Here is a 127768-nt window from a genome sequence, read left to right as displayed (position 1 = left end):
CCACTGATTCCCCATCGATTTGCCATGAAGTGATAGAACCAGATGCCATGATCTTAGTTTTCTGAATGCTGAGCTTTAAACCAACTTTTTCACTCTCCTCTTTCACTTTCATCAAGAGGCTCTTTAGTTCCTCTTCACTTTCTGCCATTCAGTTCAGTTCAGTTCAGTCACTCAGTCGTGTCCAACTCTTTGCAACCCCATGAATCGCAGCACGCCAGGCCTCCCTGTCCATCACCAACTCCCAGAGTTCACTCAGACTCACATCCATCGAGTCGGTGATGCCATCCAGCCATCTCATCCTCTGTCGTCCCCTTCTCCTCCTGCCCCCAATCCCTCCCAGCATCAGAGTCTTCTCCAATGAGTCAACTCTTCACATGAGGTGGCCAAAGTACTGGAGTTTCAGCTTTAGCATCATTCCTTCCAAAGAACACCCAGGACTGACCTCCTTTAGGATGGACTGGTTGGATCTCCTTGCAGTCCAAGGGACTCTCAAGAGTCTTCTCCAACACCACAGTTCAAAAGCATCAATTCTTCGGCGCTCCGCTTTCTTCACAGTCCAACTCTCACATCCATACATGACCACAGGAAAAACCATAGCCTTGACTAGACAGACCTTTGTTGGCAAAGTAATGTCTCTGCTTTAGAATATGCTATCTAGGTTGGTCATAACTTTCCTTCCAAGGAGTAAGCGTCTTTTAATTTCATGGCTACAATCACCATCTGCAGTGATTTTGGAGCCCAAAAAAATAAAGTCTGACACTGTTTCCACTGTTTTCCCATCTATTTCCCATGAAGTGATGGGACCAACTTAAAGTTGAGCTTTAAGCCAACTTTTTCACTCTCCTCTTTCACTCTCATCAAGAGGCTTTTTGGTTCCTCTTCACTTTCTGCCATAAGAGTGGTGTCATCTGCATATCTGAGATTATTGATATTTCTCCTGGCAATCTTGATTCCAGCTTGTGCTTCTTCCAGCCCAGCATTTCTCATGATGTACTCTGCATATAAGTTAAATAAGCAGGGTGACAATATACAGCCTTGATGTACTCCTTTTCCTATTTGTAACCAGTGTGTTGCTCCATGTCAAGTTCTTACTGTTGCTTCCTGATCTGAAAACAGATTTCTCAAGAGGCAGGTCAGATGGTCTGGTATTTCATCTCTTTAAGAATTTTCCAGAGTTTGTTGTGATCCACACAATTAAAGGCTTTGACATAGTCAATAAGGCAGAAGTATATATTTTTCTGGAACTCTCTTGCTTTTTCAATGATCCAACAGATGTTGGCAATTTGATCTCTGGTTCCTCTGCCTTTTCTAAATCAAGTTTGAACATCTGGAAGTCCACGATTCACATACTGTTGAAGCCTGGCTTGGAGAATTTTGAGCATTACTTTACTAGCGTGTGAGATGAGTGCAATTGTGTGGTAGTTTGAGCATTCTTTGGCATTGCTTTTCTTTGGAATTGGGATGAAAACTGACCTTTTCCAGTGCTGTTGCCACCCACAATAGCTTAAATCTCACTTTGTGTTATTCTGTTTCACGTAACTTGCACATCAGTTCTGACAATGCAGATTATCATTCTCAATAGTTTGAAATTGCAAACTATTAGGTTGAACTGCAGGAAACTGCTGATATTTGACCACTCCTTGAGCTATAAAAATAGCAATGTCCTAAGGTTCCATTTTATAGAATTTGACTGTGTAGCTTAGGAACTGATTTCAGATTTTTTATTCTTAAACCTAGGTTCACATGGCCCACAGACAAGTGTTTGTTTGCAGTTCAGATTAACTCCCAACGTTCAGAAGCTGAGCAATGGCCTCCTGGTTGCGTGGATGGTCAGGCAACACTGCACCCATGTCCCCAATGGCAACTAGTTACCCACAGTCGAACACAGCCTGCAGATTGTTCCAGAGCCTTGCTCAAGCATGTTGCTTACTGTGATACCTGCCTGGTCTTAGGCATATCTGTGTGGGTAACTCTGAAACATACAATTCCTTCTCTGACTTTCTACTTCTTTTTGGCCAGTTCACATCTCTTCTACCAATTGAGTATATCAAAGTGAGATAATGAATCCTCTAGGGTTAAGAGTGAAGCATAGAAACATAAGCTTCCCAGGGCCCAGCAGGACACTATAGGGTCAAGTGTGATGTGATACAAATGTTCCATCATATCTGTGCACAAGTCAAAAGGAGAGAGTCTCTGACATCCCAAACCAATTGGAACCAAAGTTATTAATCACATAATGTGCTGACAACTCCCATGAGTATTTGCTATCATCTGAATACAATCAAATGGCACTTAAAGTTCATCTTCCCCTTCATGGATCACAGCCTTGTAGTGGTGAAAGGTCTTGGGTAATTCAGTGAAGCTATGAGCCATGCCTCACATGGCCAACCAAGATAGATGGGCCAAGTGGAGAGGTCTGACACAAAACTTGGTCTACTGGAGGAAGAGATAACAGCCCACTCCAGAATTCTTGCCACGAAAACCCTATAAATAGTATGAAAAGATAAAAAGACATGACCCAGAGGATAAGGCCCCCAGGTTGAAAGTTGTCCAATATGCTACTGGGGAGGAGCAGAGAAATAGCTCTAGAGAGAATGAAGAGGCTGGACCAAAGCAGAAATGATGCTCACTTGTGGATGTGTCTAGCGGTGATGTAAAGAACATACTGCATAGGAACCTGGAATGTTAGGTCAACGAACCAAAGTAAACTGGACATGGTCAAGAAGGAGACGGTGAGAGTAAACATCAGCATCTTAGGAATCATGAACGAAAATGTACAGGACTGGGAAATTTAACTCAGATGGCCATTATATCTATTACTGTGGGCAAAAATCCCTTTGAAGAATGGAGTAGCCCTCATAGTCAACAAAAGAGTAAGAAATGCAGTACTTGGGTGCCATCTCAAAAATGACAGACTGATGTTAGTTCATTTCCAAGGCAAACCATTCAACATCACAGTAATCCAAGCCTATGCCCCAACCACTAATGCCAAAGAAGGTGAACTCGAATAGTTTTATGAAGATCTACAAGACCTTCTAGAACTAGCACCAAAAACGAGATGCCCTTTACATCACAGGGGACTAGTGAAAGTCACTGTTTTGTCCAACTTTTTGTGACCCCATGGACTACCGTCCATGGAATTCTTCAGGCCAGAATATTGGAGTGGGTAGCCTTTCCCTTCTCCAGGGGATCTTCCTGACCCAGGGATCGAACCCAGGTCTCCTGCATTGCAGGCAGATTCTTTAACAGCTGAGCCACAAGGGAAGACCAGGAATACTAGAGTGGGTAGCCTATCCCTTCTCCTGTGGATCTTCCTGACCCAGGAATTGAACTGGAGTCTCCTGCATGGCAGGCAATTCTTTACCAAGTGAGTTTCAGGGAAGCCCATCAAGGGGGACTAGAATGCAAAAATAGGAGGTCAAGAGATACCTGGAATAACAGGCAAGTTTGGCTTTAGAGTACAAAATGAAGCAGGGAAAAGGCTAGCAGAATTTTGTTAAGAGAACTCACTGGTCATAGCAAACACCGTCTTCCAACAACACAAGAGAGGACTCTATACATGGCTGTCACCAGATGGTCAATACTGAAATCAGATTGATTATGTTCTTTGCAGTTGAGGGCAGAGAAGCTCTATATAGTCAGCAAAAACAAGACCTGGAGCCAATTGCAGTTCAGATCATGAGCTCCTTATTACAACATTCAGGTTTAAATTAAAGAAAGCAGGGAAAACCACTAGCCCATTCAGTATGCCCTAAATCAAATTCCTTATGATTATACAGAAGAAGTGATGAATAGATCCAAGGGATTAGATCTGATGGAGAGTGCCTGAAGAACTATGGATGGAGGATAGTAACATTATACAGGAGGCAGAGATCAAAACAATCCCGAAGAAAAAGAAATGCAAGAAGGCAAAGTGGTTGTCTGAGGGGTCTTTGCACAGCTGAGGAAAGAAGAGAAGCAAAAAGCAAGGGAGAAAGGGAAAGACATACCTAACTTAATGCAGAGTTCTAGAAAATAGCAAGGAGAGAAAAGAAGGCCTTCTTCAATGAAAAATGAAAAGAAATAGAGGAAAATAATAGAATGGGAAAGACTGGAGATCTTTTGATGAAAGTGGAGCTATAAGGGGAACACTTCACGCAAGGATGAACACACTGAAGGACAGAAACAGAAAGGACCTAACAGAAGCAGAAGAGATTAAGAGGAGGTGGGAAGACTATACAGAGGAACTATAAAAGAAAGTTCTTAATGACTGGGATAACCATGATGGTGTGGTCACTCACCTAGAGCCAGACATCCTTGAGTATGAAGTCAAGGGAGCCTTAGGAAGCATTGCCATGAACAAGCAAGTAGAGGGGATGGAATTCTAGCTGAGTTTTCAAATCTTAAAAGATGATGCTGTTAAAGTTCTACACTCAGTAGGTCAGCAAATTTGGAAAACTCAGCAGTGGTCACTGGATTGGAAAAGGTCAGTATTCATTCCAATCCCAAAGAAGACCAATGTAAAAAAATGTTCAAACTACCATACTACTGCACCCATCTCACAGGCTAGGAAGGTTATGCTTAAAATCCTTCAAGCTAGGCTTCAGCAGTCTGTGAACTGAGAACTTTCAGATGTATAAGCTGAATTTAGAAAAGGCAGAGGAACCAGGGATCAAATTTACCAACAGTCATTGGATCATGGAGAAAGCAAGGGGTTTAATTTCACAAAAACATCTACTTCTGTTTCAGTGGCTATGCCAAAGCCTTTGACTGTGTGGATCACAACAAACTGTGGAAAATTCTTAACCAGACCACCTTACCTGTCTCCTGAGAAACCTGTATGCAAGTCAAGAAACCACAGTTAGAGCTGGACATGAAGCGATGGACTGGTTCAAAATTGGGAAAGGAGTATGTCAAGGCTTTATATTGTCACTCTGCTTATTTAATTTATATGAATACATTCTGTGAAATTCCAGGTTGGATGAATCAAAAGCTGGAATCAAGATCGCTGGGAGAAATATCAACAACCTCAGATATGCAGATAATATCACTCTAATGGCATAAAGTGAGGAAGAGCCAAAGAGCCTCTTGATGAGCGTGAAAGAGAAGAGTGAAAAAGCTGGCTTAAAACTCAACATTCAAAATACTAAGATCATGGAATCCAGTCCCTTCACTTCATGGCAAATAGAGGGATAAAAAGTGGAAATAGTAACAGATTTTATTCTCTTGAACTTCAAAATCACTATGGACAGTGACTGCAGCCATGAAATTAAAAGACACTTGCCCTTTCGAAGAAAAGCTATGACAAACTTAGACAGTGTATTAAAAAACAGAGACATCACTTTGCCAGCAAAGGTCCATATAGTCAAACTTAAGGTTTTTCCAGTAGTCAGGTATGGATATGAGATTTAGACCATAAAGAAGGTTGAATCAAAGAGCTGATGCTTTCAAACTATTGTGCTGGGGGAGACTCTTGAGAGTCCCTTGGACAGCATGGAGATCAAACCACTCAATTGTAAATTGAGCATGATCATAAACCACTCAATCGAAACCAACCCTGAACATTCATCAGAAGAACTGATCCTGAAGCTGAAGCTCCAATACTAAGGCTGCCTTATGCGAAGAGCTGACTCATTGGGAAAGACTCTGATGCTAGGAAACACTGAGGACATGAGGAGAAGAGGGTGACAGAGGATGAGATGGTTGGATGGCATCATTGACTCAATGGACATGAGTTTAAGCAAGCATTGGGATATAGTCAGGGACATGCAAGCCTGGTGTACTGCAGTCCATGGAGTTGCAAAGAGTCGGACATGACTTAGCAACTAAACAACAACAAGAAAAGTTCATCTTGGAATTGCCATATTAATGAAAATGTCAAAATTATGATATTTCAGAAGGACAACCTTTATTTGTCAAAATTATTATATTTCATAAGGACAACCTTTATTTGTCAAAATTATTATATTTCAGAAGGACAGTCTTTATTCATATGATGCTTAGAAATTTTATGGGCAGATACGGTTTTCTCTAACCAATTTTTATTTTCTTTAATCTCAAGATTTCATTTAATTTCTTATCTTGCTGCAGCTAAATTCAGTCTAATGGCTTTTTATCCTATTACGTTACTCCTGATACTTAAGGCCTATTTTAGGTTGCTTTATTGATAAGAGGCCTAAGAGAATTTTCTTACCTGCAAAGAAGATAAATAAAAACTGATCTCAAAGCACAATGTGTTGCTTAATTAATGTTTATGACAGTCTCTATAATTACTCTCTAATGTTATTCCTTTTAATCACGTCAGTTTATATGGATTTAAAAGTAAAACACAACGCATCCCCATAGTCTCAGTGTTAGAACAACTCAAGTCAGAAATTTTTCCAAAGTATTCTTTGATAGTTTTTTTGACTAACCCCAATAAATGTGTGTGTGCTCAGTTGTGTCCAGCTCCTGGCGACCCAGGCAGAATACTGGAGTGGGTTGCCGGGGATCTTTCCGACCCAGGGATTGAACTGGAGTCTCCTGCGTCTCCTGCATCGGCAGACAGATTCTTTACCACTGAGCCACCTGGGAAGCCCAGTCAATAAATATTATTAACTAAACTGTTGCATTTTGGCTGCATCTACTAAATCACATGAACATTTCAAAAACTAATTTAAAAAAAAAAACACAGAAGTATCTAGTTTTTCTGGGGGTTACCATGAAAAAAATCTACTTAACTCTCACACATTTCTATATGCTTTAATTATCCTACTTTTCTAATTTGTGAGTAAGGAATTCGGCTGTTGTGGAGGGCTCACTGGAGAGCATGTTATTACAGTTGATTAATAATGAAAAATTCAGACATTAGAGCTTAATGGTCCTTAAGGATTATCTAGGGCCAATTCCTTCATTTCACTGACATAGAAACAAATGTCTAGAGAGAAGTAATGAATTGTTCACGAGTTCATGGTAAACTCTGGTCTGTGATAATGCCACACTCATATGTGTGCAAGTATGCAGTCACACTCACATCTCCTCCATTCCTCAATCTACATCTAAAGAGATTTCTGCATATCACTTTTTAATGTACTCTAAATTAATTTCCCAGATCATTATGTTGTCATGTTAATGACTGTTTAGATAGCTAGTCTAATCTACTGAGGTTTCACTAGAGAAGCTCACATAAATAACTCCCACTCAATTCTTTCACAGTTGTATGTGAACATCAATGTACCACATTTCTGTATTCCATACTCCCATGACTAATCCCACTGGCAGAGTCATCCCAAGTCCCTAGTGCTCGTGATCCAGAGCCGGCCAGGACTCTAGTTTGACTGGCAGGCACACAAACCCAGATTCGAGCTTCCTTTGTTACCCAGCTGTGTCACCTACATTTCCTTTATATGAGAGGAGACCTTGGCTGCATTGGTATTTTCTGTGGGTGCCCATAGACACACACTGAGCTATGAGCCCTAAAAAAGGGCAAAGCCAGTTATGATTTCAACGTCAGTAAATGAAGGTAAGACAACAGAGCCCATCATTTTAACTGTGTTGGTCAATCTACTCAAGCGCTTGGGAATTATAAAATAGGTTTCTTGATTAACTAGATCAAGGTGAAGATTGGTCACACTGCAACAGACTGTAATCTATGGTTCTGAAGAATAGGTTACATATTACAAAAGGTCTGGGATTGTGACGAACATCAGGCCCAGACTAACGACAAAGTCACAGGAAGAAGCCTCCTGCCTGGGGACCTGGTGCTGTCCTCCGGGTTTCTGTACTAACTCTCTCTGCATATCCACTTCCTCTCTCCATCCATCGGCCCCTCTAATTTGTTTTCCATGAAGCAGCTATACTGATCAGAGTCAAATGTAATTATCTCCTCTGTTTAGAGTCTTATGAGGATTTCTGTTGCGCTGAGTAGAAAGATAAACCTCCAAGGTTCTGCCCCATCAGATGCCCCAGACACAGCCATCCGCACCCACCCGACTGCCTCAGCTCCAGCCACACCTGCTCCCTTCCCCAGCTCTTGACTACGCTGCCTCCTGCCACCGGATCTGTGCACAGGGCCATTCTCCATCCGTGGAATCTTCTCCCCTCCTACCCTAATTAACCGCAGCGCATCATTTCAAGTCTCAGCTCTGTTGTCAGTTCTTCAGGGGAGCCATTCCTGCCCTGCCTTTTTAGAAATGCCATCAAAATGACAACATGACGTTGTTGACAATACCAAGGGCTGTAAGGATGTGCAGGGACTGGAACTCTTGTACATTGCTCTTAGAAATGCAAAATGGTACAGCCATTTTGGAAAAGAGTTTGGCCCTCCTACTAGCAATGAACATAGACACCCTTTGATACAATAATTCCATTTCTGCCAATTTCATATACCCACTAAAAGTGAGTACATATTTTCATGAAAACATATGGACTAGAACATTTATAGAAGCACTATTGATATATAAGTATGAATGAAGTTTAAATTTGTACCATTTCTCACTTTTTAAATAAGCTTGTACTATTCTGCTACCAAAGGATGAAAATTAAAAATAGATGTTACATGGACTTCTCTGTTGGCTCACTGGTTAAGACTCTGAGCTCCCAGGGCAGGACAGCTAAGAGCCTACATGCTGTGTGGTGCAGCCAATTAATCAATAAAACTTTTAAAAAAAAACAGACAAAAATTAGAAACAACCCCCATTGCCTATTAATAGCAAAAGGAATAAATTGAAGTCTACACACAGAATGGGATACTATAAAATTCATGCACGACAATATAGATGAATCTAACAAAGGTAATGTTGAATAAAGTAAGTTGATACTAAAAACCTCACAACAAGCAACACTATTCCTTTTACATAAAGCTCACAAATAGAGGAAGTATGCCATGCTTCACAGATCAGGACACTGGTCACCCTTAGGGTAAGTGGTGACAAAGGAGGCACAAGGGGGCCTTTTGAGATGGCTGGTTATTTTATGCTTCTTTGTGAACACTCATTGAGGTGAACATCTATGATTTGTTCACTTTTCTACGTGTATAGTTCAGTTCAGTTCAGTTCAGCCGCTCAGTCGTGTCCGACTCTTTGCGACCCCATGAATCGCAGCACGCCAGGCCTCCCTGTCCATCACCAACTCCCACATCGATAAAAAACACAAAAGTCTCATTTAGGTTCTGAAAATAACAAATACTTATTCATTGTAGCACCTGTCTCTCAAAATGTTACCCTTGAGTTGGGTCGTTATCTGATCAATGCTTCTGTTGCCCTTGAGTTTTTTCTGAAGCTCCATGAGTTTTTAATAATCATTCATTACTCTCCAGCGCCTAACTCATTATTTATCAAATATCTGATAAATTAAGGACAAGTGCAGCAATGCACATTTTCACAAGTAGATGCCAGTCGCTGATTATTTGCGCATCCAGTCCTACTTCAGGAATTCAAACCGTGAAGCCGGGCAGCCTGGGCCGGGAGCCAACCAGCACCTGTTTGGCTGAGGCAGGGAGAGACTTGTCTCTGTCTGGCTGACAGCTCTTTCTCTGGAACTTAGCACAGTGTTTGGAACATGACAGGTTCTCGGCTCTGTGCTTTGCTAAGTGAATGGAAGACTGAATGCACATTAGATTGGATTACATACCTTTCCAGTGTACGACACCCTCAAGTGAATGAAAAACAAGATGAACCAATCTGTTTTGCTTCTCTCATCCTGGTCGCAACAGCCTGGGTGTATAAGCTCATTTCTAAACTCTTAAGATCACAACCCTGCCAGACTCTGGCTCCTAACTTCTCCTGTCTCTTGGGCTCAGATCCCATAGGCCCTGGTTGTTCTGGTCAGCCTACAGCTTGTGAGGTAGGTTCTTGGCTGACTTATAAGAAAACACCTTAGAGTGCTTTTGGGAGAAATAGGTAATAAACTACGGCTTCCAAATGACAAGATTGTAAATAAGTCAAGCTTCTACTTTCTTGGTCGAAAAATGTTCTCAACTAACTTGAACATAGAAACTTTTAGGAGAGCAGATCAAGTGATTAAATATAGATCAAGGATATTTAATTTCTTACTTTAAAATGTAAAATTATGTTAGTAAAACAGGTGGTGCTAGTGGTAAAGAACCTGCAGCCAATGCAGGAGACATGAGATGCAGCTTCAATCCCTGGGCCGGGAAGGTCCCCTGGAGAACGAAATGGCAACCCACTCCAGTATTCTTGCCTGGAGAATCCCATGGACAGAGGAGCCTGGTGGGCTACAGTCCATGGGGTCACAAGAGTCAGACACGCCTGAAGCGATACAGCACACACACACTTTCAGAAATACTACTCCCTCACCGTTTCAAACAATGTTAGGAAAACTCCACACGCATGTTTTAAATCTGCCTTCACTATCAACAGAGTCATAGTTTAAGATTTTTCCAGTGCATAATTTCATTTTCATTTGAGATACTGACTTTTTGAGTCCATGTAAAATGATTCCAGTTGGAAAGTTTAAGTCAAGCCTTAAGCACTCATTTGTACAACCCTGGGATTCGTTACTTATTTATTCATCCTGTAAGTGTCTGTGATCACAACACAAGAACTTGCTCTGCCACGTCTGAGTTATTGTTTTTCAGTTGCTAAGTCGTGTCTGACTCTTTGCAACGTTATGGACTGTAGCCCACCAGGCTCCTCTGTCCATGGGTTTTCCAGGCAAGAATACTGGAGTGGGCTGCCATTTTCTCCTCCAGGGGATCTTCCCGACCCAGCAATCCCACCCATGTCTCCTGCATTGGCAGGCAGACTCTTTAATGCTGAACCACCAGGGAAGCCCGAGTGGTCTTCAAAAGCCTCTCAGCTAATGGAATCCACCCTCATTTTAAGTTTGCCTACCTTTGAAAGAAATGATTCTTTTCACATGGCCACTACAGATTTTCAAAACCTGTAACGATGGAGGATATATTGTGCTAACCTGTTTTAACCAAACAATTCTTGGTTGTTCAAAGTAAAGGGTCAGTGACACTGTTTCTGACATGAGATGCTTTACAAAGACTAGAGTATAATTCACACCTTTTATTCTGAGGGCTTGTCTTGAGTAAAATTTCCATCTTATGTTCAGTCAAGTATACACATGACATGCTCTGTGGAGGTTGGAAAAAATGGTCTGTTCCCCAGGGTATAGCAGGTGAGAGGTCGACTGAGAAATGTGTAAACAGCTTCTCTGGAGAAGCTTTCTCAGAATTTACAGTGATCTGGAGTCTCGCTGCTTCCCAGGTAGCGCAGTGGTAAAGAATTCACCTGCCAATGCAGCAGACTCAGGAGACGTGAGTTTGATCCTTAGGTTGGGAAGATGCCCTGAAGGAGGAAATGGCAACCCTCTCCAGGATTCCAACCTGGAAAATCCCATGCACAATGGAACCCGGTAGGCTAAGGTCCATGGGATTGCAAAGAGCCAGACATGACCGAGCACACACGCATGGAGTCTCTCTAATCTCCAAGTCCTAACTCTGTGTTCGTTCTGCCCTGCTGCCTGTGATGCAAGCTTCCTCATGGAAGACTTCACAACTCAGAGCCAAACCATTTGGCCTGGGCCGACCTGAGCTGGACAGGGCTGCTCTCCAAAGTCTCCTATCATTTTCCATGAGTAGCTGGCTGGGTATCTTTCTAAGAAGCAAGGGAATAACTGTGCTCTGTCTCAGCCTCCTCCACCCCAACCCCTCCCCTGCAGCAAAACAGAATGGAAATGAACAGCCTGTCTATCTTTGGAGCAAGTTACAAGGTTTGGTTATTGTCTCTGCTCCTTCTAAGAGGTACAGATAAAAAAAAAGTCTGATATTCACATTCACTGCACATTATGTATTAATGCAAATTAAGCTTTCTGAACCTTGAGCTACAAAGAATTATTTTTAGAAGCTTCTAAACCTATGAAGAGAAAAGTGATGGAGATCTGGCATCACTGGCATCCTCCTATATACAAACTGGATTTCACATGCCAATCCCTACCCAGCACATCAACAACTGTTGCTGGTGTACTACAGCTCACTCTGTTTTCCTTCATTCTTTTGGGCACATCTAACAATCATGCTAAGCCTCTTGATGAAAGTAGAGAGTGAAAATGTTGGCTAAAAGCTCAATATTCAGAAAACTAAGATCATGGCATCTGGTCCCATCACTTCATGGCAAATAGATGGGGAAACAGTGGAAACAGTGAGAGACTTTTCTTTCTTGAGCTCCAAAATGACTGCAGATGGTGACTGCAGCCATGAAATTAAAAGACGCTTACTCCTTGGAAGGAAAGTTATGACCAACCTAGATAGCATATTCAAAAGCAGAGACATTACTTTGCCAACAAAGGTCCGTCTAGTCAAGGCTATGGCTTTTCCAGTGGTCACGTATGGATGTGAGAGTTGGACTGTGAAGAAAGCTGAGCACCAAAGAATTGATGCTTTTGAACTGTGGTGTTGGAGAAGACTCTTGAGAGTCCCTTGGACTTCAAGGAGATCCAACCAGTCCATCCTAAAGGAGATCAGTCCTGGGTGTTCATTGGAAAGACTGATACTGAAGATGAAACTCCAATACTTTGGCCACCTCATGCGAAGAGTTGACTCATTGGAAAAGACTCTGATGCTGGGAGGGATTGGGGGCAGGAGGAGAAGGGGACGACAGAGGATGAGATGACTGGATGGCATCACCAACTTGATGGACGTGAGTTTGCATGAACTCCAGGAGTTGGTGATGGACAGGGAGGCCTGACATGCTGTGATTCATGGGGTGGCAAAGAGTCGGACACGACTGAGTGACTGAACTGAACTGAGCAATCATACTGGGCTTTCCTGGTGGCTCAGTGGTAAAGAATCCACCTGTCAATGCAGAAGACATGGGTTCGATCCCTGAGTTAGCAAGATTCCCCTGGAGAAGGAAATGGCAACCTGCTCTAATATTCTTGCCTGGGAAAATCTCATGGACAGAGGAGCCTGGTGAGCTACAGTCCATAGGGTCGCAAAAGAGTTGGACTTGACTTAGCGACTAAACAACAACAATCATGCTGGCTTTTTTTGCCTTATTTTTATTTCTTGAATTTCTGTTACACTCAAATACAGTTCTAAATCTGAGTCAACATTTTTAGGGCATTTTTAAAATAACAATCATTCAACACTACCAGGCATAAAATTCCCTCTGCTCAGTACAGCCCAGTGGATCCTACGGTGAAATGTTCAAATGAGGTGTGACATGGGAACCCAGAGGCTATAATGAAAAAGTGATTCCCTGAGAGTCATCTCTTAGTTGAAGGCATTTAATTTTCAAAGGAGCTCAGTTATTGAACAAGTTCTGTTTTTCCTTCTTTTCACGGTTTCAATGAGCTGTACTTTTATGCCAATCATAAAAGAGAACATGTTTAATTTAAAGTCTTTAGGTATTTTAATGGTTTTGTGCATCAGTCCCTGAGCTAGGATGGCAAGGGGGAAGTGGCTGAAAGCAAAGCATTTAAAAGTATGTGCCCCCACTTGCAGCGCTGGCAAACGTCTCTTACAGCATCAATCACCAAGAAAACTTGCTATTTTCAGATAACTTAAGGGAGTAGAAATCAAGAGCTGGAAGGAGTCACGAGGTTTTACTTATTAGCAAACTTCAGCCTGGGTGGGACAGGTGCTTACCCGAGGTGAGTGAGTCATGACTCAAAGCCAGAATTTCTAACATTTCTGACTTCACTCACACTGGCTTTTAGCACTTCACGGAATAACACCATCTGAACTTCCTAAATGAATGGGATTTGTGCATATGTTCTAGCTTTCAAGATAAAGGAGTGAATGTCCTCATAATGACCTATCCACAGTGACGACCTTCAAAAACAGAACCAGTGAGATAAAGGAGGTGCCCTTCAGTTATCAAGACTTTGAGGCATATTGTCAAGATACTAAAATTCCTGGCAACTTTATAAAATAATCTTTCTAAACTGACTTATCTTTCTTCCACCGACTGCCATATTTGATTCCCATCTATGATTACCAGTTCAACAACTTGAATTCCAAGTTGGGAGAAACCAGAATGGGAAAAATGACTATACTTTTTGTAACAATGCAGTTTCCTATCTATAATGGCCTACAGGTTCAGGAAATATGATTTGATTGTATTTGTTCTACTAAAAAACAACTGTGCTCATGGTAATTATGCCATCCATCCAGTTAGGCACTAGAAAGCAGGTCTAATAAAATTTAAAATCTATCTACACATTAAGGGTTGAGATTATTCTTTGTGACCCATCCTTTAACAAGGAAATGATTGGCCCTGATTTGCAGGCAGAAAGTTTAGTAGCACTTATTAAAAGCACCTTCTATTCTACCTTAACAAACAAAGAACCACAGTTGACGCAGTATTTTTTTTTACATCATCTTTGTTTATTGACAGTATGAAAAAGTATGTTTATTGACAGTATGAAAAAGCTGTCTTTCTCTTTCCATCTTATCTCCTGTTGTATAGATATCCATCTTTAAATAGAAAGGTGCTTGATCAAAGAGCTGAATTCAAGCTAGTTATTAAGTACACTGCTTTCCTAGAATATTATACAAAAAATGCTTCGGATAAGCCAGTGCTCTAAGGGAAGTCTGACCTGCAGATTCCTTCTAAATTTTATATTTGAATTAATGTTGATGGTAGATTTATCAAAATGGCAGAATTTTTCTTTCCTTTATTTTTCCCTAGTGAAAGACTTGTATGAACTTTGGGAACACAAAGTGTAGGCTGTGTGGAGTCTATGCAGAAAGAACTTTTTATTAATAGTCCAGAAGAGGAATTAATCATATCTGAAGTTAACTTTAATCTTAGAGTTTTGAGAGCTAGACCTTGAAATAATAAAAACAAAACAGTCAACTGGTAAGCAACAGGACCAGCACCCAAACGTGGATGTGGTAAACTGTGTTTTCCAATGATGGTGGTGGTTACGTCCATCACCCCGTGTGATCTTCTGCTCTGTGACCTGCCACTCACCAGCAAGTTGTGAAGTCTAACTCTCCTCTCTACGAACCTGGCAGGCTTTAGTGACTCACTTGTAACCAATACAATGTGTGGAAAGTGATGCTGTGTGGCTTCTAAAGTTAGGTCAGAGAATCCTTGCAACCTCTGCCTTGGTCTTTTGAAATGGATGCTCTTTCTCAGGATTCAGAGATGTTAAGGATATCATGAGATAATATAAATAAAATACTAGTGCTTGGCTAGTCATAATCAGTATTTATCACACATCAATGCCACTAAGAAGAGTCAGGAGTGGCAAGAATAGTTCCAACAAGGAAATTTAGGATATAGATTAAATGTCAGAAGAGAGAAGGAATTCAAGAAAGGGAGGCAAAGGAGAAGCAGGGAGAGGGAAGAGAAGCACAGAGAGAAGAAAAGGAGGGGGAAGGAACAGGAGGAGGAAAAGCATGGCACAGGAATATTCATATAGATAAGATTGAAGGGTTACAAAACTAACCATCATTCGAGAGACAGTAGAGATAGCAACTTACTGAAGATACTTGCTGGAATGGAAACTGATTGCAAACTGGAAACAACCCAGTGTGGAAAAAAAAAATCATATAGAGTATGATGCTAGTCCATTCTAACCAAAGGGTTGTAGTAAGACAAAAATGGCCTCTGATTGTGGCCAGCAAAGATAACATTCACCTTTATTCCAACCCTCACAATTATTTAGACAGCCTGCGGAATTTCTCATCTCTTACGATGGTGTAGGAGCAGAAGAGAAACTTCCTTGTGTCTAAGAACAGCACAGAAATAGCAGAGGGAGCTACCAGATCTTGAGGACACTGAGACGGGAGAGGAACGATTTAGCACCAGCCAACGAGCACCATGGCTGACATCCACGTGGACTGAATGATGAGCATCTCAAAGGATATGAGTGTAGGCAATTGTTACTGGAGTCCCACCTTTGACTCCTGCGCACTATGCCCCTGAAGCTTGGTAAGCTCTGAAGAAAAGAAATATAATATTGACTGTGATTAAATTTCTGGCACCCTGGTGGAATGGGATTGGAGAGGGCATTGCAATAGAAATTAAGTACCGCCCCCCCCAGTAAGTACTTCTTTCCAGGTGGCACCATGGTAAAGAATGTGCCTGCCAATGCAGGACGCACAGGAGACTCGGGTCCGATCCCTGGGTCAGGAAGATCAGGAGGGAGGAAATGGCAACCCACTCCAGTATTCTTATCTGGAGAATCCCATGGACAGAGGAGCCTGGGGGGTTCTTCATGGGTTTGCAAAGAATTGGACATGACTGAGTAACTGAGCATGCACACTTTCCCCCAAAATAAAGCTGCATTTTCAGCACACCCAAGACTATGGTCAGATAATTGTGGTCAATACACTAACTTTCTTCTGAGCACAACCTTGCAGAATAAATGCTGGTTTTGCTAATGTTCTAGTTAGAGTATTTCATGGTAGGTGATTGAAAACTTCACTCCAGGTATCTGTGAATGTTCCAAACCAATGGTTCTCAACCTAGGATTGATTTCTCTCTCCGATCTTGCTCCAGGAGAAATTGGTTACAGTCCAGAGAACTGGTTGTCACAATGGAGGGGGAGGGTGCTGCTGGCATCTAGTGGGCCAAAGGTCAAAGATGATACTTGACCTCCAACACTCCTCAGGACAGCCTCCCATAATGAAGAATTCTCCAGTCTAAAGTGTCAATACCACTGAGGTTGAGAAACATTGCTTAACGCTAATGGCCCAGAGGCACCCCTTGGATATGACTAATACAAGACAGACTTATGTGCACAAATAAAAACATCCATGCAATTGCTTCATCCCAGACTTCCACTTCATTTCTTTCATATTCAAACGTGTAAATATACTGTGCTCTACACATTACTTAACAATGCTAGCATTTCCAAACCCTGTTACAAACTACAAATCCATGACTCCTATCTCACCTAGACTGAATTTGCCCTCATTCACCTCCAAGCACTTCTCCGCTTATTCATTTAACCAACATATAACACACCTCTATTTTCTTTCTTTTTAAATTTATTTTTATTTGGTGGATACTTGCTTCACGATATTATGTTGGCTCCTTCCCCGCAACAACATGAATCAGCCGTAAGCATACAGAGGTCCTCTTCCTCTCGAGCCGCCTTTCCTCCCACCCATCCCTCCCATCTAGGTCACTAGGGAGCACCCAGCTGAGCTCCCTGTGCTATACAGCACCTTCCATTAGCCATCTATTTAACATATGGTAATGTATATGTTTAACGCTATTCTCTCAGTTCTTCCCAACCTCTCCTTCCCTTGCTGTGCCCAAAGTCTGTTCTCTATGAAAGTCTCCTAAGTAGATCACTGAAGAAATGGATACATTCCAAGTTTCAATAGAAGGCCCTTCCATAAACAGAGTTAAAGCAAAATCTGAAAGAATAATCCATTAGGACCACTTGAGCTGTGGTGGGAGAGCAAACGTGGGGAAGGGAGCTTTACTTACAGGGAGTCAGCCTTAGGCTGGTCATCAGTTGTAATATTTATAATCTGCTATTTGTTACTCTATGTGCTGGCCACTGACTTCCTGAAATGCCTTGAGTTCATATTCATGCACGTTTAGTCCAACATGAAGTCTATTTCATCTATGACCAGAAATAGAAAACACCTCCCTTCTTGAAATAACTAAGAATGTACAAAGGAATAAATGGCTTTTAAAAATTTATACTCTATCAAGAGGAAAGTTATAGAAACCAGGCTCATTTTGTTGGTAATGTCTAAAGATTACAGTAGATGAATTCTTCATATCAGTAGAATTATCAACAAATCTTATTAAGAAATCTTCCATATGCCTGGTTCAGGAAAAGAAAAAAAAAAAAACTCTTAGACATATGAGGGAAGGTGTCAACCAGCTCTTCTACTCTGAAGACAAAAAGATTCAGTTTATTTCACAGTTGCTTTAACAAGTTGTAAAGATAATATTCTCTCTCCATGAAAGATGCAGTTTCTGGAAAATACAAAGTATTTCTCACACCTCTCCATGAAACACACTGTAAAATGATAAGAAATGTAGAATGAACTTAAAATATATGAATATTAAATTTCTTGTGCTTAACACATTCCAACCCATAAGCATTTTTCACTCCCTCCTGTGCTTTTTCATTTAATGTGCGTTATTTTGATAGTATTAATGGGTATTTTTGAGGTAAAGTCCCATCATCACATATATGGTTTTTCTTTTTCTTTTCTGATTTTTGCTGCAGAACTGCAACTCTTTAGCATGCTATGTATAGGAAGCCATCTGCTTATATATATATTCTCAAAGCCAGATTTTCAAGACAACAGAATACAAAATGTGGAAAGGTCCTGATTATAAGCTCTTAAAATCTGTTTGTATATAAACAAAGCTCTTTCCCTGAATGTGTCACACTCACAGAGAAATGTAAAAAGGAAGGAGAAGTGGTCTTATTCTTTAGGTACTCCATAAATACACATGGAAACAGTAGTATAGACACAATAAGGCAAATATAACCAAAGTAGATGGGGAGGTGAACATCTGAGGGTTTTGCCTGCATAATTATTCCTATATTAATATCCTAGTTCCCCTTGGGGCCACAGAGCCCCCACTCCCAGGCTACATGTTTCTAGTGTGGTTAATCTTACTCCCATCTCCATGAATGTGTAGAAGGATATTCTAGCATGATCCTAAAACAAAATAATCTGTGATGGTCAGGGCGGGGGGTGGTTGGGGAGTAAAAGGTAGAGTTTTAGAATGTGTTCACACTTAAATTGTTATCAACATAAAATAAACTGTCATATATATATATATATATATATATATATATACACATTTTTATATGTAAGCCTCATGGTAACCAAAAAGCAAAAACCTATAGTACATACACAAAAGAAAAGCAGAAGGGAGTCTAAACATAATAAAGAAAGACATCAAACCACAAAGGAACAGAGCAAGAGAAGAAAGGAACAGAGAGGAAGCACAAAACAACCCACCAGCCATTAAAACGGCAATAGTATAAGTATCAATTACTTTACATGGAAACAAATAATTCCTTCAATCAAAGGACTCAGTGTCTAAATGGATCATAAAGCAAGACCATCTATATGCAGACTACAGGAGATTCACTTCAGATGTAAGGATACACACAGACTGAAAGTGAAGAGATGAAAAAAGATATTCTGTGCAAATGGAACCGAAAGAAAGCTGAGGCAGTTATACTCATATCAGACGAAATAGACTTTAAGATAAAGACTATATAAAGCAAATACTAACAGACCCAAGGAGAGAGATATACAGAAATACAGTAATAGTAGGGGAATTTAATATGTCACTTACATTAATGGATAGATCATTCAAAATGAAATTAACAATGAAGCTTCTACCTTAGAGGGCATATTATATTAGATAATATATACACACACACACATACATGCGTGTGTGCATGCTTAGCTGGAGAAGGAAACGGCAACCCACTCCAGTGTTCTTGCCTGGAGAATCCCAGGGACTGGGGAGCCTGGTGGGCTGCCATCTATGGGGTCGCACAGAGTCGGACACGACTGAAGTGACTTAGCAGCAGCAGCAGCAGCAGTGCATGCTTAGCAGCTTCAGTCGTGTCTGACTCTTTGCAACCCTATGGACTGTAACCTACCAGGTTCCTCTGTCCATGGGATTCTCCAGGCAACAGGCCAGAATACTGAAGTGGTTTGCCATGCCCTCCTCCAGGGGATCTTTCCAACCCAGGGACTGAACTTGAGTCCACTGCTTCGCAGTGGATACCTATTGAGCCACCTGGGAAGCCTATATACATATACATATACATATATATATATATATATATATATATACACACACACACACACACACGTATATACATACACACGCAATTATATCATACACCTGATGAACATAGATGTAAAAATCCTCATCAAAATGTAACCACACTGAATTCAGTAATGTATTAAAATGATCACATATCATGATCAAGTAGAATTTATTTCTGGGATGCAAGGATGGTTCAACATCTGCAAATCAATCAACATGATACACCATATTAACAAAATTTAGGATAAAATTATAGGATCTCAACAAAAGCAATTTGATAAAATTCAGCATACATTTATGACAAAATCTCTCAGCAAACTAAATATAGAAGGAATATGTCTCAATGTAATAAAGGTGATATATAACAAGCCTTCAGCTAACATTACTCAGAGGAAAAAAACTTTCAGCTTCTCCTCATTAAGATCAGGAAGAAGAAAATGATGTCCCAGTTGCCACTTCTATTCACTGTATCTTTGGAAGTCTGAGTCAGAGCAATAAGCTAGAAAAAGAAATAAAAGCTATCCAAGTCAGAAAGGAAAAAGTAAAACTGCCCGTATTTGAGGGTGTGTGTGTGTGTGTGTGTGTGTGTGTGTTGTGTGTGGTGTGTGTGTGTGTGTGTGTGTGTGTACACCTTCAGTCATGTCTGAGTCTTTATTAACCCATGGGCTGTAGCCCGCCAGGCTCCTCTGTCCATGGGAGTTTCCAGGCAAGAATACTGGAGTGGGTTGCCATGCCCTCCTCCAGGGGATCTTCCTGACCCAGGGATCAAACCTGCATCCCCTGTATCTCCTGCATTGGCAGGGAGATTCTTTTGCCACTGTGAAACCTGGGAAGCCCCATTTGAGGATGACATAATTTTATATACAGAAAACCCTAAAGATGCTACCCAAAAATATTAGAGCTAATAAACATATTCATTGTTTGCAGGATACAAAGTCAATACATAAAAATCTGTTGCATTCAAAAAACAACTATGAGACAAAGAACTTAAAAAATTCCATTTATACTTGTATCGAAGAGAATAAAATGACTAAGAATAAATTTTTCCAAAGAGGTGAAAGATCATTACACTGAAAACTATAAAACACTGATGAAAGAAATTGAACAAAACACAAATAAATGGAAAAATACTCTGTGCTCATAGACTAGAAGAACCGTTAAAATATCTACGCTGCCCAAAGCAATCTGCATGTGCAATGCAATCACCATAAAACTTACAGCAGCGGTCTTCACAGAAATAGAACTAACAATGCTAAAATTTGTGTGGAGTCACAAAAGACCCTGAATAGTCAAAGCAATATTGAGAAAGAAAAGACCTAGAGCCATCGCACTCTCTAATATCAAACTACATTACAAGTTACAATAGGAATAAAAAAAAATATGGTATTGGCAAAAAACAGATACACAGATAAACGGAACAGAATATAAAATCCAGAAATAAACCTACATATAGATAATTAAGAGGCAAGAATATAGGACAGGGAAAGCAGTTTCCTTCAATGGTGCTGGGAAAACTGGACAGCCACATGCAAAAGAATGAAACTGAACCCCTATCTAACCCCATACAAAAAATTAACTCAAAATGGATTAAAAATTTGAATGTAAGATTTGATAACATAAAAGTCCTAGAAGAAAACTAGGCAGTAAATTTCTTGATATTGGTTTTGGCATCGAATTTTTGGATCTGACTCCAAAAGTAAAAATAAACAAATGAAACTATAGTAAACTAAAAAGTTTCTGCACAGCAATAGAATTCATCAAGAAAGTGAAAAGACAACCTACTGAATGGAAGAAAATATTTGCAAATCATACATCTGATAATGAGTTGATATAAAACCACATAAGGAAGCCACAGAACTCAACAGCAAGGAAATGATCCAATTAAAAATGGGCAGAGGACTTGGACAGGCATTTTTCCAAAGAAGACATAGAGATGGCCAAGTGATACACGACAAGATGCTTGGTGTCACGAATCACTGGAGACATGCAAGTCAAAACCGCAGTGAGGTACCACCCCGTGTCTTTTACAATGGCGGCTTTCCAAAAGATAAGGGTAAGTGTCGGCAAGGATGTGGAGAAACGTGAACCCTGTGCACTGTCGGTGGGAATGGAAACTGCCGCAACCACTACAGAAACCAATTAAAATAGGACTACAGTATGACCCACCCATTTTATTTCTGGGTCTTATCTGAAGAAAATGAAAACACTAATTCAAAAAGATATGTGCACCCCTGTGTCCATGGCAACATTATTTACGATAGCCAAGATACAAAAACAATCTAAGTGACCTTTAATGAATAAAGGCATAAAGAAGATGTAGAAGATATACATACCCACAACAGAATATTACTCAGACATTAAGAAGAACAGACTCTTGACATTTGTGACAACATGGATGGACCTTGAGGGCATTGTGCTAGTAAAATAAGCCTGACAGAGAAAAGCAAAGATGTGTAATTTTACCTATATGTAGAATCTTAAAAACAGAATAAAGCAAAAACAAGCAAAAAATGTCAAGCTCATAGATAGAGAGGACAGACTGGTGGCTCCCAGAGGAAGGAGAGTGGAGTCCAAAGGAACACACTTCCCATTAGAGTGTAAATACACCACGCAGATGTGACAGACAGCATGCTGACTATAGGAATAATACTCAATCAAATATTTGGAGTTGCTAAAATGTCCATCTTTAGAGAGTTCTTTCTCTTTATACAAAAAAAAAAAAAAAAACCAAACCAAGACTGTATCTGTTTGGTGATGATGGTAACTAGATCTACTGCGGAAATGACTTCACAGTGTATACAAATGCTGAATCATTATGCTGACCACCTGAAACTAACATGCTATATGTCAATTATACCCAAGAGTTTTTTAAAAATAAAATATTACAAGATTCTTCCAATCTTCTATTAATGAATGACAAACGACCCCACAACTTGGTAGCATAAAATGATAACTATCAGTTGCAAATCTGTGGATCAGGAATCTGGGCAAGGCTCACTGGGGTTGGACCATCTCCACTGCACGTGGCATTGGCTGGACTTACTTACTCAACTGCACGCTGGCATCTGGCTCAACTGGCCACTGTCATAACTGGCCCTTCATGCTGGCTGGATCTTCCCTGGAACTGCTCTATTCACATTTCCTCAGCCTCCAGGGCCTCTCCTTCTGCATGGCCTCTCTTTCCACAAGGGCAGCCTTAATTTCCTGACTTGAAGATCCGTGGAAGAAAAATGAATGACAGCAGAAAATCTTACGACTCTTGAGAACTGGGCTCAGAACTGGCACAGCCAAACTCTGGCACATACTATTGGTCCAAACGATGAAATGATTTGCCCAGTCTTCAGGAGTGGGGAAAGAGAACCCATGCATCAGTGAAAGAAGAGACATTTTGTTACTATAGTTATAAAATGATACAGCACGAAAGATGAACTGGCATGAAAAGATACCTTTGGCAGGTAGGGGTAGTATGCCATATGAAGACCTAAGCTATACAGCCTACACAGCAACTGGGAAAAAAGTGTTCTGTTTCTGCTTGAAGTGATAAGGGCATAAATTATGTCTATGCCATTCTGCCACATGAGTAGGGACCTGCCTAAAAGTGGAGAGAATCCAAAGGTGAGAGAGGCATAACGTTCTAACAATAATATTTAAACATCTAAAGAAGACCATTCCTGAATCTAACACTATCCTGGACTTCCTAATTTTGGGGGTCAAAAAATTCTCTTTTATAAGTTTTAATTGTGTTATTGCTTGTAGTGGGAATGATCCTGTTTAACACACATGGCTCTGTCCATGCAGAGAGGAAGAACTAACTCAGCTCCCCCTCCCACACCCTAAGGTGTGGGACTCTGGATAAGAGAGAAAGCTATTTGATAAGCAATCAGTCCCTCTTTTTTTCAGCCCTTACTTCTCCATCTTTCTGAGGAACTATGGATGGAGGTTCATGACATTGTACAGGAGGCAGGAATCAAGACCATCCCCAAGAAAAAGAAGTGCAAAAAGACAAAATGGTTGTCTGAGGAGGACTTACAAATACCTGAGACATGAAGGGAAGCTAAAGGCAAAGGTGAAAAGTAAAAATATACCTATTTGAATGCAGAGTTCCAAAGAATAGAAAGGAGAGACAAGAAAGCCTTCCTCAGCGATTGATGCAAAGAAATAGAGAAAAACAATAGAAAGGGAAAGACTAGAGATCTCTTAAAGAAAATTAGAGATACCAAGGGAACATTTCATGCAAAGATGGGCTCAATAAAGGACAGAAATGGTATGGACTCAAAAGAAGCAGAAAATATTAAGAAGAAGTGTCAAGAATACACAGAAGAGCTATGTAAAAAAGATCTCCTGACCCAGATAACCATGATGGTGTAATCACTCACCTAGAGCCAGATATCCTGGAATGCAAAGTCAAGTGGGCCCTATGAAGCATCACTATGAACAAAGCTAGTGGAGTTGATGGAATTCCAGTTGAGCTATTTCAAATCCTAAAAGATGATGCTGTGAAAGTGCTGCACTCAATATGCCACCAAATTTGGAAAACTCAGCAGTGGCCACAGGACTGAAAAAGGGCAGTTTTCATTCCAAGCCCAAAGAAAGGCAATGCCAAAGAATGCTCTACCTACCACACAACTGCACTCATCTCACACGCTAGCAAAGTAATGCTCAAAATTCTAAAGCCAGGCTTCAGCAATATGTGAACTGTGAACTTCCAGATGTTCAAGCTGGATTTAGAAAAGGCAGAGGAACCAGAGACCAAATTGCCAACATCTGTTGGATTATCAATAAAGCAAGACAGTTCCAGAAAAACATCTACTTCAGCTTTATTGATTATGTCAAAGCCTTTGACTGTGTGGATCACAGCAAACTGTGGAAAATTCTTCAAGAAATGGGAATACCAGACCACCTGACCTGCCTCCTGAGAAATGTGTATGCAGGTCAAGAAGCAACAGTTAGAATTGAACATGGAACAACAGACTGGTTCCAAATTGGGAAAGAAGTATGTCAAGGCTGTATATTGTCACCCTGCTTATTTAACTTCTATGCAGAGTACATCATGAGGAATGCCGGGCTGGATGAAGCACAAGCTAGAATCAAGATTGCCGGGAGAAATATCAATAACCTCAGATATGCAGATGATACCACCATTATGGCAGAAAGTGAAGAAGAACTAAAGAGCCTCTTGATGAAAGTGAAAGAGGAGAGTGAAAAAGTTGGCTTAAAACTCAACATTCAGAAAACTAAGATTATGGCATCAGGTCCCATCACTTCATGGCAAATCGATGAGTAAACAGTGGAAACAGTGACAGACTTTATTTTCTTAGGCTCTAAAATTGCTGCAGATGGTGACTGCAGCCATGAAATTAAAAGACACTGTTTCTTGGAAGAAAGGCTATGACCAACCTAGACAGCATATTAAAAAGCAGAGACATTACTTTGCCAACAAAGGTCCATCTAGTCAAAGCTATGGTATTTCCAATAGTCATGTATGGATGTGAGAGTTGGACTACAAAGAAAGCTGAGCACCAAAGAATTGATGCTTTTGAACTATGGTGTTGGAGAAGACTCTTGAGAGTCCCTTGGACTGCATGGAGATCCAACCCAAAGGATCAAGTCAAGTCAATCCCAAAGGAAATTAGTCCTAAGTATTTATTGGAAGGACTGATGCTGAAGCTGAAAGTCTAATGCTTTGGCTACTGGATGCGAAGAACTGACTCATTGGAAAAGACCCTGATGCTGGGAAAGATTGAAAGCAGGAGGAGAAGGGGACGACAGAGGATGAGATGGTTGGATGGCATCACTGACTCGATGTACATGAGTTTGAGTAAGCTCTGGGAGTTGGTGATGGGCATGGAAGCCTGGCATGCTGCAGTCCATTGGGTCGCAAAGAGTCAGACACAACTGACTGAACTGAACTGATTTCTCCATCAGCACCATTCAGCAAAACTATTTTCAGGCTCTGGGTTATACTGTGCTTGATTCTCCTACTAGAACTGGCTGAGGGTTTGTTGACCTATGAGGGGAGGGTAAATATGGTTATGGAACCAAGTCAGAGCCTAGGGATTATGAATCAGCCCCAAGCATGAAGGCCTTGTGGCAAGGTGAGGAAAGAAACATGAAAACTATGACAAAGTCAGAAGATGAGAGGGTCAGGAATAAGGAGGAAAACAGAACACATTAGGACAATGGCTCAAAATGAATTCAATGAAATAAAAAGCAGGTTCTAGAGACAGAGGTCACAGCAGCAGATGTAGTGGAGTGACGCGCCTGCTGGGTCACAGGAGCCACAGAGGACCAAGTGCCTATTTCCTCTGGGCCATTTCAGGAAGCCAAAATCAGTCCCCACATTGATCTAAGGATGTGAGACAGTTCTGAGATCCTCAGGCAGAATTAAATTCTGATCTTCATGTCAAACTTTTTCTTAAACTCTGACTTGGTTTCAGATCTAACGTAACCACTCGGTCCTCACATAAGAGAATGCTGTTTGCAACGGGGTGCCTAAGTCTTTGTGGACGCATGTGGACTAGGACCTGAGCGGAACTAATCAGGTTTGCAGTAACAGAAGAGTCTGAACAGATATTATTCGCTGAGATCTCTTACACACCCAGTTGTCCTTCCTCCATTCACATCAATTATTTTATGTGTTCAATCTACTTGGGATTTGACCTGTGGAAGGCATAGAGATCTATAAAACAAATAATAATAGTACCCATTATTACTTAGGAATCCTAACTACATACCAGAAACCATACCAGTTTGATCAATGGAACTGGTCATTATCACCTTTTATCAGGAATGCTGATGACATTGTTCATGTACATTTTTGTTCATTCAAAAAATAGAATAATCAAATTATTCTGATGAGAAACCAGGGCTTGCAAAACTCATATTTGACAAAACAGACTTTGAAACAAAGGCTATCAAGAAAGACAAAGAAGGACACTATATAATGATAAAAGCATCACTACAAGATGAGGATTTTACCTGCCTCAACATATATGCACCCAGTATAGGAGCACACAAATAGATACAACAGATAATAACAGATACAAAGGGAGAAACTGATAGGAATATAATAACAGTAGGAGACTTTAATACCCCACTGTACAAATAACGTATAAATGGACAGATCTTCAAAACAGAAAATAAGGCAACAAAGATTCTAAATGATACAGTAGAACAGTTAGACTTAACTGATGTCTTCAGGATATTACATCCAAAAAAAGCAGAAAACACATTCTTTTCAACTGCACGTGGGTCATCGTCTAAGACTGACCACATCCTAGGGCACAAAACAAGCCCCAACAAATTTAAGAGTATAGAAATTATTTCAAGTATCTTTTCTGATCATAATGGCATGAACCATGTAATCAATCAACCACGGGGGGGAAAAATGAGAAAAAAAAAACCCACACATTGACCTGGAGACTAAAAACCACAACTAAAAAACCAACAGGTCAAAAAAGAAATCAAAGAATAAATTAATCAACTGATTCCATTACCTGAGCATGAACTTTATATATTATTTGTACAGATTATTTCTCCTCTAGAAATATGATAAAGTATCTCATTTTTCCTACAACCCAAGGAAAAAGAAATCTGATTCACCTCAAACAACATTTGGAAGTTCATTCATTAGAAAGTCAAAATATGTCAATGTGTGGAAACAATGATACATGACCTTTTCCTCTTCAGGCCTTTTATGTGTAATAAGACAATTAAAATTGAAATCAGTATATTATTCAAGTTCCTAACATGTGGATGAGAGGGCAAACAGTCCAGGCAATGCTGAGGCCTCCATGTTGCACATTTCTGAAGCTGGCTGATTATCTAAATTCATGTGGAGCTTGTTAAAAATACTCATTTTGCTGCCTTTCTCAAGACCTCCTGAATCAAAACATGTGGGTCCAAGGAATAGTTTTTTTTTAAACACTTCCCAGGTGATTTAGCTTGTCAGCTAGATTTGTGAACCACGTTCTTATCCATAAGAAACAAACTGCCTTAAAAATCAAAGTAGATTTCCTACATATTAATAATCTTTTAGGATGTTAATATCAGCTTGGAATATTTAACATATGTGTCAAGGCATTTTTGAAGTGCCTTCGACTTCCTGTTCAGTGTTTAGCTGGGTTGATATAGTCCAGAGCCATAAGACAGGCAGACGTTTACTCTGCTCAAGTTGGAAACTAAATGAAGCTTAATTACGACTTTCTCCACGGACGTTAAATTTACATGGTGTATTGGATTGTCACCATCTCACCGTGGGAGACTTCCAGGGAAGCGTGGGCTATGTCAGTCCTCCCTGCCCTCTTAGCTTTGTAGCTTCCTGTGTCCTTTGCTTGAAATGAATGACCTTCTCTCTCCCCTAAATGGCACATCTTTTCTCTAGTGCTGGATCAAGACTCAGCTCTCCTACCAACACCATGCCTCAGTGACTGCATTTTAAGTTGAATTCATATTGCTCTTTACACTTGGCCTCAGTAGCCTCCGATTCCTAGATATGCAGCTGGTCTTCCACGTGGACTATAAAGTACGCCGAGGACACACCTGCTTCTCTGACGTTGCTTTCAGGCTCACCTTACACCACAGAACCGCTGTAAGACAGAGGCCTGCTCTCAGGCTCGCCTTACGGCACAGAACCGCTGTAAGACAGAGGCCTGCTGCGGAGAAGGCAGTGGCAGCCCACTCCAGTTCTCTTGCCTGGAGAACCCCATGGACGGAGGAGCCTGGTGGGCTGCAGTCCATGCTGTCGCACAGAGTCGGACACGACTGACGCGACTTAGCAGCAGCAGAGGCCTGCTGAGTAAGCAGATGGACGGAAGAATAACTGGGATCTTAACAGCACAGCTGTGTTTTCAGTAAGCTCTACAATTTCAGTGGTCAATCTAAGGCCAAGTTAAAGTCATACACTTGACTTCTTGGAGCCTCAGTTTCTTCATCTAAAAACCATACAAAGAAGAAGGACAAGATAATTTCTAAGGCCCTTCTAGTCTAAGATCAACAAAATGGATCTAAAACCTGAGGGAAAAATCACCCAATGTTTTGCTTTCCTGATAAAAACATGTTTTAAATTCACATCGATTTTTTGAAAATGTCAATGGTATACATACATGGCCCACTGCCTCGCCTCCTCAGCATTTGTTCAAGCACTACCTTCTCAGAGGGTCTTCTCTGACCACTGCGTCTAGACCTGCAGCCTCTTGCCAACGTTCCCCCTTCCTTCCTTGTTTTCTTCATAGCACCGTCACCACCTGATACTCTATAATCTACTTGTTTCTGATGCTTAGTACTTTTCTCTCTTCATTAAGTTCCATGAAAGCAGAGATTTCTGACATTTATTTCTATACCCCTAGTGCCTAGCCATTCTTGCCTGGAGAATCCCAGGGACGGGGGAGCCTGGTGGGCTGCCGTCTATGGGGTCACACAGAGTCGGACACGACTGAAGCGACTTAGCAGCAGCAGCAATGCTTAGCCGAGCATATCACAGGCATTCAACAGATACCTGTTGAATGAAAGGCTCAACCAAAAGTAATAGGATAGCCACAAATCAACTTGATTCAATCCAAGAAACACAGAGAATCACAATTTTAAACAGGTGTGATGCATGCTGGACGTCAAGGAGGATGTGATACATCGAGGAGGAAATGGTACAAAGCCTGGCTCCTGACATCACACGCCAAGAAAATCAGAAGTCTGGTAAGTGAGATGCTTAGAAAGAGAGTAACACAAGACAGGACTGCAAAAATATCAAACAGAACCACATGCAGGATTTTGTATGAGTTTAAAGGAAGGAGGGATTCAACCCTAACCAGAGGAGGATCAGGGAAGGTTTGTGATGACCCTGGAAGAACTCTGGGCAAATCACAAAATCTCCTGAGCATTCCCTTAACTCTTCTAGAAGAAAAAAACACCATCAGCTTTCTCACAGGGATGCTGTGAGCATTCGGTGAGCACGCCTACCTCAGTGTAACCAGATGGAAGGTTCCCTGTCAGCTGAACCTGAATCCCTACTATAATGTGTTGCTCTGAAAACAAAGGTGCCAAACAGTGATGGACAAAGGTTTAAAAGTGGAAATATTATGTTTCAAAATTAAAAGTCTGCATGCAAAGTAAAGGATTGTACTTTCCAAGGTTGACATATTTACATATCAGGTTTATTGTATAATTGTACAGGTATTTTTTTTTAATCTTGTGTAAGCACATCTATAAAACTGACTGTCACAACAATTCTTTAAAATCACATTTAAGTAATCAAAAATTCTTATTATTTGTGCCAGTTTAAACAGGACAGAGAAAGAAATGTTTAAGTTTAGGGAAGGCTTGAAATCACAGTAGGAGAGGCTGTTATTTAAGATCCAGAGTCTGATGAAGCAAGAATGTAAAATCCATCAGATGTGTGAGACTTGAGGTTTTCTTCAGCCCCTCCATCCTTCGGCCCTCAGCATGAGAACCCTATCTAACAAGAGGAAGAAAGGGAAACCTTTACCTGGGCTAAAGTTATAAAGAACGATTTTCCAAAGGGTCATGACCTCGCACTTTGGACTGGCAGAAGGTAAGAGGGGCTACTTGAATCAGACAGCCTGGCTTTTTTAAAATAAGAAACAGCTTTGACGTCAGTGCTGTCCCTGAACTGAACTGCTCGAAGGTTCAGACTGGGTTCAGTTAAATTATCCCTTCCTTCCTGCTCGTCCCCCTTCCCCGGCTTCCCCTAGCCCTGACAGCACGGTCACGTCGCCCTGACCTTCCCAGATGGAACACGGCCAACCAGCATAGTTGCCACTGCCCTTCTGCGTCTTCTGGAACCAGGCTTATCCCAGCTCAAGATGCCGGAGTTGGCAAGAGCGTGGGAAGAAAAGGTTGGCCGCAGTGGGGCCAGGCTTGGGACTTCATTGGGATTCATGTAGTAAGGCTTGAACACTTCTGGAGGGCCCCTGGCAATGAACCCATGAAAAGTGTGAATGGAGACGTTCCTCCTGCCAGTCAAGAGATTCCCATTTCTAAAAGGGACTCCCATTCAAATCCTAGAGATCTGAAAATAACTCTCTGATGTTAGAGCTGCTTGCTAGAGCCTCAGTGTTTGAATTTTTGTTCTGATAATTACTTACATTGGTTTGTGAGGAGGATTGCAGGGTGAGAGAAGAAAGACTTAAGGGCACAATTGTTTGAAGTAGGATTGTGGATGTTGTACATGATTGGGATATTCTCAGTGTAAAAAACATGAGATATATGATTATTGTAAGAGCAAAGTGATCCATGAGCTCAATCACAAAAGATAAATATCTTCTGTCAATCTTCCCACCTCTCACTCCCATGGTCTTTCTCTTTTCAGCGTCCTAGAACTTTAGAGATAATTTTGTACTTACATGAATACATCCAAAGTTAAGGGATTCGCTCAAGGACACTGCCCAATGCTGTCAAAGCCTACATTTGATCTCCTGAGCCTTGTATCAAGGCCTTCTTAACAGTCACATTGCTTCTTTGGGCAAGTAGATATCATTTAACTCTGAAACAAATTCAAGACTACTAAAATATAAGATCTTCAGGGAAAAAACCAAAAGGATACTATTTGTTACAATTAGGATTCAACAGTAATATTATCTTTCACTAGTAAAAGTTCACTATAATGGAAACCTGAAATTGATACATAAAAACAAATTTGAAAAGCATATAAAGGAGAAATATGATTATTCACATCACCAAACCGTTTACCATTGGCAACATTAAATTGGGACTGGCCACATCAAACGCCCTGAGGATCAGGCTGGTAGAACATGCATGAATCAGACAGTTTAGAGAGATAGATTGGATGCTTCTGGAAATGGTGGACTTAGATGGCATTAGACAATTACCAAGGCTCCAGTATTGGAGCTCAGCTGGTAAAGAATCTGCCTGCAATGTGGGAGACCTGGGTTTAATCCCCGGGTTGGGAAGATTCCCTGGAGAAGGGAAAGGCTGCCCATTCCAGTATTCTGACCTGGAGAATTCCATGGACTACGTAGTCCATGGGGTCGCAAAGAGTCGGACATGACTGAGTGACTTTCACTTTCACTTTAAGGCAGCCAGGACCTGAGGAACCAAGAAGGAACCAGACAGAGGCAAACCAATTCTGCACTAATTTCCCCTGCAAAGCATTCGAAGACTCTTAAGCAGTACCCTGGAGGAGCTGAAAAGATTAGCAGAACGCAGCTACCCACAGACATAACTTGAAGAGATCAGTCACCATCTTCACAAGACTGAGTCAGAGTTCAGAGCTGCCTAAACAGCTAGGACCTGGGAGACCAAGCTCCTATGGCAAGGCAAGTAAAGAACCGGTGGTGAAATATCTCAGGGTGGTGCTGATTTACGGGGAAGAAGAACTGGAAAGCCTCAGGGAGGCTCGAGATGGCCTTCTACCCTAAAGTAACACAGTTAGAGGGGATGAGAGGGTTCACTGCAAGCTCTGAGATGTGCACAGTCCACCCAAAGGAATCCGAATTCATACTTCTTAAAAACTCTGTACAAGCTGAACAAAACCTTGATGAGCCGCATTTTAGCCCATAGGCCAGGGTTTCTGTGTGTAGATGACCTCTTATGAGAGCTACAAATATGTATCAATGGATGAGGCTTCAAGATTCAACTAGAACAAAACTCAGAGCATTTCGTACATCAAAAGCTGTGCTAAGGCCCAGCAGTGAATTACTCAGAGCTAGGGAGAAGGCAGTGGCACCCCACTCCAGTACTCTTGCCTGGAAAATCCCATGGATGGAGGAGCCTGGAAGGCTGCAGTCCATGGGGTCGCTGAGGTCGGACACGACTGAGCAACTTCACTTTCACTTTTCACTTTCATGCATTGGAGAAGGAAATGACAACCCACTCCAGTGTTCTTGCCTGGAGAATCTCAGGGTCGGGGGAGCCTGGTGGGCTGCCGTCTATGGGGTCGCACAGATTCGGACACGACTGAAGCGACTTAGCAGCAGCAGCAGCTAAGTAAGCAGCAGCAGCAGGGGGCCTCTGGGTGGTGTGCACACCGGGGAGACAGAAGGCAGAGAATAAAGGATTCTCCAAGGAAGTGAAAAACCACAGACTGATGAGGGTCTGCTCTGCAATTCTTTTGATTTTTTTCCTATGTTTAAAATTTTTCATAGTAAATTGTTGGGAAAAAAATAATTCACTGCCAACAAGGGATGAAACAAACTAACAATGCTTCCCTTTTCAAGAGAAAGATTTGAAACTCTCAGGGATGTGTGCAGTGATGTTACTAAAAAAGAATGGTTTTCATTAGTTATCTGTTTTATACACAGTCGTGTATATATGTCAATCCCAATCTCCCAATTCGTCCCACCCCCCTTTCCCTGCTTGGAGTCCATACATTTGTTTTCTCTGTCCGTGTCTCTATATGGGCCCTACAAATAGGCTCATCTGTACCATTTTTCTAGATTCCACATATATGCATTAATATGTGATACTTGTTTTCCTTTTTCTGACTTACTTTTATCTGTATGACAGTCTCTAGGTCTGAGGTGGTGGGGAGGAAGAAGGTACAATCTGTTTTCAAGTTAATCTTAAGAATGCATTCCAGGGACTTCGTTGGCAGTCCAGCAATTAAAATTTCACCTTCCAATACAGGGGGTGTGGCTTCAATCCCTCGTCAGGGAGATAAGTTCTCACATTCCTGGTGGCCAAAAACCAAAACAAAAAAAAACAGAAGTGATATTGTGACAAATCCCATGAAGACTTTAAACATGGTCCACATAAAAATGGCTTTTAAAAAATGCATTCCCATATACATTATGTGTAAATATTATCTGAATTCACTTATACAAGGTACCAAGACTAGTTAAATTCATAGAGTCAGAAAATGCTCTGGGAGATGCCCGGGACTGTAGAAAGGGGGAATGTGGAGCTGGGTAAGCAGGACAGAGTTTCACCTCAGGAAGGTGAAAAGTTCGGGAGATGGATGACGGTGAGGGGTGCACAACGATGTGAGCATCTTTCGTGCCCCTGAACTGCACAGTTAAATATGGTGAAAACAGTGTGGTTTATATTATATGACTTTTACCACAATAAAAAATATTTTAAAAATATGGTTTAAATTCTCCTAGTAATTGTTTTCTCTCGAAGCTACTTATTAAATTTGTTCCTGTCTGGAACACTCTTCACAACAGATACGGACTCCAATCCTGCCTCCACTAACTGTACTTGCTAAGCAGCCACGGGCAAGAAGCTGAAGTAAGCCTCAGATGGAGCCTTCTCCGTGTGGACAATAATAAAACTATGCTGGATGGCAGCTGGAGGCACAAATGAAATAACACGCATAAGGAGTCCAGCACCATGTTTGGAAATAAGAAACACAAAATAAAAGTGACTCATAATAATTTTTTAAAAGGACGTATGCAAAAGCCTTTTACATATCATTTTAACAAACCCCAAGGAGACAGGCACAGAACAACCAGCAGAGCACAACCACTCTTACGGTGCCCTGGACACATGGAGGGCATGAACTCAAACTATGACCTCGCAATCCCATCTCCAGACCACTCTCTAGCACAAAGAGATGACCTGTGCAGACTACACAGCATCCCAGAGCCTAAAGGGTTAGAATCAGAGATGAAGTTAAAGCATCTCTGAGCCCTAAACCCTCCTGCGTTTGTTTTCTAACAAAGGCATGTCTGCTTTCAGGAAAAAATAGCAGTGTGGTTTTGGTAACTCGCACTGTGTCCCACATTTAGACCAGCATCTTATTAATTGGGAGACCCTGGGTGACTTCCATTAGTGGGGTAAGATCAAAGGGCAAGTGGTGCAATTTCCTTTGCCTTCCTCTCTAGGGCAATAGAAGATTCAGGTCCCATGCCCTTTTGCTTTATTGCAGGTTTCTTAAGCATTATTGCATTTGTGTTACATCTTTAGAGCTTGGCAGATGCTAAAAGTTTAGCGTATAAGTCAAACTCCAGGTTGAGAGTCACAGTCTTTTCAGGATTCTTTATACTATTCATATTCCTTCTTATTCAGAAGACATGGAAAATCAAGATCCATAAAGACTCTGGATTATTACCAGATATTACATTAGAGGACATTAAATCCCTGACCTTTCCCTTCTACATAAGGAGTTCTAGGACATAAAAACATTTGGTTTTATTGAAAAAAAGATTCTGACTATCTAGTGAATTTATAAACCAAGCAAGTATATCAAACAGCAAAATTCAAAATAGAACTCCAAGGTGTGATCCCTGCCTCTGGAGTAAGAGTGGTCTCAACTAAAGGAACACAGAGAAGAATAAAAATCCATATTCAAGGCCTATCGATTTTTAGCTCATTGTCTGAGATTAGGCCTTCTGTATTAGGCCTTCTGGAACTGGCCTTGATTAAACCAGAGGCAGTCAAACATTGAATCATTTTTTATGCTTACTTGTTTCTGTCTCGTGATTTTTTTTTTAACAAAGATTTTTTTTTTGAGCAGCTTCAGGTTCACAGAAAAATTAAGAACGTACAGAGATTTTCCATACACCTCCGGTCCCTATACCTGCACAGCCTCCCCCACAATCAGCATGCCCCACCAGATGGTATGTTTGTTACAACTGGTGAGCCTACATAGCACATTATCACCACCCAGACTCTACAGTTTACATCAGGCTCACTCTGGGCGCTGTGCATTCTGTGGGTTGGTACAGATAACAGCGCTGCATAGGGTTGCACAGAGCCGGACATGACTGAAGCGACTTAGCTCTCATGCGTTCATCATTATAGTCTTGCACAGAGTATTTTCACCACCCTAAAAATCCTCAGTGTTCCTCCTTTTTATTCCTACTCCACTGTCACCCTCAACCCTCTATCAACTGCTGATGTTTCTTACTGTCTCCATAGTTGGCCTTTCCCAGAGCGTTTTATTGTATATATATATGTATTGTATGTAGTGCTTTCAAGGGCTTCCCTGGTGGCTCAGACAACAAAGAATCCACCTGCAACACAGGAGACCCAGGTTCGATCCCTGGGTTGGGAAGATCCCCTGGAGAAGGAAATGGCTACCCAGTGCAGTATTTTTGCCTGGGAGATCCCATGGACAGTGAAGCCTGGTGGGCTACAGTCCATGGGGTCACACAGAGTGGACAGGACTGAGCACACACACACACACAAGCATGTAGAAATCCCACTAGGGGATTAGGACAAAAAGGAAATTTTAAGGAACATGGGAGACTGATGTAAGCTCATGACCACTCGAGAAAAGAATCCAGCAACCTAGCAATAATCTACTGGAGAAGGCAATGGCACCCCACTCCAGTACTCTTGCCTGGAAAATCCCACAGATGGAGGAGCCTGGTAGGCTGCAGTCCATGGGGTTGCAAAGAGTTGGACACGACTGAGAGACTTCACTTTCATGCATTGGAGAAGGAAATGGAAACCCACTCCAGTGTTCTTGCTTGGTGAATCCCAGGGACGGGGGAGCCTGGTGGGGTGCCGTCTATGGGGTCGCATAGAGTCGGACATGACTGAAGCGACTTAGCAGCAGTGGCAATAACCCACGCTACCTTTGTGGCTTAGATGTTAAAGAAGCTGCCTGTAGTGTAGGAGACCTGGGTTTGATTCCTGGGTCGGGAAGATCCTCTGGAGAAGGGAATGGCAACCCACTCCAGTATTGTCGCCTGGAGAATTCCATGGACAGAGGAGCCTGGCGGGCCGCAGTCCACGGGGTCACAAAGAGTCTGACATGACTGAGTAACTAACACACACACTTTGTAGGAAGAGCAGACGTATCTAAGCGCCAGGCACACTCAAGCCACAAGTCTTGATAGTAAAATCACAGGAGAGTAGACATGGGGTCTGAATCTTGTGACATGAAGTCAGAGAGTTAATAGTCCCTGAAGAGCAGCATTTTTGCATGTCGTAGCCAGGACAGAAATATAGGTGAAGGGGACAGTGTACCAAAACCTGAGATGAATTACCACATTTTAGTGTGTGTGACCACCCTTCTGCTAACAGACATATGATTTAAATAGTGCAATGGCAATGGCACCCCACTCCAGTGCTCTTGCCTGGGGAATCCCATGGACAGAGAGCCTGGTGGGCTGCAGTCCATGGGGTCGCTGAGAGTTGGACACGGCTGAGCGACTTCACTTTCACTTTTCACTTTCATTCATTGGAGAAGGAAATGGCAGCCCACTCCAGTGTTCTTGCCTGGAGAATCCCAGGGACGGGGGAGCCTGGTGGGCTGCCATCTATGGGGTCGCACAGAGTCGGACACGACTGAAGCAACTTAGCAGCAGCAGCAGCATGACAGTCCTGGTTAGACCAAACAGGACAGAGGAGGAGATAACGATGTAAGTCTTGACATATACCCCCAAATGAGGAAGAAGGTGGTCTTCTTCCCTCTCCACTTTTCTCTGATTATAAAAATGTAGCCCTCTGTGTTCTCAGGGCTATGCTCCCTTGTCTGCCGGCTTGTATCTCTCACAAAGTGTCCTATGCTAATAAACCCACACTTTGCCTGCTGCTTTGCTGAAATTCTTTCTTATTGAGACTAAAGGATCTGAGCTTCAGTAAGTCCTGAGACCAGGTGAGTAGTTTCAATCAAAAGACAGTGGGTTCAAGTCCCAAATCTGAAGTGCTTTCAACTCCCAGCCCATGGGGTCAAGCCCCAGTCTGAGTGTTGGCTGGGTTTGAGTACCACCCAAGAAAAAGTGTGGTTTCAGTGGGATTACCATCCTACTGAATGTTCTAGGAGCAAGGAAGCCAGTGTGGCTATGGTATATAGAAAGGGGGAAAGAGAGAGAGGGGATGACCAGGAGCTGATAGTGGGCCTTTCAGAGCCTTCACTTTATGCTGAAAGAAATGGGAAACCACTGAGAAGTTTTCAACAGAGAAAGGACACAATCTGGATTATGTATTATCAAAAGGCTTCCCTGATGGCTAGGTAGAGAATGGACCACAGGGACCACAGTGGTGAGCCCCCAAGATGGCCCCAGTATCCCCCTTTTCAAGTACATACAGCCAGCCCCCTCTTATCCACGGGTTTTGCACCTGTGGATTCAACTGACCAGTGATCACATTGCTCCAGGGAGGTGGAGGGCCATTTTATGTACGAGATTTGAGCATTTGCAGATTTTGGAATGGGGAGGGGGGACTGGTTCCAGGATACTCAGGGTTGACTGCACTCACGCTCTCTGTGGCCCCCTCCCACCATGAGGTGGGCTGACGCATGTAAACCATGGGATGTTTTGGAGGTGATGGTGTGTGACCTCCAAGGCTGGGTCATAAAGGACACAGTGGCTCCAGCTTAGCCACTCCTGAATTCCTGACCCACAGAGATAGTGCGATGATAGATGTCTGTTTTAAAGCACTAAGTTTGGGGATAAGGTGTCACAGAGTAACAGATTACTGACACAGCAAGGGTGGAAGCAGGGGGACAGGAGGCTGTCTTGGTGATGCAGGACACCCAGAGTTCTGGGCCAACTGGTAGCAACAGAGAAGGGAGAAGTGGTTTGATGTGGAATATATTAGGAAAGTAAAGCCAACAGAATTTGCTTAGAGATTTGATATGGAGTACAAGAGAAAAAGAAAGGAACCTGTGGTTGCCCTGAAGATTTTTGAATGATTAGCAGAATGGAATTTCCATTGCCTGAGTAGGGAAGGAGTGGAGAATGAGACTTCAAAACAATCAAGTTGTACAGATTTGATCTATCACTGTTCACAGTCACAGTGATAGCTATATTTTGTAAAACTCTAAAAATATATCACCTAGTAGCTGATTTCACATCTCATAAATATCATAAAGGTGCAACTTGACTTCAACACTTTGGTGGTCTCCTTGCTCATACATCAAAATCTGTGAAAGGCCCACTGCTGGGAGTCAGTGGAGGCTGGACCACGGCACGCGGATCTGAATGTCATGTTACGAGATGATAATGCTATGTTTTCACTAAATTCCATGACGTCATTTCTGTTTTAGGGCGTACAGAAAGGAATACACCTCCAGGGTCTCACAGTGTTAGGTTGGGTAAATCACTGCATTCTGGCCAATAAGATATGACTGTGAAGGATGCAGTCAGACATGACTCTGAACTCAGAATGACCATGCTCACACTTCACGATCTCTTTCCTCCTTACTGCTGTGATGTGTTAAAACAGTAGCATCGTAAGATGGAGGAAGCTGGGATCCCTGAAGCTCCATGTGGAGAAATGTGCATTAGACTTTGTGTGAGAAAGAGGACTTTTTTAGGCGTAGCCACTGACATTTGAGGTTTAATCTGTCATCATAGCAAAACACATCCCATACTATCAGGCATGATTGCCAAACTCAATGAGGTCACTCTTTTTAAGGTTAATTTTGTGGCCAAAAGGTAGCCTGAAGCTGCTGCCAAACCATACACTCTATAAACTGTATTGTTCCAGGAGTACAGATCCCATGAGTGAAAACGGAACGTAGCTTTCATGAGCCTTTTCTTTGGCTTTTATCCATTCATCCTTCCTTATCTCTCCCCAGACAAGGAGTGGACCTTTACTCCCTAATCCTATAAACTTTGGTTAAAAAATACTTTTATTCTAGTGAAGATCATATTTTATTGTAACTGATTATGAGTTCCTTAAAGGTAGGACTATGTCTTCATTTTCTACTTCTACCAGTGTCTAATACACAGAGAGTATGAAATAAATGCTGGATACTTTCATGAATATTTGTATTGTATCCATTAAAACATTTAGCTATACAATTTCTTTCATAATATATGAAATATCTAAGGAGCTGACAAACACATATACCAGAGCTAGGACATACCTGACTGAAACAGAGACAAGAGGGAAGACTGCCTCATCACTACCAGTGTTCCTTTTGGTTTCACAATAGACTTTGTTTTGTAATTTCAGTGCCATAGTAATAACTTGCCTTTGGTCTCAGGTACACCCTGATATGCAAAGCCTTTCCTGCCAAGCTGGTCTATATCGCATGTCTGTTCTGCTTTTCCTTCCTGGAAGAAACACCCTGCAATTATTCCTAATGAACTTCATTTCAATAGTATTTTTTTTTAATTTTTCTTGTATTACAGTCTTTTATACTTAGAAGAATAATTCAGTTACAAAACAAAGAGGAACAAAGCTAAGCAAAGGCTGTGAGGTCGAGTGTGGCCATCAAAGCATTATAGAGAAATCAGAAATGACAGAATGTCCAAGAACTGAATAGTTAAATTACATACAGCATTTAAAAATACTGCAAAGCCAGTAAATCTATGGACAAGGATCTTCTATCACTCTGAAGTGATCATAGTATAATCATAGTGAATACTTCAATAACATTAACAGTCACCAGATACTTTCCAAATGTGTGTGTACACACATACATATTAAATTGATCTTCCCAACAGCTGCAGGAATGATATTCACATTATCCCCATATTAAAAATAAAACAAGGCATTAAGAGGTTAAGTTACTTGTCCAACAGTCAGGTGATACATTGTGGAACCAGTGTGAAAATAAAAATGCAGGACACAACTCTCAATCCTTCTGCTTACCTTATATATTACAAAACACAGTAGAATTTTGTCTCTAATGTGTATATATGATACATGCATACATATGTATAGTTATTTTATGTCTGCATACATGTACATGTTTAGAGTTACATATATTTGCATTTATATGTGGCATAAGAAAAGTTGATGGGAAATATGCCAAAATATTAAGCGACTTTCAACTTTTTTATATTTTAAAGATATACAATTTTCTGCATCTCTCTGTGAAACTGAGCCTTGTCATCATGAAATGTTTGCACACTGTCCCTGCTGTGCTTAGAGTGGTACCTGAAACAAAGGTGGAACCCGTGGAGGAAGAAGGAACCAGCTCATGAGCACCATGGAGCCACATCCTGGGTGTTGTTCAGACCCGGCCCCTGCCGCATGTGGAATTTACTAGTTCTGGAGTGCATCTATCTTTTTATTTTTAGTAAATTCCATGTTGTGGCAGGGGCTGGGTCTGAACAGCACCCAGGGTGTGGCTCCATGGTGCTCATGAGCTGGTTCCTTCTTCCTCCACGGGTTCCACCTGTGTTTCAGGTACCACTCTAAGTGCAGCAGGGACAGTGAGCAAACATTTCATGATGACAAGGCTCAGTTTCACAGAGAGATGCAGATTATCCTGCCTGGCTGCAATTACTGCCAGGAGAGGGTGTCCAATACATGTTGGGTGAAGGCTAACAGGCAAGAAGCAGATTCTATCTTTCAACTTGAAAAGCCAGAAGTTAAACAAAGTTCCCTCCCTAAATTCACTGCTCATGAATCTAATGTATGGATTGCAGTCATAAAATCCAGGGAATACACTTTCATGATCGAAAGAGTAAAAATGGGATTCGAGATAGAAAAAAATTGTTCAGATGAGTTGCATTTACCACAGATGAGATGGAGTAATATTTTCCAGTTTCTCAGGTCATACATTCTGAACTGATTTCAAGCAAGTTTGGATATACATAAGTGGAGACACAATGCTAAGGGCTGATCTTCCTGCTTATTCTGAGGAGGTCGAGCCTGCTGTCAGTCATGGAGGTGTTCACCATCCATCATCAATATGTGAAAGAGACAACTCCCACCAAGCTTATTTGATAGGTTTTGAGCACAAGCTGGAATCAAGATTGCCGGGAGAAATATTAATAACCTCAGATATGCAGATGACACCTCCCTTATGGCAGAAAGTAAAAATGAACTAAAAAGCCTTTTGATGAAAGTGAAAGAGGAGAGTGAAAAAGTTGGCTTAAAGCTCAACATTCAGAAAACTGAAATCATGGCATCAGGTCCCATCACTTCATGGTAAATAGATGGGGAAACAGTGGAAACAGTGTCAGACTTCATTTTTCTGGGCTCCAAAATGACTGCAGATGGTGACTGCAGCCATGAAATTAAAAGACGCTTACTCCTTGGAAGGAAAGTTATGACCAACCTAGATAGCATATTCAAAAGCAGAGACATTACTTTGCCAACAAAGGTCCATCTAGTCAAAGCTATGGTTTTTCCAGTGGTCACGAATGGATGTGAGAGTTGGACTGTGAAGAAAGCTGAGTGCTGAAGAATTGATGGTTTTGAACTGTGGTGTTGGAGAAGAGTCTTGAGAGTCCCTTGGACTGCAAGGAGATCCAACCAGGCCATTCTAAAGGAGACCAGTCCTGGGTGTTCTTTGAAAGGACTGATGCTAAAGCTGAAACTCCAATATTTTGGCCACCTCATGCAAAGAGTTGACTCACTGGAAAAGACTCTGATGCTGGGAGGGATTGGGGGCAGGAGGGGAAGGGGAACAACAGAAGATGAGATGGCTGGATGGCATCACCGACTTGATGGACATGGGTTTGGATAAACTCTGGGAGTTGGTGATGGACAGGGAGGCCTGGCATGCTGTGATTCATGGGGTCTCAAAGAGTTGAACACGACTGAACAACTGAACTGAACTGAGGACATATCAAAACCTCTTATGAGGTTTTGTTCTTCATAGTAGCTGTATCAACCTATATTCCTACCAAGAGTGGAAGAGGGTTCCCTTTCTCCACACCATGGACCCAGCAATCCCACTACTGAGCATATACCTGGAGAAAACCATAATTCAAAAAGATACATGCACTCCAGCGTTCACTGCAGCACTATTTACAGCAGCCAGGACATGGAAGCAGCCTAAATGTCCACTGATAGATGAACAGATAAAGAGGATGTGGTACATATATACAATGGAATATCACTCAGCCATAAAAAGGAGTGCAACTGGGTCATTTGTAGAGATGTAGATGGATCTAGAAATTGTCATAGAGAGTAAAGTAAGTCAGAAAGAGAAAAACAAGTATCATATATTAATGCGTATATGCGGAATCTAGAAAAATGATACAGACGAACCTATTTTAAGGGCAGGAATACAGACGCAAATGTGGGGAATGGACGTGTAGAAAGGGGGGCACGGGTGGGATGAGCTGAGAGACTGGGAGTGACATCTGTGCACACCGCCGTGTAAAACAGACAGCTAGAGGGGACCTGCCGCATCGCACAGGGCGATCATCGGCGCTCTCTGATGACCTGGGAGGGGATGGGGGGCGGGGTGGGTGGAGGCTCAGGAGGGAGGGGATGAACGCTGCTGCACATGGCTGATCCACTGCACTCTACAGCAGAAACTAGCACAACATTGTAAAGCAACTATACCCCAATTTAAAATTTTTTTAAAAAAATTAAAAAACCTTTTGTGAAAGACATTGGCTCCTTTGAACAAATGAGAAGCTTAGGTGGTATGGCTTCATATCCTTGAAACATGGCCACCGCTAAAATGTTCTAATGATCAGCAACTGCTTTTCTTTAGAAATAAAAGCCACAGCTGGCTTTATATTACATACTTTGATTAGAAACATGTTACGACTTGCCTCTATTTGTTTATTTTCAGCAGTGTTAGCAGAAAACCTGTCATCGACTTCTGATGATGAATGGGACTCTCCCTCCTTGCCTGCCCACTCTCACAAAGTTCTAAATGTTGGACAAAGCATCACACGACACTGTTACTGAAAATGCAGCTGTTTCCAAGCACCCATTTTTTAAATTAATGGTTCAAGACTTTGGGGGCAGCCACTCAACCAAATCCTCATTTCAAGTCTATCAGCTTCTATGTGAAAACTACATGTGGCTGAAACAATTTCTCTTCTCTTTAAAACAGACTTAATTTTTACAAGTACTTTCAATAAACAAACAGATATACTTTATAGTCAGTGCTCTACACCCGCAGTTCTTCCATATCTGAGCTTCCTCAGTATTTGCGGTTCCAGATCCATGAGTTCAACCAACGCGGGAGCGTGTAGCACATACAATTGAAAGGTATCTGCATACAAGAGGACCCATGCAAATTCAAACAAGTGGGTTGTTCAAGGGTTGACCATATATAAAATCTATAACCCTCGTATACTGTTCTAAAGTTGTGCAAACTGGAGCATTTATGAGAACAGAATTTTGCATTTCCACCAGCAATAAGAGAGTTCCTATTATCCCTTATTCTCACCAGCATCTAGTATTGTTAGTATTTTGAATTTTCAATATTCTAACAGGTTTGCTGTGGTATCGCACTATCGTTATAATCCGCATTTCCTGATGACATTCGATGTGCAGTTTTTTCATATGCTTATTTGTCATCTTTGTATATTCTTTGGTGAACTGTTAAGGTCTTTAGCCAATTTTTATTAATAATAGAGTTTGTTTTCTTACTGTTCAGTTTTAAGTGTCCTTTTTATATTTTTGACTTCCCTGGTAGCTCAGACAGTAAAGTGTCTCTCTACAATGTGGGAGACCTGGGTTTGATCCCTGGGTCAGGAAGTTCCCTGGAGAAGGAAATGGCAACCCACTCCAGTACTCTTGCCTAGAAAATCCCATGGACGGAGGCGCATGGTGTCCATGGGGTTGCAAAGAGTCGGACATGACTGAGCAACTTCACTTTCACTTTTATATTTGAATTACAATCCTTTGTCACACATGTCTTTTGCAAATATTTTCTTCCAGTCTGTGGCTTGTCTATTCATTCAATTATTTCTCTCAGAGTCGAAAATTTTAATAAACCCAGGAGTACATAATAAATTATATTCATCTGTTGAAAAACAAAAAGATTTTCTTTAAAAAACCAGGGGAAGTTTGATTTTAAAACTCAGCCTTGCAGGTCAAGAGAGAACTTACTTCCATAATGGGAAAAAAAGAAAAAAAAGTAAGCCACATAAAAGAAACTGCAAAAAAGGAGAATTTTTCTCTTTAAGTAAGTAAGAAAGCCATAATAAGCAAGAAAATCACCATGGTCCATAATTAATTGAATCCATAGAGGTATCTGGGTAATTCCCATGGTATTGTTGGACATGATTCTTTCTTATTTTCCCCTAAATTTGCAATGTCTATAAAATAATTATATTACTTTTACTCAGCTTAGATGGGTCTGGTCTAAAATTTACATTCTAGAAATAATCAAAGCACCAGCACCTTAAATTTACGAAATGATGAGACTCCCTAAGTCACTGCACCCATGTGAAAGCAGAAAATTCTGTAGTTGACATCTGTTGTTTTGACTTCTCAGCACCCTGCCTCTCTTCTGGAAATGTAACACCTTTTTCCTTGTATAAATTGCCCATCTGTCATTCTAGCATTTGAAGCGTGATCTCCATTGCCACTAACTGGATGTATGACCCTGACTAGCCGATAATAACTCTTTCCCCTAGTCATAGACCTCAGGGGTGAGTTCAAGATTCAAGCAGAGCAGAGCTAGTCAAAATATTTTCTTGGATGGATGTGGCTGTTGAGGGGAAAGGGGTCTGCATCTCTCTCTTTTTCTTACATCCAAGGCTGTAAAGGAGTAATCCTGGAGCTTTCTGGGGCCACCTTTGTTACTTGGGAGGAGAATTTCTCTGAAATTAAAATTCACACAACATATGCAAAAAGATGGAGAGAGATAAAGAGCATATTGCCATGACTAGAGACCTATCTACTTCTTCAGAGCTTAACTAGGAGCTAAGAAAGTCCACTGAGCTTCAGCAAGTCTAAGCTGTATTTTGAGTTCATACAACCAAAAGAGTCTTGAATATGAGCAGTCTTGCCATTTTCTTGTTGGTCCTTGATTTGCACACACCAATCCAAGAAATACCAATCTGTCTCTTTTTTTCAAGTAGCACATTCTATTTTTTCTAAGCTTAGAAATAACTGGAGAGTGGACTATCCAAACAATGAATTAGGATGCATGCTGCCGTGAGTCTTGGGAAAGTGGTTTGAATGAAAATATTTAGTTACAGGACAAATTTGAAAATGTCAGGCAGCTGGGAGAAAGCAAGAGCAAGAAAAAATCAGAACAGACTTTGCCAGACTGGTGATTTATATAAATGGTGGTGACATTTTTTACGAGTGTTTTTTTGCAAGCCAGGCATGTGGTAACTAATTTCATCCTTACAAAAATCCAGTGAGAAGGTTTGTCTTCTTGGATCAGTTTAACAGATGAGGAAATCAAGACTCGAAAGTGTCAAGGCTTGAACTGAAACCCAAATCAGTCTCTGCCTTTGAAAGCCAGTGCCCCTTCCCCACCAGCTCCCAGGACTGAGGGCAAAGGCGTGGAATCCACACTAGTGAGTTTCTGATTGTTGTTGCAGGTTTAGGACAGCTTCACATTCTTCCACAATGGAATCTTGTCAGTTTTCTTCATTGCTTCATCTTAGATATAAGTTCTCAAGAGCTCAGGCACAGAATGCTCAAAAGCAGGCAAAGATAAGCAGACCTTTGTTTATTTGGAGGAAGCATGTTGACCTCAGAGAAACATTATTTTTTTAATTTGTTTTTCTTCTCTGTCTGGGTCTGACCAGTTGATGTCGTCAGACACTGACTCTAAACGAGTTGAAGCAGACATGTACAAAAGCACCTACTGTGGGCTCTGATGCCTCATAGCACCATGCTCACGGGATCGGGGGCCAGACACAATGAGAAGCTACCTTCATTGCTATCCCAAAAGCCACTTGAAGATTTCTCCTTCAACTTGACTTGCACACCAGCAGGATCTGATGCCTCACGGGAATAAATGACTTCTGCAAAGTAAAGGGCAGACATGCAGTAAATTTGTATGGCATGACTGGCTGTATACTCCAGATTATACAGTCATACACATATCTCTAACTGCATATCATGAGATGAACATTCAGCAAATACAGATGAGGACTTGTGTCTTTAATATAGTATATCATTCTACGTCACATTAGAGGCTATTTATCAGTACAACAGAAAAAGAGGATATAAAGAAACTAGTCACATAGGAAAATGCATGGAACACTTGAGTTCATCTGAGAAAGATTCCACTCCTCCTGGGGTTATATACAAATTGTTTAACCTCTTTGAATCCAAGTTTCTCACTTAAAACGTAAACATACTCCTTCACAGGTGACCTCTAGAATGTAATAAAGTCAGACGTGTGGAAGTGCCTAGCAGACTATCAGCTTGTAGTACATATGTATAAATATTACTTTTCAAGGATATGGTATGGAATTGATACCAAACAAGTTATTTAGAAACATTAAAACGACAGCTGCAGGAATTGGAATTTTTGTAAAGAATATTGGGATTTAAATAAGTTTAAGTAGATATGTGCAAACAAGTTGAGTTTCTAAGAAGTATATAAAAAGGAACCCCCTCAAAGACAGAAGTAAAGGAGGAATGTAAAAATAGAGACATCATCTCCAGAAGACTGTAGAAACATAACAGATATTGCTGCACTAGATGTAAATCCTTAGGATAAAAGGCAAGGAACAGACATGTGGCTGAAGGTCCTTTAAAGTCTAGGCTTTCAATTGGCTTGTCCTGAACACTAAAAGAAATACTAGAAAAACTCCACTTTTGCTTTTATTTACTTTATTATTATTATTATTTTTTGATGTGGGCCATTTTTAGTCTTTATTGAATTTGTTAAAATACTGCTTCTGTTTTATTTTGGCAGCAGGCATGTGGGATCTCAGCTCCCCAATGAGGGATCAAACCCGCAAAGTCCTAACCACTGCACCACCAGGGAAGTCCCATAAAAACTCCATGCTTAAATGCAGCAAGGAAAGTTACTTTCAGTCAAAGGTCTCAGAAACAAAAAAACATCTTGAAGGAAAAATGCAAATACCATAATTGTGTGACGGACATATGGTGCATGTGGTGTAAGATTCAATATTAACAAAATAAACCTAAGAACTTCTCTAGAAGTAAAATTCCTAGGGCCCCAGAGTACACAGGACTCCATTTTTTTAAATGAAGAATCAACTGAATGAAACCACAGAGAGAATTAGTCATCATCAAACTAAAATTATCTGTGAACATTTTTAAGAATGCTTATAATTCTTGAAAGGCTGAAAATGAAGGTAAAAACCATTCTCAAAGAACAAATAACTAAGAAAAAAATACACTTGTTTGAAAAGAAAGGAAAACTTCTAAAATTAAAGGCACATGAAAACCCAAAGGATGTTTAGTTAACTACTCAGGTTGTATAAAATATACCCATTCATTGATAAAGATTAACATAACTTAGAACTTACATGTACTTATTAGCACATGTTCACAGTGAGAATGAGGAGGATTTTAACAACTCAAAAAGTTATATGCCGTGCATATATGTAGAACATTATATCAATATACTTAGAAAAATCTAGATTTTACATGTGTACACAGACTATTTAAAAATTTTACACTGAATAGTTTGCTAAGTTCCCACAATTACCCATATACGAAGAATATATAGTCCAATAAATTTAGCACTCAATTCAAAGTGCAATGCTATTAGAAATAAATATCAAAAAGAGCAAAAATACCTTTATGTCTAAATATTTTAAGATACAGTTAACTTTTTTATTTGCAAATGATGCAAATGACAGGGGCATAATTCCAAAAATATATGAACCATGCATGCAAGTCACCACCAACAGCAAAAATAAACAAACCAACTGAAGAATGGGCAGAAGACCTGAATAGACCTTTCTCTAAAAAGAAATATAGATGGTGAGTAGAGACATGAAAAGATGCTCAACATCACTAATTATTAGAGAAATGCAAATCAAAATTACAGTGAGGTATCACGTCACACCAGTCAGGATGGCCATGATTAAAACACCTACAAATAATAAGTGCTGGAGAAGGCGTGGAGAGAAGGGAACCCTCCCACACTGTTGGTGGGAGTGTAAATTGGTGCAGCCACTATGGAAAACAGTCTGGAGGTTCCTCAGAAAATGAAAAATTGAACTACCATATGATCCAACAAGTCCACTCTTGGGCACATATCCAGACAAAACTATAAATTGAAAAGGTATATGTACCCCAGTGTCCACAGCAGCACTGTTCACAATAACCAGTTCATGGGAACAACCTAAAGGTCCATCAGCAGAGGAATGATCAGGAAGATGCAGTACATATTAACACATACAGTGGAATGCTGCTGCTGCTGCTGCTGCTGCTAAGTCGCTTCAGTCATGCCCGACTCTCAGCGACCCCATGGACGGCAGCCCACCAGGCTCCTCTGTCCCCGGGATTTTCCAGGCAAGAGTACTGGAGTGGGGTGCCACTGCCTGCTCCGACAATGGAATACTAGTCACCCATAAAAAAGAATGAAATAATGCCACGGGCAGCAACGTGGATGCAACTAGAGATTATCAGACTCGGTGAAATAAGTCAAAACAAGACAAATACCACAGGGTATCACTTACATGTGGAATCTAAAGTATGACCAAAAAAACCTATTTGAAATAAAGTCATGGACAGAGAGAATAGACCAGTGGTTGCCAAGGGGGTGAGGGTTAGAGGAGGGATGGAGTGGGATATTTGGGTTAGCTTTTATGTATAGATGTAAGCTTTTATGTATAGAATGGATAAATAACTAGGTCCTGCTGTACAGCACAGAGAATTATATTCAATATCCTAAGATTAAACCATAATGGAAAATAATATTAAAAACAGAATGTATATATGAATAATTAAATCAGTTTGCTACACAGCAGAATACAACAGTGTAAATCAGCTATACATCAGTTAAAAAAAAAGTGATTAAACAAAGAAAAAACAATGCCAAAAAGTAAAAAAAAAAAAAAAAAAAAAGTTATATTTTATAGACCAATGCATCATTCTAGAAATTTCACCTAAGTAAGAATGAAAAATACTACATGTAATAATTCACAGGTATTCGGAGGGAAATTTGCAGCTTTAAGTGTATACAATAGTAATAAACACTGAAAAATCAATGAGCTTGTTTTTCAACTCAGAAATTTAGGGAAAAGAAATAATGGAATAAATTAAAGAAAGTGAAAAGAAATACAGACATAAGCAGAAATTAATAGAAATATAGGAAAAAAGGTGTACAACAGAACTGTCTAGGTCCAATCCATTCATGGGGGCTCCACCCTCATGACCTAATTGGCTTCCAAAAGGGTCCCTTTCTAATCTCCTCACGTGGAGGGTTAGGATTTCATCATATAAATTTAGGGGGTGGGGCACAAACATTGAGTCCATGACAGTATCATTGTCAATTCAAAAATTCAAGAAAATTTGCAGACAGACTGTTAGAAATAAGATAATTCAGCAAGGCTGCTGATTACAAGACCAACATAAATCCCCATACTCCAGGCACTTTCAATTAGAAAATATAACATTTTAAGTATCCCTATTTACAACAGCAACAAGAACTGTGAAGCATTTAGAAATCCATTTAACAAAATACCCACAACCCCTAACGAGCAAGTTATGAAAGTCTGCTAAAGGACATAAAAACATCCTAAATAAATAGAAAAGATATACTATGTCATAGATGAAAGGATTTGATATTTAAAGATATCAGTTTATTTTAAATTGGTCTATAATTCAATGTGGTTACAAACCAAAATCCTATCAACTATATCTTGGGTGCTTGTCAAATTAATTTGGAATTCATATGAAACTCTTCACATATAAAAGTTAAGTATCAAGAAAAAGTTAGAAAACTTTGGAAATAAGTTAACAGTAAAGCTGCTGTTGTTGCTCACTTGCTAAGTCATGTCAGACTGCAGCTCTATGGACTGCAGCAAGCCAGGCTTCCCTATCCTTCACTATCTCTTGGAGTTTGCTAATAGTAAAGTGGCTAACACAATATTACAAATCAATTATATTTCAATTAAAAAATAGTTAATAGCAAAGTGTTGCTAAACTGAACAAAGAACAACATGCAATGTAAAGTTAATAAAACTTAAGACCAAGTGGTGGTACTGATAGAAAGCTACACAAATAGATACAATGGACCCAAATCTCAGAGGCAGAGAAGTCTCACGAATGTATTTAAACTTGGCTTATGCTTGCATAAAGATAGCAATCAGATTCCTCTCTGATATCATATTTGAAAACTCCAATGGATTAAAATAATTATAAAAACAAAAGTTTACAATTTCAGAAGTATAACTAAGTACATTTATGATGTTGGACTAAGCAAGATTTTTTTTAAACAGGATATAAAAACTTCAACTATATTGAAATGCAAAACTTGTATATGACAATAAGCAACATAATAAAAGTTGGAAATCGAACTGTGGATTGGCAGCTGTATTTGCTTTACATATAATTCATAAAGCATTAATACTGAACACAATAATAAAATAACTAATGCTTAAATAAAAAACAATAATAAAATAAATAATTCACAAGTGGTATAACCTGAATGGTTAATAAATATATGATGAAGTGATGGTCAGCCATACTGATAATCAGCAAAATATCTTTTAAAAATCAAGGAGTGATATTTCAAATCCATCAAGTAATCATTAAAATGTTAATATTTTGCAGTATCAAGAATTGGTGAGGATGTAGGGAAGTGGGAACTCTAATAGAGCTAGAGGACTATTGACACTGAAAGTGAAAGTGATTTTGTGACCCCATGGAATAGTCCATGAAATTCTCCAGGCCAGAATACTGGAGTAGGTAGCCTTTCCCTTCTCCAGTGGATCTTCCCAACCCAAGGATCGAACTCAGGTCTCCCACATTGCAGGCAGGTTCTTTACCAGCGGAGCCACCAGGGAAGCCCAAGAATACTGCAGTGGGCAGCCTATCCCTTTCTCCAGGGGATCTTCCTGACCCAGGAATCAAATTGGGGTCTCCTGCATTGCAGGCAGGTTCTTTACCACCTGAACTCTGAGCAAATTCTACCTGAGAAGATGAGTGTTTTCCTACCACACAACTATCCGTGCTTCGACACGCTCGCCTGGAGGCACCCTGGACGCGGGGATGTTGTTTAGCAGGCATCGACCCCTGCTGCTCAGAATCCTGATCTCATGGTTGGTGCTCATGCTGCACAGATTGCTAAATAGTTTGAATATCACAATTAGATAGCAGTTAAACTGATTTACAAGATCTGCACCTAACAGTAATTTAATATTGCTAAGTATATAACACAAAATTTTAAAAAATCAAGTTGTAAAAGGCAAGTACAGTGTGATAGTATTAAGGTAAAACATCCAAACAGAAAGACCAGAACTACAAAATGTTTAAGGAAACAAACAAATATGACCAAAGCACAAACACACGAACACATGAGCCAGAAGTACACTTGCCTACCTCACAGTTGTGATGAGCTGCCTGTGCAACAAGGGAAGGTACAGGGCTGAACAAATTATCAACTGCATGTGGAATGTTTAATTTCAATGTTTTCAATGAACATTTATAAAGTCTGATAGAAAGGAACATGATGTTAAATTTTTATTCATGTTTTCTAGTATATTTGAAACATTTTATTAGAGAAAAAAACATAGTAAACATTAAAAAAAAAAAAAAGAGTGACAACCCAAGAAGTGATTTATTTTTTACCTTGAATGAAAGAGATCTACTTGAGAGCCTCAAAGGATGGGCTCAAAGGATAATTGATTTTATTTTTGAAATTTGTTTTATTGAACTATAGTTGATTTACAACATTGCATTAGTTTCTGCTGTGCAGCAAAGTGATTCAGTTAAACACACGTGTGTGTGTGTGTGTGTATTTTATATTCTTTTCCATGATGGTTTAGCATAGGGTATTGAATATAGTTCCCTGTGCTATATGGTAGGGCCTTGTTGTTTATCCATTCTATTTATAAAATAGTTTGCATCTGCTAAAAGGGATGCCAGCTTTTAAATTCGATCATCCCATATGGTAAACCAGTAGTCATATTAATCACAGCCTTAAAATACATGGTAACCAAAGACAATCCCAAGACATGAGTGATCCAGAAAGCAGTGGCATATTTGAAATGCCTTGGTTAAAGGTTTCCTTTGGAACAATTACATCCAGCATCTCAACCAAGTTCGTTCCAAAACAGAGACAAGTTCTCTAATATTTACTGTAAAATGTTCCAATTAAAACCAAGAGTGATATTTAGGGGGAAATGCTGATAAAAATACTGATAAAAGCAGAGAAGTAAGGGCTGTCGTTTTTTTGCTGGTGCTGTTTGTATTTGGTTTTGGTGTTTTATGTTTGAGTATGTGTGTTGTGTGTTTTATGTTTCAGTGTGTGTGTGTGTGTGTGTGAGAGAGAGAGAGAGAGAGAGAGAGAGACCTTTGGGTCTGCATGTGTTGGGGGCGGGAGAGCCCAGATTAGGGGCAGGAAGAGAGAGCCCTGTGGCTAAAATTCAAATCTATTCCCTCACTTTCAATTTACCCACTTAAAAGTATTTGAAGCCAAATTTGAAAATTCTCCCTCATTTTCCACCAGACCTAAATGATCTCCGCATGTATTTTTTCTTTCAAAACCTGGTTTTTCTTTAGCTGTGCTGTACGTTCCCTCAGGAGGGATATACGTCTCTTGTCTTAAAAACGGAATGTATTTCTTACGTGGCCCCAAGGCGAGTGAATAGTGGGACGGTTTTGCATCAGAGCAGCTCTCTCCTCCTTGCTCCGGTCCCCCTGCAGTGTGTATTTAAGATCAGGGCTGCATCTGCCCCTGGGATTCATCGTTTTTCACACCGCCTCTTTTCTCCTTCTGAAGCCCTTTCTTCCTTCCTGGTCCCCTTTTCACAGCCACTAAATGACTGTACCGTTACACTTCCATCCCGGGGGTGAGTCTTTATCTTGAAATGTCTTCATAAAAAAGGAGGGAGGGGGCCTAAAGGTCCAGAGGCTGCTTTTGAGGTACATGTGGCTGCCCCATAGAAACAGCAGGTGACGAAGGGCTATCTTTAAAACAAATTCTTCTGAGTTTTGTGCTATGAATGTATGCTCGACTCATCGTCCTAAGATTTAGCAAGTAACTCCCTGAAGGCTAATAAAATGGCAGTACTAGAAGCTGTGGGATTATAGGGAAGTTTTCTTGGGAGAGAGACATTTCATTTTCAAACCTGCATTTTTCTGAATGAGTATCAGATTTCTGAAAACGGAAAGATGACCCCAGTTGACTTCTGAATGTTCTAGAGCTATGAGGTTTCGATAGGCTACTTTTGGTTCCTTCCACCAGACGAGACAGAGCACAGAGCCCCTCAGAGGCAAAGCTGTTGAGGTTTGCTCCTCCGCTCTTTGGGCAGAAGGGGCGGGAGTTCGGGGCACAGCTCTGAGGAGGGCCCAGGACAGGGCTGCCACGCGACCCACCGCGCTGGTTGCCAGTGAAGTCTCCGTACTGCTCAGCGTCTCTGAAACAACATCTGCTACTTGAACCATAAAACACACACTGCAATCTTCCAGAAATTAACTACCAATTGTTTTCATTCTCTTGTTTAATGATCTTTTTGAATCAATTAGAACAAAAAATACCATTATGCAAGCAGAATCCAGAGAAGACAAATTAAATTTCAGCAATACAGCATTAACTACTATTAATATTTCTTTAACTAAAGCCACAAAAATCATTTGGAGATTAATCCCAAAGTAATCAGCAAATGGCCAAGACTCATTTTGGGGAAAAAAGTAAAACTCTGGCCAAAAAAAAAAAATACAAAACACTGCAGAACCTGATTTTTTTAAATATCTCAAAAATAATTTTTATATTCTATATTTTTGATCTTTATTTTCATGATAAACATTTTTTTCCTTGAAGAAGAGGTGGTATAAGTTGGACACATGGTTAGCTGTATTGAATAACTACACATACACACAATATATTTGGCATTTTTACTACACTGAAAATACTTATTATAATCGAACATGTTCTGTATCGTTTTAAAGTTCTACGTTATTCACCTCTGTATTTTCAGCCCCAACAAGGAGCAGGAACACCCAGACATTCAGTGAATATTTCCTGAGTCAATGAACTCTGCACAGTGTTCAGAGTCACACAATTTACAGTTTAGCGCTTAAAATCAGCTTGTCACCGCTCTAGGTGATCTTACCCAGGGTTCTTAGAGTTATATTCAAATATTCCAAGGCTGTGGCGAAAAGCGTGCTCATATTTAATCCCATGAATATTTTATGGGATATTTAATGTGGACACAGATGAGCGCCAAGTCTCCGCTGTCAGTCTATTGTCTTCCGCTTTGCATCCGCTGCCCCTTCAGCGAGCGCTGGCTCTGTCTGAGGCCCACTGCCACGCGCACAGGCTCCTGGCTGCCAGCGTGGCAGCAGACACTGGCCTCAGCGCTGTGACATATCTATTTAATTAACACAGCTGTTGTAGCTGCTGTGCGAAGTACAAAAGGGTGGAACAAGGCATGGTTATAAAATGGGAAAAAATGAACAAAATTTCTGGGAACAAAAGGCCCATGCATCTCCCCTTTCTCCAAAAGGCAAACCTTAACTCTCCATATTTTACCAGCCTAGAGGTTCAAACCAAAGGGCACTTTGCCATGCATTTTGTGATTTTTTTGAATCATGAGCCTTGTTTAAATTTTTCCCATAGAAAAACATGTAAGATAAAATTGCCCTGTGTAAAATTACTCATCAACTGAGCAAAGGTTTGTCTGTTGTTCGTTTATCCCTTCAGATTTAATAGAGGAGTCACATCAACTGTCTCCTTAGCTTCATCCAAATATAATATTGTTCAGCTGGGAAATATTCACATCAAAAATAACCATGAGCAAAATGCGATGGTGCTGAGGGCAACATGGTAACCCATTGTGGTTTCAAAGGTCTCAAGATGTTCACATGCAATTTCAATGCCCCAGTAAATTCCATGGTGAGGAAGCCCCATTCTTAGGATCTGTTACAACATGCAATACTCCATAGTAACTGCTAAGTTAGAATGTGAATAACATATTAACTGCTAATATTTGGGGAGAAAAAAAAAACACGAAAAACAAACAAAAAAACCCTAACCATTTCACAACGCCAGTGGTGTTGGTAACTAACTGGATCGGACCATCTACAGCATGATGCAGAAGAAGGAATCAAGTATCTATTTAAGGCTCTGGCAGAATTAGCAAATGAGATGACCCTTGAATTCTAGAAGTCAAGCTCTCCACCTTACAGATGAGAACACAGCCTGAGAAGGCAGAAGTGACTTGCCCAGGTGGTTAGCCGAAGAGTTCAGATTAGAACGGGCTACAGGTTGTTCTTTGTGAACTCACATTTACTGAGCTGAAGGTGTTCTGCGAATTTTTAAAAACCTACTCCCCCCGATACACATGTTACTTCCTTTCCTTTCTCTTGTATTTTCCTCAAAATGTTCCCAGCACCTAATACAATGCTTTTCACTAGATTGTGCGAGATAAATATCGGCTGAACAAAGGAACGGACTGTTGCAATCGTATTTCTATACTATATATGATTGCTTTATGCTTGTTTCCAGACTGTTATCACTTTACATTTATTAACATTTCCACCTGTTCTTTGCTATTTTGGTCACTTTTACAGCACAATGAATACCATTTGTCTGGTTTATTTCTTCCCTTTTGCTTGGCTTAGCTTAAATTTTCAGGAAAAGAATTACCAGATCAATAAGAATGCACATGGTAATGATTCTAGATTATATGGCCAAATTGCTTTCCCAAATAATTTTATTAATCTGTAATGATACTAACAGAGTAGTGGCAGAATGATTTCATCACAACCTAAATTGGCGTTAGAATCATGAGAAATGAAAACTAAGTAAAAATTAATTGGAAATTATTTGTGCTTTTCATTTGGTTTATTTTATTGCATTGTCTATTTCTATGTGTCTTTTTTTTCTATAATTGCATTTATCCTGTTTTGAGCTACATTTCATACTCCTTAGTATCTTATGTGAAGACTTAGGTGAAGACCTCCCTCCTCCCCATATTTTATAAGATAATCACTTTCTTCCACACATAGGATTGAGCCATGAGGGGGAGGTCACAGAGAAGAAGCAGGATAGACTGAAGGTACACTTTAAAAAAAATTGTATAAAATATCCTAAAGTGAGAGTCCCAGAAAATATAATCTATCTACAAACATAAGTTTAAAAATCAATAATAATTCTCTAACAGTAATGTAAAGGATAAGCAAAAGTAAATGATGAAGACGTAATACATGTTTTCACATGGAAGTACTCAGACACAATTTCACTAGAGGGCATGACAAGGTAGGCAGATGTGTGCACTGATATGCAACATCATCAGGGACTCGACAGCTACAAATCCTGACGAGCACCTGTGTGTTTATTGGCAACTGAAATGCCAGCAGGGGCGTTACTATCGGCGATGTGTGCAAATTTACAAACAAAGAAAAATTCTTCCAATTTGTTTGGTTGTCACATTTTTGGACAACTGAATCTAGATACTTAATATATATGTGAGTGTGTGTGTGTGTGTGTGTGTGTGTGTGTGTGTGTAAGAACGTTATAATGTAGGCTCAGATAATTTTAAGCAGGCTTCTTATGACAATTTCTAGAAGGACATTTGAAGGTCATGCAGACACAGGAGGTGTATATTGCAGGATAAGATTCTCATGCTTTGAAAGATGTTCAGCATCCCTGGATTAAATGCTCACAGAGTCTCCCAAACATCATGGTATTCCAACCACAAAATACCCACAATGCATTTCTAACCCTTCCCACTCCCCAGGATGGTGTAACTACTATTGAGAACCTCAGACAGAGAAGAAGCTGGGGCTGGGCAGAGGGAGGGAATTTTAAAAAAACAAACAGCCACTGCTACAACTCCAGGGAATGACAGGAAAAGATATTAAAGTGCTAAAGCTCTCTTCTATCCTTTTCTTTTTTTTTTTTTTTTTGCCCAGAAGAGAAAGTACTACATAAATGGAAAGGAAAGTCAAAGACAGAGGGACCCAGTGGACCCAGGACTGTGAGAGGAGGTGGGCCCCCGGACTGCCCCATCCCAACCCCGTGTGGATGAGGACAACCTGAAGCCAATGAGCACCTCGGGGTGGGCAGGCAGAGGAGACGCTGGGCTGAGCTCTCCTAGCCAGCTGGGGTTCCCTGTGGCTTGGAAGAGAAGCTGAGAGGGTGCACAGGTTGGGGAAGAGAAGGATTAGCCTAGCAGGAGTGACCATGCGGAGGACAGAGCGGCCCTGGGCAGATGGTCCAGCCCAATTCATCTCAGGGAGGTTATGAGACCCAGCAGCAGAAGCGGGGCCAGGTTAGCAGAGAGAGTAGCTGGGCCCCAACCAAGCTGAGGGAGTGCCGGGCCACCAGGCCCACCAGCTGTAGATGCCGTCTGGGCACACGGACCAGCAGGGCACGTGGTGACTGGGCAGCCACAAGACACCCCTGCAATGGAGGCCGGCTCCGGCCAGAGAACAGCACGGAGGGCTGAAGGCAGAGCCCAGACCCCTACTGCTGCCCAGCATCTCAGGTCCCACCGGCCAGACTGCTCCCCAGGCAGGCAGAGCCCGTCTCAGAGAGTTTAGGAGCCAAAGGACAGAAATATAAAATCTCTCGACATTCTTACCTAAAGAAGTTCGGTTTATCTCCTCCTTCACAAAAACACTCAAAAATCTATTGAACTAAGACAAAATTGCTGAGTAGAATGCAATTAAGTACTTAAATCTATCCTCTCCCCCATCCTCTCAGATGGGGGGTTGGGGGGAAACATAAGATCAAACAACAGGAAAATTAAACATATACATCCTCTTTGTACATGTGAGTGTGTCATGAGCAAACTTCCACCTCATGAAATCATCTAGCTAGAATTTAATTCAATAATTCTTCACTAGAAGCTTAGCTCCACGAAGGCAAGGATTTTATCTGATTATATCCCCAGCACCAAGAACAAAATCTGGCATGTAGTCAGTGCTCAAAAAACTATTGAATATATGTTAATTTTAATAATAATTATAATAATAGCAACTCTCATTTACTGAGCAACTCACATTAAGGATGTAGAATTGGAATAATCTCTTACCATGAAACCTAGGTTTTAAGTTCAATAGTTCAACTGTTATTTATCAGATTCTAACCCAAAGTCCTTAAGCTACCCACTATGAGTAGAGTACCAGCGCATCCTTGACTCATTTCAGAAATGCATTTCAAGTGATTAATTAAAATTAAATAGAATTTAAGATGCGTTTCCTGAGTCACACTAGCCCCGTGCTAAGGGGCCATTCAATATCCGTCCGTGACGGGGCCTCCCAGAGTGGGCAGGGAGCTCAGGAAAACGCGTGAACAGCGCAGAGCATTCCCATCAGTGTTTCACTCTACAGGACGGTGCTGGCTAGAGTGTCGTCAGCGTTTAGCTGTCTCTAAGGAGGACCTCTCCAAAGCTTCCTCCTCCTCAAAATATTGATGGCTGGTTGAGAGAGTGTTCCTCTAACATCTTTCAGTGTCTGAGAAAAGCTGTAAGATTTACATTTGCTGACAAGTATTTGCGGGCTTCCCAGGTGGTGCTAGTGGTAAAGAACCTGCCTGCCAGTGCAGGAGACTAAGAGACATGGGTTTGATCCCTGGGTTGGGACAATCCCCTGGAGGAGGGCATGGCAACCCACTCTAGTATTCTTGCCTGGAGAATCCCATGGGCAGAGGAGCCTGGCGGGACACAGTCCATAGGGTTGCAAAGAGTCGGACAAGACTGAAGCACATTGACTCAGCACAGCACATTTTTGCAACTTCTGATGCATTTCTTTCTACAGGAAGACCTAGGGATACCGTGCACTTGTTCTTGCATATATAAACTTACATGAATAAAGAGCCTAATGATTGTACAGAGCCTTATTGGGAGGGAACACTGTTATTTAATGGGGATGATGAAAGTGATGGTGAATAAAATAAGGAGATTTCTCCATCTTTCCTCCAGAGCCTGTGCTGAGTCAGGTCAAGTCACTCCATCCAGCCCATCACATACTGTGATGTCTACAGAACAGGGCACAAGGAAGTGATATAAAAAACAAATGCATTGGACAGCAACTGTGCTAAATTCTTACTCTCCATGTGGACTTCTCTCCAAAGGCAAGACTTCTCAAAGTTAATATTTTTTCATGATATTGAAAATACATCAATGTTTGACATGAAATCATGAAAATATTTTTGATCCTCTGGATATAGAAGCTTTCTGGGATAAAGTAATATATTCTGTACACCAAACAGTCAAACTGTACCAAGCCCAAGTTATACGATTTTAAAAGCTCATGAAAAGTCAGAAGACTAATATCCTTACTTCTCCATTTATGGGAGCCACTGCCCTGCTCTGATGTCCACCTCCCTCATCAATACCTCCCTAGATAGGTATGTGCTACCGATTTACAAAGACAGCTTTCTAAACAGCACTTACATTAAAAAAAATATATATATATATATGTTTGGGCACTTAAAGAGTAAGCTTTAATTATCTATAAATATCACTTACAAGAAACACTTCACAATATCAGATGCATAAGGAACTACTAAATTAGTATATTTCTGATGTAAAACACAAATGTTATTCTAAATCTATTATTAGAATTATATGTGTGTCCAAAACCTAAGGCTCCTTCTCATCTAAAACAAGATTTAGCTTCTCACTTTTTGTTGTCAAAGAAAGGCAGGCTCAAGTCCAAACAAGCTCCTTCCCGCTCCACTGCCCCAAAATGAAGATGAAATGACTAAACTCCTAACTTCAGTTTCCTCATCTATTGAATTAGAATTGTATCTCCCTCAGAGATTTGTCGGGAAGAATAAATGACATCATGCATGAAGATGACTGCCGTGGTGCTTAGCACATCATAAGCTCTCAGAAGATATCAGAAGTGCTACCATTTATACATGATCTCATCTGCTGATATGACCCTCACGTCACTGAGGACAGCACGGCTGTGAGCTGCCCGAACAAGAGCAGCAGGAGCCAAAGAAACACACTTGGTATCAGAGGCGTGGGTTCAAATCCCAGCTGAGCCTGGTGGAATACAGAAAGCAAAAAATCAGGCAAATTCCTCAGTTTCTGCGCTGAGTCCCAGTTTCCTGCTGTGTCACTTAGTTTAACGAATGGTTAGCTCACAGGGTTTTTAATAAGATTCAATCACCATCGTCGAGAAAGCAATTAGCTGTTAAGTGAGAGAAGGGCAGTTCTCATGCATATCTTTAAAAGGGAGGCATTCACTAGAGAAAATGGTTTGCGCGTCCAGGAGAAAGTGATTCGGTTGACATTAAAGTCACGAAACTCCTGAGAAGTGTTTCTATGCTGACATGGACGCAAACAGGTGAGTGGTGGTCTTGACGGGACCATCTGAAATATGAGCTTGTGAACTAAAATCGTTCCATGACAAAGTATGTATGAGCAATGAGGAAAATACAGACTGCGTGTTATACAACAGTCTGTTTTCCCAACTTGAAGGACTATCCTTTAAACCCCTCTACTCCAGCACTAAAAGAAATGCCTTTCTTACAGGTGTTACAGTAGATGGTGACAAAGAAGTTGTGTGTGTGTGTGTGTGTGTGTGTTTAAAGACTTTGCCAGAATTTATTTTAATCAGAAACTGTGTTGCTTGAATGCTTTTATTTAAATTTACTGGTCTGTGAAATTCAAACCTCCAGCCAAATACACCATTATCAATAGCCATTTTCAAATATAAAAGACATACAGGATGACGAAATGGAATCACTAGAAAGAAAGCAGAATCATCTTCCTGCTTGGTTATCTTAAGTGTTTATGAATGACACCACACTCCCAAAGGAAACAGAGGCAGTGGGGTTAACTCCGGTTCTCACCATCACAAACAATTGTCTGAAACTTAGAAAATAGCTCCAGGAGTTGGTGATGGACAGGGAGGCCTGGTGTGCTGCAGTCCATGGGGTCGCAAAGAGTTGGACACAACTGAGTGACTGAACCGACTAGAAAATAGACATTCTTTTCTCTCTGTTAATTGCTTGAAAGATTTAGAATTCCTTTTAGGTCAAAGGTCCGTTAACTATGGTCACCGACCAAAGCTGACTCACTGTTATTTTGGTAAATAAAGTTTTATTGGAAAAGAGCTATACCCATTTGCCTTTGTCTGTGGCTATTTTTGCTACAAAAGCAGATTTGAGTAGCTGCCAGAGACCTTATATGCTACAACCCTTGGACTTTTTGCTCTCTGGCCCTTTGTGGAAAAAATTTGGTGTCTTCTGTTTGGGGTAATAGTTTTATCTTTTCCTTTAAAATCAGGTCATAGGATACAACGTCCTTCCAATATGAGATATAGTGAAAGGTTTGAACACTGTGTGGTAGACAGGGCTCTTCAGCTACATATAAGCTTTGCTTGGGAAGCAAATGCATTGCTAAAACTATATTTAACAATGAAAACGTCACGCTCTAAATGGACACAGCGCTCTCCAAGGAAACATCCCCACGTCTCCTATTACCCAAAGCTCTGAAGCAGAACTGTGTGCCTCATCAGAGTCATCGGGAATTACACAGGGCTTAGTGAGAAAACAGTAATTGAAACTCAACCCACTTTCTCTTCTTCTTCTTAGAACAAAATTAGCTGGGAATTTGATGTATTGAGAAAACCATAATGAGTATCTATGCTCTGGAATGGTGAAATGAAACAGCACATAAATATAAAAGAGCTGGGAAAATGTATACACGATTGTACAGAGATTGGCTGTTGCATCTGAAAGGTGGATATACAACAGAAAACCCGTGGCTGGTGCAGATGGATTTCTGGCTTTTGTATGATGAAAGTCTCACTTCTCGAGGAGATGCTGTGACCGAGATTATTATTACTGCATAACGAAACAACAGCAGCAGAGGCGCCGAGGTTGTTCCATATCGCCCCTTGCAGACAACATTCAGGGGGCGCTTACTGTGTGTTGAGCACTATATGAAGCTTTTAATTTAATCTTCACAACAGTTCTGTAGGGTAGGTGCTTTTCAGCACATTCTTTTTATAGAAGGAAAATTAAGGGTGCAAGGGAAATAAACATGCAAAAAATGTGACACCTATTTTTATATCTGTATCATATTTGTATGTATAAAAAGACAGGTTGACACAACTTCAAAAGACTTATATTTATCATGTATACATTATTTTCTATATCATGCAAAATGAATACTGTATGAAAATTACAAACCATTTGTTCTCTCCTTGTGTCTAAGCAGGAAATTTATTGATTATAGGAAGCCTAATTTATTTTCCCAGTAGCCAAATAGAGTTAAAATAACTGCAAACTTGCTTTGGCCAGTTGTTCAATAGTAATTGTGAGGCAGGATTTAAAATGTGCTTGCACGCTGGCACCTGCCCTCGTTTGCTGTTTGTGAGAATCAGCCCAGGCTTAGCTTGTGGGTGGATGGAAAACATGTCACCCAGGCCCAAGCCAACAGGCAGCCAGTCACTGGAGATCTGAGTGAGGCCCTAACCAGCCCTGCCCACCACTCCCCACCTGTTAGCTGACCACAGGAGGAGGCAGCCCATATAAAACCAGCCGAATTCAACCCAGCCCAGAAGAACTCGTCCAGCAGAACCATGGGCTAAAAGAACTGTTGTTAGTTGAATTTATTATTCTAAGGTGGTTTATTGCATAGCAAAGTTAACTGATTCTTTACCCCAAAAAACCAAGTACATTGTTTTTGTCATGAGAATAAATGAGAACTATAGTCTTAGCAGAAGAATGAAGACCTTACTACCCACTCATTCCTGGGAACATTGCTTCAGGGAACCTTTTTAATCTGATTTATGAGGTTGGTATATAAAGACAACTAGTCAAATTGGACAATGTGGCAGATGGTATTGGATTTATACATATTTATGGAGCACATGTTTAATTGTCTACTTTGCTGTCCATCTTTTTGCCTCTCAAATAGATGATTATTTATAATAATGGTGAAATTTTAACAGGCTGACACTCGAAACCTAGTTTCTTCCTTTGGCTGCGCTAGGGAAAAAAAAACAACAACAACAACCAAAAACCAAACCAAACAAAAAGGGCACCAAAGCTCCAAAGAGCTATTCTAATTGTTTTACAGTTTCATTAGCAAACATCCTGTCTCTTATGCTTGCTTCCGGAAATTCTAATGATAATAGTGTTTGTTGCTACTGCTTAATTCCCCCTCAGGGTGTCTGCCTTTTACAGTTACAATTACAATTGGAAAGTCGTTCAACCACATGTTCACATCAATTTACCCATTAATTTATTTGACCTGTTAATCCATTCTCGCCCGGTAATCCATTAAACTGCTTAAAATAATATTTGCAGTCTCTGGAGTGGGATGCCTTTGGGTCAAAGATGATGAACTCAAATTATTAATGATGACGCTATTTTATTCATTTTGGAAAATTTGATAGTGCCATAAAGCAAACTGTGAAAGCCTGCTTAATTACATGACTGCAGAGGAGCACATAATGGCCAGCGATAGGGCAATAACTCACCCCAGGCTGCTACTATCACTCAGCCAGCTCCTTCCGCACCCAGGAAAATATGCCGGAAGACACACGTGTGTCGGGGAAACCCTATCCTTGCCGCCTTCAGAGACAAGTGGGAAGGGACCAGATTCTGCCTTTAAAAGAGGACCATGGGAGGAGCTCAGACAAACTTACAAAGCTGCTACTTAAAAATCAAAGCAAGAAGGACATCAAACACTGTTCCCATGACTTGCTACAGGAAACCTAGGGGCTCAAGCTGACCCAGGAAGCCTTGAGGGATGATCCAACCTCTACCCGAAGGTTTTAACATGCTTAGATCTTAGAGGACAGAGACAGATACTTAAGTAAATGAACCCAGCCCAGGCAAAGAAAGGTGGATGGGCATGGAGGCAGCCATGAAGGACCAGAGGGTTTATACCCGCCAGTAGGGGCAACCACCATGCAGTTCTGGCCACTGCTATGGAGGATCACGAGCACAGTCCCTTACGATTTTTCCAGATAATGTGGAAATCTATGACTGCACAATATGAAAATCCATACATGCAAAACCATTTCCTTCTGAAGTATTTGCAACTAACTCAAAATTTTAAAACTATACAAAGCACATAAACTGCATCAGTGGACGCATTCTTGAAGAAAGGTAGCTCGTCTGTCACTTCCATGATAGAATACATTCATGAGCAAAGTATGGAAGAATGAAAAAGTACAGGGAATTCAGAGAAGAGTGTGGGTCAAAAGAGTTGAAAGGGGCAAGGTGTGATCAATTAATGTAACAACCATCTGAACTATATAAACACATTAAGATTATCTAAGGAATATTTTAAGCATTTATAACCAAAACAGTAAAAGCTGAGCTTGAATCTTGTTGCTATTGTTCTTTAAAATGACTTAGCTCTGACTTTAGCTGTCCCTGGCCTGTTAAACATCTGCACGGTATCTTTCCTGCTCTGCTTTCTGTTAGGAACTTCAGAGAGAGACAAGGTGACGAGCGTAAACCCAGGTCAGACGCGGAGGATGGTAAGGTGACCCCTGACATTCCTGTGCTTAATCAGACCAAGGCGTGTGCTAAGAAAAACACACACTGAGGTGTGGAAACCATAAAATATCACCAGGGAAATGAGAGTGGAGCTGGTTAGAAATGCAAGCCACCTGCGGACACTGTTCCTGAGATAGCAGGAGACACGCATGAATAGAAATCCCCAAGTCTCGAACAAGCGCCCACTTTCCTTTTGTCATTTCCCCAAAGTGTCTCTCCTAAGGGTCAGACACCGCCTCCTATCTCCCCACCTCAGCCACCTTGCGTCTCAGTCCTGGGTGACCCGAGTCTCCCCTCCTTCAGTGTTCCCCAACTCGATCAAAGACGACCACTCGTCCTTTGCAATTAAGTATTAAAAATGCCGTAGGTCAGTGCTAAGGAAAAATACTTGAATGACATTATAAAACAACAAAGGAAGTATTCAAAGGAGGAGATGTCACCTTAGCTGTATTTTTCACCGCCTTGAGTAAGTTTCCCAACTCACCCACCCTGAAGCCAACCAGCCCTAAGTATCCTTCAATGATAAGTGGCACATTTTTTTTTTTTTTGGAATGCAAAGCTAAGATATGCACTAAGAGAGCAATACTAATACCATGTTACTTTTCTTCAGGGCTTTGCGACTTCAGATTGTTTCACAGTTATCTCCCTTAATCTTCACAAGAGGATTATAATGTGATATTATTATTGGTGGGAGGTAGAGTGAGGAGGCCCGGACTCAACCAGCATGGCAATTCAATAAAAGCTACAGAATCAGATAACTGCCACAGTAACAAAAGGATTTACTGAGGTTTTACTATGTAGCAGGCACCTTCTCAGATTTGACATGTATTATTTCAATTAACTCTTACAACCCAGTAAGGCAGGTACTGAATGTTCTTCTTCTTCTTTTCTTTTTTTTCACAGTTGACACAGATGAGGCACAGAGAAGAAAAGTAACTAGTCAAGGTCATCCAGTGACCTTGGGGCAGTGCTTGGATTCAAGTGGACCATTTGACCCAGAGCCGAACCTCCTCACGGCCATAAAATTCTGCCACTCCACAACGCAGACTCTGGTTCCCTGATTTCAAGTCTGTCCTTTTAATTCCACCCCAGCTGTTTCACTCACAAACCTGAAAGACAAAACCTATTGCTTTTCCCATAGGTTAAGAGAGGGTAGGCCACTAGCCTTCCTCAGAACGGCTCTAGTGAAAATCTCTCTCACTTTACACATTATGAAATTGTGTTATGCTTTGGCATGGCCATTCTACTCCAGGATTTGGAATTTCTATGTTTATTTTTATACTCTCCTGGGTGCTCCAAATTGGCAAATACCTAACAAAAATATATTCAATAATAGAAAGTGGAAAAACGAGGGGTGCACAGATATTGGTGTTATGAGACCTGCACCCTCACTGGAGATGAGTCTAGTCAACGTGCCCACAAGAGATCCAGCAGCCAACGTGGAAAGGAGGATAATTCATCACACGAGATCCAGTTCTGTCTTTTGAGTCCAAGGACTTCACCTTCACAGTACCTTCCTTGGCAATATTTCCTATCACACCAAACAGCTCAGAAGTGAGAGCAGTACACAGGAGCACCTGCCCATGATGTTAGCAAGGAAAGTGCTCGCAGCTTCCCCACTGGGCGAAGGGTGCCTGAAGCACCTGCTGCCACAGCGCTCTCTTGAGCACCAAGGCAGCGTGTTTCCCCTGAGGACTTCAGGGATGATGTTCAGGCTGCCTGGCAGAGAGAAGATTCTAGAGTTTCTCTACACATCTCCACATTTGCAAAGAAGAATTCACCAGATTAGTCAATGACCACTCCCAGCTTCACCAGCTTGTGGGCACCATCTCATGGGGAGGGCACACACGAGCACTGGTGTACCCACATGCATCACTTTTCAACAAGCCTCAATGTATCCACATACACGAGTGTATCCACATGATGTACCCACACACATCAGTGTATTCACAAGCCTCAATGTATCCACACCCCTCAGCGTATCCACATACATTAATGAATCGACATGCCTCCATGTAGCCACATGCGTCAATGTAACCCACACATATCAATGTAATCCACATCCATCAATGTATCCACAGGCATCAATGTATCCACACACATCAATGTATCCACCTGCCTCCATGTAGCCACACCCATCAATGTAATCCACACCCATCAATGTAACCCACACCCATCAATGTAATCCATATCCATCAAGGTATCCACATGCCTCAGTGTATCCATACACCATCCACATCAACTCTCTCTCATGTGTTCAGAATACCCGTGTGCCCAGCAATGGCAAGCCACTCCAGTGTTCTTGCCTGGAGAATCCCAGGGACGGGGGAGCCTAGTGGGCTGCTGTCTACGGGGTCGCACAGAGTAGGACACGACTGAGGCAACTTAGCAGCAGCAGCCCTCACCAGTCTTGGGTGCCCTTTCAGAATCTAAACTTTTCTAAATGTTAAAAAGGACTAGAATGTGAAAGGGGGATCAGAGAGCAATTGTCTGATAAACGAGGTTCTCTGGCAGCCAGGAACCAAAAGCAAGGTTCAAGAACAATTGCCAGAGATAAGCAAATTTGGAAAACTCAGCAGTGGCCACAGGACTGGAAAAGGTCAGTTTTCATTCCAATCCCAAAGAAAGGCAATGCCAAAGAATGCTCGAACTACCCGCACAATTGCACTCATCTCACACACTAGTAAAGTAATGCTCAAAATTCTCCAAGCCAGGCTTCAGCAATACGTGAACAACTTCCAGATGTTCAAGCTGGTTTTAGAAAAGGCAGAGGAACCAGAGATCAAATTGCCAACATCCGCTGGATCATGGAAAAAGCAAGAGAGTTCCAGAAAAACATCTATTTCTGCTTTATTAACTATGCCAAAGCCTTTGACTGTGTGGATCACAATAAACTGTGGAAAATTCTGAAAGAGATGGAAATACCAGGCCATCTGACCTGTCTCTTGAGAAACCTGTATGCAGGTCAAGAGCAACAGTTAGAACTGGACATGGAACAACAAACTGGTTCCAAACAGGAAAAGGAGTTCATCAAGGCTGTATATTGTCACCCTGTTGATTTAACTTATATGCAGAGTACATCATGAGAAACGCTGGGCTGGAAGAAGCACAAGCTGGAATCAAGATTGCCAGGAGAAATATCAATAACCTCAGATATGCAGACAACACCACCCTTATGGCAGAAAGTGAAGAGGAACTAAAAAGCCTCTAGATGAAAGTGAAAGTGGAGAGTGAAAAAGTTGGCTTAAAGCTCAACATTCAGAAAACGAAGATCATGGCATCTGGTCCCATCACTTCATGGGAAATAGATGGGGAAACAGTGGAAACAGTGTCAGACTTTATTTTTGCGGGCTCCAAAATCACTGCAGATAGTGATTGCAGCCATGAAATTAAAAGATGCTTACTCCTTGGAAGGAAAGTTATGACCAACCTAGACAGCATATTTAAAAGCAGAGATATTACTTTGCCAACAAAGGTCCATCTAGTAAAGGCTATGGTTTTTCCAGGGATCATGTATGGATGTGAGAGTTGGACTGTGAAGAAAGCTGAGCGCCGAAGAATTGATGCTTTTGAACTGTGGTGTTGGAGAAGACTCTTGAGAGTCCCTTGGACTGCAAGGAGATCCAACCAGTCCATTCTGAAGGAGATCAGTCCTGGATGTTCATTGGAAAGACTGATGTTGAAGCTGAAACATTAATACCTTGGCCACCTCATGGGAAGAGTTGACTCATTGGAAAAGACCCTAATGCTGGGAAGGATTAGGGGCAGGAGGAGAGGGGACAACAGAGGATGAGATGGTTGGATGGCATCCCCAATTTAATGAACATGGGTTTGGGTAGACGGGAGTAGGTGATGGACAGGGAGGCCTGAAGTGCTGCGATTCATGGGGTCGCAAAGAGTTGGACATGACTGAGCGACTGAACTGAACTGAAATACCAGTGGTATCCTGAAGTCAATGTTTCATGGCGAATATGCAGAGAAAGGGGCTTCCCAGGTAGCACTAGCGCTGAAGAACCTGCCTGCCAATGCAGGAGACTTGAAAGACGCAGATTCGACCCCTGGGTGGGGAAGATCCCCTGAAGGAGGGAATGGCAACCCTCTCCAATATTCTTGCCTGGAAAATTCCATGGACAGAGGGGCCTTGTGGGCTACAGTCCATGGGGTCACAATGAGTTGGACACGACTGAAGTGACTTCTCATGCAAAGAATTTTAGCAGTGAACACAGTCTCTTGATTCTATTTTATTTGTAAATTTCTTTAAAATATCAATCACTCTTGGCACAGTCTTTATCTAACCAAATAAGTAGAAAACATTCCCCCAATTCTAATCTTACTTTTTTTTTTTTTTAACAAACAAAGGAGGCCAATTTTACTCTATAGAATATATGCAGGGGAAAAGAAAACCCTGCAAAAATGTTTTGCAGTTGAGTAGAAACTCAATTTGAAAGGACTTTGGTAAAAAAGGAGGAGGGAAAAAAAACTAAAAGGAAAATGTTAAAATATTAAAAGAGATTTTCCTGCTCCCTTTTGTTCTATTCCAACATCATTTGTCAGGTGTGGAAGCCCTCTGCTGGTCAAGACTGTATACAAGGCCATTTACTAGAACTCTGGAAATGACTTTTTAAAGAGAAAGTGAAGATTTTTTTCCCCCCTCCAAAATTGCAGCTGGACTTGTCTCTGAAATCTCTTTTAAAGATTAATTAAATATTGATTGAGCATCAATCAGTTCTTTTCTGGAAAAAAAAAAAAGGAGTCATTTATTCTAGATTCCTAATGTTGCCAGGCGCACGTTTATAACAGAGACTGGGAACGGCCCTGTGGGTGGGGACCCCACTCACGCTGACCAACTCTCACCACTCGGTGTTAGGAAATGTTTGTCATCCCTGTGGCTGGTGAGCTTTGGCCAGGTGTCTTGAATTCTCCAAGGCAACTATGTTTTCAGGATTTGGAGGGTTTAGTTCTAAAAGTTATTCTGCTTCCTGAATTTGGTTCATTAAGCAAATAATAGTCATAGTGTAATGGAAAATAATCTCATTGTCAGAGGAGGCTAAAGTCAGGCCAAAGCAGGCACGAGAAGGCAAACAAGACCAAGAAGCTATGACCGTGGCCACACAGAGGGGGAGCCATTAGGCCCTGATGTTTTGGATACAGCGCAGCTGACCAAGGACAAAAACAGATGAGTTCCTAGTGCTTTGCCCCTGTGAGAGCCTCCTTAATTAATTCATTGGCATTTGTATTAACGTGATTCTTTGCTTCATGTTGCAAAAGAACTCCATTTCAAAGAGCCAAGGGGTCACGGAGAGAGCCACCAGGCCTTGTGGAATAAGACACAACTTCCCTTTGTTAGAAAAAACAATAACAATGGAAAATAAAATATTTAAGGTATCTATAAGAGAAATTCACAGGCTGTTAAAAAGCATGGTTCATTAGCAGGTACATATTACTTAGCAGAACAAAAAAGGATAAATGGTGAAGGCTGTAGAGTGCCACAGCCAGGCTGAGGGGTCATCAATACTGGAATGGGTTGCCGTGCCCTCCGCCACAGGATCTTTCCAACCCAGGGATCAAACCCAGGTGTCCTGCATTGCAGGTGGATTCTTTACCTAAATTACAACTGCAAGGTACTTAAGCTTCTGTGAATCTGTTTCTCACATTATAAGGAAGCTATGAGAATTAATGAGTTAACACATGTAAAAGGCTCAGAAGAGTGCCTTTCACGTGACAGCAATCGTGTATAACATTTAGCACCATGGGAGGTGGTGGCTTTGAACCAGAGGTGATTTTTGTCCCCAGCAGACATCTGCAACATCCAGAGACATTTTTGATTATCATGCCTGGGGGGTGCTACTATCTGGAGGGTAGACACCAGGAGTGTTGTTAAATATCCTACAATACACAGGACAGCCCCCCAACGATAGATAAACAGTTATCTGGCCCCAAATGTTGAGTGTGCCAAGGTCAGGAAACACTAACAGAAAGATATGATATAAGCGACTCTGCACAGGAATTAATGCCATTTTCAGCAACATGGATGGACCTATGTTGCTGAACATAGAGATTACCATACTAGGTAACGTAAGTCAGAGAAAGACAAATATTATATATCACTTATATGTGGAAACTAAAATTATACAAATGAACTTATTTACAAAACAGAAATAGACTCACAGATATAGAAAACAAACTTACCAAGTTACCAAGGGGGAAAAGAGGGCAGGGATTAAATTTGGGATTAATATATACATACTACTGTATCTTCTCTGGTGGCTCAGATGGTAAAGCATCTGCTTGCAGTGCGGGAACTGGAGTTCTATCCCTGGGTCAGGAAGATCCCCTGGAGAAGGGAATAGCTACCCACTACAGTATCCTTGCCTGCAGAATCCTATGGACAGAGGAGCCTGGTGGGCTACAGTCCATGGGGTCACAAAGAGTCAGACACGACTGACTGACTAACATGCACACACAGACACATACATGAAATGGATATAACAAGGACCTACTGTATAGCCCAAGGAACTTTATCCAATATTCTATAATGACCTATAATGGAAAAGATCTGAAAAAGAATAGACATATAAATATATGTGTAACTGAATCACCTTGTTGTACACCTGAGACATTGTAAGCCATCTATGTGCTGTGCTGTGCTCGGTCACTCAGTTGTGTCTGACTCTGTGACCCATGGGCTGTAGCCCACCAGGCTCCTCTGTCCATGGGGATTCTCCAGGCGAGAATACTGGAATGGGTTGCCGTGCCCTCCGCCACAGGATCTTTCCAACCCAGGGATCAAACCCAGGTGTCCTGCATTGCAGGTGGATTCTTTACCATCTGAGTCACCAGGGAACTATACGTTAACAAAAAAAAAAAAAATTAAAAAAAGACTCTGCATGCAACACAAACCCTGTTATATGTCTCTTTCTCATATAAACACACACTTAACATTGTTTTTGTAAACATTATCAAGTGCACAGTGCCCTGAAGCCTAGATCAGGTAGCTCTAATCTGATGGAATCCACTGTGGGCTTTGCTGGTGGTCGGATGGCTGCTGGGAGCCTGTTTCCTGGCCACCCTGTCATCCGTGTTCTGCACTGGTCCCTCCTTTCCAACTCTCTGAGACCTCTGGAATAGCAGAAGGACTTGGGCCCTACCTCCTCCTCCTCAGAGTTTGGCAAGCTTCACTGAATCCGTCTCTCCAAATGCCCTGAGAAGTCCTAGATGACGCATCTTACAGAAATGAGTTATTACGTTTATTAGTAGAGGGCTGCCTAACATAAAAAAATCAACCCACTTTTACAAACTCTCTTAAATACAGAAAATGGACAATTGTAGCGTGATTTATCAAGTTCATCATCAGTTAATATCCACAAAGCTGAGTGATGAAGCCCTGAGTCTTCTTAGGACCATTTCAGTGAGAACATGGTTCTTTCCAAGTTATTCATAGCACAATATTTGCACAAAATCTATTTTTGGTTTGGAAAAAGAGGGAAAATTAGAGCTGTTTTATAACTATCCTAGCAGGGTGCCTTGCACAGTAGATGCTCAATAAATATTTACTTATTGAACAGCAATCCTAGGCTCTGACTTATCATTAATATCTATAATAGCAGAGCAGCTTACAAACATGGAATAAAACTGTTTCACAGTTTCAAAAATGCTAAGTTCCCCCCTCATTTAATAGTTTTAACAAGACATGTTGCGTTGACTAAGTGACAAATCAGGACAGAGCATGTGAGAGAAGCTAAGTTCTACCCTTCCCCGCAGAGTCCAGCACTTGCTGCTGTCAGGATGCCAGAAGCCATTCTTTCCCATTTCGCCTCTTCTGCTCAGCGTTCCAATACCACCAACACATCTGATGCTGATGTCAAGAACCCTTCTCCTATAACCATATTTTATTCCATGTTTCAGGAAAAAGTGAACATAGAGTCAGATTGATAAGAATTTTATACTGTTAACCTCCAAATATGTAGAAATGAAAAGTGTTATGTGACACAGCAATGTGAAAAAAAAAAATCTGAAAGCCCTTATTCTCAGCGGAAAGTTGCAATTTTCTGTTCTTTTCTACAGTCTACGGTTATAGCCACAGTGTCAAAACCTGTTTCACCCACAGCATTTTATATTGGGTTTGTTTATATTTTATATTGGGTTTGTTTATATTGGGTTTGTTTCAATAAAGAGCAAGGGCTTGCATTTTCAAATTTAGTGTCCCCAAAAGGATGCCACAGTTTTCCATCTCATCCCCTCTGACTTGCTCTGCACCTAAGCCCAAATGTGTGGATGAAAAGAGCATGGGGTTCACAATATGTGCACACACACAAACACACACACACACAATTTGATGGGATGTCTGATCAGTTGAAAAGAAAGAATGGAGCTCTTCACAGATACGGAGAAAATCTTTTCAGTGGAATTTTTGTGTGTGGAACTCATGATTTTTCCTGGGACCACACCTCAACATTTACAAAAGCCATTGTGATGCTTAACTTACTCTAGCAGATTGTATAACACTGATGAGTGTGTGTGAGTCGCTCAGTCATGTCCGACTCTTTGCGACCCCATGGACTGTAGGTTGTCAGGCTCCTCTGACCATGGAATTCTCCAGGCAAGAATACTGGAGTGGGTGGCTATTCCCTTCTCCAAGGGATCTTCCTGACCCAGGGACTGAACCCAGGTCTCCCACATTGTAGGCAGATGCTTTACCCTCTGAGCCACCAGGGAAGCCCAGTAAGACAGATATGGTCCTATTAACAGAATAGGTCAATGCCCTAAGAGTCATCTTCATAACATTTTGAAGGCAACCTTCACATAGGAAAAGATTAGTGCACTAAAAATTTCAGTGAAAGTACTAGATGAATTTTCCTCCCTCAAAATAGGGAGCCCAAATGCCATTATAGGGCTTCCCTGGTGACTCAGTGGGAAAGAATCTGCCTGACAATGCAGATGTGGGTTCAATCCCTGGGTCAGGAAGATCCCCTGGAGAAGGAAATGGCAACCCACTTCAGTATTCTCGCCTGGGAAAATCCCATGGACAGAGGAGTCTGGCAGGCTACAGTGCACAAAAGAGCCAGACACGACTTAGCAACTAAATACCAATGTCACTGTAATTACTGGCAAGTATTCAGGTGCAGAGGAACCTTAAAGAGGAAAACAGTGGATGATGAAAGAGAGGAAACGGTCTCTACGCGCTCCGTACCACCTTTTTCTTGCTGTGACCCATTGAGCATGTAGAGTGGGCACTCTGATTTGGGGTTCAGCCACTGTCTTGGGGCCTAAGGATAGACTATGACCCAAACCCCAAATCTGATTATCAACTGCTGAATTTGGGTAAGTCTTCTAAATTATCTGAAAATTCACTTTTTTCAACTGTAGAAGTCAAGATAATAGTGCTGGTTTTACAGGATTTGTGGGGATGAGACAATACAAATGAAGGGCTTGGATAAAAAAGGAACAAAATACCATCATTTGCAGCAACATGGATGGACTGAGAGATGCTCATACTGGGTGGACTAATTCAGAGAGAGAAAGGCAAATATGATTGCTTATATGTAGAATCTAAAAAAAAAAATGGTACAAATGAATTCATCTACAAAACAGAAATAGAGACACAGATGTAGAAAACAAGCTTATGGTTACTAAGGGGGAAAGAGGGAGGGATAAATCGGGAGATTGGGACTGACATACACACACTACCATTCATAAGATCGATAACAAATAAGGACCTGCTGCATAGCCTAGGGAACGCTCAAGACTCTGTAATTACCTAGATGGCAGAAGAGTCTAAAAAATACTGGATACGCAAGCATGTTAAATAGATTCTCTTTTCTGTACACCTGCAACTAATACAACATCGCAAATCAACACACCCCAATAAAAAATTTTAAAAATAAAAATAAAACAAATAAAAGGCTTGAGACATGGTGGTGCACTCTCCTCTCTGCCTTGGTCCCCTTGCTCCTTGCTTCTTACGTCCCTTTTTCTGATGGGAAAACCCACAGCGTTCACTGTCAAATGTTCTCTGTTTCCCGTTTTAATCCCAGTCACCTTTTAGACTTAAAGTACCCCTAGAAAGGACGTGAAAAAGCTCCAGTGAAAAACCCAGTGTCAGTATAAGGCAGCGACTGTCTGTGGGTCACGGCCCAACGGCCTTATCTCACCAAGCAGTAGAAACACATTGCTAAAACACCCTCAACTTTATAAAACCAAGACTCTGTAAATCCTCTTAACTGAGACACATACTGGGTGTCTTTACAGATTGGCAGTCTCTATGAGGCTTACCCCCTCCTGTGTCATGCATATGTCCCCGAGTGTGGTCATTCTAGAAGAAATGCCAGGAAAACTTGCAACAATGAAAAAGAAAAAGAAAACCTAAAAGGAGCAGCATGCATTTCTAAAAATTAGAATGTGAGAGAACTTTAATGACTCTTTGTTTAATTAAATTGCCTTTAGGGTTGCTTCAGTAGATGTCTGGAGACCAAATAACTAATTAAGAACAGAAAGAACAATTTTTTTCCATGCCTTTACTAGAGGACATATAAGAATGAGCTGTGAGTAAGTTATTAATTCTCAAGTTGACTGAGTGCTTCCTGAAGGTTGAGGAAAACTTCTAACTGGCTGGGAAGGCCTCTTCCTACTCTGTGTGTTTTTAATGAGTCTAGCACCTGATACGGAGAAGGCGATGGCACCCCACTCCAGTACTCTGCCTGGAAAATCCCATGGATGGAGGAGCCTGGTGGGCTGCAGTCCATGGGGTTGTGAAGAGTCCACGACTGAGCAACTTCACTTTCACTTTTCACTTTCATGCATTGGAGAAAGAAATGGCAACCCACTCCAGTGTTCTTGCCTGGAGAAGCTCAGGGATGGGGGAGCCTGGTGGGCTGCCGTCTATGGGGTCGGACATGACTGAAGCGACTTAGCAACAGCAGCAGCAGCTGATACAGTTCACTGTGAACTTCAGAGGTCAAAACTTGACTACCAAAAACTTAACAGTCAGAGCTGCCATAGTCCTGCTGGTGGCGTGCTGAAGTTGGCAGAAAATTACATAAACTTGCAATAAAATTGTATTAACACAAAGGTAATAAGTGCTCAAAACTCACCACATGCTAACCTTTAGATTACATTTTACTATTTTCTTGTGTTTATTTATATCTATTTTAACCATATGGTGTGAACTTACATGATGGCATAAAGACTCCTATGGTTATGCTGGAGACATGAATCATGTTTTGCCCACCTGCTTGCTCTTTCTAAGGCAGTCTGTTCTGCCCACATTGGGGGTGGCCTACTGGTAACTGGACTCTCCCCCAGATCACTGACTGAGCCTCATACAGGCGCCTGACACAAGGGTGCCAACCCACTGAGGGCCGCGGCCCTGAGTTACGCTAGTGGCCCAGCACGAGAGGGTCCTGGAGCCCAAAACTGTCCGCAGCTTCATACTCCCTGAGCCTGCAACACACAGTGGCTCTTTTTCTGGGGTGTCTGTCCCCCTAATTTCCCCACACATACTCCTATGACTAAATACCTTTATCTGATATAGAGTGGCTTTCCTTTTCATACAGCCAGATACAAATTGAGGCAGTGACTGTAAAGATTTCAGGGGAATAGCAAGAGCAATCCTGAGAAAGAAAAATGGTACTGGAGGAGTCAGACCCCTTGACTTCACACTATATTACAAAGCTACAGTAATCAAAACAGTATGGCACTGACATAGGAACAGACATATAGATCAATGGAACAAGACAGAAACCCCAGAAATAAACCCACACCTATGGTCAATTAACCTTTGACAAAGAAGGAAGAATACACTCTGAAGAAAAGACAGTCTCTTCAATAAAAGGTGCTGGGAAAACTGGACAGCTATATGTAAAAGAACAAAATTGGAACATTATCTAACATCATATACAAAAATAAACTGAAAATGGATCAAAGACCTAAATGTAAGGCTGGATACTATAAAGCTCTCAGAAGAAATCAGGCAGAACATTTTTTGACATAAATCATAGGAATATCATTTTGGATCCACCTCCTAAAGTAATGGAAATAAAAGCAAAAATAAACAAATGAACCTAATCAAACTTAAAAGGTTTTGCACAGCAAAGGAAACCATAAACAGAAAATAAACTACAACCCACAGAATGGGAGAAAATATTTACAAATGAAGCTGCTGATAAGGAATTAATTCTTCAAAATATATAAACAGCCCATGCAGTTCTCTGTCAAAAAAACAAACCAATAAAAATGTGCATTAGACCTAAATAGATATTTCTCCAAAGAAGATATACAGATGGTCAAGAGGTATATGAAAAGATGCTCAACATCACTAATTACTAGAGAAATGCAAATCAAAATACAATGAGGTGTGGTATGGCTTGGAAGGAAAGTTATGACCAACCTAGATAGCATATTCTAAAGCAGAGACATTACTTTGCCAACAAAGGTCCGTCTAGTCAAGGCTATGGTTTTTCCTGTGGTCATGTATGGATGTGAGAGTTGGACTGTGAAGAAGGCTGAGCACCAAAGAGATGATGCTTTTGAACTGTGGTGTTGGAGAAGACTGTTGAGAGTCCCTTGGACTGCAAGGAGTTCCAGTCAGTCCATTCTAAAGGAGATCAGCCCTGGGATTTCTTTGGAAGGAATGATACTAAAGCTGAAACTCCAGTACTTTGGCCACCTCATGTGAAGAGTTGACTCATTGGAAAAGACTCTGATGCTGGGAGGGATTGGGGGCAGGAGGAAAAGGGGACGCCAGAGGATGAGATGGCTGGATGGCATCACAGACTCGATGGACATGAGTCTGAGTGAACTCCAGGAGTTGGTGATGGACAGGGAGGCCTGGCATGCTGTGATTCATGGGGTCACAAAGAGGCGGACATGACTGAGCGACTGAACTAAACTGAACTGATGGCCTCACACCAGTTAAAATGGCTATCATCAAAAAGTCTACAAACAAGAAATGCTAAAGAGCATGTGGAGAGAATAGGGAACTCTCCTATGGTGGGAATGTACAGCCACTATAAAGAAGAGTATATAGGTTCCTTAAAAAAAAAAAAAATAGATCTACATATGATCCAGTAATTCAACTTCTGGGTGTATATACCAGAGAAAAACATAATTTGAAAAGATATTTGCACTCTGGTGTTCACTGCAGCGCTATTTAAAATAGTCAAGAGATGGAAACAACCTAAATCTGCATTGACAGAAGGATGAATATAAAGAAGATGTGGTATACATATGTGTGTGTGTGTACACATACATATATACAATGGAATACTACTCGACAATAGAAAAACTATGTTAATGCCATTTGCAGCAACACGGATAGACCTCGAGGTTGTCACACTAAGTCAGAGAAAGGAAAATATCATATGATATCACTCACATGTGTAATCTAATCTTTAAAAAATAATGTAAATGAACTTATTTATAACAAATTTACAGTTACCAAAGTGGAAACATTCAGGGGATGGGGGGATGAATTAGGAGTTTGGGATTAACGTATACACACTATAGATATAAAAAACTGGCAAACAACGAGGGCCTACTGTAACCCAGGAACCACACTCAATATTCTGTAGTAACCTAGGTGGGAAAAGAGCCTGAAAAAGAATGAATATATGCGTATGTCTACGGGAATCACTGTGCCATACACCTGAAACCAATACAACATTGTAAATCACCTGTAATAAAAGTTTAAATTAAATTTGAAAAAATATTTTTTGGGGAAATAGACCTAACAGAATCATCCAGAGAGTAAATTTTTAAATTACATTATAGAGTGAACCAAATATGGAATTATTTTGATAGATTGCTCTTTCTGCAGGGCATAGAAGGAAAAACTAACTACACTTCTGAGAACTCCAAGCACTTAATTAACCTGATCAAAAAGTAATTTGTATCTTATGCTTTATTCGACTCAAGAATTATTACTTTATAATTAAAAGCCAAATTTCCCTGTTGTTAAGAGCTAAAAGCACTATGTATAACATTCTCATCTGTTAAAAGGCTAAAAAACATAAAAGCACTTTCTGGACCTGTATTAAGTGCCAAGCCCTGTTCAAGACATCATAAATCCAGAGGAAAGGATAATCCTGACCTTGCCATTATTTCCCTTCTAATTGGAGATAAAGACATGTATGTAGACGACCATATTTCTGGAAAAGTCTGAATGTCTTGATATATATGGAACCACAGAGCGGGCAGGCAAGCGGGCAGGGAAGGTCCATGGGGTGGGGTCCTCAGAGGAACATTTCACGGCAGAGGCGATGCTTGAGCTGTCTTTTACTAAAGAGTTACTGGGGATGAAGGACATGTCCAGCCATGGAAAGGGTCATGGGACGACAGGGAAAACTAGTTTGGGTTGAGTGGAACAGGATTCCACGAGAGCAAGGAAAATCTAAGGAAGATGAAGCACCTTGCCTAACATTCACAGGGATCTCACATTTATCCTGAGGGTGTGAAAACAGAAGGAAGGACAGATTTGTTTGAGATCATTCTTACCTTCTGGAAGGTGACTGAAGGAGCCAGGCCAGCTTTAGAGAATCCCCAGCAACTATAACCAGGTAAGAGACAACCTCAAGAGATAACTGGGTCCAGAGTAAGGCAGTGGAGGCAGAAATTGTGAAGACACAGATGAGGCATTCAGAAGATAGAACAGGCAGCATCTGGTGACGTATTAAATGCACAAGGCACAAAAGAAAATTATGTTAAATATGATTTCTACACTTCTGTCTTTGGCAACTGAGGGAAAGAGGATGCTATTTTCTGGGAAATGGGATTTATTACTGGTTTTAGGGAGTGTTTACTGCCAGCCACAGGCAACAGCAGAGACAGATGAGGAGACAGGGAGGAGCGGAAGGAAGACTTGGGTTCTGCTTCACCCCTGTTCAGTTTTGTTTCCTAAAAGAATGGCTTTGGGAAAACCAATCACCCATGGCGGGGAGGAGGAAATGTGGATTACTAATAACATTTCTGGTAAAAAAAAAAAAAAAAAAATTTGGTCTCAAGAGCAGGGTTAAGGTTGAATTACCTAGCACATCAGTTTATAGATGCTTAAACTTATCCATACCAAAAGCTTTACTACAATTTCACTTTGCTCAGGCAACGGGTGAATCAGTTGGGCTATGTCCATAAAACTGATGTGGAAATTCCTAACATGAAGAAATGAAGATATAATACAAAAAACTCTCGGGGTGGGGGGGGGTGGTATATCTCCGTGTACAAAATAGGCCACATTTGAACAAATTATCTGGAAAATTCTAGCAAGTAGCAAATCGGTTTGCTTGAAAGCTCCAAGGTGTGAGGGTAGCCTCTAGCTTCATAATATCTGGATAGTAACTGTTTTCTCTCATTCTATGAGCGACCATAGCTTTCCTCAGAACCAGCCGTTTTCCTCTTCACAGCTGTGGTGAGTACGCTGGACCTCCCTCTTGGCATCTGCTCACTCTCAGCAGTGATGAAGCAACCTAGGGGAAGGTTTGAGGTGTTCTCTCTGGGTGCATGGGCTTCCCAGGTGGCTCAGTGGTAAAGAAATCACCTGCCCAGCAGGAGATGCGGGCTGGATCCCAGGGTCAGGAAGATCCCCTGGAAAAGGAAATGGCAATCCACTCCAGTATTCTTGCCTGGAGAACCCCATGGGACAGAGGAGCCTGGTGGCTACGGTCCAGGGGTCTCAGAGTAAGACACGACTTAGTGACTACACAACAACTCCGGTTCCACAGACGGACAACTTTGATGGGCCTGTTTTCAACCAAAGTTTCTTTAATAATATTTATAAAACAATGGAAGAGGGTCTGGCTTTAGACTTCTTAAGGAGGGACAAATAACATGTTGCTTTGTGTTCCCAGGGCCTTGAGTCCCCTTCCTATTTTAACAGGGAAGAACAAATCTGACCCTGTATTAGTTCTGCTTCTTTTATAATATGCTAACCTTTGTATTCTAATTGGTTTTCTTCAATTTAAGAGTGTTGCCTGAAATATACAGGAGAGCCTGTTCTCAAGGCTCTGAACTTTAAGGGGGATAACACACTTTTCCATTTATATAGAGATAAAAGGTTGCAGACCAGAGAACAACATCTGTCTTGTTGGAGGTTTACAGGAATGTCCTGACCTGACTTCTGTGGACAGGGGCAAGAACAAAGGATTCCTGCACCAAGAAGTTTGTAACAACCCCCGTCCCTCACCTTGCATTTAAAAACGGTTTGCTGAAACCCTTCGAGGAATTCGGGGTTGCCGGTGGGGGGGGTGGGGCACAAACCATCTGTTTCCTTGCATCGTTCTGCAATAAGCCTTTCTCTGCTCCCAACTCTGACAGTTCAGTTTGTTTGGTTTCACTGTGTGTTGGGGCCACAAATTTGCATTCAGTAACACTCTGATTCAGGGTCCCTAGAACACAACCCAACACCTCCCAAGCTGCTCTGCTCTGCATATGAGATTGTGTGAACTTCCGTGCTGGCTTCTAGAGTGCTCTGTCTACAGACTCCTCTTTAGGAGAGGCCCCCACCATGCCTGCTGCCTTAAGTCCCCTGTTGACTATCACTCCTCCTCCACAGGGCGGCCAGCATCTAATAGCCTACTGATATGGGGCAGGAAGATCCAGCCCTTTCGCCTCAATTCTGGACAGTTCAAGAGAACCATCTCAATGGCATAACCCATCGAGGGTTTGACTGAGAACCATATCAGCTATTGCAACTGTATTGAATTCTTTTTCCCATCTGATCCAGCTTTCCCCATTTTCTCACAGGTATGGATCTGAAGGGCACTTTGCAATAAGATTCCTGTGTGCAAATATCCAGCTAATAGCCTGTTTCCTGGGCAAGTAAACTAAGTCTACTTTCAAAACATTGTATAACTTGTAACCCTGATCAGCCGCTATAATGTTAAGATCATTTACATTAATTGATCAGCCTTCATCAGAACTGAGACTGAGTTACAGACATTTTCACACATGTGGCACCAGTTAATCACTTTTGACAAACATTTATCCTGTCTGTCTGTCCTTTTCTGGGTACATTTGCAACCCAACAACTGCAACTGATTTTACAACAAACAGCTTGGAGGCAGATTTTCAGACTCTGATTTCAGAGCTGGACGGAATTAGCTTGCACTTCAGCAACCTTTGGGTTTCCCTGGTGGCTGAGATGGTAAAGAATGTGCCTGCAATGAAGGAGACCTAGGTTCAATTCCTGGGTTGGGAAGATACTTGAAGTAGGAAATGGCAACTCACTCCAGTATTCTTGTCTGGAGAGTCCCATGGACAGAGGAGCCTGGAGGGCTACAGTACACGGGGTTGCAAAGAGTTGGACAAGACTGAGCGACTAACACTTCAGCAACCTTCAGCTTGTTGAAAACCATCCTCAGGAACTCCAGACCATTAAGATATGAGTGCTAACTCTTCTTCAGAGGAGGGTGGTTAGAAAAAAGGCTCAGTCACAAATCCAAAAAACCAACAGTTCCTGTCTGAGTGCCTTCTGTGCATCAAGCCCTCTACATTTTTCTCATTTAATCAGGGCAACAGACTTACAATGAAAATACTGTTATCTTCACTTGACAGATGAGAAGGCTGAGATCCAGAGGTGTTTCTAATTATCATCTTCATGGTCCTCCCTCTTCCTTCATCTTCAGAAGAAATATGAGTCTCAGTCTTTTATTCCTTCCTTTGTTTGCCACCTTCCCCCGACTTAAGAAGGGCCCCGCGTTCTCCTCCGTTAGCAGTAATGACTCTCCGTTCTCTCTCACACAGCCTTTCTGTAACGGGGTGGACCAGGAAAGTCACTTGATGAAATGCGGGCATCTCCATCTAGAGTCTTGGATTGTCATAGTTACAAAACTTTGAGTGAATCACAACCTCTCTGCACCCCATTTTTAATCTGCAAAATGAAGGAACTGAATTTGTTCCATGACCTTCTAAAGTGGCCCCAAAAAGCACATCTCAACTTCTGATTTCTTCATGATTTTCTGTGGTTTCCAGCACAGTTTAGGACTCAGTTGCTGTTTAACGGCCCATAAAACAGGGTCTGATTTTTCAGGCTGACAGAGGTAACACTGCAGAGGAAATAATAGCTCTGAGCCCACATGTGAACTTACTTATTCTACAAAGTCCTCTCTGAGATCCACACCAGTGGGATATGCCATGTTTTAAGGTGAGCTTCAAGATCTCATCTCATTATTGTTTTATAAAATGCATAGATCTGTCTGCTGACATTGCCCACGGCCATTTTAAAAAATCGAGTGGAGTCAATGTGTTCGTATATCTGGAATTAGAAAAATATACACAGGTGTCCATAGAAAGAATGGAGACAGAAAGCAGAGAGGCACAAAAGCCTGGGGGCACAGAGATGGGATAAAGAAGGAAAGGAAGGAATGAACAAGTCAAAAGTAAGGAGCAAGAGGGAGTTCCCTGGTGGTCCTGTGGTTTAGACCCAGCCCCCCCGAGTCCAGGGGGCATGAGTTTGATCCCTGGTCAGGGAACTAAGATCTGATATGCTGTGAAGTGTATAAAAGTAAAAAAAAAAAAAAAAAAAAGAAGAAGAAGAAGAAGAAAAAAGGAAAAAGGAAAAAACTGGTCTGAATACAAAAAAAAAAAAAAAAAAAAAGACAAAATAGGAACAAATGAAGTCCTAATGTATTGTGAAATAAAAGAGAGCTGAACGGTCAGCTGTCTTTGCCTTTGCCCCCAGCACTGGGAGTGCATTTAACCTCTGAGGAAAGTTAATCTCCTTGAGGAGAAGTCAAGCAAGAATCAAATGGGCGGAACCCATCACGAATGTGATAATAAGAAAAAAGCTTTGGAAAAGTAGCGGAATGCATATAGAGTGGGAGTAAAGCAAGAGAGTTCTATTTTTGATTTTGACAGAAGAATTGTTTTTCAAAAAAAAAAACTTCTGTAATTTTCTAGGCACAAAGGGCTCTCCTGACAGAGGGGATCATCTATCTACTATCTCTTCATCTATCTGTCTATCATCTAGCTATCCATCATCCAGTTATCTCCATGGCAACGGCTACCACTGCTTGAAGGTGTTTTGACACCCTGAACGTAGCTTCCAGAGCAAGGATCTGTCACCTGAGGTGAGCACCACGCCGAGGGAGTGTTCTGGGTCCCTTTCTTAAATGCACTGGCATTTTCAAGGCTGTTTCCCAAAGAATGCACTGCTTGAGCATTGCCAAGTGAGGCCCTGGCCCTTTAAAGCAATTGTTACTGAGATGTTTCCCCTTGTTTTAGAAAATAAATCAGGTATAGCTTGCTTCTGCAGGTTTGGCTTCCTCATTTTCTCTCCCCCTTTTTTCTCTTCTCCTTTTGAATATGCATTTCTTCCTCCCACCGTGCCTGCTGGCAAACTTCCAAGGATTTTTATCAAATGTTCTGGGGAGTGAATTACTCATTTTAGGTTATTTAAATGAAAGAGATGCATAATACCACTTTACATTCAAATTTCATGAAACTCTGCCCATGACCTCTTTCTATCTACTTGCATCCATGTGCTCTCAGACCCCAGCTCACCCTTTCTATGAACGTCTCCCTGAAGGGGCTCCACCTGCAGTCCACTTGACACCACACGATCAAAAAGATGTTTTTGGCCACAATTTGTAGTTTCAATATTATATATTCTTTCATAATTAATGTGCACTGTGAGCTACATCATGTCTCTAAATTACACAGCTTCTGATGCAAAAAAAAAAATTAGTTTTACTGTGGGCCTTTGTTACCTTTCAACATAATTTAATGAGTTGCACAGACAATTTAGAGAAATTGAGGACTGGGTTTAATGTCTTTGTAATGAACCCATCAGGGAGAGGGGGGAGAAAGAGACCAAGAGGAGATAATGGGAGAGGGAACAGTTTCAGAAACAGGTATGCAGAGCAGTCTTTCCCAGCCATTCATTGGTTTAATTAACGTTTATTGAGTACCTACTGTGCCAGGCACTGGGCTGGAAGCATGGAGAGCTCAGGACTTTACGGTCTTGCCCTATGGGACTTAGCAGGGAGGCTTTCAACTCAGAGAGCTTAGCAGGGCAGGGGCGGGATGGTAAGTGCTTAGGATTGGTGGTAGGGGAGGAGAGATGCATTTTGGAAAAGGAAAGCCTGCTGCTGCTGCTGCTAAGTCGCTTCAGTCGTGTCTGACTCTGTGCGACCCCATAGACGGCAGCCCACCAGGCTCCCCCGTCCTTGGGATTCTCCAGGCAAGAACACTGGAGTGGGTTGTCATTTCCTTCTCCAATGCATGGAAGTGAAAAGTGAAAGTGAAGTCGCTCAGTCATGTCCGACTCTTAGCAACCCCATGGACTGCAGCCTACCAGCTCCTCCATCCATGGGATTTTCCAGGCAAGAGTACTGGAGTGGGGTGCCATTGCTTTCTCCAAGAAAAGCCTAAAAAAGCATTTTAGAGAGGTTCAAAGACAAGCTTAAAAATCTCAGGAAACGTGTGTGCATTTCATTCTGTAAAGCTGGGGGAAAACTGAAAGTGAACTCATTCAGTCGTGTCTCACTCTTTGTGACCCATGGACTGTAGCCGGTCAGGCTCCTCCGTTCATGGGATTTTCCAGGCAAGAATACTGGAGTGGGTTTCCATTTCCTACTCCAGGGGATCTTCTGACCCAGGGATCGAACCCGGGTCTCCCTCATTACAGGCAGACTCTTTACCGTCTGAGCCACCAGGGAATCCCAGACAGTTAGGGGAAAACTCATCCAAATAATACATAATGAAAACATTATTTATAATACATTTCCCTAATCATTTTTAGAAGACTTTTTATAAGGACCATCCTTTTTAAAGTCTTTATTGAATTTTGCTGTAACATTGCTTCTGTCTTATGCTTTGGTTTCTTGGCCCAGAGGCATGTGGGCCAAGGCATGCGTGTGCCCACTGTCTTGGAAGGCCGTGTCCTAACCACTAGGTCATCAGGAAAGTCCCCTAATCATTGTTTAAAGCACTGAAAGAAGCACATGCTAGTTTTTAATAAAGGAAGCTTATGGAAAAGGCTGAATGACTTGTTTCTATCTAGCTAAACTAAAGAGAAAATATTTTGAAAATCACCCCAAAATACAAGGCCAACTTCAATGCACTGCCTACAGCAAGAGTATTACCATGTTTCCCGTATTCCAAATTTTCAAAATTAATTCTCTCTAGGAAACCAAACATGAGTCAAATTCCTCTTGGCTAAGGTTAAATGATAAATCGTTTGTCCTGAATATTTTCACAAACATGAAACAGAGGAGCGAATGCCCGAAGGAAGAGAATCACTCCTCTTGCATCTTCTGCCTTTGTCGGGGTTGCTGGCATCCGTTTCTTATTGACTAGATGATTTTCATTCTCTCAAACATCCAAACAAGTCCCTTGGGCCAGACTGAAGGCAGGTGTTTCAGAGTGAATGTACCAGAGATGGTCCTCTCGTAGGGGATAAGAAGGTACTGACCCCATTTACTGTGGGGCCCAAAACTTTGTTGCTGGGAACACTGATTTCACAAAACTTCCACAGGCATTTTAATTCCCACAAGACCCAAATAACATCATTGTGTATCTCGGGTGTCCAATGACTCCTAAGCCTTGCACACGTGGCCACGTCTCTGACATTACCCCGTCATCACTTGTGTGCAGGCTCCCCTGACTCCCTCCCAGTCCCCCAGGACACTATGTCCCTCTGCCCTGCCTGGATCCTCCTTCCTGCGGCTCCTCCTGAAGCAGTGGCTGGCACCAAGAACTTGAGGCTGGGTGGGGATGTGTCATGAGACAGGACCGGCCCTCACTGAGTGGGTACAGCGGACACCTGTTCTCCTCCTCCTCTCCTGCTCCTTGGACTCCGTGTCTCAAATGGTTCCTCCGGCTGGCTTAACTCTGTCATGACACAGTCACCTTAGAGGTCACCAAAAAGGTGCTGCTTTCGAGACACTAGCTCTGCAGAGAGCAACTCTCCCCTGGACCTCCACTGGGGGGTCCGCTCTCCACCCTCAGGTCCTGCGGGTCCCTGACTCTCCCTGTCCTGCCACTGGGCTCCGTGTCCTTCCACGTGGCTACACGGCCCCTCAAGCACCCAGCATGCCATGCAGAATCTGCTGGGACCTTCCAGGAGACTGGTCGTTCACAAACAAAAGTGCACATCAGAATCGCCTGGAAGGCTTGGCCACCTCCCCAGGCCCCTTACGTATAGACTGATTCAGGATGGGGACAGGGAATGGCACCAGGAGCATCTGCACTTCTAACAAGTTTCTGACTCACGTTGATGCTGAGGATCCAGGGACCATACTTGAAAACCACGTTGATTTCTTTGCATCAATGGAGCTTGTGTGCACAAGCTCTCTTTTATATAATACGATTCTTTTTCTTTTTTTCCTCTTGCCTAATTGCCTACTCCTTTCAATTTATATTTTCCTTTTTCGGCTTCCTCCACTCCTGTCTGCACCTTGGGTCTTCTAGTGACCCTGCTGGGCCTTTTTAGCTCTGCTCACAGCAAACAGGACACAGTGGTTCCCATCTCTGGCTCCATTATGTTCGCCTCTAAAATATCAGATGTAGTTGTGCATTCTGCCAGGCAAACTAATCTGTGATATTTCAAATGTATTTCATGGACCAGAATAAACTGGCATATTTGAGCAAAGCCATGTTCCAGCTATATTAGAGTATAAAAACTGGCATGAAAATCAGGTCTCATGTAAACAGGAGATTATTATTACTTAGAATCCTATAATGTGCCCATCATATGGATCTCTAGGGCATTTGCAAACCCATTTTTACATAATTATGTGGAGAACATGTATTTTATATGAGATGGTGAAATTAAATACAAAATAGGGCATTTTGAAATGGCTGTAATGTTTTAAATGAAGAAATGAAACTGTTTCGAGACATATGTAGGAGAGAAAATTTATAGACAGCAGTTTTTAAGAGGCTCTATTAATTCCAAAGAAAACACAGGATGAAAATGAAATACGCAAAGAATAAAATAAGAGGTCTCCCATAAAAATCAGGCTATGTGATTCAAGTGGTTCGTCTGCCTCCTAACAATGTGAATCTTACAAAGCGATGCTCACCCGCATTAGCATTTCAATGGCACAACACTTGTGTTACACACTGTTGGACTGCTGAGATCAGCCCCTTCCCTCTGCCCTCCCATCTTGAGAGGCTCCCAAAGCGGGGAGGATGTGACTGGCTGGTGAATCTCCTATCTACACCTGTGCCAGCCAAGCCTGGTATTTTCTAACCAGTTGCTGGATATTGGTGGAAAAATTAAAGACACAAATCAAATTCATCTCATATCCATTCCATTCAGGAAGCATCCAATTTATAAAGCAGCTTTTGGAATTACAGGCTTCTTTATTCCATCCCAGAATGTCCCACACAGAGGCTATTCCCAACAATGCTTACACAGGTCTAAACAATTTTTAGATCAGATGGAAATATTCAAGAAACATATATTATCATTTTCAAATTTGATAGCAATATTTTGCTTTTATTTTCATGTAACATGTCCTTGTGAAAAATGAAAAAGTGTTAGTAACTCAGTCATGTCTGACTCTTTGTGAACCCATGAACCATAGCCCGCCAGGCTCCTCTGTACGTGGGATTCTCCAGGCAAGAATACTGGAGTGGGTTGCCATTCCCTTTTCTAGAGGATCTTCCCGACCCAGGGATGGAACCCAGGTCTCCCGCACTGCAGGCAGATTCTTTGCTGCTAAGCCAGACAGCATGGTCCTTATATAAGCATAAAAATGCATGAAACTGTTCTATACAAACAATTTCATAAATTGCTATTATATTAGTTACTTGGACACTTTGTCTTTAACCCAGCTAGAGCCTCACCTGTGCTGTGCACCTTCTTCCTAGCAGGTGAGTGGGAGGTCCACCCTGTGCACAATCTGCTCTAGGGGAGAAAGAGAATTACATATTCCCCACATCCTAGGGGAAGTTCTTCGGGTGTGCTCTGTGACAGCTCCCTTAAGTAGTGCCCTCTGCAGCTTGGCTTTGGGAGAATGCTGACTGTCCCCTCTCAAGGACCGAGCAGCTGGGGGTCAACATCAGCTCCAGTGGGAGCAGCTGTGTTGCTTTGACACCGAGGAGCTGCAGATCCGAGGCCAGATGGAGGCCTCCCGAGTTTGTGGGTGGCTGTGCCATGAGCCAAGCAGTAAGGTGGGCTGGGAAGATCGCAATCTTTTGGCAGCACCAGGGCGCATCCCTTGACTTTGCTCTATGAACCGAGGGCAACTAAGAGTGCTTTCCACCTGGGACCAGGTAAAGGAGATGATCAGACGGGCAATATGGACGGAGCATTGAACAACAATGAGATGCAGCATGGGAGCACTTTTGCCTCTTGAATGTCCTTCAGCCTTGATTACACAAACAGAAGAGAAGCTCCAGAGGTTTCCCAGCATAAGATCAAGGAAGCCAATGGCAAGGATGGGAATAAACGCATGTCTTCTCAGCTTCTTCTCATCCACAGTCCCCGTGGTTGACTGTCCACATCCTGCAGAGGAGGATGCTGCTCATCTGGAATGCATGAGCTGGGACCGGAACCCAGAATTCCGCTGTTGTCTGCATTTCTTCCTCCATCTACCTCTGACTCCCCTTCTACCTGTCACAGTCTGTGTGCAGGCTGGAAAATAATTTCCGGACACGAGGCAGAATGAGAGGAGAAGAGAGTTTATTAGAGCAGGAGATGCTGTTAGAATAGCGGGCAGGTTCAAGGGAGAGCCGATGCTTTCATGGTGGGCTACTAGCCAATTTTTAGAGCTTCAGAACAAAGAAAATTTCTGCTGGAAGGATGGTATTAGGTGGTGGCTTAGGGTGCTATAGGGTTGGTCATAGGGTGGGTATTTTTACCTAATATGGGGTCAGGGTACTGGCTGGTTTACGTCAGGGGGAGCTCATGGCAAGAGTTGCCATGGGGCTTGGTCAGTTCTGGAGATGACCTTGGTATAGGGTTGTGTGTCTGTGGCCTCGGGACAAAGCCTTGCACCTGTGACCTTGGTGTGTGGACTGAAACGTCTGCTTCTATAACTGATGCTACTCCAATGAGCACATGGAAATTTAAGTCCTGAGGCCGCCACTGCTTCCTCCTCACAGACCTCTTCAACCATCTCTAATGATCTGGGCACCACTCCTCCAGCCCGCTGGCCTGAGACACAAGCACTGAGTCGTGGAGCAAAGAGGAAGCTGAGGAGACGTCCATGTGTGCGACTCACGTAGCCACCTTCTGAAAAAATGTTGTAGCCTTACTGCTGTGGTTAAGGACTAGGCTTTACTAGGGTAATGAGACCAACCAAGCTACTCAGACCCCACCCGACTCAATGGACTGCAGGTTATCTGTATATGTGAGCCTCCCTTGCGGCCACGGAGGAGACCATAAATAAAGATGTGCATGTTTCCATGCAGGAGGAGCTGTCCGTTTCTAGCCTGGGGCTCCCTTAGACTGACTTCATAATTTACATGTGTTCTATTTCTCAGCATGAAGCCACAATTTTCTTCAAACATAAAATGTCCAAGATTCAATCAAATGAATTATCCTCCCAATATCCTGATCCACTCAGTCTTTTTATTTTATTTTTTTGCTACAAAATATGCATCTGTAACACAAATTAGCACTATGGGACTGGTCGGCAGAGGCATTAAGGAGGAAGTTACACAGGTTTGTATGTGGCTTTCCTTGGTACATTAATATTTTTCAGTCAGTTACAGCAGTTGAACTCAAGATATTACAGTACAGGGAGCTGTGGGAGAATGCTGTACTAGACACAATTCACCCAGGCCCCTCAGCTCAGACTGCCTGTGTGCTTTGTCTTAGAAAGACTAACCATGCGGGTCTCCCCACTTAAAATGAGCTCTGTAACTCAACAGCCTGAGCCCTAGCATCAAGTAACTCTCACTTTTCTTCATAGCAACATCTTGTATGGACAGCACTCCTTTATGAGGAATCAGGCATGTCTTTTCAATGGCCCGCAGTTCAGTTCAGTTCAGTTCAGTTCAGTCGCTCAGTCATGTCCGACTTTTTGCGACCCCATGAATCACAGCATGCCAGGCCTCCCTGTCCATCACCAACTTCCGGAGTTCACTCAGACTCATGTTCATCGAGTCAGCGATGCCATCCAGCCATCTCATCCTCTGTCGTCCCCTTCTCCTCCTGCCCCCAATTCCTCCCAGCATCAGAGTCTCTTCCAATGAGTCAACTCTTCACATCAGGTGGCCAAAGTACTGGAGCTTCAGTTTTAGCATCATTCCTTCCAAACAAATCTCAGGGCCGATCTCCTTCAGAATGGACTGGTTGGATGTCCTTGCAGTCCAAGGGACTCTCAAGAGTCTTCTCCAACACCACAGTTCAAAAGCATCAATTCTTCGGCACTCAGGTTTCTTCACAGTCCAACTCTCACATCCATACATGACCACTGGAAAAGCCATAGCCTTTACTAGACGGACCTTTGTTGGCAAAGTAATGTCTCTGCTTTTCAATATGCTATCTAGGTTGGTCATAACTTTCCTTCCAAGGAGTAAGCATCTTTTAATTTCATGGCTGCAATCACCGTCTGCAGTGATTCTGGAGCCCCCCAAAATAAAGTCTGACACTGTTTTCACTGTTTCCCCATCTATTTCCCATGAAGTGATGGGACCAGATGCCATGATCTTCGTTTTCTGAATGTTGAGTCTTAAGCCAACTTTTAACTCTCCTCCTTCACCTTCATCAAGAGGCTTTTGAGTTCCTCTTCACTTTCTGCCATAAGGGTGGTGTCTTCTGCATATCTGAGGTTATTGATATTTCTCCCGGCAATCTTGATTCCAGCGTGTGCTTCTTCCAGCCCAGGATTTCTCATGATATACTCTTCAATGGCACTAGTAACTTTAATTAGGCATTTCCATGCTGAGATTACAAAGTCACGTATCTTCTGAGATGTCTGTTCTAACACTGTTTTCCCATGAGCCTTGCCATTACCCATGTCATTTTTCAGAACCCCAGGTTTTTCCAAGACTGCATATACTGTACTATAGCAGAAACATCTGAAATCTAGCTAGATGGTAACTTCATCTGAAACAAAGAATGCAGAATGCAGAACTTTGTTGAAAAGGAGGTTACCGAGCTAACTGGTACTCTTGACTACCCACTGTCTCTCCCCCAGCTTCCCACACCCTCTCAGTTTCTATCGATTTGGTTGTTAATTATCATTCTGAACTGGCTGAGTTTTAGTAAAAATAAGGTTGAACTGATAAAAATATTGTCCACGACCCACACAACCACTTGAACTACTGCCGCTGTTCAGTTGCTAAGTCAGGACCCACCCTTTCGACCCCGTGGACTGCAGCACAGCAGGACTGCCTTTCACTCATCTCCCGGAGTTTGCTCAGATTCTTGTCCGTTGAGTCAGGGATGCCATCGAATCATCTCATCCTCTGCCACCCACTTCTCCTTTTGCCCTCAGTCTTTCCCAGCATTGTGTGGCCAAAGTGTTGAAGCTTCAGCATCAGTCCTTCTAATGAATGTTCAGGGTTGACTTCCTTTAAGATTGACTGGTTTGATCTCATTACAGTACAAGGGACGCTCAAGAGTCTTCTCTAACACCACAATTTCAAAGCACCTATTCTTTGGCGCTCAGCCTTCTTTACGGTCCAACTCTCACATCCATACATCATTATTGGAAAAACCATAGCTTTGTCTATATGTACCTTTGTCAGCAAAGTGACGTCTCTGCTTCTTAATAATACACTTTCTAGGTTTGTCATAGTTTCCTTCCAAGGAGCAAGCTTCTCCTAATTTTACTTCTCCAGTCACCATATGCAGTGATTTTGGAGCTCAAGAAAATAAAATCTGCCACTGTTTCTACTTTTTCCCCTTCTATTTGCCATAAAGTGATTGGAACAGATGACATGATCTTAGTTTTTTGAATGTTGAATTTTAAGCCAACTTTTTCACTCTCCTCTTTCACCTCATCAAGAAGCTCTTTAGCTCCTCTTTACTTTCTGCCATTAGACTGGTATCACCTGCATATTTGAGGCTGTTGATATTTCTTCCGGCAATCTTGATTCCAGCTTGTGATTCATCCAGCCCAGTATTTCACATGATGTATTCTGCATATAAGTTAAATAAGCAGGGTGACATTGAATTACTCTTTTCCCAATTTGGAACCCGTATGTTGTTCCATGTCTGGTTCTAACTGTTGCTTCTTGACTTCCAAACAGGTTTCTCAGGAGACAGGTAAGGGTCTGGTATTCCCATCTCTTTAAGAATTTTCCAGTTTGTTGTGATCCACACGGTCAAAGGCTTTGGCGTAATCAATAAAGTAGTACATGTTTTTCTGGAATTCCCTTTCTTTCTCTACAGCCCAAAGAATGTTGGCAATTTGACCTCTGGTTCCTCTGTTAAATTCTTGGTTCATGTACTGCTGAACCCTGCTTGAAGGGTTTTGAGCATTACTTTGCTAGTGTGTGAGATGAGTGCAATTGTGCAATAGTTTGGACATTTGTTGGCATTGCCTTTCTTTGGGACTGGAATGAAACCTGACCTTTTCTAGTCCTGTGGCCGCTGCTGAGTTTTCTGAATTTCTTGGCATATTGAGTTCAGCATTTTAACAGGATCATCTTTTAGGATTTGAAATAGCTCAGCTGGAATTCCATCACATCCACTAAGTTTGTTCATAGTAATGCTTCCTAAGGCCCACTTGACTTTACACCCCAGGACCTCTGACCCCAGGTGAATGACCATGCCACCGTGATTATCTAGGTCATTAAGACTTTTCTTATATACTTCTGTGCATTCTTGCCACCTCTTCTTAATCTCTTCTGCTTCTGTTAGGGCCATACCATTTCTGTCCTTTATCATGCCCATCCTTGCATGAAATGTTCCCTTGATATCTCCAATTTGCTTGAAGAGATTTCTAGTCTTTCCCACTCTATTGTTTTTCTCTTGTAATTCTATTGAATTATAAGTATGCTTAAATAAACATTTTGAGATTTTTGGCATAACTTGAGGCATTATTGGGCTTCCCTTGTGGCTCAGTTGGTGAAGAATCCGCTTGTGATGCAGGAGACCTGGTTTCGATCCCTGGGTTGGGAAGATCCCCCGGAGAAGGGAAAAGGCTACGCATGCCAGTATTCTGGCCTGGAGGCATTACAGTCTGGGTTTATATGGAGAACAGTGGCAGATGAACTTCCAGGTGTGAATTAGTGTCCACTTAAAAGCAGAATATTAACTACTATGAACTGGTCCCATTGCTCATTATCCCTAAGCCCCATGGATGCCTTACTGACTTCAGAGAGAAGTAATACCAAATGGAATTATGGCATCAAGGAGGACAAGAGAGACATCTTGTTCAGGTTTGCAGTTCAGTGGCCGGAGGCCCACATATAAAGATACTACAGTGGCCAAACATGCCGAAGGCATGTCCTTTCACTTTCTGGCAAAAGAGAGTCATGAAGAATAAGATTCTGGAAATACACTGGTTCAAAGAAGCCGTATTTCTTTGGTGCAGTAGTAATTGAGAACACAAGCACGCACTGAAAAACCACATGGCTCAGCAAAGCTGCATCAGGAACTGTTGCTTGTGTCAAGAGTAATAGCTGGGCCGCATAAGATGCTAGCCAACACTGCTCCAAACTCCCACTGCCACCAGTTATGTTCCATGGATACAAGCACATGTGCGTGCACGGGCGGACACACACACACACACACACACACACTCACTCACACAAGCGTTATACTGATCTAGTTTCAGTTTTATCCCTGGGGCTCATATGATGCCCACAGGCTCATGTAGATACTCACACCTCAAAGAGTATACAGATTCCTTTGAGAAGGAAAAAATCTGAAAAGAACCAAAAAAATATTACGCCCCCCCCAATCTTCACAGATTCAGTTTATTATTACGTCTATATGCACAAACATGAACCTGTAAATTCCTTATGTCTGAAGAGCTCTATCCCATAAACAAAATAAGGTTATAAAGAAAAAAATATGTAAGATTATAAAAGAAATTAAAAACCACCTCTCTTCGATATAATGGTTAATATTAGTTTATTGAAGCCGTGCCCGTTCCCCGTGTGAACACGGCCTGCCTGCCTGGTCAGGCGCAGCTTCTGTGGCATTGGCACGTCACCATTGCTTTCTGCTCTGCAGAAGCTAATTTCTTCCTCTCTAGTTCTGAATTTAAACCACTCCACAACCCTTTATGTTGTGGAAACCTCACTGGCAGAAACACATTATTATCTCCATATTTCGTCTGCCTCTGTTGCTCCCTGAGAATGTCCTACAATTATAGCAATACTGGTCGGCACTAACATGATAGTGAAACACCACCACAGCATGGCCATCCAGATGATCGAGTGCACTCAGACCCATTCTACTTAGATCACCACTGCGCTAAGAAACACACAGAACACCTCACCCGAGGAAACAAACACCGACCCTCAAGAATATACTCAAGAGATGTGGATGTGAGAACAATGAACGCAGCAAGTTCAGTTCAGTTCAGTTCAGTCGCTCAGTCGTGTCCGACTCTTTGCGACCCCATGAATCGCAGCACGCCAGGCCTCCCTGTCCATCACCAACTCCCGGAGTTCACTGAGACTCACGTCCATCGAGTCAGTGATGCCATCCAGCCATTCATCCTCTGGCGTCCCCTTCTCCTCCTGCCCCCAATCCCTCACAGCATCAGAGTCTTTTCCAATGAGTCAACTCTTCGCATGAGGTGAACTCAGCAAAGAGGTATCTAAAAGGCAGAATCCATACCCTACAGATGGACATGGGTCACTCAAATGTTTTTACATTCAAATTCCACTTCTACTGCTTTTATTTTTGTGATTTAGGCAAGCCATTTAAACTTTATTAAGCTTCCCTGGTGGCTCTGACAGAAAAAAATCCCCTACAATGCAGGGTTGGATCCCTGGGTCAGGAAGATCCCCTGGAGAAGGAAATGGCTACCCACTCCAGCATTCTCACCTGGAGAATCCCATGGTCAGAGGAGCCTGGTGGGCTATAGTCTGTGGGGTCACAAAGAGTTGGACACGAATGAGTAACTAACAGTTTTAATCTTTTTTAGCCTCGGTTTCCTCATCTGCAAAGCCATGAGAGTAGCACCCTTCTAAGAACATAGCAGTGTGGATTAAAAATAAGAGGATATGAGATGATGCTGGCCAAATATTTAGTACAGTAAGTCCTCAATGCATGTTAGCTATTTCTATGGTTTCAGCAATACTAATTCAATAAATATTGGTTGTGTGTCAAGAACTGGACTTTATGTTGGGGGCTAAGAAAGAAAAGGGAGACTTGACGTCCTCAAGGGGATCAAAGTCTGTAGAAAACATGTGAGAAGACAGGACCGTGGGACATGAATGTCAGGCTAGAGGGATGCTGTAAGTGTGCTTAGTGATTAGGGATTGGTTGCCAATCAGCTGCTTTCTTGCCAATTTTAAATCATAATCTCAAGAAGTCTGTAAGGAAGAGAGACAAGGATATAAGTGAGGTTTACCACAGCCATTGTTGACACATTTGAAACTTCATGATTTCCAGGAAAAGGGGGTGAGCTGAAGTCCCCTCCTGACACGACTTAGGACCTGAACGCTGCCATGCATACATGCTAAGTCACGTCAGTTGTGTCCGACTCTGCAACCCTATGGACTGTAGCCTGCCAGGCTCCTCTGTCCAAGGGATTCTCTAGGCAAGAATACTAGAGTTGCCATGCCCTTCTCCAGGGGATCTTCCCCACATAAGGATCAAGCCCACGTCTCTTAAGTCTCCTGCATTGGCAGGTGGGTTCTTTACCACTAGCGTCACTTGGGGAGCCCCCTGAAGTTTCCTAGAACCTCTATAATCAATGCATGCCTGGCACTAGCTTATTTAATTGTCATACACAAGGAGAAAACATACGTCACAATTTTGCAATTCAATTTCTGCTTTGAATCAGAGCCATTCTTTTTCTCTCTCACTTGAATTTTGAAAATTAAAATTCAGGAGTGTTGGATATTGACATGAAATGTCCTTCTAGAAAGTCCCCAGCCTCAGTGCCATAATGACATCGGCAACTGGGCCCAATGAATGCTAAATTCTCAAACTCACAGCACGACTGCAGATTCTAATCTCTGATACTCTGTCATTCCACTCTGCTTACTCAGAAAACGGATCCATCTGTAGGTGCAAAATGCAAATTTCAGAGAAATGGCACCTTAAACTATTCTGACATAATGTTCCATCGGCAGTCCTTATAGTTAGACAAATAAAGACAGTGAGGAGCCGCGCAGACCTGGTAACATCTGCTCAAAACCTGCGCCCGCGTTTCCTTGCCTCTGCTTGCGCTGACTCGAGCTAGAATTCATTTAGGTAATTCCTTAAGCTCGGAACGCTTAGCGTGTCACATTTCCACCAAGTCTCATTTATATAATTAGTGCTAACATATGGCCCACAATCAACACTGGAGATTTGGAATCATTTTTAGCATGCCGTTAGACCTGAAGGGGTATGGATTCAATATGGAGGGAAGAGAATTAGGCATGCAAATTCCATTTGCGATAACAAGAGCGTAGCAATGGAAATTTACCCCCAAAAGGTTCGGCTGCTAATCACATAGCAAGCAGAAAGAATTACATTCTTAATAACCTTCACCAAGTGCAATAAAAGGAAATAGAAGTTTGTTTTATGGCATGCTTTTGGTTACTATTGCTCCCCCTAAACTCAGAAGTATTTTACAAACCAATGCTACCAACTAAGATCACCTCAACAGAATTCGCCCTTGCACAGTCTGCTTTCAGTATCTGAATCAAGACACCCTCTCTGCATTATTCAGTTAGTGTTCATATCCAACCCTGCATGATCTACAGAGATCACTCTTTTCCTGTATTGAACTCAATGGTCTTCCTATTCAGGTGTCATTGGTTCTTATTCCAAAACTTGGCAGCAGAAATTGACTCTTATTCCCTTAATTTTTTTAATAGTTAAAAAGCTCTGAGATGATGGGGATACAAGAAAAAGTATGGATAATTGGCATAGCCAGGTTCTAGCAGCTTTATAAATCAAAAATTGAATCCCTAAGTTAATGGGAGAATTTCCCTAAACCAACACATCTTACTTTTTCTCATATTGGGATTCCCTGGTGGCTCAGACGGTAAAGCGTCTGCCTGCAATGCAGGAGACCCAGGTTCCATCCCCAGGTTGGGAAGATCCCCTGGAGAAGGAAATGGAACCCACTCCAGTACTCTTGCCTAGAAAATTCCATGGATGGAGGAGCCTAGTGGGTTACAGTCCACGGGGTTGCAAAGAGTCGGATATGACTGAGCGACTTCACTTTGTAAAAGTGTGGATAATTGGTGTAGCCAGGTTCTAGCAGCTTAATAAATCAAAAATTGAATCCATGAGTTAATGGGAGAATTTCCCTAAATCAACACATCTTACTTTTTCTCATAAATCAATACCACTATGCTCTTGGTAATAATACCGACTTTGGGCCAGGCAATATAGTGTAAAGAATGTAATAGCACTCTTACAAAACTCTGAAAGTTGAGATTATCTTGATTTCACAGATGAGTAAATGAAGGTCACTCGATACAAGGTCCGTCAAATAGTAATGGCAGAGAACTCTGCAGCCTGTGTGTGTGTTTTTTTTTCCTTAAATTGGAGACTAATCGCTTTACAATATTGTGCTGGCTTCTGCCAAACATGAATCGACCTTCAATATACATACATCCCCTCCCTCTTGAACCTCTTTCCCACCTCCCACTCCATCCCCCTCCTCTAGAGCGTTAGGTTTGAGCTCCCTGCATCATAAGGCAAATTCCCACTGGCTATCCATTTTACATATGGTAAAGTATATGTTTCAATGCTATTCTCCTAATTTGCCCTACTCTCTAATTCCCCAACTGTATCCACAAATCTGTTCTCTATGTTTGCATCTCCATTGCTGCCTTGCAAATAGGCTCATTAGTACCATCCTTCTAAATATATATACACACACACACACACAGACAGACATATTAATATATGATATTTGTTTTTTTCTTTCTGACTCAGTTCACTCTGTATAATAGGCTCTAGGTTTGTCCACCTCATTAGAACCGATTCAAATGTGTTCCTTTTTATGGCTGAGTAATATTCTGTTGTATATACGTACCACAATTTATTTATCCATTCATCTGTCGATGGACAGCTAGGTTGCTTCCATATCATAGCTACTGTAAATAGTGTGCAGAACATGTTTTTAATGACTGTGCTATTCTGCTCCCAAGTTCTTAATTCAAGTACACCTTTGCCTCCATGGCAAACTAGACATCAAGTCTTGTTGACTCTGAACATCAGAATTGCTCAAATCTGTTCATTCCAAGTAACTTCATTAGATTAGGGCCTCATTACCTTAAATACAAATTAGAATAAACAAACCCAAAGTCCATTTCAAATTTAAAGTCTGATGCATCTGTTTGTTGCTTTCTAAGTGGTTTCTTCTCAACAATTATGAACACAGCTATAAAACCATGTGGCTTATTATTGCTTCTCAATGCCTCATGCAACAGTGGCCCTGGGGAAGTGTTAAAGCAGGTGAATATCTAGATGAAACCTTGGTTCAGTCTCATTTTTACCATCAAACAGCGGTGTGAGCTGGAATAAATCACTTAACATGTCCAAACTTACATGAAAATGTCTATAAAATGAGGATATAGGACCAAAACATCGAAGAAGGCTTCCATATCAGTATGACCAAACCATTCCCATCCTGCACAATCTTTGTCTTCCCTTTAGGAAAAAATTTATAACCTTCAGCCTGGGATCCTGATTAGCTGCACTTCCTTCTCATGGGAACATCTGATGAGACCCAAAGAACCACAAACGTAACACTTGCAATTGCTCCCAGATGTTGGGCCTCCCACACGTAAACCGGGCAGCTGTGTGTGCACACATACACACTCAGTTGCATCTGACTCTTTGAGACCCCAGGCTCCTCCGTCCACAGAATTCTCCAGGCAAGAATATTGGAGTGGGTTGCCATTTCCTCCTCCAGGGGATCCTCCCAATCCAGGGATCGAACCTGTGTCTCCTATATTGGCAGGAGGATTCTCTACCACCAAGTCACCTGGAAGTCCTCAAACTGGGTATCTACCTAATATAAATGTCAGTCTCCTTAGCTTTAAAAGGAGTTTGACTCAAGATTCTCACATGGTCTAAGAATGACATGCTGGGTAATCCATGGGAAAATGAAGCAAAGATAAGAACAATACATAAGGCTGTATTTATTCAGTGCAAAGGGATTTCTTTCGCTCTATGATTGTGTCTTAGTTTTTTGCATTTAAAATCGCTGAAGAAACAATAAGTTTTTTTAAAAAATATCATTTGACATAATAAAAAACTGTCAATCCTAAGTTAGTCCAGTATCTCCAGGAATGCTCTGGAATGCTCCATTTCCCCAACAATCACTTAGTCTACTTTTGTTTATGGTCACTTCCCCATATAGAGTACCATATAGGATACTGCATGTTTCACCTAGGACTATTCTTGTCTTTCTCCAGGCTCTATTAGCTCAGGAGTTAACACCCTTTAAATTCATCCCCATTCTAAAGTATCAGCAATGAAAACAACACACACACACACACACACACACACACATTTTTTAACAAGGTGTTACTAAAAGAAGGAGATTCCATTACAACATGGAAGGTGAGAATTCTACCACTTAACCACACAACGTCCTGGCTCCATTATAGCAAGGGATGATAAGCAAATTAAAAATTAATGTTGCTTGCTTTTGTTTTTACAAGTCCTTTGGGCAACTCTATCTCAGATAATCCCTCACTGTCCATCTTCTCTCCCTGGGTTCCAATCCTCATTTTCTCCCTAAATTCCTACAATTCTCATGAAGAACGTAACAGATGAGGAAATTTAATGCTCCAGGAGGTTAACTAAGTAGCTAGAGTTGACAGAGTCAGTAAGGGACAGATTCAGACCCCAAAGCCAGAGACTCGTCATCGCACAGCCTACTCAGTCTGCAGACCCCATCACTGTCGAGGGGTAAAATGAAATCCTGGGGTCCACGCCTTTCACCCAGCATGTGGTAAATTACACTGGCTGGCTATACCGGGAACTCAAGTGGGCAGGAACTCAATTTGGGCCAGCTAACGGAGGGTGCTTGCAGAATATTGCTACAGAGATGCAAGATAAGGGGAAAAACCATAGGAAAGGAATTAGATGGAAAAGAAATCTGAGTTGCTAGTTGAAAGGCAGTTCACTTGAGTAATTACTTTGCAAACTGATATAAAATCCTTCCGATCCCCCATCTGATTGCAAAATGCAACAGGAAATGGGATTAACTGAGATCTTTAAACACAAGACAGAGCTCCTCCTTTCCCACACTGAGTCTCCGCCCCACACTGCCAACATCACAGACCTGGGTCTCAGTCCTGAGAGTGTTTTGAGTCAGTGAAGCAACTCCCACCCATGGATGTGCTCCTATTATTTCCACGGCTGAATAGAAGGGACTATTTGATATTAAATTGGCAAATGAAACCCCTTTGTACTATGAAAACTTGAACCCACGAGCCACACCTTTGACTACAGACACAGACCTCACCACCATTTAAAGGAGACGTGTTTACATTCCTGCCAATCAGGGCTTTGCAGCCAAAGTCAGCCGAAAAGACTTTCAGGGCTCACTGTAACCCTACGCTGCCATCCACAAAGCTCATTTACATAACGAAATTAAAGTGTGCTGAAATGAGTAAGGACATTGTTTCGATGAGAATCATAACGTGTATCTACAATGAGTGGCATTTGCTTACAAGGACAGGCATGGTACAGCTGGCACTGGCGGGCGCAGACGCACGGTGCGCCGGTTATTCCTCGTCACGGGCGTGCGTGCGCCTATCATCCTGAGACCGCATGTGTTCATGTATGATTACATACAGGCATTTGTGTGGTACATGCTCAAATGTGTTAACAAATTAACTTCTGGGATTAGCAGACTAGGAATCCAGAGTTAACTTTATTAGCTGTGCAAAGAATAGGCTCATCAGCTGTGATGGTTTCACAGAAGAATTTAAGTTCTAAATATCATTATCAGAACAGTTAATCTGAAACTAAAACGTGCTACGTATGATCTTGGAAAACTGAATTGGTAGGGTCTATCAAAACTGGACAGTGATGAAACTCTTGATGAGAATATTTAGGAAGAAATCTGCTTTTCTCTGACCTGACAAATATTTTTTATGGCAAAAGGTAAAAAGAGCCTGGCTTTATTATAATACAAAAGGGAGTGAGGACCTGAACTTCACCATGTAAGACAGTTTGTATTTGTCTGTAAAACTATAGAACAGACAGTTTTTCTGAAAGTTAAATATGGGATGAACATATGATCCAGCAATTCCATTTCTAGGTCTATGCCCAAAAGAATTGAAGGCAGGGACTCAAACAGACACTTGTATATCAGCAGTCACTGCAGCATTATTTACAATAGCCAAGAAGTGGACAAACCAAATGTCCGTCAACAGATAAATGGATAAACAAAATGTGACATATACAAACAATGAAATATTATGCATCCTGAAAAAAGAAATGTGATTCTGATACACGGTACAACATGAGTGAGCCCTGAAAATAATATGCTGAGTGAAATAAACAGACATAAAAGAAAAAAAATATTGTATGATTCAACTCATATGCAGTACTGAGAACAGGCAACTCCACAGAGAAATAAAGTAGAACGTGGGTTACCTGGCAGTGGGGAAAAATGAATGGGAGAATTATTATAGGACTGGCACAGAATTTGTTTGGGATTATCAAAAAGTTCTGGAAATGGACAGGGGTAGTGGTTACACAATATTGTGATAGCTTAACGTCATCAACTGTACATCTTACATGGTTTAAATGGTAAATTTTATGTTCATTTTATCACAATGAATATATATATATATATATATATAAAATCTTTCTGGGTTCACAGTTATTAAAGCTTAGCATCACAAGGCAGTGATTCTGTCTATAAATTATTATTTTTAACTGGAGAGAAACAGAGTATCTGCTGGGCTGAAAAAAAAATCAGTGGGGGAAATCAAAAGGTGTGTTGTTCCCTAAAATATGAGCCTGGAACATAGAAGTCCTCGGGACCTAAAAGGAAAATACACCATTCTCTAACAAATCCCATGGAACAGTGAAGACCCCAGGGCTATAGTAGAAATTTTGAAAAGCAGGAGGAAAGTGGGTTGTATTAATAGATATAAAAGTGCCAACATGATGCTTCTGACCTATAGAAGCATCAGTTTCATATGGTCCAAATTAAACCTGGAAGGCTACCTTGCCTTTCTCCTTACCCTTGTCATAACACTGACCCAGCCAAAGTTGATCTGATCACCTCTCAAGTCGTCTCTCCTCCCAAAAATCACCTCTAACCAGCACATCATTGCCTGTGCAGGGGTGTGGGCGTGAGGAGACAGGTGAGGGGAGAGGGCTAAGCTCCATCTACCTGGGGGCCAGGCAGTAATGCACCAGATCCCAGTGGTCATCAGTAAGTACGGCCACCCTGTCACCTCTGGTCACCCCCAGGTTTAGTCTGGAGAATACAGATGCGGTGTTGCCAGTCTTCTGATTTTCCTAAAGAAGCTAGACATCTGGATTGGGATGAAAATCTGTTAATTTTTAAAACGTTGGATCAATTTTTAAAAACACAATGCATGCCAAATAAAACATCTGTAGACCTAACTCTCCCCACGCAGCTGCCAGTGCCGTATACAGAGGACCAACTGCGGTGGGCAACTGCCCCACAGACGTGCTGATGCAGCCCCTGAGCAGGGCAGAGCGTCCTTCCTGCTGAAACCACAGAGGAAAGAGCGTCTTTCCCACCCCCACGTTACCTGCCCTCCTCCCCTCTTCTTCACACCCTTTTCTTGATCTGGGTCTGAGGATTTTCCTTGGGCTCTTGGAATGGAAACGAGCTCCACATCCTTTGGAGCAACATGTGCATTTGGGTGGGGAGGCGTTGCTGGGAAACAGTGGTAAGGATGGGAAACGAGATGTTCTCCACTCACCCTCGCACTTAGGGCAAGTTCTGGCAGCTGGGTGGGCTCTTCAGGTGAGAGTTGCCTGTGTTAACAGGCCCGCCTAAGCACTGTACACAGAGGCGGCGTCACATCAATGTACAGCGAGTCCTCTACGTGTGAGCCTTCACATTGTGAACTTTCAGAGATGCAAGCCTACACGCACAGGTCCAATCGTGCAAGCTGATTCACGAGGCTGGCACACATGCTCACGCGCGTGGGTCCTCTACAGGCGGCTGTGCTTTTGTGTACTTTATTGCAGCTGGTGGGCTAGAGTCCATGGAGCCACAAAATGTCAAACAAGACTTAGCCACTGAGCACGCACACGCTGCACAGAGTACAGAGCAGCACGGAATCCTCACTTCAATCCCAGCATGTCCAGAAGTAAGGGTGAAGGTAGCGACATGCAGCCGATTGTATTAGTTCAGTACCTAGGCTAACTTTGTTGGACTTACGAACCAATTGGATTTCAAACATGCTCTCAGAATGTAACTCATTTGTATTTAAAGGGACTTACTGTATTGAATCAAACTGAGTGGCAACTAGTTGTTTCTGGCACAGAATGAAGAATTGTTACGGAGAAAGATAAAGGGACAGAAATAAAGAGAGGAAGGAAGACAGGTTTTTTTTTTTCATTTTCATGTATCTGTTTTACTCATTATTAAAAATCAGGCATGCCTCAAATGAGACAATTACTTTTTGAAGTCACATCCTTAAATTATACAAAAAGATGAATCTTACATTCTTTTACACACAATAGTCAATAAAGATTTAATTTTACTTCTCATGACAGCTTCAGCAGCCATAGAAGACTAGCGCTGAAGATTTACCCAGACTCTTTGTAGATGTTTAACCCAGGGATGGCCTTTTCCTTGGAATTTTGGCAAAGAACACCCTACACACTCCACAGTATTTAATTAACCAGAGACCATTCTCAAGTACACTTAATTATAGGTCAGTATTCCGACTATATAAATCATGGAAAAGGAAAGGAAATGACACAAAAGCCCTAGACTAATATAATTTATAGCTATCTGAACTAACACAAGGGAAGAATGGTACTGTGCTATAATTAAAGATTAGCTTAGTGCCAAAAATCATAATTTTCTGCCTGGCTTTAAAAGCAAATGTCATGTTAATGATAGTTAACTTCTGATTACGCAAGGATGATTATATATAGTTTGTGGATTATCTATGCCCTCATTTTCTTTCCCTCCTCCTCATGTTGCTTTATTGCTAATTAATCCCTCTATCAGAATTCTTATTAAGGAAAGGAAGAGAAGTCGAAAATCAAATTAGTCCTTTGGGCTGATTGTTAGCTGCCTCAGATAAGAGTCTTGGTTAAGCTGATGGGAAAAAACAATGCCTTTCTGGACTTGCTCTTTATACTGTAGTGCTTCCTGACCTTCTAACTAAGATCATCTGAAGCTGAGCTTCCTGAGACGCTAAAATATCATATTATACATAACAGTCCTGGAGATATTTTTATTTTGTTGTGTGACCTGTGGTCCCAACACATAAAATTCAGCAAATGTCTTCATTCAATATATTAATATGTAAGACAAGTAGAATCTCAGGAATAGCTCTGTACCCCAATCGCCATCACACATCTCAGAATTATGATGCTAAATAAGAAGTATTTATGACTGCGCCATATCCCTACCCCGCACCAACATGGACAGGGAGATACAATTACAAAATGAAAACACATTTAGAAGTGCGATTCTAGAATATAATTTTGAGACTCTAGGAAGATTTTCTTAATGGTACCTTTGGCCCTTTAGCAACTATGATGTTTCCAAATAGTTAAGCTTCAGAAGACATTCAGATCCTCTCAAATAGGTATTCAATTTGTATATCCTCCTAAAATACCATGAACAAAATTCACCTACTCTGTGCCAATCTGTCAGTGGCGAAATCAAGAGAAGATTAACACGGAGTAGAAACGATGCACAACCAGACAGGGCTCTCTGCCAATGGGCCTGCGGGAAAAACCACCCGCGGACGGCCGTGCTCTGGCAGCTCAGTTGGGGTCATGCTATATCAGAGTCATCACATAAGAAGTGAAAGACCATCTAATTTCTGAATCGAAACAAGATCTCCTCCTCCTGCCAGGCCTGCTTGAGGACATCCCACCCATCTCCCACAGGAGAGGACCATAGGAGCCTGACCATAGGAGATGGCAGCGTGGGCCACACCCTGGGGACTGGGAAAATTCAGCACAAACCTGGTCCTTTCCCACTATCTGCCCACAGCGTTGGAGGTGTCAATATTTCTGCACGCTAACAACAGACCCTTACACTCACTTCTGTGGAATCAGAGGAGACTGTAATGGTAGGGACTGAACGCTAGGGAAGGCTGAGAGGGGCGCAGAGCCAGGACAGGGTCAGCTCCAGGCTCTCATGCTGCCACAGGCTTGTCTGGGGCTTTCTTAAGGCATGGAGAGTTCGTTTGTTTGCTTTGGAGGTACATACGGCATCTACGGCTTTCCAGAGGGCGAAGGAAGGCAGAGCGGCTCTCCTTTGGTACCTCTTGGAGCTCAGTGAGACGTGGATATATAGAATGACATAATGCCTTTGTTCTATACCTAAATGTAACAAAGCAATCTGACTTCTGCTTAAAACCTGCAACAGAGTATGAAAGTGCATTATGGATTAAATTAGCCAGCTACAGCCCATTACTGCACTTTATGAAGAAAATGACAAAACATTAATAAACAGCCGCCTTTCAAAAATACCCACCTCTGGAAAACATAAGTTAATGCAATCACAGTCCGAAAGGAATGTAAACCAATATTATAATACCACATGATATGGTTCGTTAAACACTTCAAGTCTTTAGGGTGCTTTTCGGAATTTCAAAATATTTCTGTCATCTCCCCACTGTAATTTGGTACTCCAAAATACCATTAACTTTTAAATGTACCAATTTGCTTTTTGCTGCTTGATAAATCTTATTTGTCATTCACAGGCTCTAAATTCATTTTATGCTTTATGATAGCTCACTTAAAAACTTTTTCCAGTGCAGCAAATTCCTCAATAAAAAAGCCTGAAAATGAAATGGTATTTGATTCTAAAGGTATAGGAGTACAGCCGGCCATTTTCTCCTTTGACATTAAAATGGATAAAATTATTTATGGTAGGAAATTTATTTATATTTTGATTACAGAAGCAACCAACACACTTATTAAAACTCAGCATAGCTAGCGCATAAGAGGTGTGAGAGAATTAGCTTCATGCATTAGACTACAAAAAGACAGAAGTTTCTATTAAAAGAGACTTCAGGCTTATTCATCTACAGTTTATAGACCAAGACCAAACCTAACTTAATAAAAAGTAAGAAATTCAGAGCATATGGTAGGTTTCCCTCAACAGACATGCCAGAAAGAAAGACAAAAGCAGTTCAAATCTTCAAAGTCATCTAAACAATATGTTAAAAAGAGCCATTCTTACCAGAAAGATCTTCCAGATTATCTCTGGGTTACAGTGATTCAGGCTGAGACGTGCCCATAACTTTTCCACCCTCAGCCGGAATGGTAGGCGAGCAGTTAACAGACTAACAACCATTAACACGCGGCACCTGACTTTTCACACCAAGAGCCGCAGTGAAATGGCTTCGTCTTTTCCCTGCCCTGGCTAGCTAGGGCCAACGGCACAGCTGTATTTCACAAGTCACAACGAACACAAAAACGCAGACAATACCTTTTGGCAAAATAACAATTGAAATTCGCTCGATTATTTATCATTATGTCCTTCAAAGGGAACTTCACTCAGAAGCTGAGACGTCTCTTAACAAAACAAAAACGTCTTCTCTGAAGGTTCCGAGGATACTGAAAAACTTTTCTTTCTTTTTTTTTTTTTTTACTATATATGTAGCTTCTTACCTTATTAGAAAATACAGAGAAATACGTTTATGTGTACTGAAGTTTAGAATGCCAATATTTTCTTTTCTAATGTTTTCTTTGATGCTCTCTTACCAGATTACATCTTTATACACTACAACACAAAAATAAAGGGGTTGTGAGAAAAATGATCATTAAAAAAAACTATGCATATTTTTCAGGTACAGTGTTTTAAACTTTGTTAGATGGGCCACTGTTTAAACAGTAAGGCTCCTCATCTTCTGGAGCACGTGTGTCTCCGAGTGTTCTAGAGCCGTCTTGCTCTTGAGAAGCTCAGCTGTAGGTGCGGACGCGAGCTGTGGGCCCCATCTGCTCTAACCGCCAGTCCACACTGCTGCTGCTGGCTGCAAGAGGCAAAAACTCTACTCAGTGACAAGACTGTGAAAAGACAGCGTCACTGACAACCCAACAGAACCACCAAGTTTGAATACCCGACTTTATTTACACTGGCTTCTGAAAAATTCTCTACCAGAGTATGAAACATCATTTAAGGAATTTCTTTTAAGGCTTAGGGAAAAAACATGCAAACTAGTCTTTCCTAATACATTCATATTTTAAACATTTATTATTTTCATGAAGATGTAAAGAACTATAAAGAAAATCTGCAGTGAAATACTATTGTCATTGGTCTTTTTCCTCAATCAAATATCTCTACTTCAACAAACTGAAAAGATGTACATAATTTTACCCTTGCTTTGTGAAAAACAGATTCACACACAAGGAAACAACCTTAAACTGTTTATCTGTTCAAGTATGCACCCTCTTTCTTCCTGAAAATGATTTTTCCATTATTTATGATAAGGGAGATGATTATGACTTCACGTTGAAATGTCACAAATCTGAGTCATACTTTATTTCAATTTTTTAAGAAAGAAGATAGATTTCTTCACCTACTTAAATGATTTCTCTAGTTCTCTCATTTAAGGATATTTTATTAGTAAATGAATTACATAGGCTTCCCCTCTTCCACAATGGTTAATTACTTTTTCTAAGGGAGAGAAATAAAAGTGAAAGAAAGATGGAAGTGGAAGAAAGAACTCCATGAGTTCTGTCCATCAGTGGCAGCTTTCCCAACTGAAGTAGCAATAAATTATTATATGACTTGATCCTGCTGGATGTTTCTTGGGTTTAATTAATAAATACTATTTTTCTGGGCACACATCAAAACCTCCAGCAAACAATCTCTCTGAATACATATTGAATACAATATTATTTGTCCCCATATTATTTTCTTTAAATACCAAAAATATCAAAGCAGATTAATTTGATAAATTCAGCCCATGATAAACACAGAAAAGGCTTTGAGGTTTCTGGAAAATGGCCACAGATATATTGAACATATAGATACATCTATCCTCCTCTTTTTATTTTTGTGCTCATTCATGTTCAACTCTTTGGGACCCCATGGACAGTAGCCCACCAGGCTCCTCTGTCCATTGGATTTTTCAGGCAACCATACTGGAGTGGGTTGCCATTTCCTACTCTAGGGGATCATCCCAACCCAGGGATTGAACCCGCATCTCCTGCAGGTGGATTCCTTACCACTGCATTACCTAGGAAGCCCAGATATATCTATGAATATGTGTAAAAGACGTGTGCCTATGTACACACTTAGAACAAATTAAAATGCATGTTTAATGCGCTCTTTAGAGTTGCTGTCGAATATGAACTTGATGGCAATTAAAATGATAAAGCGAAAGTGTTGGTCACTCAGCCGTGTCTGACTCTTTGCAACCCCATGGACTGCAGCCCTCCAGGCTCCTCTGTCCATGGGATTTCCCAGGCAAGAATACTGGAGTGGGTTGCCATTTCCCCCTCCAGGGGATCTTCCTGACCCAGGGATTGAACTTGAGTCTCCTGCATTGCAGGCAAATTCTTTACCACCTGAGACACCAGCGAAGCCCAGAAAATGATAAAATAAAACACATATAAGTGCCTTCAACGATTCCAGCCCATGGAAGTCACTACACAGTGAGATGGCTACCCCGGTCTTGCACGCAGGTTCTGGTGCTGCAGCGTTGGTGGTGGAGGAGAGGTTCACCCAGTTTGAGGACCGTGACTTCTTGAGACCTGTTGGGAGTCACTGCCTTCCTTTCCTTTCTCTCTGCTTGATTATAGATCAGGAAGTGCCTTTAATCCCCTTGGGTGAGAAGGCCAAATTTCTTTCTCATCAGAGTATATGGTTCATGAAATAGGTAAAAATAATATTTTTTTTCTGTCAAGCAGCCTCCAAAACTTGGGAATTTTTATTTATTGTGGATCTCAAAAGTATCCAAAGATATAGCTCAACATTCAGTTAAAATCACTGCAATTTTTCTACCAAATAGTTTTGTGGAAGGAGATTTAAATTTAAAAACGTAAGTCCAGAAACCAACTGAATGGTCAAAGCTCTCCAAACAACAAATGGAAAGACAGAGCCAGACTGGATATTCTCTGGCCTCATGATACCAAAAATAAGTGCCTGACTTAGTCAACAAATCATTGATGAGCCTCCACTAGTTACAGAATGCTGCTCTGTACTTGCACCAGTGTGCTCTGCCCAAACCCCAGGTCACCACTGACAGTGTAGACTACGGGAATACCATAAATTAAGAAAGGTCTTAAATGACAATGCCAAGGAGGGTAAGGGTTTTCCTTATATGGTTAGAAGGTGGGGAAATTTTCAGGCAGGAAAGAAGAGAAATAATTGGCTCAAAATATATGCATAAAGCATTCTTATTAATCATGAGAATCAGTGGCTCTTCCCAAATTATCTTCAACTCAGTGAAGCACAGTCAAGAGATTAAAAGCATGAACTGTGAAGCTGGACTGTCTAGGTCAGAATCCCAGCTCCTCTAACTTACAAGTTGTGTGATCTTGAGTAAATTACTTAACACGTTGGTATTTCTTCACCTTTAATGGGGATGCATATCTCACACAGTTGATTTAAGGATTAGGTAGTTAATATTTGCAAAGCATTTAGAACAATGTCTGGCAGAGAGTAGGCAGTGGATAAGCATTTGATAGAGAAATAAGTACTAACTGAACTCTTATCATGTACCAGACATTCAGGATGTATGGATGAAAAAGACAAAGAACCACCTGCTCTGATGAAATTTACAGCAAAGCAATATTCAAGGCTCCACGAAATGGCTTTCATTGGTTTTCTTTGATGTGTGTGAATTAAAATTACTTCGGTTTGGGGAATTTCGTTGAGAATTTTAAGACCATTAAGTACAACCCTATTTTGCAATTCCAGCAGGACTCATAGACACTAAGTTAATGGTGGTAAAGCTTTGCCCCTCGATGCATCCCACCCCCCTTTCATTCAGAATCATCAACGGGTAAGACCCCCGGCACATGGCCCTCGAAGGAGAACTCTGTGCACTCTGCCTAAATGCAGACAGCTGTTGTGTTATAATTTTACTTTATACTTGCTCCTGTCATTAATTGTGTTTTAATAGACCTGTTTCTGTTTTCAATGTGTTAGAATATTCTTTGACAGTATGACCTATAAAAGAGGAAAATAAAAAACTGTCCCTTTTTTCATTCAAATTAAAATATTCTCTATCAAGATAGAGTCTAGAATATGTCAATATCTCTTTTTAAATACTCTAGACTTATAACTTATTGAGCTATCATACTGTGCTAGATTATTATTCATGAGAAATGAAAAAAAGTGAGAATAGCCTATTAAAATAGGTAGAATGAGCTATACATTATTCTTCATAATGATTAAGAAACACTGTTTATAGTCAATTCATAATTATTGGTTTTCAGAATTTTTAAGAAAGTATTCCTAAAGGAATCAATCAAAAGAAGAAGCACTCCCCTCAGTAGCAGCACTGTCCAGGTGTTATAGGCAGGCACACTGATTATGTGAACATTAGTATTGGGTAGAGTCTGGAAGGGAGAAGGCAATGGCACCCCACTCCAGTACTCTTGCCTGGAAAATCCCATGGATGGAGGAACCTGGTAGGCTGCAGTCCATGGGGTCGCGAAGAGTCAGACACGACTGAGCAACTTCACTTTCACTTTCCACTTTCATGCATTGGAGAAGGAAATGGCAACCCACTCCAGTGTTCTTGCCTGGAGAATCCCATGGACGGAGAAGCCTGGTAGGCTGCAGTCCATGGGGTTGCACAGAGTCGGACATGACTGAAGCGACTTAGCAGCAGCAGCAGAGTCTAGAAGCTTGGGTTCGTCTAGAAGTGCTAAGAAGCAGAGCAAAGAGGAGGAATAAAAAGAGAAAAAGGGGGATAGTTGAACAATCTAGCTGCCAGAAATGAGCCATAAATTACCATGTTTTTTTTAACCCTACATTGTCAAAATCTAGCATGGTGTTTATAATTATGTAAAGGGAACTTGAAAATTATTTGGGAAATGAATGAATAATGACCAGTGTTTTGCTGGCTTTTTGTCTAAAATCATGTTTTTCAAATCATAGAATAAAACTGCTATTCTTTGCTCTTTCATAAGTGATAGTTCTAAAGCATCCTATTATAAACTACAGCTCAGGACATTTTTCCCCTTAAAATGCATTTTTATTGAATATCACCAGTCACTTTTCTGCTTACTCTCAGAGCATGGTGAGATCTTCCTATAATTTATCCACGAGAATAGCGAGCGCAATGTGCAGATGCAGAGATTCACTATGCACTCTGCCTTCCAGCTCATTTATCGCGATACTCCATGAGGCCACGCCCAGGCTCGCCTGCTCAGACTCCATCAGCGGCCTGTTGTCCCCACTCTTTTGCTCTTGGAATATTCGAAAAAAAATCTATTTATAGATGTGTTTGTTAATTAAATTCAATGTTTTAAGAGAATACTGTAAATTTGAGTTAATATAGTTGGTTAAATATTCATATTATTGCTTTTACGCCATGTCTTTTCTAAAGCTCTTTTTTCTAAACAAAACAGGCACTGTTTACAATAAAGACTAGGAGAAAACATGATCAATATATTAATAGTGTGATCACTTCTGGGCTGTAAGATTCTTTTTTGTTGTTTCAGGGTTTGCTGTGTCTGGATACTGAACTGCATGAACAGTGCTCAGTCCTGTGTGATTCTGTGTGGCCCCATGGCCTTTAGCCTGCCGGACCCTTCTGTCCACGGAATTTTCCAGGTAAGAATATTGGGGAGGCTTGCCATTTCTCCTCCAGGAGATCTTCCCGACCCAGGGATGGGACCCTGTGTCTCTGGTGTCTCCTGCATTGGCAGGCGAATTCTTTACCACTGCGCCACCTGAGAAGTAGGACATAGCTTTCTAAAAACAAACTTTCTAGGAATTACTAATGCAAAATAAGGACGATTTATTAAACCAGATTATTCAGAAACACTGCATGTGGTCTAAGAAATAAGAAGAGAGGACCTCTAAACGGAAGAAAAACACTCCTATAATCGAAGGGGGAGTCTGAGAGAGAACTTGGAGACTGAGAATTTGAATTAACCTCAGCTCTCTATCTGTGGAGGAACAGGTAGAACTTGGCTCTCATGACCATATGCAAAAACCCTAACATCCCCAACATTTTTCTGAGAAAGAAACAACACTGAAAAACCAGAACCACAAAGCAAGAACTTTCTTTCAGTGACTGAGTATAAATTAAAAATGATGACGACTTTGGGAAGAGAAGGATCACTTTGCTGAAGAAAAAAAATCCTTTAAAATTGAAAAAATTCTTTTAAGTACAAAAAATTTCAAGAGTTAAGAATTGGCTGTCACCCTCAGGTCTTTCTACCTTTCTGTCAGATGACACATTGCGAGAGGTGTTAAAGTGCAGTCACTTAACACATGGGTTAAACTTTGGTTCAAACATGGATTATAATCTGGGTGTGTAACAGATGGGCCAAAGCATTTGATCTTTTGAACCCGTCCACTCAGACCATGAATACTTCTGTAAGGGGTTAATTAACCCCTTCGTTTATAACACGGTATAAGCAATGCTTTCCAAGCCACAGATTCCTTTGCATGTTTCTAGGTTCTGGCCATACATCTTCAGCTGTTATCAGAACTACCACAGACACTCAAGTGTTCAAGACCTGGTAAATAAGCACATATTACACAGAGTTGTCAACCCTATACCTCCCCAACCAAAGACAAAGATCACGGCACTGAATTCCATTGCTGTGTAGAAGCCACATGGCCTCTACATGTAACACAGTATGTAAATACATATGTAACCTGTATGTAAACACAGGTTCAATACATGCAATTCTGTGTTATCCTTAGGGACAGTGGAGTATATAGCTTACCTGGGAACTTGGAATAAGTTAAGTGATTCTTATACAGTGATAGATAAACATCATGCTAACTAAGCTCCTTGGTGGAAATTTCCAGGTTTTATTTTTTCCTACACAGATCAGAGAGTCTAGTTAAATGTCAGAATCATTGAATGAAGGGTTTGATTTGGTACTATAAGGACAAAAATGGCTCTACAAGACTAACTTGAGGAGGAGGGCGGTTAGGTTGAGAGCATTACTGGACCGATCCATCCGGCTGGCACGCAAATGGGAGGATGACTGGGGAGCGTTCTTCCCATCTTTAAGTGTCTTGTGTGACTCTGTAAATTATGGAACCAACCCTCAGTGACTCTTGTTTGGAAGTGCAGCTGAGTGATGGCAAGAAAATATAAGACTGGCCCCTTCACTTTATTTCTTAAGCCAAGCACATTTGGCATGAGAACAGGGTGGTGATGGGAGTAACATATTAAGCCTCATTGGGGTAATTGATCCTGATCTACCCATAAACTATCTGAGCAGTATCATTTGTTCTTACAGCAGCCTAGAATATAGCACCCGGGGGCACTGGTTGTCAAAAGCACACTTTATTCTTTCTTATGCCTGCTCTGTTCTCTTCTCCATCCTGATAGATCCAAAACCACACTCTGTCTTCTTACCACACAAATAGCTCTCGATCTCTCTTTTTTGGCAAACCCACCTTCTCCATCAGCCTCAAACACGTGGCCATCATCACTGTACCATCCTTCTTGTCCTGGGGACCTGCTTGCACTTTCAGTGTCATTTCAGCACCGTGCATAGATAATTGTTCTTTTCCTTAATTCAGATATATTTGTGGGCCAGTATGATTAGCAACTAAACAACAACAACAGCCATCTCTCCAGCTGAACCTGTATTTGAGGGCAGAGACTGTGGCATTCATATTTGAAGCAGCACTGAATTGAGCAATGAGCTGCTGGAAGACAACGCTTTGGTTCCTATCACTTCAGGGAAAACTGTACCCCAGAATGGGCTTCAGGCCTTATTGGTGACGAACCCTCCTGCCAAGGCAGGAGAAGTAAGAGACGCGGGTTCAATCTGGGTAGGAAGATCCCCTGGAGGAGGGCATGGCAACCCACTCCAGTATTCATGTCTGGAGAATCCCACGGACAGAGGAGCCATGTGGCTTACAATCCATGGGGTCCAACAAAGAGTTGGACACGATTGAAGTGACTTAGCACACACACACTGCATTCTGGTTTAACAATCCAATCATCCTCCTCTTCCCCTAATTCCTACTGCTTCTGCTTCATTCTCTGTGTTCAAAGACTCAACATTTTTGGAAAACTATAGTACGTGAAGTGCCAAGACATGCCTTCCTGGGGTTAACTTGCTGCATTGCCAGAAGAGTGGAGGGGGCTTTCAAAACTATAGGCCGTCCTGAGATTACCTCTAAAAGGAGGCATCAATGACAAACATGGCAGAGCATTAGCAATCTGTAAACCTGCTGCTACTGCTGCTAAGTCGCTTCAGTCGTGTTCGACTCTGTGCGACCCCAAAGACGGCAGCCCACCAGGCTCCCCCGTCCCTGGGATTCTCCAGGCAAGAACACTGGAGTGGGTTGCCATTTCCTTCTCCAATGCATGAAAGTGAAAAGTGAAAGTGAAGTCGCTCAGTTGTGTCCGACTCTTCGCGACCCCATGGACTGCAGCCCACCAGGCTCCTCCATCCATGGGGTTTTCCAGGCAAGAGCACTGGAGTGGGGTGCCATTGCCTTCTCCGATCTGTAAACCTAGTTATGGGCAAGTGGAGTCTGTCATGTTTTCTGTGCTTTTGTAGGATTACTAACATTTTTACAATTGAAATAGATTAAAAATGAATAAGTGAGAATAATACATCCTTGCATGTAGCAAATATTTGAATGCCTTGGGGACTGCAGGTAGAGCATAAGGTTGTAGGGATATAATGTTTGTTTCACTAATACAATGCTTCTCAGAGGGCTGGGGAAAGACCGGCAGGAATAACAAGATTAAACTCTTGTTACCAGGTACTGCTCTGTGGGACAATGATCAGGGGCAAGAGCATGGGGGAGGGTGCTGGTGTTCAGCCCAAGGAAAGGTGAGAAGCGATTACAGTCTTTATCAGTTCAGTTCAGTTCAGTCACTCAGTCTTTATAGAGAATGTTAATTAAAAAAAAAAAACCCAAATCTTGTCTGCATTCTATTATATTCCAAGCTTCAGCAATTCTAAATGATCTCTGATAGAACACTCCTTGCCACGGTCTGTTCTCCTCAGTCCATCACTACTCTGTGCAGTTCTTTTCTAAATACCCAGAAAGCCATATTCGAGGTGCCCCGTCAAGCAGCAGCATCCACTGCCGTGGGTCCTGCACATGGAGAATTCACCTCCACCAGCATTTGGCACGCGTCAGTACACACGATCGACTCCTTTACTCTTCACCTCATTCCTGGACTTCCCAGTGGCGCTAATGGTAAAGAACCCACCTGCCAATGCAGAAGATCTGGGTTCCATCCCGGGTTACGAAGATCCTCTCGAGAAAGGGATGGCTACCCACTCCAGTATCCTTGCCTGGAGACTCCCACATGCAGAGGAGCCTGGCGGGCCACAGTCCAAAGGGCAGCAAAGAGCCAGACACGAGTGAAGCGACCTAGTGTGCACACACATCCCTGGGGAAAGGAACCTTCTCTGCGACAAGTTAAGATGCTGACCTGAATCACACCTAGTTGCTAGTGAGAGGTCCGGATCCCAGGTCCCACAAATGCGTCTTATAAATCGCGATGTTATGATCCCCCAGAAATCTAGGACTGGGGCTAAAACACAGGCACGTTCAAATGGAAAACACCTGTGACAACACTGGGCTTCACAGCGAGTCGTCATCTGGTTTTATGTGTTGATGGAGCGAAAATATTCAGACGGGTGCTGCCCAGTACAATAACCGCCAGCCACATGCATCTCAGATGATAATTAAATTGCCATTTTAACATGACCTTAAAATCCTCAGTCATACTGGTCACATTTCCCGTGTTCAGTCGCCGTACACGGCCAGTGTCCTGCACACTGCAGATGTCGGTCATTCTTGTTATCATGGAAAGTTCCACTGGACTCTCCTGTTCTGGAGTCTAAGGCGTCCTCAACCATGGTTCCCCCAACTGAGCCAAAGGATGCAGAAATCCACCTGAAAAATTATTTTCACAATTTTCTCAAAGATGGTATAAAGTCGTTACCATTCTAGATTCATTGCATTCTAGATGCAATGCCCTGAGAATGTCTAGATTCTTAGGTCATTGGGATTTCTTTCTTCCCAGGGTCTCTTGTTGAAAAGGACTAATTCTGAATGCCTACAAAAATGAGAGCTTGTGACTAGAGACTGTGATTACTGGATGCTGACAGGTGGGGCCTAGACGTGGCTGGTCATCAGATCTTGCCCTTGAACAAGTCATACAGCCTCAGTCATATACAAGTCATACAGCCTCAGTCATATAACTTCAGTTGCTATTATATAAAATGATACAATTTAGCATGTTGATTTCAAAGATCTCATTCTGTTGAAATTTTTAAAAATCTACAAACACAGAAACCATGCTCCTCGCCTGCTTCCATGACAAATAGACTGTAAGTGCTTTTAAGAAAGACTAAAATCACCACAACACATGAATAGGAAATACCTAGGTATTTCCTCACACTGCCAGTTTTTAAGCTTTGTTAGCTTGTAAAGAATCCACCTGCCAAGCAGGAGATGCAGGAGACTTGTGTTTGATCCCTGGGTCAGGAAGATCCCCTGGAGGAGGGCATGGCAACCCACTCCGGTATTCTTGCCTGGAGAATCCCATGGACAGAGGAGCCTGGCGGGCTACAGTCCATGGGGGTCGCAAAGAGTCAGGTACAACTAGCAACTAACCATACCACCACAGCTAGTGAGCTTTAGGTCTGTTCAGTCCCTTTTGTTTTCTCAAGACTTCTCAATAACCGCATGTGATGTGGCCAGACATTTTCAGGATTATAGTCTCCTTTAAGGTAACTCCTACACCTTACCCTAAGCAAAGGGTCTCTAAGGTTACTTCTAAGTCTACTAGGGTTTATTCTTGATACTTTGGCTCAGTATTTCAAGAAGCTTATTGTTAGAACTTAGAGTCTTAGACTCTACATGCTGCAGATTCAAAATAGAAAAAGAAAAAATGAATGCCTATATAAGGTTTTAAAATAACGATTCTATAATTATTGGTAGATCTCAATGGATTTAGTACATCACTAATTATACTGCATTACTGTCAAATGAATTCTTTTAGCATGATTAATGTTATTATGCCAAATCCCAAATTAATTCACAATGAGTATCTTAAAGTCTCAGCAATGCTTTAAAAGGAGGGGAAAAAAAAAGATGACAAATTAAACTGGGCCATTATAGTGAAATAGAGAGAGGTCTGCTTTCTAAGCACTTCAAATATATCACCAGATGAACCTATATATTTATGAAGCACCCTTCTGATCTTAGTTCAGTTTTTCAGTAGATTTCCCAGCTGGGAAAATAACGTGCTAAATGAACAGCTCAAATACTCAGTGTCTTGACCTTTTACCCTTGTCTTAACATTTCTATTGTTTGTGTGTCTTTTGTTGCAACCTGCCACAAGTCAACGTCTGGAAGTCAGCAGGATATAAATAAAGAACCCCAGAACAAAGAGAAAGTATAGTCTCTTTGCAGCTGAATTCTTAACGTATAATTACTCAGTTATTTTTCTGACACATTTAGCCTTGTCCAGTTGCCCCAAGATCTGGGTATCTCTAGCCAAGCTGACCCACGGAGACCCTGAGGGTTTACACCCATAGACACCCCCAACCCCTTTCAGGAGGAGATTCTCAGAGAAGCTGGAAGCAGCCAGCCACATCACTGAGCACTCAGTCTTTCTCTTCTGAAGGGGGGCTGTATTTCAAATGTGACCCACCCTCTCTACATCCTCTCCCAACATCCATGCTGCTGCTAAGTCGCTTCAGTTGTGTCCAACTCTGTGCGACCCCGTAGACGGCAGCCCACCAGGCTCCCCCATCCCTGGGATTCTCCAGGCAAGAACACTGGAGTGGGTTGCCATTTCCTTCTCCAATGCATGAAAGGGAAAAGTGAAAGTGAAGTCCCTCAGTCATGTCCGACTCTTAGCGACCCCATGGACTGCAGCCTACGAGGCTCCTCCGTCTGTGGGATTTTCCAGGCAAGAGTACTGGAGTGGGGTGCCATTGCCTTCTCCATCCCAACATCCATGGGGCAGCCTAATTTAGAGGTTAAGAAAGTAGACTGGAGTAGGCATGGGCTTCCCTGGTGGTTCAGATGGTAAAGAATCTGCCTGCAATGCAGGAGACCCAGGTTCAATCCCTGAGTCTGGAAGATGCCCTGGAGAAGGGAATGGCAACTGACTCCAGTATTCCTGCCTGGAAAATCCCATGGACAGAGAAGTCTGGTGGGCTGCAGTCCATGGGGTCGCTAAGAGTCGGACACGACTGAGGGATTTCACTTTCACTTTTCCCTTTCATGCATTGGAGAAGGAAATGGCAACCCACTCCAGTGTTCTTGCCTGGAGAATCCCAGGGATGAGGGAGCCTGGTGGGCTGCCGTCTATGGGGTCGCACAGAGTCGGACACAACTGAAGCGACTTAGCAGCAGCCGCTTGCCTGTATGTCTCGTGTCTCCCAAGGTGCGTGTGACTTTGGACAAAATGTTTCTATCAAACTCAGTATCCTCATCTATGAGATGGGAATGATAAATATCTCCTATAAATATGTACACAACAGGACTGTTGTGAAAATGGAAGGGTTTCATAATTCTTGACACAGTACTTAGAAAAGTATAAGTGCTTGATGCAAGTTGGCTTTATTATTATCTGTTCCCTGCAGATGAAGCATACAGTTAGCAACAAAAACCCAATGTTTTCCACCATGATCAGCACTCAGTTCCCCTAAGATGAAGTACCGTGTTAAGCACTTGCAACCATTCATTTAAACACATGGGTCTTCATTTCCTAGACTTACACCCACAGCAATGGCAGAATAAGGATGTAACCAAGGTTGATGAGCTCTAGAGCCTATGTTCTTAATCTGACAGAGAAGTTCTTTTCAAACTGTTTTCCTTCAATAAAGAAGGATCCCAGTATGTACAACAAGGAATTCAGCTGCATCACCTGAGCCCAGGGATACATCCCGTCTGATAATAGACCCATGAGGAAAGAAAGAATGCTGGGCAGCTAACAGAGAACTGCATCCAATCTGAAATCTCCAGGTCAGCCAATGCCTCAATCGCTACCAGACTGAGGGCATCGGACATATATCATTTCTTAGAACTGTCAAATAATCTAAGAATTGCTGCACTGGGTCACTAATTGCAGAGTTGTTCTTCACAGATTAATTCTGTTCCTGCTATTTTTACTTCTTGGTCTAGGTTCAGAAATATTTCCGTAAGTCTCAGCATCAGAAAAAGTCAAATTCATAAACCATAATAGCCCACGCTTAAACTCCTTTCAAAAGTATCTGTGGTGGTGTTCTTAGTGAAGTGAGGGTGGCTGAGAGTGAGGATGAACTGGGGCTGGGGGGCGTCATTGAAGAAATGAGGACTGGTGCAATTATTCGTCGAAAGATGATACAGTCTGCATCAGACTGTATAGAAGGGGAGTGAACTGGCGATGAGGGTCAGGGATCTGAACAACGGCTGCAGGGAACTCCTTGATGATTGGATGCTGGGAAGAAACAAGGTTGAGTTGAACACAAAGTAGGAAGCTCACTGGTAAAGACCGGCATGTGGTCAGCAGGACCAGAGATGCCGTGTTGACACTGGCCACCTAAATGCTGGTGTCATGGATCCAGAGTCTGGGACTGGGTTGAACTTAAGTCAGGTTGGAAAGATAGAGGAAAGGGTGGTACAGCCTTCAGGGAGCAGAAGGATGCAGAAAAATTCATTATACTGGGGAAGCCAGCATTCTCTCCATTGGCTTGGCACTGACTATAGAATACAAGTATGTATGTATTCAGTGCTGGACGCCCAACAGAATCTCAGTGCCTGTATTTGAAATGAAACAATGAACTTAAAGAACAGATAGGCTCATGGGCTACATTCACAAATTGCTAGGACTGTTCAGTGTTTTAAAAATTGAAAACAGTCTTCCAGCATTTACTCATTGGGAGACTTTACCTGGAAACCTGGATTTACCATCTGGTAAGCACTTAGTTGACGGTAAGTAGTACGTGCTCCCCACAGAACACACAGGAGCCCTTTTGACTGCTTCCACCTGCTTGGGTTGGGAGGCATCTGTACTGGTAAACCTTGACCTACAGGTGTAGCTGCAGTCTCTAACAGAATTAGAGACTCGAGAGGGAAGGCAGTGTCATAGAAGGCTTAGGAGAGCTACTTGAGAGGGAAAGGGACTTGGCTTTGCCACTCAAATCCTATCACCTAAGCAGAAGCGACTGTCTCTGCTTCCTTTGGGGAGGTGCTATCAATGCAATGCAGCCCTGTTCAAAGAGGACCAGCAAAGGTGAGCGAGACTGATGCGAAATGATCCACACGCCACAGGCCGATAGCAGGCTGTGGAGCAGAGCTTATGGCCCATGGAGGTGAAGACAGATGGAAACAGCTGTGACTGAATCAGAAGTAAGATTCAACACAATGGACTGGACAGAAAATGGAATCGGGGGTCAGGAAATGAAAGCTCCTGCCCGGTGGCGCTGCCAACAAGCGTTGTGACAGGCCCACGGTCATATCACCCTTGCCTAGTTCTTGGATTAGTTTCGTAAGGTCATGGAAACTAACCCTGAAGCTGAAATGTGTGAGAGACCTGGAAGATCAGAGTGACAATGGGAATGAGGAAGATGGCCATTTTCAATACAATATTTAGGCTTGTCGATTCCAACTTTTCCAATTTTAAATCTCTATCTTTCCTGAGTTGGTTGTAAGGCATTCTATCATACATGTAAGAAATTTCTGCTCCACACATTAACAGATTAATAGATTTCTTTTGGACTGTGATCTTCATTTAGGGTGGGGGGACTGTTTAAGGACCTCAGCATGTTCTTGATTTGTATGTAAATGATGCTGCTAATTGCCAAGTTGAGAAAAGCCCCAGCAGGACCCCTTCATGGAAGCACTTGGTTAACAGCTACTTCACATGGTTAGTGTTCTTGAAAAGTAATAAAACTGCTTTTTATTTTCAAATAATCTTAAATTCAGTCTCTTCAGTGTGGATGACTGGCATTCACCCAAATTCTGTGAACAGAAATTTAATTCTTATCTTCTCCTTAACACCTGCTGACCTCCCAGCAGACTTGAACAATACCCTATTTTCCTTGAGAGGATTAGCTCTCAAATGATGTCAACCAAAAATTACATAACGAGAAACAAGCCTATAGGTGTCTAACAAAGTCATCACCAAATGCACATGTGGAAACTGCCACATTTTACTCTGTAGGCAAAGACCTCAGGCCCTCTTTGAGCTACGGTAGACTTCTCGTGTCAAGGCAGACCACAGCTCATCGGCACTACAGAGAGCTACAGCCGAGGAGAGCCAGGAAGCTGCTAGGGATAGCACCCTGAGAAGTCTGTGAGGAGCAACTAAAGGCACATGGCCAGCAGGGAGACAGGGTAAAATCGGAAGTCGAATGAGGACCTAGGAAAGCATATACCACTCGGACTCTTTCAGGAAGGTTATTGACAAAGCCCAATACCAAATCTTGGGAGCAAATAACTTTCATTTCATTCAAGATTAAGATCTTTGAGCCAAAAGAAACAGCGAAAATATATTCAATTCCCCTACATCATCATCATCATCATCATGGTAATAAGAGTTAACATTTGTTAAGCTCTCAGTGTGCTAAATGGTGTGCTAACGTACTGTTTGGGCTTCCCTGGTAGATCCACCTGCCAACGCAAGAGACCCAGCTTCAGTCCCTGGGTTGGGATGATCCTCCGGAGAAGGAAACAGCAACCCATTTCAGTATTCTTGCCTGGGAAATCCCATGGACAGAGGAGCTTGGTGGGCTACAGTCCACAGGATCACAAAGAGTTGGACACGACTTAGCATTTAAAATAACAACACAACAAAGCAGTTTATCTCATTTAAATTTTTTTAACCTAGGTAAGAGGCAGACATGACTGCTATTCCTATATCAGAGGAGTAACATAAATCATAGACAGGTTAACTTCTGGAAGCACACAGTAAGGGTGAAGGAAATAATATACCAGCTTCCGCTCTCAGAGCCACCAACCCCTACTATCATATCACTGCCAAGAGAACCCCATCTTCTGAGCTCCACTAGTCTTCATGTTTCATAACTCCGCTTAATAGGTCTGAGATACTAACACACATTCCTCCATTGTAAGTGTAAAATTTAGTGATTTTCCAGTGAATTTATAGAAGTGTGCAGTCCTGTTTACAATCTAGCTTGAAAACATCTCTCTCACCCCTAAAAGAGCCCTCTTGTTCACTGGAAGCCCCTACTTGTTTCTTCCTAGGCAGTGTTTACCTAATTTCTCTCTATATAAACTTACCTTTTCTGGACAACTGCCACAAATGAACATGTAGAGGACGAGGTCTTTTGGTAACTGGCTTCATGCACGTAGTAAAATGTTTAGGAGGCTCAACCAGGTCACAGCACACATCAGTGGTTTGTTCCTTTCTACTGCTGAATGACGTTCCATTGTATGAATATACCACGCTTTGTTTAGCCCTTCACCAACTGGACATTTGGGTTCTTTCTGGGTTTTGTGACCATGAATAATGGAACTCTGAGCATTCCTTTTTAAATCTTTACAATCATACCTCATTTTATTGTACTTCATTTTATTGCACATTCCAGATAATGTGCTCTTTATAAATTGAGGGTTTCTGGAAACCTGGTAACCAGCAAGTCTACTGGCACCATTTTTTTTAATTGCATTTGCTCATTTTGTGTCTCTGTGTCATATTTTGTAAATCTTGAAATATTACAAGCATTTCTATGATTATTTTATTTGTTATGGTGATCTGTGATCTCTGAAGTCACTATTGCACTGGGTTGGCCAAAAAGAACTGATCTTATGGGTCAGTTTAATATTTGTGTTAGGGTGCCATGATCTGCACCCATGTCAAATGGCAAACTTAGTTGATAAATTCGTGTGTTCTGACCGCTCCACTGACGAGCTGTTCCCCACCTCTCTCCCTCTCCTTGGGCGTTCCAATTCCCTGAGACACAATAATACCGAAATTAGGCCTAATCCTACAACGGCCTCCAAGTGTTGGAAGTGAAAGAAAAGTCACACATCTCTCACTTTCAATCAAAAGTCAGAAAAGATTAAGCTTAGTGAGCAACACATGTCAAGAGCTGAGATAGGCTGAAACCTAGGCCTCCTGCAACAAATAGCCGAGTTGTGAATTCAAAGGAAAACTTCTCCAAGGAAATGAAAAATGCTACTCCTGCAAACATAAATGATAAAAAAGTGAAATAGCCTTATGGATGAAATTGAGTAAGTTTTATTGGTCTGAAGAGAAGATTAAACCAGCTGCCCCATTCCTGTAAACCACAGCCTAATACAGAGAAAGGCCCTAACTCTCTTGAATTCCATGAAGGTTGAGAAAGGTGAGGAAGTTGCAGAAGAAAAGTTTAAAGCTAGGAGAGGTTGGTTCGTGAGGCCGAAGGAAAGAAGCCATCTCCATACATAAAAGTACAACATGAAGCAGCAAGCTCTGATGTAGAGCAGCAAATGATCCAAAAGACCCAGCAAAGACAATCCATGCAGGCAGCTAAACTAAAGCATAGATTTCCAACATAGATGAAACAGCCTTATATTGGAAGAAGACACCATCGTGGACTTCCATAGCTAGAGAGGAGAAGTCGAAGCTTCAAAGCTTCAAAGGACAGCCTGACTGTCCTGTTCAGGGCGAATGCGGCTGATGACTAAGTTGAAGCCAGTGCTCACTTACCATTCTGAAGTCCTGGGCCCCTTAGGAACGATGCTAAACCTACTCTGTCTATGATCCAGAAATGGAACAACAAAGCTAGATGACAGTGCATCTGTTTGCAACACGATTTATTTTCATAGTTTATAAGTTCCAGCCACTGCTGAGACCCACTGCTCAAAAAAAAAGATTCCTTTCAAAATATGACTGCTGATTGAGTCACCCAAGAGCTCTGAGGAAGATGTATAAGGAAATTCATGTTGTTCTCCTGTCGCTGACACAATGTCCATTCTGTAGCCCAGGGATCAAGCAGTAACTTCGACTTTCAAGCCATGATGTATCTCTTAAAAGATACATTTCATTAGGCTGTAGGTACCATGGATCATGATTCCTCTGATGGATCTAGAAAACTGAAAAACTTCTGTAAAGGATTCACTATTCTAGAGGCTATTAAGAACTTTTGTGGTTCATGGGAAGAGGTCAAAACATCAATGTGAACAGGGGTTTGGAAGTTGATTCCAACCCTTACGGATAACTTTGAGGGGTTCAAGACTACAGTGGAGGAAGTAATTGTTGATGTACTGAAAATTGCAAAACAAAAAAACTCCAAAAACCTAAAGGTAGAAGTGGAGTCTAAAGATGCAACTGAACTGCTGCAATCTCATGAGAAAACTGTGAACGAATGAGGAGACGCTTCTTACACAGAAGCAAAGAAAGTGGTTTCTTGATATGGAGTCTGCTCCTGGTGAAGATGCTGTGAAGACTGTTGAAATACTAGCAAAGGACTTAGACTATTACATAAACTTAGTTGATAAAGCAGCAGCAGAATCTGAGAGAAATGATTTCAACTTTAAAAGCAATTCTACTCAGGGTAAAATGCTACCAAGGAGTATTGCATGCTACAGAGAGGTCAATCTTGAAAGGAAGAATCAGTCAAGGAGGCAAACTTCACTGCTGTCTTATGTTAAGAAACTGCCAGAGCCCCTTGAGCTTTCAGCAACCACCCCCCTGATGAGTCAGCGGCCACCAACACCAAGGCAAGGCCCTTCATCAGCACTGCTGGGGGTGTAAGCTGGTGCAGCCGCCGTGGAGAACAACGTGGATATTCCTCAAAAACTAGAGCTGCCATATGATCTACTTCTGCGTATATATCCAAGGCAAAAAACATTAATTCAAAAGATACACTCAGCCCAACGTTCAGAGCGGCTTTATCTACCATAGCCAAGACGTGGAAACAGCCTAAATATCCACTGACAGATGAACGGACAAAGACGATGTGGTACACGGATAAAATGGAATATTGCTCAACCAGAAAAAAGAACGAAAGAGTGCCATTTACAGCAACACGGGTGCAAATAACCACGTGAAGTAAGTTAGAAAGCGAATGCTGTGTGACACAAACGAGCCTATCTGAAACAGAAACAGAATCATGGGCGTGGAGAATACACTTCTGGTTGCCAGAGGCAAGCGGGATGGATGGGGTGGGCGGCTGGGACACGGAACGGATAAACAAGGTCCTATTGTACAGCACAGGGAACTATATTCAGTTTCGTGTGATAAACCATCATAAAAAAGAATATTTAAAAAGAAGGCATGTATATGTATAACTAAATCACTTGGCTGCAGAGCATAAATTAACAGCACTGTAAATCAACTATAATTCAATAAACAAAAAATACTGGGGGAAAAAAGCTCTTTCATGAAAAATAATTTTGGGCCTTTATTCTCTAGTCAGACACTTCTCCGATGGATCAGGTATGATTCTGAGGACCGTGACCTTGGTCTGGAGCTGGCCTGCCCAATGTGACCGTCAGCAGTCACATGTGCTATGGAGACGCACTCTGAGTGTAAAGCACTCACTGATGTTCCACCGTCAAACAGGGCCGTTATTTTAAACCGTTTTTTGCACATTGGAATATTTTTGGATTTACTAAAGTTAAATAAAATTAATAAAATTTCACCTGTGTCTTTATTTTCCTCAATGTGACTATCAGAAAACCTAAAAATCATATCTTTGACAGGCATCCCATTTCCATCAGACAGCATGGATCTAGGGCATTGTCAAGGAAGGCCTTCCTTTCAAAAGGGTTTGTTCTTGCTTACTTCACCCTGACCATTTCTCAACTGAGTCAACACAGTATTCAAAGAAGTTGTGGTACATATGTATAATGGAATATTACTCAGGCATTAAAAGGAATGAAATTGGGTCATTTGGAGTGATGTGGATGAACCTAGAGCCTGTCCTACAGAGTGAAGCAAGAAAGAAAAAAGCATTTATCATATATTACCATCCTGCTAAGTCGCTTCAGTCATGTCCGACTCTGTGCGACCCCAGAGACGGCAGCCCACCAGGCTCTCCCGTCCCTGGGATTCTCCAGGCAAGAACACTGGAGTGGGTTGCCATTTCGTTCTCCAATGCATGAAAGTGAAAAGTGAAAGTGAAGTCGCTCAGTCGTGTCTGACTCTTAGTGACCCCATGGACTGCAGCCTACCAGGCTTCTCCGTCCATGGGATTTTCCAGGCAAGAATACTGGAGTGGGGTGCCATTGCCTTCTCCAATATTACTATATATATATATATATATATATATATATATAATCTGGAAAAATGGTACCGGTGAATCGATTCGCAGGGCAGGAAGAGACACAGCTGTAGAGAATGCACTTGTGCACACAGCAGGGGAAGGACGGGGATAAACTGCGGGCAGCCCTGACGTATATGCACGATCATGTGTAGACCAGATAGCCCGCAGGAAGCTGCTGTGAACAGGGAGCTCAGCTTCGTGCTCTGTGATGACCTAGAGGGGTGGATGCAGAGTGGTGGGAGGCTCAGGAGGAAGAGGATAAATCAGTTATGGCTGGTTTCCTTTGTTATACAGCAGAAACCAGGCTTCCAGGGTGGCTCCACAGTAAAGAATCTGCCTGCAATGCACAAGACGCAGGAGAGGCCACAG

The 127768-nt window shown here is 41.7% G+C and overlaps 1 long non-coding RNA gene across 1 annotated transcript; it reads right to left on the bottom strand.

Annotated features, from left to right (window-relative positions):
- Positions 1 to 19904: 19904 nt before the first annotated feature.
- Positions 19905 to 108323, bottom strand: LOC129642944 (uncharacterized). The gene is made up of 4 exons (XR_008709953.1): positions 107244 to 108323; positions 106266 to 106415; positions 33175 to 33357; positions 19905 to 20211 (listed from the first exon to the last, which is right to left on the bottom strand). It is a non-coding gene; the product is annotated as an uncharacterized LOC129642944 (long non-coding RNA).
- Between the last annotated feature and the right edge of the window lie 19445 nt (positions 108324 to 127768).

This window comes from Bubalus kerabau, chromosome 2 (assembly GCF_029407905.1).
Source record: "Bubalus kerabau isolate K-KA32 ecotype Philippines breed swamp buffalo chromosome 2, PCC_UOA_SB_1v2, whole genome shotgun sequence".
Taxonomy (NCBI): Eukaryota; Metazoa; Chordata; class Mammalia; order Artiodactyla; family Bovidae; genus Bubalus; species Bubalus kerabau.
The sequence above is the reverse complement of the archived record's forward strand: the minus strand, read 5'-3'. Positions and strand labels throughout refer to the sequence as shown.